The following is a 144,179-nucleotide window of genomic DNA, read 5'->3' as shown; positions in this document are numbered from 1 at the left end:
CAAGACAATGCCAAATCACATTTTGCACATATTACAACAGGATGGCTCTGTAGTAAAAGAGTCCAGGTGCTAAACTGGCTGGACCTTACACCCATTAAAAACAATTTGGCAAAATATGAAATGAGACATACGACAAAGGAGACGGACTGATGAGCAGCTGAAATCCCATATCAATGAAGAATGAGGAAACATTTCACTTTTAAAACTATAGCAACTGGGCTCCTCAGTTCCCAAGCACTTACTGAGTGTTGTTAAAGAAAGGGATGATGGAACAAAGTGGTTGACATGCCCCTGTCTCATTTTTTTTTAAACGTGTTGTTGGCATCAAATTTAAAATGGGCATATATTTTTCAAGAAACAGTTTATCTTTTTCAGGTTTAAATGATTTGCACATCATTGCATTGTTTTATTTACATTTTGCACAGCATCCCAACTTTTTGGGAAAGAGGGTTGTAGTAAAATTAGCTTTTATATATGACTGGAATTTGAGTCAGACTTAAAACTTTATTCAGTTTCATTCTACAAAACACGGATCAGTCAACCTGGAAGAGATCACTCCCATCAGGATAGAAATGCTTTAACATAGGATAAAGATAAGAATAACTTTGTATTGATTTGCAGTGACCCCTCCTTCTAAGGCAGTTATGCACAACTCCAGTCCCGGAGGGCCAGTGTCCAGCACAGCTTGGAGATTTACTTACTCAAACACACCTGATTACACTCATTTTTAATTGCCAGGTTTAATGGGTGTGTCTGAGTAGGGAAATCTCCAAACTGTGCTGTAAACCAGCCCTTCAGGACTGGAGTTGTGAATTCCTGCTCTAAGTGGATAAGAGAACCCAAATCATGCCAGAAAAATGCCCTCCACAGCATAACAGAGCCACCAGACGTTCCGATTGTACAGGTCAGGCCTGTACTGTCCACCGCACATGCACTTTCCCACTTGTGGAGAACTTATTGAAGGATGACTCATCTGGTCAGATCACCATTTTCCACCTCTCTGTGCTCATTTATCACCACTGAACTCTCAGATTGTCATTCGTGTTTGTAATGAGGGGTTTATGCACAGCAGCTCTACTTTAATATCCATGTAGTTGTGGACAGACTGTTCTTGTTGACAGTTTGATCACATCTTGCATTGACATTCTCAGTCACCACAAGAACAGCTGCTCTTACATATTGCACTAATGCACAAGCATCACAATCACTGAACATGCCCAGTCACAGCTTCAAGCCCTGTTTACTCATGTCTTTCCCACAGATCTAAATGCAAAGGTCACTTCTGTTCACTGTTTCTGCTGAAACACTGGCCAGTCCAATAACGAACACTCTTTCAAAGTCACTTTGATCTTTTCTTATTGCCATCTTGATCCAAAATCCAGGTCAGCTGGGTCTGCTCAGCATTTGTATACATGTTACAAAGCTTAGTCTGATGTTAATTGCTTAACTGTATCATACAGTACACCTGTCTGAAAGCACCTGCATTCATCATGTTTCTCCACTCAATTATTCAGGTTGTTCCTTTACGTTGACACCTGTCTGTACCTATCTTGACTGGGACGCTCCTGTAAAAGTCATTCTTAAGCTCAGTGAGGTTTTCCTGCCTAAATAATACCTAGATATTAAAAATATGAGTGAAAAGGACAGAGATGTGGTGAAAGCAGAGTAAGCAAACCCTGACAAACATGAGAACAGACAGATTTAATGCTGAACCTTTAAGACTGGCTCGCTGAGCTTGTTCACGGATGAAATCAAATCTGGCCGTAAACAGAAAATAAAGAAATGGGAGGCACTGACATGGCTATCACATGCCATCACACACCTTCAAGTACATTGAAGGGCCCTTCTTGTGTTTTATTTTTCTCCCTGAACTCCATTTATAGCATTTATATGGGTTTATGTACCAAAATCAGTCATGATACATTTTTACATTTCAATTTTCCAACCTCTCTTTATCCCTAACAATTTAACAGGCTGTTCTTGTTACTGTGCCTTTGAGACTGAGGTATGTAAATGATCGCTGCAGTGATTGGCTGTCCTGTATTGTGCCTCATTCAAAAAGCAGTCTTAGCTGAAACACTCCTTATAACTTCAGTGTGAGTGGGTGGGGCTAAACTGCTGTAGGCTAAATAGGTGGATAAACACTATATGGCCAAAAGTATGTGGACACCTCCTAATGATTGAGTTCAGGTGTTTCAGCTATACCCATTTCTCACAGGTGTGTCTCTGGGTCAAACCTTAAACGTGGCACTGTCATAGGATGTCACCTTCACAACCAAGTCAGTTTGTGAAATTTCAGCCCTGCTAGATCTGCCCCAGTCAACTGTAACTGCTATTATTGTAAAATGGAAGCATGTAGAAGCAACAACAGCACAGCCACAAATGCTAGTCCACATAAACTGACAGAGGGGGCGCTGCTGAGTGCTAAAGCACCTAGTCTCTGTTGCATTACTCACTACAGAGTTCTAAACATCAGCATGAGAGCTTCATGCAATGGGTTTCCATGGCCGAGCAGTTGCACTTAAGCCTGAGATCTCTATGTGCAATGCCAAGCGTCGGCTGGAGTGGTGTAAAGCACACCACCATTCTATAGGTTGCAATGTTTACGATGTTAATTAGTTTTTTATATAATGATGGTAAAATAATGACAAATCTAAAATAAAACTGGGGACTATTGTGCCTAACGGTGCCATGCATGTCCTCCATGAAGGCATTCATCTAGACCTCAGTCATCGTATTCATAAAATTGTTTGCAATAACTTTCTCGGAGGTAGCTTTTAAAGGCTTTGCATCAAACCACTCTGGGTGACTTTGTTTACATCTTAACCATGTAATTATGCAGAAATTTTTGACAGTGGAATTCCCCTTTGAAACCATGCTTTACTCTATGCTCATTGTGGGGACAAACTAGCATGTATGTCACCGTTCTGTTAGAAGGCCTACAGCTCATCACAGTGGCTGCTGAGGAGCGTCAGGGGCGTCGGCGGTGGAAAAATGTTCCGACTCTCAGCCGGGTGCGCAGGGGGAATGAGCCAGCGTTGTTTCCGTAGATGAGCTGCTTTTTCCCATCAGGCCATCCAGGTTTTCTTTTTTGTGTTTTTTTTTTTTCACCATGCCCATAAAAACAGAGCATAAACACACCATCGTCCTCAGCCAAAACCCAGAACTCCAGGATAAACTTTACTTTCTATCTGTTTATACATGAAATAGGAGCCATTTGTCCCGAAGACGTTGAGGTTTATGAATGACGGCTACGCAAAGTGCTCATAATTATTTTCTTGCACAACTCCGTCTGAGACCAGCCTGACATTTCATTCATGCCCTCCGCCTTGACTGCATCTACGCCTGCACAGAGTTTGCTCCCACAAAAGTGTTTAATTAGCTAACCACAGCAAGAAAACGGTTCGTTTTCCTCCTGCTGAAATCAGCCTGAGGGCCAGGAGCTGATTTTCCCCCCTGCTTTAAGCTGCCCTAAGCTTTGATTCGTAGCCACATATTGAGCCCTTTTTCCGACCCAGGCCTGTAATTACGCTGAATTATCAGGAAGCTGAGTTTCCAGTGGTTTGCCGTTAATTCGACTCTAAAAACATTGGAACACACACCTTCTCTGGATCTTATCTCCATTATTGCTGGCTTTTGTGGCTGTATTAATTACCCGGAGCCTCCTAAACATGTGTTCATAACAGTGTATATAGAGGCAAAAAAGGCTTTAAACAAAGTTAAGCTGTGTATTTGTGTTACTTGTGGTTGTAATCTGATCTGGTTTCAGTCTCAATATATTATATTCTTATGGAATTATGCCTGATGAAGCTACTTGTCTACAGTACTGTGCAAAAGTCAAAGAACACCCTTCGTTTATTTCATTTCCAGTCAAAACAGCCATTAAGTAGGTTAGATTTAAGCTAATCTGTTTACATGAGGAAGGAGAAAGTCAGAGTTTCCAAAACTGGAGTTCAAAAAATGATTAAATGCTACAGAGAAAACAGGGCTCCTAACAACCACCTGGAAGACTTGGAAGACCACCAAAACTGTCTCCATCAGATAAACAGCACTTAAAGCTTTCATCTTTGAGAGAGAGGAGAAAATCAAGCTGCTTCAGATCTGAAAACATCCACAGGTGTTTCTGTCCATCCTTCCACTGTGAGAAGACGACTCAGCGCTGTGGGTCTGAAAGGATGTGTAGCTGTCAAGAGGAACCTCACTGAGAAAAGGAGACGGACACATCAAACAAAGAAGCTGAACAATGGACTGACCACCCCAGAGTCCAGACCTCAACATCACTGAATGTGTTTGGGATTACTTGGATGGTGAGAAGCAGAAAGCAAAAACTAACTTCTAAGACTGAACTTTGGAGGTGTGGAAAAATGAAAAATATCCCTGCATATCAACTCGAGTCTTCTGAAACGAATGGAGACAGTAATAAAGTCACACACTAAATACTGAAAAATGTGATATTCTTTTTTGTTGAGTCTCTGTAATGTTCTCTTAAATATATAATATATAATATATAATCTTCTTTCTGTTTGGTTCAGCTCCTGTGTTACTTTGTTGCTCACAGTTCTCACTTTAGAGCTTTAGACCCCGTTTACACCTGGTCACTTCATGTGTGCTGGGAGGGTTTCAGTTGTGCTGGGAGGAGTTTCGGTTATGCTGGGAGGGGTTTCGCCTGTCCTAGAAGAGGTTTTGGTTGTCCTGGGAGGAATTTCGGTTGTGCTGGCAGGAGTTTCAGTTGTGCTAGAAGGGGTTTCGGTTGTGCTGGGAGGGGCTTCGGTTATCCTAGAAGGGTTTTGGTTGTGCTGGGAGGGGCTTCGGTTATCCTAGAAGGGGATTTGGTTGTACTGGGAGAAGTTTCGGTTGTGCTAGGAAGGGTTTCGGTTCTCAGATGTGTCTTGGAGAGATGGATGTGTTTATGCTGCTATAATGTGGCTTAAATGCATCTGATCTCCTCCTGAAGTGGTTTAATTGAATGGATTTGTATGTTTTAAATGCATCCCTGGTTTGTTTACACTTGCATTTTCATGTGGCTTGGCCTGATCCAGATTTAATCCTGATTCTCAAGACACATGAATTGACCAAGTGTAAGCAAAGCATCGATAAATGCTGGATGTGCTGGAAGTTCCACTGCAGTTCTAGAGGGAAAGAGTGCAGTAGACCTGATGCTGTTTTACTAAATTTGTTTTTGCTAGGCTTTTACTACTACTCTAGTCATTATTTCAGTGCGGTAACAATGCTTTCTCTGACCAGAAGACTGCCCACGTGACTCATTAGACATACAGCAGGAAGGCTTTGGTCTGTCATCTCGCTGACCACCATCACAAAACAGACATTCCTGCACACAGATCTAATCAGGCAGGGAAGTGGCACCTCCAGGTCCTTCAGGTCAGATAACACCCTCCCTACTGGGGCCGCCACTCTCTCTGACCATCAGACTGACCTCAGCTATTCAGAGCTTTCATATCTTTCTCCCACTTGTTCTCCATCTCTCTTGCCTTACAGTCTCTTCTTCTGTCTGTCTCTCTTTCTGTCTATTTCCTTCTCAGCCCTCAAACTCACCATAAGCATTTCTCTGTCTCTGTATATCAGTCTTTCCTTCTCTCTCTCTCTTCTTCTGTCTCTTTGTCTCTCACTCTTCCTGTCACTCTTTATATCTCTCTCCATCTTTCTTTCACTTTCCCCTTCTTTCTCCTACTTTTTTTCTCTCCCTCTCTTTGTCTCTTTGTCTCTCTCTCCTCTCTCCCTTAAAGTTATACAGTGTTACTTTTTCAGATGCTGCCAAGAAACTGAGCTCAGAGGGCTCTACTCCTTAAAAATACTACTGCTTCTTCAGATATAAACACCACATAAAATGCTTTTGGAACAGTTATTGAGTAGAGATGTGTTGTGTCTAGCCTCGAAGGGCCATCTCGTCATGAGAACGTCTGGACACACACACACACACACACACACTCACATTACCTAAGCCGCTTATCCTCCTGACAACAAACTGAGTGTGAAATTTCTAAGCCAGCTCATCACCTCGTGAAGGCAGAGCTCACAGTAGGGGGCTATGGTGCGCTTGTTCACTTTGATGGACAACAAGCCTGTCGTTACCCAGGGATGTAGGTTAGCATGGCTGAAAAGTTGACCAAAAATAAACAAACAACTTTTTGCATGTGGCACAGGTCCATTAGCTAGCTTTTGCTTGTGCTATTGATTGTACAACAGGCGTTAAAAGAATGTGTACCAGAGGAATTTGCAGGCCGGGTTTTAGATGGGGCCATGTTTGTGGCCATAATCCAACACCAAAAGTTTGAAAAGTCGTCCCCCAACGTGTATTTTTTACTTATTACATCACATCTGGTCCTTTCTGGATATACTGTGTAGACTAGCTATTAGCAAGACTAGCCTAGCTAACACATAGCAACAACGTTACTGGTGTAATTTCAATTCACCTGTTTTGTCCTGTAGTATCCTGTGGTGTCATTTAGTATAATTTTCTATCAAACATTAAATATTTTACCTCATTTTCAATTAATATTGATTATAGGGTAAAACTAGTAAAACATACAAGGCTAGTTAAGACACCTTTGTCAAGACAGCTTTGGTAAAGATAGCTGGAGTGTCCGGGACGAGTTTGAACACATATATATGCTTTTCTTTTCAAGTCATATGAAAATCTATCATATGACTGACAACGATATGCAACATGCAGGAATGGTGTATCAGGCTCTCAGACCATCAGAGGCTGAGCAGTGGCTCTTTTATATGTTATCTGAGAGGCTGAGGGGGAAAAACAAGGCCATGAAACCATTGATTGGGTTTGGAGCAGGAGCTGGACTGTTTGCCTCTGTCTGGTCAGAGTGTCTCTCTTTAATGATTAATGCTATAATGATTTTAATGATCTTCAGGCCTGCAAGGTGAGTCAGCAGTAGATACTGGCACTGAGAAGTAGCTTTCTAGCTTAGCTGCTCACACAAGCTGTGATTGTTTAAGAGTTTTTATTACTTTTTGGACATAACTTCCTTCTTATCCACTATTTAATTGATCAACCAAGACATGTTTGGTGTCTAAAGTTTTGCACTGGAGCTATGAGGCTAAAGTAGTTGGCAACAGCAGCTAATACCTTGCAGTTAGCCATCTAAATCGTGCATATTCCTCAAACTATGTTGAATAGTTCAGTAATCTCGAATAGACTTGTTTATGTGGTTTTTGACTCCGCATGACACTTATCTATAAAAACTGACAAAATACAGACAAAATTCAGCTATTTAACACTTTCACAGCATGTGTGATGCTTTAGGCATGCAGTTTGCGCAATGCTAATTAGTGGCTCTGCTGAAAAAAACAGTACAGAGCAGCTTGCATTCCATGCTGGTCTGCATTGGTCTAGTGCTGGTTTAGTTGGTCACCCACATGGTCATACTACTTAACAAGCATGCTAGCATCCAAAACACAACATTTGCTGGTTTTGCTGGTGACCAGTATATAAACTTTCTTTGCTGACTCGCATATCACTGCTGTCGGAACAAAACTTTGTATCTCTGTTTTTGTGGTTTTTCAGTTTTTGAAATAATTTGAAAATGCCTGTTGCCCTTTACATTGTGTGTAAGTTTCAACAAGATTTTGTTCCGACAACAGTGATATGCCGGTTTCTCTGATGACCTGCCATGCTGACCTATGCTGGTTTTAATAGCAGGGGGGTGTAAGCTGGCTACCATTACTTGTTAGCTAGCTCCAAAACTAAAGAAGCAAACTTATAGACGTCAAATTTATCAGCTGCGTTTGTGGTAAAAGAAAAAAATGTCATATTGACTTTTCACCAAAAGGCAAATACCATGTATGGCTTAAGTGTCGCTAGCATGACATAGACCTTTGTCCTCTGAGCCTCCACGAGCCCTGGAGGTGATGAGACTGACATGATGCCAGTCATGTCATTTGACTAACAAGTGGTTTAGGTGGGATTGAAGGAAGGAGAACAGATTCTGATATAGGACAACAAAACAGGTCTGCTCTCACATTGAGAAATGGAAGTGTCTGTTAAAGGTGCAGTGTGTAAGATTGAAAGGGATCTAGTATACAAAACCATGTTTTCAGTAGTGTATAAATCACCTGCAACCTATGACTTGTTGTGTTTTTGTTAGCTTAGAAAGAGTCTTTTATATCTACACACGGAACGGGTCCTTTTCCAACAGAAGCTGCCATATTTCTACAGTAACTCACTATGGATGGACCAAACACTGCCTCCAGAGAGCACCTTTCAGCAGCTTGAATTTGGTGGCGCTATAGCACCGGTTGGAAGAAATAAGAAGAATCAGTGGTTGTTGGCGGTGCTGGCTAACCATTTTGTGTTGTGAGAAGTTTGAGAACCCAAATATTTGACAAATGGAGGATCATACTTACTATTTAGCACAAGAAAAAGCAAAGGAGGGTGAATCTTCATCATCAAAGAGGCAAAAACATGAAGAAGCCAAGGAAATACAGGACAGGCAATGGCAGAAAACATGACAGCCACTGTAGATTCTGCTACACGCTTGGAAAGGGAGGGGTGAGGGAGGGGTATTCAGTTGGTTGCAGTCTGCAACGTCACTGCTAGATGCCACTAAATCTTACACACCACACCTTTAATGCATATAAATCTGCCAAAATCATCAAGCTCCAAAGCAAATCATTAGGATGACAATGAGCATTTTCTGCGGGCTAGCTTAGTACCACAATATATCCTCATTACATTCCATAAGAAGAGCAGATGTTGCTTTATGATCACAGAAATGATCTGTGTTTCTAATGAGAACTGAACTCTGGAGCCATGACTTGAGGTTTTGTCCTGCATGCAGAGCGCTTTTGTGAAAGCTTCAAAAGGGAAACAAACGGAGAGCCCAGCAGAGATAAATACTTTCAGCTGAACTTCTGGTCAGGAGGGGGTCGGCGCTTGGAAATATTTATGTGTTTGTGCGGGTTTGTGTTATAACTGCAACCGTAGCCAGTGCGGTAGAGATTAATTCACAAAGAATAGGGTTTGGAGAGGTAAATAAATCAACAAGAGGCTTGTTTGTGTTGGATGCAGAACAGATTTTAGGAATTCACTTTGTGGGTTCTGGTGCCAGAGTGAGAGAGGAGATGTGGTCAAGGGTGGACTATCTATGGACACTTTCCCTGCAAGCTAGTATTTGAGTGCAATGTGCAAGGTCTGTGAGCAATGCAGGGAAAAAAGTGTATATATATACATACATATATATATATATATATATATATATATATATATATAATATATATATATATATATATATATATATATATATATATAATATATATATATATGAAAAGATGGTTCTTCAAGGGTTCTTTAGTAAAGCCAGTGGTTCTATTATTTACCATGAACACTCAAAAGACTCTTTGCATAATCAAAAGGTTCTTTACATCATGCGTTCTTTAGATTAATGGTGAATTTGTTTTAAATGCTTCCATATAGAACCATTTGCTTTTCTAAAGAACTCTTAAAGAACCATCATTTAAACAGTGTATAAGCATATTAAAGGCACTTTCTATCATTTTAAGCTGTTTTATCTTGAAAACCTCCCTCATTCCTTAGAGAAGACAGTTTTTTTTATTTAAAGGGGGATTCCACCAACTTTTCTAAATTTCAGCATAATTAAAATGATAAGGTATAAACAGACTTGTTCAGAATGGTTTGATGTGAAATGCTCTGTTCTAAAGAAACTTACTGAGTCAGAGTTGTTTACAGTGGTGGTGATAGGAACCAGACGTCCAAAGCATTTAATGCCTCTATAAGCTCCCTCACAGAAAGTAATTACACGAAATGCCTAAGAATATGCTGCCTGAGACTTTATTTATTATGTATTTATTTATTTACTTATTTATTTTGGATATTAAATAAGATGTCTATATTTGTGTTGTAGGCATTGTGACCCCTGGTTCCTATCACCACCACTGTAAAGAAATCAGAGTCAGTAAGTTTCTCTACAATGTTTAAAGCTTAAATTTAATGGTTGTATTATACAGAAATTTTGGAAAATCAGTGGGATTCCCCTTTAAGTTTCATTACTTATAAGAAAATCTTCTAATATTCTTACAACAATGAGAAACCTGACATTTACTGGCTGCATTTAAGGCAGTTTGACTTGCTAAGATGTTTTGGATTTTTTTTTGCAGTGAGTTTGTGTGAATGCCTTTTTGTGTGCACACCTCTGCATACGCGCTGTTCCGATCCACTTCACGCCATAACCACATCTGACATGCATGACAGTAAGTGCTTGCTAATTACTGCTCAAATGTTGCAGGACAAGGTTTTGTGTCACCAGCCTTCCGGAACAATCCACCGATTGTTGTGTGAGTTGATTAGGCAGACGGGGCAGGGCCGTTCCTCTCTAATTATCCCCATTTGGGAGACCATTTTCATGCCTCCATGCCCATGACAAAAAGAGTGAGGGAAGTTGGAGAAGGAGGGGAGGCAGGGTGGAGAGAAAGCGAGGGAGGGAAGAGAAGAAAAAGGCTGAAATTGTAGGTTCTGCTGGTGGATGGTGTTTACGAGGGCTGGTTGGAGGTCCTCTCAGGGGTATTTAGTTCACTTACAGCTCCAGTGTGGTTGGAAAATGTCACTGTGTCCAGACAAAAGAGAGCCAGAAACAAGTCACACAGCTAGATCGACCCTAACAGCAAAGATCAGCTTTAGCTTAAGCTTAGCTTTTGGCACCGGTGAGGGAGCGATTACTCATGCTCAAATACTCGAGCAGAATTTGATGTAGACTTTAGACTGATTTAGGGAAGAGTGTGGACTTCTTTACTGCATGTTGATGCTTACATATTTAGCCATTTGGTCGGCACTCATCTAGAATGACTTGCAAAAAGTGTGCATGCTAGCAGAACGAAAGAGTGTTTTAAAAAGAAGATCAACCTGAGATGCTGGGCTCTTGGTTGAGGAACAAACCAGAAACAAATGAGGAACTATTCATAAAGGGCCCATTTCATAAAAATTTTTCTTTGTTTTTTGACATAAAACACGACAAATGTAATACACAAAGTTTCAACATATACCATTCACTCCCCACTTCACACACTCTATATATGCAAAAACAGCCTGAAAGACTCAAAGAATGAAAGAAAGAAAGAAAAAGGAAAAGACAGAAAGATGTTGACTAGGGGAGTGTGTGAGAGAGAAGGGGAGAGAGAGAGATAGAGAGAAAGAGAGAGAAACAGAAGACATAAGACAGAATGAGGTAGAGAACGGGAATGTGAGAGAGATAAGAAAGAAAGAAAGAAAGAAAGAAAGCAAAAAGGAAAGAAAGAAAGAAAGAAAGAAAGAAAGCAAAAAGGAAAGAAAGAAAGAAAGCGAGAGAGAGAGAGGACAGAAAGAGAGAATGGGAGGGAGGGGAAGAGAGAGAGAGAGAGAGAGAGAAATAGAGAGAGAGAGAGAGAGAGAGGACAGAAAGAGAAAGAGAGATGAGAGAGAGAGAGAGAGAGAGAGAGAGATGTAAATGTGAACCACACCAAAATTAGTTCAAATTAAATATAAAACTATTCATTAAAAAAAAATACAAAACAAAGCCATTAACATCAAAATGTAAGTTCAGCTGATGATAAACTGTTGAGTAAATAGTTAAATAACTGCCTCAATAAAATTAAATAGTCTTAAAAGGAAGTGTACTGAAGAAAGGAGGGCTGGAAATGAACCATTGAAGGCGTAAGGTACATAGAAATAGAGATGGAACAAAAAAGCTGGTGAAAAACATAAATCAGAAATTGGCCATTGGTGAAGCACAAATTCACCGGTTAGTTTATTCACTATGTGAAGTTGATCACTTTTCTACAAAACAGACCAGACTATTACATCAGTAAAAGGAATGGAATTAATTAATGGAATGTTTAGTTTGTTGTGATCATTTTAGGAATGTTAGGTTGGGGTTGGAATGCAGGAATGGGAATTTCAAGTCCTATCCTAGCTTGTTTATACAAGTATGAGGCAAAAAAATCAGCAGTAACCTATTTACATTTACCTTTCTCTTCTTAATGTTCTTTGTTCATCAACATCCCATTAACATTAGAAAACGGTATAGTGTGAAAGTGCAGGCCAGTCTTAAACAAGGCCTGTTTACACAGTTTTTGGAACAAGTCGAACCTTGCTAGCAGCTTTTGATCTGCCTCAGCGTTTGACTTTAAATGCTCTTTAACCACATCAGATATGCCTGTCTGATTTTTTTAAAGTCCAGCTCATGTTGATGTGCTGGCACTTGATCTTTCTCAAACTATTACGCAGCTGCTGGAACACCACCAAATTAACTGCTGGTTGCACCAAACCAGATGAACAGATAAGCTTTTATACTCAGGATTTCACCCAAATCTCCATAAGGTAATATGATTCCTTACCAGGAGTGTGGTTTTGGAAGGACGTGGCCAGAAATTCAACACTTTCAAATTCTGGAAGAATATTGTAGAACATCACAGAGAGGAAATAAAAAGAGTGAATCATCTCAGAAACTGAATCATAGTTAGCTCTGGCTGGATGCTGCACAGGCAGTGGGTGAAAAACAGTGATCCATTAGCAGTCATGTGACTGTGTGGTGCAGGAACAGGAAGTAAATACTGCAGCAAGCCTGTAGGCCAAACTTAAAAGGCATATAAAAGTTTTCAAGCCCAATCTTAGAGTAATACAGTGGGTAGATGGTGTTTATTGAGGTTATATGCCTCACCATGGCCTTTCACAGGCTGCCCTTTTACTGTGTGGTGTTCCTGTGAAACGTTAGCTGAATTCATGCTAATAAATCACATGCTAATTTGATTTTTGAGCTAACTTTATGCCACTGGGACATGTTTGAGTGTGTTTAAGAGATCAAAATCACATTTACACAATTTTACACTAAATGTAGTCGACCAGTCAAGACATGTTTGGTGTCTGAAGTTTGCTTAGTTTTAAACTGGGGCTACAAGGATCATGGTGCTAACAAGTAATGGATGTTTATATCTGTTAGCATGCAAGCTACATGCCTCAAACCACAATGAGTTGCTAAATGGCATCAAATAGACTTGCTTGTGGTGTTTCAGACATTGCATGATGTGTTATTATCAGCGGGGAACCCTCAGGCCTTTCTAGGCCTTCAGAGAAGGCCTTGTGATTTCTGTGAAATAGAAAATAAATACCCTGTAATTTTTTGTTCATTTTTACGTAATATAACGCTGTTGTCGGAAGAAAACCTCAAGATGATAAAACCAAAATGGTAACTTTACAGGAGACGGAAAAAAAAATTTACTTCTAATGTAAGTCAATGGAACCAAACTTTTTTCTAAGTCATTTTGGATCATTTTTTTTTGTCCATTCATCATGGAATTTACACATAATGTAAAGGGCTACAGGCATTTCCAAATTATGTCAAAAACTGAAAAATTAGGTTTTCTTCCGACAGCAGCAATAAGCATCATGTTTGATGTATTTAAAATCCACATTGTGGTAATTCTCTTATTTCTTTTTTAAGTTTTGGTTGGAAATACAAGGTCTAAATTCTTCAAATATTTAAAAGAAAATATCTAGGTAGATACAGTCGAGTGAGCTCTCCCACTGATTAGGACTTTAGGAGCTGAATTGAAGGACTTTTTCAATAAACCACAAACATAATTAGGAACTGACAGTGGAATCCACCAATCGTGTTTTAATTTCCAATGGGTGGGGCCAATTTTGTGAGAAAAAATGTCACTTCAGGCCTTTGGGAAGTTCTAGATACAGCTCTGACTGTGAATACGAGTCATAGTCTAACCAGGTGTCAGTCAGTTGTTAGCTCTATAGCTCTACAGCAGCAGCTCTGTATCAGCAGTGTTTACTGAAGGAGTCACTGTAAAACTGACACAAGGTAAAACATATAATAATATGTTTGTTGCAAGCTTCAAATAAAACACGGAGTTTGTCTAAGAAGCTTCAAATGTACATGTTTAATCTAGAACAGCCAAAAAATATTCATATGAATTGCTGTTAGCTTAGCGCTACACGCTACTAGAATCCCATAGAGGCGCTAGCAGAGTTTGATAATTGGTGCTATTGTTTGGGACAGCTGTGTTTTTCTGAGCTTTAGACTGAGTTTTGACATTTATGGCCTGAACTGAAGGCCTAGCCTGAACAGTCAGGGTTCACCACTGATTTCATCTATAAAATGGACTACAGTGTAGAGACATAGTTGGGTTTCCAGACAGCTGCTACTACTGTTTTTAGCTACGAGACAACTTTAGCTATGTCCATTTCTATAGATGCCCTGCGATCGACTGGCGACCTGTCCAGGGTGTATCCTGCCTTCTGCCCAATGACAGCTGGGATAGGCTCCAGCATCCCACCGCAACCCAGAAGGATGAGTGGTTTAGATGATATGTGTGTGTGTGTGTGGTGTGTGTGTGTGTGTGTGGTGTGTGCATTTCTATAGAAAACAGTTTGTCATACAGTGTCAGAAGCCACATACAAAGTCTATTTGATTACTTAACAACTTTTTACAGTTTGAAGAGTTTGAAGTAAATCACTGCTGTTGGAAGAAAACCTCATATCTCCATTTTTGTCGTTTTTCTGTTTTTGACATAATTTGAAAATGCCTGTTTCTCTTTACATTGCGTGTAAATCTCATTATGAACGGACCAAAGGAAATGGCTCAAACTATTTTTGAAAAAAAAGTCTGGTTCCATTGACTTACATTAAAAGTAAAGTGTGTTTTATCATTTTGGAGATACAAGGTTTTCTTCCGACAGCAGCGAAATGTATGATCTAGGTATGCAGTTTGCACAATGCTAAAGCTAGCAGCTAAAATGAATTGCTACATTAGTATAGCTCTGAAGCTAAACTAAAGAAGCAAACTTCAGACACCAAACATGGCCGATTAACTACATTTGGAGTAAAGGGGAAAATTTGAACTGAACTATTTGAACTATTTCTTCAACAAGCCTGTCTTTGTTCTTGCTTGGTCTGGTTAACTCTTGTTGCAACTCTTGCTACAAACCCAACAAACCCAACTCTACTGCTGAGTTGAGTAGCATTCCCAGCTCCTCTCTGTCTCTGTAGGTGAGATATTATCTCTGTTGCTTGGGCCCTCACATGTAGGCCTCAGAAAGGGCAGCTGCTCCCCCCCCGCCCACCCCCCTCCAAGATGGACAGTCATTTGGCCCGGTAGAGCGGAGCTACACTCAGCTGCTGTTCTGCCTGCCTGCCTCAGGGGCTCCTGAGTGGAGTTATTGAAGTGGAAGTCCTGGTGGGAAGCAGGTTTCATTTTAAAAAGTCTGTGTTCCTCGCCAGGGCCTGTAATTATGTGATTTACAACCAGAAAACGTTTTTTTTTTCCTTTTCTTTTTTCCCCTCTCTTTCTCCTTGACAGTTTACCCACCTCAGTTTTGAGGGACATCCTTAAATCTGAGCCTGGCTAAATGAAAGGAAATTAAATGAGGAGACGTGGGGACAAAAGATGAGGGGGAAAAAACATCATAGCGACCAGTCAGGGGCTAAATGTTTCCATCTGTTTATTTTAATTTGACTTTTTTTCCTCCTCCCTCTCACTCTCTTTCATTCTCTCTCCATTTCTTTTCTGTCTTCATTTCCCACTTAAACGGGCTTGAAAGTGATGTATGTCGATGGGAGGGACTTAGGTGGTCTCTGACCAATCAGAGGTGGCTTTATTAGCGTACTCTACTCCCTAGCTTTTTTTCAACTGGCTGCTTGGGGTCCACAGATGTTCCCCCTATAATGATTTTTCTACCCATTAGCTTAATAGTTGTTTATGGCTGTGAAAAGCAGGAATGCAGGCCGCTGAAGAAATAGGGAGAGGGGGATAAAAAAGTAAAAAGGGGGTGAGGGGTCCTGTGGTACTGAAAGAGGAAAGATAGACGATAGCAAAACTTACTATAATAACTATCTATGGTACTGTGGAAAAGTCAGAGACCACATTTTCATTCATTAAATTTCTAATTAAAATGGCCATTGAGTGTGAGTTTTTCATTTTAGGAGATATTTCTGAGGTGAATAGATAATCCACTCTCACTTCAAATCTGAAAACATCCACAGGTGTTTCTGTCCATCCTTCCACTGTGAGAAGACGACTCAGCGCTATGGGATCTGAAAGGATGTGTAGCTGTCAAGAAGCCCTCAATGAGAAAAGGAGACGGACACATCAAACAAAGAAGCTGAACAATGGACTGACCACCCCAGAGTCCAGACCTCAACATCACTGAATGTGTTGGGATTACCTGGATAAGATCCAGAAAAATGCGACCAACTAAGACAGAACTTTCCAGGTGTGCTCTTAATGGCCATTTTGTCTGGAAATTAAATAAATAAAAGGGTAGTCTCTGACTTTTGCACAGTACTGTATAGCTCCAGAGCTGTACGCGGCTCTTTTACTGAACTGTTGCTGCTCCACAGCAGAATTAAAATTTTAGGTAAAAATAAAATAATCCTCCTTTGCAGTAAAATAAAGCTCTGCTGATCATTCAACACAGTTTTAACAGCAAACGCTCTCAAACGCTGGAGTTAATGTATAACTGTTAATTCACCCTTTAACCCTGAAGGTTGGTGTGCAGACTGCTGGTCATTATAGCAACAAAGACAGCAACCTCGCCTAGCTAGTAGCTAATGAAAAAGGCAAAGAGAGAGATTTAAGACAAACCTTGGTAATTTGGAGACGAATTGACTTATTTGCATTTATAAGCACTCCAGCTGGTTCCCTGATACGTTTAATCTGCAACGAGAAACTGTCAAACACTAAAAAGTCACGAAGATGAAGTCAGCTTCTCATTTGCCAGATTCTTGTTCGAATTGTCTTGTTCCACCTTAAATGGTGCAGCAGATACATTCTGGCACCTCAGGCACCAGTTATGGTGGAACCGGAAAATTAGAACACGAAGCTGGTGAATGAGAAGCCACTTCAGCCTTGTAAAAAATCGAACGTTGAGAGACATTTTACAAGAAACTGTTCAACTTTTGTGGAAAAGTTTCCTGCTGGAGATGTGAGAAAAGCAGCTATATCTGAGCAAAATCTTAAAGCAGAGCAGAGTAAGTCTGTGCTTGTGTTTTATCATATCATATTTTTAGCCTACACCAGGACATTAGCACATACTGAGACATATTCATAGTCAAGATGGTAAAACGTTACTTAAATAAATGGACGTCAAATATTGTGGCTCCCAAGGTGGATTGATTTTTGTTGAAAGGACAAAATGGCTCTTCTTAACATTTGGGTTGCCGACCTCTGGTATAGCTGTAATTTGTAGGTGTACAGTTTGGTGTACAGTCCATCTGTTGAAGCACAGTATATCAGTTACCCTCTATCCCATTCATCATTGGTTGGTTTCTGACCACAGGACTGCTGTTGTCTAGATAGTATTTGAGTGGTGGTCCATTCTCAGCCCAGCAGAGACACTGCAGTTTCTGCACATGTCAGTGTCGAGAGTGGAACACCCCTCAAAAATATCCAGACAAGAACAGCTCTGTGGACAGAAATTGGCCACTGATGAAGAGGTAGAGGATGACCAACACAATCACTGTATCAACAGATGAGCTGTAGTCTCTAACTGAATACCAGCACAGTGGAGCTATGAGAAAGAGGGGTCTGATGAAATGTCTGGTGAATGTGCAGAACTGACAAAACAGTGCGAGACCACTGTAAAACTTGGCAAACATTGTCACTTACAACTCCTCCTATTTTTGCATATTTATAATATCTTGCATATTTCATATATTCAAAAAAATATATATAAAAGAAAGAATTAATTTATTGAATAAAAAATATCCAACACCAGCTGGGCTTGTGTGAATGTACAGACATGAGTAGATCAGCATTTTATATTGGGTATTTTTGTCAGATTTTACCAGTTATTTCAATTATGTTTTTGTAATGTTAGCCTGGCTTTCAGGTTCAGGTTCAGAGACCTCTCTTCATTCAAAGAAATAGCAGCCTGGGGTCTCTTTTGTCCAAGCTTCCATACAACGTGTTCTAATTCTGGGCATAAGAACCGTCATTACAGACTGAAAAAGTTGGTGTTAATGAAACGTATATGCACAGCTGTACGCAATAAATGATAAGTCCTACACTGCTGTGGTCGCGCTCCCCAAGGCACATTTACATAATGAAATGCCCCCAAAAATCTATATATGGTAAACAGCTTCCCTATAAAAGTCCTCAGTAGGATATGAAGCATATGAAAAGTTGAACTGAAATGTAAAATCTTGGTTTTACATATGAATTGATTAAAACTGATTTTTGAATGTAAGAACTTTTTGAATGATAAAATTAAATTTTACATTTCAAATTGAATTTGTACTAGTATTGATATTTTATTTGTTTACATGGATTCTGACATGAAGAAATTGTGAATTAAGTCATTATGCCAACTATAATAGTTATCCTAACCAAATTAGTTGATAATTGGGATCAGTTAAACTAGACTCACCCAGACTTGATTGATGCCAGCCCTGTTGAACAAAGTTATAGAAATATGAAATTCTGAAAAAGGTTACAAAGCCAAAGCTCTGGGTCTCCAGCGAACCACAGTGAGAGCCATTATCTTCAAAGGGACAAAACTTGGAACAGTAGTAAATCTCCCCAGAAGTGGCCAGTCTACCCAAATTCCTCCAAAAGCACAGCAATGATTAATCCAGGAAGTCACAAAAGAACTCAGATGAACATCTAAGACAATACAGGCCTCCCTCGTCGCAGATAAGGTCACGTTCAAGATTCCACTATAAGAAAGAGACTTAGCAAAAATGGTATCCATGGGAGAGTTGCAAGGCGAATTCCACTTCTAACCACAACTTGTCTCACAAACACCTTGATGACCCCACAAGTCATTTGGAATAATCTTGGAAGTGGAACTTTATAGAAGGGGATCCTGTGAGAAGCAGAAAATGTAACCAACTTCTGGCAACATCAACCTCTGGCCAGGCAATATCAACTTCTGGCCAGGCAACATCTGGCATAAAACTAACACAGCATTCTGCAATAAGAACATCACACCAACAGTGAAACATGGTGGTGGTAGTGTGACGGTGTGGGGATGCTTTGCTGCTTCAGGGCCTCGATGACTTGCTATAATTGATGAAACCATGAAGTCTGCTCTCGAACTGAAAATCGTGCAGAAGAATATTGGTCATCATTCTGTGATCTGAAGCTCAAGCTCAGTTGGGTTATGTACAAGAGCAAGTCCACCTCTGAATTGCTCAAAAGAAACAAAACAAGGTTTTGCAGTGGCCTGGTCAAAGTCCAGTTTTGAACCTCACTGAGATGTTGTGGCAGGATCTTAAACGGACAGTTCATACTGGATCCAGGGGCAGGTAGTTTAAGACCTAAATGTAGTTGATCAATCAAGACATGGTTGCCGTGTATGTAACATAGCTACCAAGTAATGGATGTTTATGCCCTTCAGCATGCAAAGCCAATGAGCTGAATAGAGTTGTCAATCTCAAATAGTGTTTTCTGAGGCTGTATGATGTAGGAAAAGTTATGGCTAGTTATGGCTCTTTCAAGGCTCCTCACAACTACGCAGTGCAGATTAGCTCCTCAAATGTTCCTTCCTCTTTCCTGTACCTTCACTCTCTCTAGTTTCCTCTGTGAACAGGTGTTGGTGTGTGTTTGATGGCCGTGGCCCTCGATGTGCAGTCCTGCCCCCTGGTCCCTCTCCCTCCGCTCCTGCCAGCGGCTTAATGAACTCCAGGCCCGTCAGTAAAGAGGCCGGCCGCTCTCCTGTGTACAGTTGCTGATGGCGTTAACACAAACCTCCTGTTTGAACCAAATAAAAAGGGGCCCTCTCTGAGCCACTTTATGGAGAGTCGCGCAGTCGCCCAGATTTGCTTGTACGGAGAGCGAACAGAATGTCTTAGTTCAGCCTTCTTCTCTTTCATTTCAGCCTCTTGAAGCCCCCAGAAGCCATCAGACCCCACTGTGTTTCACTTTAACAGTTGGCCATGAAGAAAAACTAAATAACGAGGCTAACTTTCAGATGTGAACTTTGTCTTAGTATGAAAGCTGGTAAAAATGAATTGTTGCAAAGAAGAGTTGGCAATATGACAATATGGTTTTGTTATCATGATACATTTTGACACTATATGCTTTTCTGAGTATGATGGGTGTGGTCAGTATGTCTAGAACAATGAATAACTGCATGGACCATGAAAAAGACATTTCGACCAATTATAAAAAGCCTGTAAATAACAAGATCCTCTTAATTTTAACCCTGACTTTTTAAAAATCACTAAACTATTTTAAAGGTGACACTGCTGTGTTGTCTATAGGCCTCCAAAGTCACGTGGTCATTCTATAGTCAACAGGCCTATATTTTGAAATCCAGGTCTAAGAAAAAAATAAATGCTATTTTCAAAAATCAATGGTATCACAAACTTTGGTAAACAAAAAGGTTGCAAAGCCTATACATTATTTTTTCTTCCAAATGTCACAGGACACTTATGAGGTTGTTAAAGGGTCAAAATACGGATGATGCTACACACTGCTACACAATGAACTGACATCATGAGACTGGCGACCTCACCAAACCAGCAAGTTTGTCAAATGTGGATGTTAAGTGTCTTTAGCAGTTGTAGGCTACAGTTTGAGTAGCTAATGCTGCTACGTAATACTGTAAGGCTGGCTTTATACTGTTGACACTTTCATGCAACTAGTTGCATGCTGTGAGCTGCCTACAACATAATTTCCATGCAACCTGACAGTTACATCAAAGCAACATATTTGATTACTCCACTAGTTAGCCAAATTGATTCATCATTTATTCACAAGGTGTAATCTACACATTTGTAGGATGTTTATAGCTTTTGTGTAACATAAATTCTTTCAGCTGTAGTTGTCTTTCTTTTCTATGTCTGTGTGTCTGTCTTCCTGTATCTATCTATGGCTCTATATAGTAATATAATATATAAATTTGACTTTTAAAGACTTATTAAGCCTTTGAAAATTAACATCCACTACAATTGTACTTGATGTCTTACATGTTCTGGCCTAGAAGTCGTGTCATCACGAAAGCACCTCTTCTGTAATAATTTTTACCATTCAGATATCAATCATCTGAAGTGATCTCATTCAACATGATTCCATGATCCCATGCTATCAGCACTTTGATTGGCTGTTTCATGAAACTTTTTTGCCACCCGAAACTGTTGCGACTGAGTTTCAAGTAAGTTGCAGGGCACTTTACGTTATGCAACTCAAGTGCAATTCAGTTTCATGTGGGTTTCAAGCAATTAAAGTTGCATAGAAGTTTCACCGTGTAAAGCCATCCTTAAAGTACAGTGGGAGGCTCACTTTCATGCTACCTACTCTCATTTTAGCTTGCTTGTAACAGGAATGTAGCGATATTCATTCTCTGACTCTTTAACAACCCCATAATTCAGAGGATCCAGTAACAATTGGGGAAAATGTACACAGGACAAAATGTATCAGGTTTGGAACATTTTTGTTAACCAATAGTTCTCAAACAGTCCATACTGTGAAATACCTGTATGTTTTTCTATATCATTCAAAAAGTCCAGGTATGTGGGTCAGACAGCAGAAATATCATAACATTTTGTTGTTTATTAACAGAGATATTTCTATAAGTAGTGTTTATAAAACCTTTGAGCACTGGATTTAGTTTTGTGAACTTTTCAGTCTCTCATGGAAATAGAAACACACTCAAATGGCTAAACTGAATATTTTAGATTTGGTCCCCTAGCCCCAATATGTAATGATTTAGTGGACCATGTTTCACATAATACTTCACTCAGCATCATTTACTGGGTTGCCAATACAAATATTTTTGCATTTGGAACTTTTAAAAGTTCCAGAATGTTACAAAACTTAACCCAGTGAGCTTGAAGTGCATTTGATTTGACAGGAAGTATGTTGAACATGTCAAAGGCAGCAATAATTGAGCCATTAACTTAATTAACAAGCATCACTCAGATAGCTGGTTGTTGAATGTCATTGTTAAAGCGCTCTGATCGCTGAACACTGGAAGGCCCGCTCGGCCGAGTCTGAGAGGGAAGTCCAAAACCACAAACAGATGTCAGTTTACTGAAGCACACATTTGTTTTTACATCCGGAGGCCTTTAGGGAATTATTTCGGATGGAAAGTAATATTCATTTGTGGGATAACCGCAAGCCTTCCTCAGTGCTGCCGCGCTGTTTGAAGAGACTATTAATACAAACAAACTACTGGCAGAAGCTGAGCTCTGCTGGAACTGTATCTCTGCTCCTCTCTGCACACAGGACTTCCTCTCGCTGCGGGACGGGCCTGTTTCTCCTCCGTCGGTGCATTAATAAGCACCAGAGTGTATCACACACACAAGAGGCACAAAAATAAATGTGTTCCAAAACATGCAGCTAATATCAGTCTTAGGAAAGAGACTCCACTTTCATACTTACTTATTGATCATTATGTACTGAGACAAAGTATGGAATGCAGTAAGAGTGTAAAAGTGTGCTTACATCTATTTAATATAATAGTCATAATAATAATATAATATTACTGCTATTATAATAATTATGCCCTGCTATGGACTGGCAACCTGTCCAGGTTGTATTCTGCCTTATGCCCAATGGCAGCTGGGATAGGCTCTAGCTCCCCACGCGACCCAGAAGGATAAGCGGTTTAGGAAATGTGTGGGTGTGTATAATAATTATTAATATTAGTAGTATAAAATACTAACATTCCAGCTATTATTATTAGTAGATGTAGTGTGGTAGAAGTATCAATAATAATTTTACTGTTAGTATTAAAATTAGCAGTAGCATCATGTTATTATTAATATTAGTAGTAGCTGTGCAGTAGTAAAAAATATTACTAGTATTATTATTATTATTTGTAGTAGTATTGGTAGTAGTAGTACAGTAGTAATCATAATGTTTTTATTTTTTATTAGCAATTATGCTATAATTGTTCATTTTAAAAGTAGTAAATTATGTTATATGTAATAATATATAATGAATAATATCATGTGATTGTTATTATTGATATTATTACTATTATTTTTTATTATTATTATTAATAGTAATAGTAGTAGTAGTCATTTCTAAAGAGTAGTAATAATCATACTATTATTTGTAGCAGTAACAGAAGTAGAAGAGTAGTAATAATAACTAGTAATAATAACTGTATTATATTTAATAATAATATAATAATAATAGTATTAGTCATAGTAGAATAGTAGTAATGATTATGCCATTGTTAGTTGTAAAATAGTGGTAATAATAATGTTATTATCATTAGTATCAAAAGTAGTAATAATATTTATATAATTAAAAATATAACAATGATTAAAAATAATCATGGTATTATTTGTAATAGTAATGGATGTAGAAGAAGAAAGAAAAGTCATAACAATCATGTTATATATAATAATAATATATAATAAGTATTATTATTTTATAATATAATATAATATAATATAATATAATATAATATAATATAATATAATTAATCATAATATAATGGTAGTAATAGCCATGCAAATATTATTAGTTATTATTAGTATTAGTTGTTATTATTAATGCGACTATTATTATTAATAGTGGTAGTGGTAATAGTATTTGTTGTATATTAGTAATTTTTATGCTTTTATCACTATAGTTAATACAAAGTAAAACAGTAGGACAAAGTAAAAGACCTGAAACCACACTAAGCACACACTACATAGGAAAGCAAATGCAGGGTTTATACAATACTGCAACATCACCCTTTCTCTCTCTCTCTCTCTCTCTCTCTATCTCTCTCTCTCTCACTCTCTCTCTCTCTCGCCTGCCCTCCTGTTCTCCAGACAGCCTGGCTCATCATAATTACAGAGCAGAGCACATCTAAACATGGACTGAGTTCAGTAAAGGCGACCATGACAACAGAGCTCTGATTGGTCAGCCTGATTTTTAACGCATCCATACAACATAGAAAATCAACCTGGTTTTTATGCAATGTTGCAGTCTGACTCTATGAATGATGGCATTAATGTGCCTGTCTTAATTTTCTGTAAATAGTGTGAACATGCAGGTAGAATTAAACAAACTATTTAAGGCTGATATATGTAAATGATCTCTGTTCTGATTGGCTTCCCTGTGTTTCATTTAAAAGCAATCTGTTTTTGTGACAACACAAAAACATTTAACTGTTTTTGCAGGATTTTTTTTCATATGTGGTCTATATGGATTGGAGAGTGAACTTAACAATGAGTGTGTTTACATGCACTTAATAATCTGATAACTGCAGAAAATCAGGTTTTGTCAGTAATCCGATCAACTCATTTACACGCACTTGAGTAATCAGATGATGGGGAAACTCCGGGTCTACATGAGTCAGGCAGTAATCAGATTTCTGCTTTGCAACCGGCCAATAAACTCACAGAAGAAGACGTGATATAAATGTAAAACTTCATTCTGCTGCTGTTTTTTTTTTAAAACATCGCGCCACTTTACCTGAAAATATGAACATACATACATGTTTATACACATATTTAAATCCTTTTTGTCGAGAAAAAGTGTTTTGCTGCGTCTCACGGCAGCGCTGTTTACTTATCTCTGGTCTGTTCCGCACATGCACAGACTGAGAAATCCGAAAGAAATCAGAGTAAGAGTTTACATGCACTGAGAAATCTGATTACTGAGGTAAAATCCAGGTCTCTTTATCAGATTTCTTAATCGGATTTCTAGATCGGAGTATGGTGTTTACATGACCATTTGAATAATTGGATAGCTGCAGAAATCCGATTATGATTGGATTATTGAGTGCATGTAAACACACTATTGAGTGCATGTAAACACACAAATCAGACTCTTATTTTGAAAAATGGTAGGGAAAGTGAGGAAAATTTGGCAGTTTGTATGATAAAGGCCCTTTAACTGAAAATAATAGCTAGAAAATTCAAATTTCTCTCATTTTTTTACTGGCCACCAGGGAGATGTAGATGTGCAAGTCGGACACTTTTTCAGTCCACAAAGCCTGATGGATGATGAGGTGTTTTACTTTCTCTGTCACTGAAACATTCTTTCTGTCCATTCATCATCCTCAGACACTACAGAGGAATCTGCTCTTCTGTTTTTCTAAGAGGGTAATTAGTATGAACTTCACCTAAAATGCAGTAAAACAAGAAGTGAACTCATTTATTCTGTAGGTTAAGCGGGACGTTTCTGCTCTGTTATGGCTGAAATGCCTGTTCTGTCGCTTCCCTGTCGCTCTTCTCATGACAAGCGGCGCCACAGCGCATCCACACACACAAACCCCGTCATTAGTCGAGAGTTTCACTGAAACTGAAAGCCCCTAAAACATCAGCCTAGATTTAGCTTTAGCCGAATTATTTACACAAGGACACACTCTGGGACTTTTTTTACTGTGAGTGTTTCTTTATGGTCACTGAAAGGTTCTTTAAATGGCTGTTTTGATTTTATTATTTTCAGCAAACCTCACTGTACAACTATTCACCGTCTTCTCAACACACGAAAGTGGGAAAATATTTGTAATATTTATTTTGACTGAGAAAGCGGGAGCAAGAGAGAGAGGGAGAGGGAGAGAGAGAGAGAGAGAAAGAGAGAGAGAGAGGATCAGGGGATCAAGGGGAGAGAGGGAAGAGAGTAAAGGAGAGAGAAGAAAGGGCAAAGGAAAACAGACAAGAAAGATGGATAGAGAGACAGAATGCAGGAGAGAAAGATAGAAAACGAGAGAGGATTAGAAAGTAGGACAGAGACAACAGTAAGGGAGAGATAGAAAAGGAAAGAGAGAACGTGAGAGGGATAGCGAGAGAAGGGCAGAGACAAGGAGAGAGAAGAACAGAGAGAATAAGAGAGAAGGAAAGAGAGAGAGAGAGAGAGAGAAGGAGAGAGAAAAGGAGGGGGAGGAGAGAGAGAGAGGGTGAGAGAAAGAACTGGAGAGAAGGAGGGAGAGATAGAGGAATATACAGAGAGAAGACAGAGAGAGAGAGTGAGGGAGAGAGAGATAGGGAGAGAGACAATTGGAGAGAAGGAAGGAGAGAGGGAGGAATATAAAAAGAGAAAGAGAGAGAGAAAGAGAGACAGAAAATGAGGAGGAGGAGGAGAGAGAGAGAGAAAGAACTGGAGAGAAGGAGGGAGAGAGAGGAAATATAGAGAGAAAAGAGAAAGAGAGAGAGAAAGAGACATAGGGAGGGAGCCAATTGTAGAGAAGGAGGGAGAGAAGAAATACATAGAGAGAAGAGAGAGAGAGAAAGGGAGAGAGAAATATAGAGAGAGAAGAGAGAAAGAGAGAGAGATAGGGAGAGAGACAATTGGAGAGAAGGAAGAAGAGAGGGAGGAATATCAAAAGAGAAAGAGAGACAGAAAATGAGGCGGAGGAGAGAGAGAGAGAAAGAACCGGAGAGAAGGAGGGAGAGAGAGAAATATAGAGAGAAAAGAACAAGAGAGAGAGAAAGAGACATAAGGAGGGAGCCAATTGTAGAGAAGGAGGGAGAGAGAGAGAAATACATAGAGAGAAGAGAGAGAGAGAGAAAGAGGGAGAGAGAGAGAAATATAGAGAGAGAAGAGAGAAAGAGAGAGAGAAAGAATTGGAGAGAAGGGGGAGCGAGAACTATATAGAAAGAAGAGAAGAGAGAGAGAGAGAGAAGGGAGAAACAGAGAGCGAGAGGTAAGAGACGAATGGGGAGACAGAGGAATAGTGAGAGGGAGACAGAAAAATAGATAGAACAAAGAGACAGACAGAAAGAAGGAGAGAGAAAGAGAGAGAGAGAGAGAGAGAGATAGGGAGAGAGACAATTGGAGAGAAGGAAGAAGACAAGGGGGAATATAGAGAGAGAAGACAGAGAGAGAGAGAGAGAGAGAGCATCTGATATACAGTATGTTTTCCAGTGCAGTCACAGATGTATCTGTAGTCTTGACTGTGCTGGAGAGACTTCGAACCCTGCAATCTTCTGGCCCCATAATTAGAAGAGCTGGCCAGGGGGAGGGCGAGAGAGAAAGAGAGAGAGAGAGAGAGAGAGAGAGGAGAGAGAGTGAGTGCAGCACTGAGGGACAGCATTCAATGGTAGGGCGAGCGAGACCCTATTTTGAAGACTAAATTATAACTCTCTTCCCGGCTTCTGCTGAGTCATGCGTTTATTCTGTGCAACCAGAATGTTTTTTACCTCCTGTGTCTTCTGAAGAGAGACCACTGCGAGAGCCTTAAAGCCACGCCCCCCAACCCCCAGTTATTTCGCAGCACTTGATGGCCTTAGCAGATTAGACTAAACAAATGTTAGTGCTACACGGACAAACCGCCACTAAATAAACCGCATGCTCTCAAACCACTTTCAGTCAGTCGGAATGTCCACCCAAGAGCAGAGCCAGTGAGAAATGCTCATAGACCTACTATCATTTTAGCTTTTAGACATAATGGATTTATCCATGCTCCGCCCACAAGTGTAGTCTTTCGTAGCAATCCCATAAAGCCTAATGAATGAATGAATGAATTAATTAATTTAAGTTGGAGTTTAGATTACCTATATAACACTGAGTGTCCAGTTTAAAATGCTACGCTACTGAGCTGGAATGTTTAGTTGAAGCTAATCAAAGCTAGGAAGGTTGGAAACAACAACAAATTTGTCTCTTGCTAACATTAACTTGCTAACATTAGCTTGATTACACAACGAACCACGTCACTACAATAATGCTAGCGCCTCTATGGGATTTCAAACAGTATGTTAGCGGTATGCTAACTCTGGTTTACAAGATTAAACACAGACTTCTGAAGCTTGTAAAAGACATTCCAGTTTTATTTGAAGCTTGTAACTGCCATTATCATACATTTCACCCTGTATCACTTTTACAGTGACTCAGTAAAGAGTCCTGATATAGAGCTGATGCTGTTTTCTATTTCTAACAATTGACTGAAATCCGGTTAGACTATGACTTGTATTGGACAGTCACTGATGTATCTAGTTCTTCCAGAAGGCCTAGAGTGATGTTTTTTCTCCTGAAACTGGTCCCAGCCATTGGAAATTAAAACATGATCGGTTGATTCCACTGTCAGTTCTTAGTTTTGTTATTCTAAGTTGGGTAATCTAATGTGGCCTTCTGTTCAGCTCCTGAAGGCCTAAACAATGGGAGAGCTTGCTTGACTGTATCTACCTTGATACCACAGAAAAGAAAATGTGACTGGGTATTTTTCCATTGGGCATTTTGAGAATTTAACCCTTTAGTGTCCAATCAAACCTTTAAGAGTATTACTGCAACATTACATTATTACAAATAATCACATTGTTACAACAATGTGGAGTTTAAATACTACAAGCATGATATTTCAATTAAATAAAAATGAAATCAAAATTACAGGCATATATTGTTTTAGTATTATTTCTGAAGGCTTTAGAGGCAACAGTTGACCTAGCAGCAGTTGCTGATTGGCTGCCCTATATTTTGACTTGTTTAAAAAGCAGGACTGATTTTTTTTTTTTTTTTTGTACTTATTTTATGTATACATATTGTGTCATCCACTAGTACATGTGCACTCATGTCCCTGTCTTAATAACCCAAACGTGTATGTTGTACCCCCATATGTGTATGATGACAGTAAAGTTGAACTTAATTGAATTGGAAAAAAAACAAATGTTACGTTCAGACTGAAATTCTCACAGACAGCAGTAAAAACAAACTTCAGCTGCTCCTTTTGGATGTTTAGATGTTTTGGAAGGCTAAAATGATCTGTTTGCTACCTAACAGCTAGAAACTATACAACGTTTAAAGGGCCCACATTATCAATAATTATAAAGCAGCACTACGTAACATTTTGGATTTGGAGACCTCTCTGGCGGAAATGTGTAATTGCACACATTACGCGTCTCTACTATTGTCATCACATCTTCACTGATAATGTTGATTTTGCGTTTGAGACTGAAGCATTGAGCCGGACCTTCTTTTTGAGCTTGTGCGCGTGAATATATAAAGACGTATGACATGATTTAAAACTCCTGCAAAGTCCAACACCTGACTCTGAAAATTATTTTTTCAAGCTTTAAAGGTCGACTCGTAGCAGGGCACACTCACCATATTTCAACATGTTTTTTTCACCTGACTGCTGAATGCTACTTCTTCCAGAAATAACTGCTTTAATGTGACAGTTCTTAGAATTATCCATGCTGTTTCTGTTACTGTGCGATTAAGGCTGATATATGTAAATGACCTTTGCTCTGATTGGCCACCCAATATTGTCTCATTCAGAAAGCAGTCCACTCCTTATAACTTTGACATGAATGGGCAGATATAGGTATGTATGTTGGATTGTATGACATCATAACCATGATGTATTTAAAACATGCTGTTTTGAAAACTTTGAAAATGTGTTTTTCCATGATATGGTCATATTTAAAGACGGCTCGATCAAGTCAAAGTAAATAGGTGGTCATATGTAAACATGCTCATGGTTGTGATATCATAGTCATGTTGGCCTTAAAACAAGACTGTTTTGCAGCTTAGCTTTCATATATGGACTGTATGAAGTGAGGAATCAACATGGAAATGGATGGAAATTTTAGTTTTCCACTTTTCCATGACACAGTCCCTTTAAGGAGGACTCCCTAAACTCTCCTGCAATCTTTAGTAACAGCATGTACTATACATTTTTTGCCTTATCATACAGGCCTGTTGACAGGGCCTCTGGGCATCCACAGCCAACATCTTACTAAATGTTAATCCTAAGTACAGCCACTAAAATCCATCCAGCGCTCCATACCGAACAGTGACCTTACTCACTATCGCGTCATCTCCATACGCTCCGCTCCCCCAAACACACCGCTCTCCCTCCTAGAGCCACTTAATCTCGTCAGCGGCCCGATTACATCTCTTCCTGTTTCTCAAAGGCAGCTTCATGCAATCCAGCTGCCCTCTCTGTGACCATGCTTCAGAGTCACTATAGTTACCTGATCTTCATCAGCAGAACCAAGTACGGCCCATCATTAAGCAGCCAAAGCCTCAGCAAACTTTCTCTCCCTCTCCATCTATCTTATTCAATATTTTCAAAAGCCCTTTTCAACGACCGTAAGAGAAGCCAGCTAAATCCGCCCTGACCCCCCTTTTGATCAAATTACCTGCAGAACAAATAAAGAAACAAGGAAGAAAAACATATCAAGCTAGCTTACATACTATGGCTTAGATCTCAGCGATGTTCGAGCTAACTCAAACCAAATGTAACTGAGATGTTTCACTCAGATGCGTCTGAGGGCCAGGCAACAGTCCGAACATTGGGCCTCATTCACCGACCATTCTTAAGAGGAAATTTCGGTAACACTTTCTATGAATGTCACCTTTGTAAGCATCTATAAACACATTTATAACATGTTATAATGTATTCATAAGGCATTATAAACATGGTTATAAATATTTATAAAAAAGAACTACACTGAATTACATTTTATAGCCATGTTTATTATACATTATGAATTGTTAATATAATGCATTATAAATAGTGTTAATAAACATGTTATACTGTCAGTGCCAAAGAAGTCAGTCCCAGCTTGGAGAGCATGAAGTAAAGACAAAAACCAAGCTAACGGTGGTGTAGATTACCTTTCCCACATTGGGTAAAACACTGATGGCAGCTCTAGTTTAAACTCTGACATCTGAAGCCTGTAATGAGCTTTATTATGTATGTTTTAGTGTTTCAGTAAATCCTTCAGTAAATACTTCAACTTGAAGCCTCACTCTTAACACTGGAGGAGGCTTTAGTACAGTACACTTCACTTTACTTAGAGCGGACAAATACCACTTATGAGCTCTTATAATTTGTTATGAACAGTACTTATAATGTATTATGGTAACAATTCATAATGCATAATAAACATGGCTATAACATAATGCATTTTTATAAATATGTATAGCTATGTTTATAATGTCTTATGAATGCATTATAACATGTTATGAATATGTTTATAGATTCTTACAAAGGTGACATTCATAGAAAGTTACCGAAATTTCTTCTTAAAACCCCGCTTACACAGTTTCACAAATTCTGTTCTTGAGAAAGATACCAAGAAAGTCCACGTCAGACTCATGACGTGCTCTTAAAGCGCAGAACTGTTCTCACCTTTGTGCTCTTGAGTGTGTGTAGATTCTGTTCTTACCTAAGAACAAATCCAAATAAGAAAACACTGCTGAATGTCAGAATCTTAGTGAAAACTGTGTGAGTTTTAAGAAAAAAATGTCTTCTTGAGAATGGTTGGTGAATAAAGCCCTTTTTTTTCCAGTTTTCAGAGTAACAATGATTCTGGTATTTTTTAGTGGAAGGCGTATTGCTAAACTAAGATACAGCACTAAACCACATTAGCTCCCTTAGGCTTCCACAGGACACAGAACTACAACCAGTTTCCAAATGTTACAATTATGCAGGCTGTTTTTGTTACTGGGCTGTTAAGACATATGTACATGACTTCTGTTCTGATTGGCTGCCCCGTATTGTGCCTCACTCAAAATAAGCAGGATTAAATGTACACAATAAACTGTTAACTGTACTGAAATTCATAGAGACAGCAATAAAAATAAACTTCAGCAACTCCTTTCAAATGTGTAGATCTTTGCAAAGCTGCAGGGATCAACACTCCACATCACTTCAATGTGAAAGGGCCGGGGCTATGTGCTGAGGGCTGAACGGGAAGACTTATGTAAATGAGTTCATGGTTGTGACATCACAACCATGGTGAATTTAAAACAGAATATTTTGGCAGCTTAGTTTGCATATATAGACTGTATGGACTGGGGAATTAATGTTATGTTTGCATATGTATGCAAGTACAGGAACTGCTAAGAAAAGCCTATGAGAGAAATATTAATGTTTTAGCATAATGTCATGACTTGTTATCTTGATAGTTAGATTTGACCTATTCTAGGTTCACTTAGCTCTGTTCCTCTGTCTGAAAGAAAAGAGTAAAAATGATGACGTACAGAAACACATCACTTTGCAGTCCTGTCTATGTCGAATGGAAGCATATGGGAACTAAAGCTAGTATGGCTAGAATACTAGCTATCAAAGCTAATAAATTAAAAGCGATTAAAAAATGGTTAAAATGTTAAAATACTATTTTACACATTCATACAGCAAACCGAGAATGTAATGTTGCTGAAGTGTTTTACTACTGGACGTAGCTCTATGCCCTGTGGAAGCCTATGGGACACACTTGTTGATCTGTATTTTAGATTAATTTGTATGATTGATGAGTAAATATTAAGTCTTTATGTTTAGATTCAGATACACTGTACAGAGCTATGAAACCATTGTTCTCCTGCCGCTGAAGTAAAATGTTATTTATTGGCATCATAATGCAAAATACATGGCAGAGCTGCCTTTCAGCACCATCTGTTTTGAGGACTTGGTCACTGAGAATCAGTCTGATCTCCAACAGAGAGCAGAGTGGAGTATAGGGGGCAGGAACACCAAGCCAAGCTGCTGGAATGCACTCCACCTCTGCCTCCACTTCCATCTGCACTTCCTCTTCTACTTCCACCTCCACCTCCACCTTAACTTCCACTTTTACCTCCATGTCCACTTCCACCCACACCTACACTTCCACCTTCACTTCCACTTCCATCTCCACTTCCACCTACACTTCCACCTACACCTCAACCTCCACTTTCACTTCCAGTTCCACCTCAACCTCCACTTCCACCTCCACTTACAACTCCACTTCCACCTCCACCACCACCTCCAACCCCTGTGACTGAAGAGAAGATAGATAGATAGATAGATAGATAGATAGATAGATAGATATATAGATAGACAGATAGAGAAACATGGGGGAGCATGAAGACTTAGGACAGAGAGATCAAGAAGGAATAAGACAGAAGGAGAGAGATAAAGAGTGAGAGACAGAAGGAGAGAGAAAGAGAGGGTGAGCAAGAAGGAGAGAGAGAGAGAGATAGTTATGAGCTTGTTTGAGGGTTTGGTTTTAAGGTAGATGGTTTGGGGTAATTATGAGCGTGACAGGACATGACGGAGTCAGAGACGGTGTAGGCCGCAGTAAGCCGCGGCTGGGCGGTGTTCTGCTTTGATCTCCAGTTCACCACACCTCTCTCAGGAGTCTTTCAGTAGCCTGCACAACCTGACAGACACGGCCGCAATAACATAACATCAGCCTACAGGAGTGCAGACGTCCATACTGCAACAGTCATGTCATTGTTGGGACCCTGGCCGAGTCAAATAAACATCATTCATGCTGACTGTCCACAGCGATATACTTACATACTGAGTTGCCAGTTTATTAGAAACACGTCTTGTATGTACACTCATTTGGCCATTTTATCAGAAACACCTAATATACAGGTGGACTATGCTGGTATTACTGACTGTGACTCATCCGTCAATAAAAGGGGTCGTCTATGTCTAAAAAAAGTGGCCAAAAAGTGACCAAAAAACACTGTCTATACAATGAACCAAGATCTCATCAGTGCTTTATAATGTATGTATGGTGAGTATACACACACACACACACACACATCTTCTAAGCCGCTTATTCTTCTGGGTCGCAGGGAGAGCTGGAGCCTATCCCAGCAGTCAGTGGGTGGAAGGTAGGATACACCCTGGACAGGTCACCAGTCCATAAAGTACATGATCCAGTTTGGAATCCTGACAAAAGTTGAACACAAAATGAATATATATATATATATGACAAACTTAACTGAATATACTGAATTCCCTTCATCGCAGATTTATAATGAAAATCATCTAATATCTGGTCACTGTCATATCAAAAACCTTTTAATTTAATTCTTGACAGTTTTATTTTTACCTTGCTGGAAAACACAAGCTTCACTTTACATTGTGTGAACATTTCATGATTAATGGACCAAAAGAAATGGTCCATTACTTGGAATAAAATCTTGTTACAGAAGCTTGTTTCTGCAGGCCTCCCTGTGGCTCTGATAACTCTCTTATCAGATTAACTAGGACTCTGTTGTCTCTCTGTGTGTGAAATGGTGTGACTGTGTGTAGAGCCGCTAGTGAGCAATGAGGGGTGAAGGGGAAGGGGGGTGAGAACCCCCTGCTGTAAAAACAATTCACACCACTCCACAAAGACAGCCATGCAGAGAAAAAATAAACAGAACAACTGCAGCTTTCTTCATATCTAACAATCATGTAGTGACCCCGCCCTCCCCCCAAAAAAAATAACATTCAAACACAATAAAAACACTTTTGTAAATCACACACATCAAAATATATTCCATCAATGGTATTGAGAAAAAAACGGGACGTCAAAAACAGTCTGAAATTGCATTTTATGGTAACTGTGAAAAAGGGTTAACATACATTCAAGCTAAGAACCCTGCGCCTCACTCACAAATATCTTCTTGAGTTTTTTCTTAAATGTGTTCTTGAGAAAAGTCCTAAGAAAGGTCTACGTCAGATTCATGACGTGTTCTTAAACCGCAGAACTGTTCACACCTTTGTGCTCTTGAGTGTGTGTAGATTCTGTTCTTGCGTAAGAACAAATCCCAAATAAGAAAACACTGGTGAAGCCCATTGTTCTTTCCCCTATAACATAACCATTTTGGAGATGGGTTTTGTTACAACCCCAACAGTATGATTCCTGGGTCAGTATGATTTTACCCATAGCCCACTACTAACTGTCTGTCACAGCATAAAACATGAGCTGAAAAAAGTCAGGTTTCGATTCAAACATATGCGCATTTATGAAATTTCGGCAGAAAAAAATGCAACCATGATTAGGGGCTGCATCAAAACAAGAAAGATGGAGAAATTTTACTCAGTGAGTAGAATTATCTTTACAGCGATTTGCCATATTTTCTTGTTGTTTGCAGCTAAGAGACGTCGGGCAGGATGAGCAATGGCCCACTTAATAATGGCTGAAATCCCCGCGCCACCCCGACAATGTCCACCTTGCATCTGGCAATGCAAACACACCAGACGATTCTGGGAGCACATTGTACTGAGCCATCTGTTTTGCACTATTGCTACTATTTGCACTATTTGTACTTAGCAATGACAATAAAGTTGAATCAATCAATTAATCAATCAATCAATCATTCAATCTATCTATCTATCTATCTATCTATCTATCTATCTATCTATCTATCTATAATCTTATATTCAAAAACCCTTTTCCATCACCCTGCCTCACATTTCAGCTTAAAAATACATGGTAAAAACTATTTTACATTAACTTCCATTCAAACTTAAGAACGTTTTTTATTTCACATGTAAAGTCACCATTTTGGAGATATGAGGTTTTGTCGTGACGTTGACAATATGCTGCATGTACATACAGTTCAACTTAAGCTTGTTCTGGCCCAAGATGTTTTCCGCTCATAGGCCTACAACTGAAGCCACGACGCACACTGACGGTGGGACTGAGGGGAGAACGGCAGTGCTGTTTTTATACACAATGTTCCCCTAAATGAGAGGCTTCTCTGACACGTAGTCCATACTCAAGATTCCATTACAATCAGAGCTCTACTTTTGCGGCCAGCAGCTGCCTGCTGCTGTTTAGCAGTTAGCACTTAGCAGTTAGCCTTTGACAAACAGAAACGTGGTTATTTAGCCCATGGAGCGGCCATGCGACATGGATCCGCAGAGATCTCTGTCATTTTCAAAAACTTTAATCATCGTCCTGAAAATTACAGTTATGAAAATCACTCCCTTCGCTTAAACAGAGGGCAGAAAATAACCGGCCTCGCTGCAGTCGGGGTTTCAGGAGCCTTCAGACTGTTTATTATCCACAGACAACAGAGCAGGAAGAGGGTTAAAACCGTCTGGGGGTTAGGGCCGAGATCTTACCAGATATGGCAAGCAGTTTTCCCTTTAATTTTACAGTCTGACCATGACGCTTTTGTGAGTGCTGCTGATACGTTTGTGATAAACATTTGAGGTGTGTAGGACATTGTATAAACTGCAGGCCTATGTTTCTGGGACTATTCACTTGGCACAGCATAATCAGTGTTTTAGACAAGTGCTATAAAATGAGATTCGTTCCACATTATTCTGCATTAAACGGTTTAGATTACGTAGTATATACATTTACTTAACTTCTTACAGTTTATGGTAGTTGGGAGACCAGCCTAAAGGTGCTTTGGATTAGCTGATGTAAGAAGAATATCAAATGCAAAGTTAAACTGCAATTTTACATTGTTACGTGGACCACACAATGCTTTAAATATATGTGATGTGTGGTGTATGGTTAAATTACAATAATTACAATAATTACACTTAGTTTTCTAAAATTACACTTAGTCTTCTAACTAAAATGCTGGAATGGCGCTAGCCTAGATCAATGCTACCACCATATACAGTAATTTGATGATTTGGTGTCCTGCTCTAAAAATAAAAGGGGTACTTTAACCCGGAAAGTTGCTAAAAATGAGTGAAATCTAGTGGTTAGCCTTGTGCGAATGCATTCAAAAGCCCTACTAGCTTACATAAATTAGTCACTACAAACATCAGCATTGTGGTGAAGTAGTCCTTCCACTACAGTTACATTTAGTGACCAGAATGCTAAAATGGCACTAGCCAAGATCAATGTTACCACCATATATAGTGATTTGGTGATTTTGGTGTCCGGCTCTAAAAATAAAAGGAGTACTTTAACCCAAAAAGTTGCTGGTGAAGTATTCCTTCCACTAAAATTACACATAGCCTTCTGACTAAAATGCAAAAATGAAATCTAGTAGTTAGGCTTGTATGAATGCATTCAAAATGCTAACTGAGCCCTACTAGCTTACATAAACTAGTCACTAGAAACATTAGCATTGTGGTGAAGTAGTCCTTCCACTACAATTACACTTAGCCTTCTGACCAAAATGCTAAAATAAAAAATGCTAAAAAATAAAAGGAATACTTTAATACTGAGTGAAATACTGAGTGAAATGTAGTAGTTAGCTTTGTGTGAATGCATTCAAAACGCTAACTGAGCCCTACTAGCTTACATAAACTAGTCACTAGAAACATTAGCATTGTGGTGAAGTAGTCCTTCCACTTTGGCTATGATTTACTAAAGCATTCAACACAGGAAAACTATCTAAAGGGAGCCAAATGAGCATGAGAGTATGCGAACGCTTAATATTTAACATGTTCCGTCCATTCATCATGTCTGTGAAATTATATAAGGAAAAACATGAACACAACTCTTAGCTAAACCTGGGCCTTTGAATGGGTATCATGTGTCAGCAGTTGAACCGAGCAGCAGGCGACTAAGTGCTTCCTGTCTGTCAGCAAGGTTTGTGTAAGAGAGCAGAACATGGGGCAGGGGTGGGGGACGCCAGAAAATGCTTCACTGCCATATTGGAACTGGTCTATATTATCCCTGCCCCCACGTTTCCGTTGGTCTTCTAAAGCTGCCCTTAGCTTCAGAGAGATACTCCCTACTGCTTATTGTCTGATACATTTTAATGCTTTTAGATGATGACAATACAGTAGGATAATTCATATTTCCCAAAGGTTTCTTTGCTGTTATATTTTCCATGGATATAGCATTTCTCACATACTGCCATTCCAGCTAAGAATACATGGACATTTTAATGCAGTTCAATGCTAATTTATTTAGCACTTCATGTACTTGCATATATTGACCTCTGAAGTCGTTACGCCTACATTAGGAACTCCATGACAGAAATGAAAGGCATTTTGGAAAAACTGACACTGTCACATCCTGTAGTGAATTTGAGGTAAACCTGTGGTGAACGTCACTGGATCCTCTGAATTACGAGGCCGTTAAAGACCCGAAATACAGCTATTGCTGTATGCAAGCCAACATTGCTACGCACTGAATTGACAACATAAGACTGGCAACCTCACCAAAATATCCCACATAAACCAACAAGCTTTGTCCAGTGTGGTAGTTCAGAGGCTTTGGCAGTTTTAGCCTACAGTTTGAGTAGCTGCTGTGTTGAAGTTTAATAGTAGACTTACTTTAATAAAATGTCATTGAAGCGCACAGATGTGCTAGCTTGCTTGTAGTATGTAGGCAGCATTATTTGTATTTTGACTGCTAAACAATCTCAATGACGTACGACTTCAGAGATCTGTTCAAATTAGCTATTAGCAAGCAACTTGTTAAATCTGCTGCATTGAAGGCCACTTAAAAAAACAAGCCAACAGTTCAATCATGCTGATGTTGCTAACAATTATGAAAAGCAAATAATCACCAATTAGCACCGTGCAAATGTAACTGGGCTAACTTGTGGCTACTATAGCTTCCATTCACCCCTGCTGAAAAAACAGGTGCTGGTTTAGCTGGACACCCAGTATAGTCATGCTGGTAGACCAGTATACCAGCATTCAAAACACAACATATGCTGGTTTTGCTCCATTAGCACTCTAATCCACTCATACCAGCTCAGCACACACTAACCTACCACCATGGTCCTCTTGGGGTCCTGACCATTGAAGAACAGGGTAAAGGGGGGCTAACAATCCATGCAGAGAAACAAACTAAACAGACTTGTAGAACTACAAAGTGCACCTATATAGGAAGCAGAGCTGATAAAATTGACAATGAGTGTAGAAACAAACTTTATGTTATGGCTGATCAGTGTATATGGATCATACATACATATAGGATCATATATATATATATATATATATATATATATAGTCAAAGTTTTTATTTTTCATATCTTTGCTGGTCATCAGCAATGGAAATTATTACACACACGCACACACACACACACACACACACACACACACACACATATATATATATATATATATATATATATATATATATATATATATATATATATATATATATATACATATATAGTTGTCTTTGTATTTTGTCTTATTCTCTTGCGTATATACAGTTTTGTACAGTTGTAGAGAAGAATTTACTGATAGGAACCGAGAAGTCTGTGATTTTTTTGCTATATAGACTTCAAGTAGAGGATTGTATTTTGTCTGCATGTCTAACTGTAATCTTATTCGCTCTTATGTGAACCCGCCCTGTCCAGTAGCCTGAACTCTGGGTGTCGGTGGCTCAGCTGCTGTGGGTAGGGAAGGCTGCCCCCGGTGCCCTTGAAGAGGGTGCTCCCCATGCGCTCCTGCATTAATCCACATTCCTCTCACTCCAAGTTCAAAGTGCACACTCGCTCTGTTGATCAGGCCCTGTACAGGCCAGGGGATTGGAGCTTTAGTGAAGGATGGACGGCAGAGGCCCTCCCTAAAAAGCCCCCAAATCCACCCCCCCTTCGCACACCCCGACCACACCACACCACCCACCCCGCAACCACACTACTCAAAGACTCTGTTCTCACATGACCTGGTGAAATAGAGATAATGGATAAGGGGGAGGTGTGCACTTTGGAGTGTGCTAGTGCTAGACAGCTTGTCAGGATCTTCATAATTGAGCTAAAGAGGCCTCAGTGGGTTTGTGAACGTTTTCTTTTTTCCTTTTTTTCTCCTCCTAACACCTTTTCTTTGTTTTCAGTGGGACTGGATTTCTTCCAACTCTGAAGCCTCTCATTTAGAACACTTTGATATTATCTGGCATGTTGGAGCAGGCAGACCAAGTTTCACCACACCAATGGCAGAAGACTTCCCTGCACGCTAAGGGAATAGTTCAGTCAGAAATGCTAATGTTGCTAACAGTGAATGGAAGTGAATTGCAAACAGTGGCGAACTGTGACTGTTAGAGCTGGGACAAAACGGCAAAACTCGGTCAAAACATGAAAAAAACTCACTTCTACGATGATGCTAACTTCTGCTAGCATCCCTATGAGATTCTAGTAGTTTGTTAGTCCTAAGCTAACAGTCATTTGCAATAACATTTCTTGGCAGTTCTAAATTAAACACAGACATTTGAAGCTTTTAAAAGACATTCCATGTTTGACTTGAAGCTTTTGACAGACATATTAGCATATATTGTACCTTGTAGCAGTTTCATAGTGACTCTTTCAGTAGAGACGCTGCTATAAAGCTGCTGCTGCTGTTTACCATTTCTTACAAACCACTGATTAGCCTGTCATGGCCAGTTACGTCTACAGGACTTCCAGAAGGCCTAGAACAGGGGTTGTCAACCCAAATGTTTAGAAGAGCCATTTTGTCCTTTCAACAAAATCAATCCGCCTTGGGAAAAACATTTTATGCCCATTTATTGAAGTAATGTTTCACCATCTTGACTGTAAATATGTCTCAGTATGTGCTAATATACTAGTATAGGCTAAAAAATGTAATCGAAAATCCAGACTTACTTTATGCTGCTTTAATATTTAGCTATATCAACCACAGAGGAAAAAATAGTCGTGACTGGAGAATTTTCCACTTGGCATTTCAAGAATTTAACCCTTTTGTTTCCATCCAAAACTTGGTGTGCAAAGTTTAAATACAAGCATGACTGTATTGAATAAAAATGTACAAAAATTACTGAGATGTATTTTTAGCTCCCAGATCTCATTAAGCCTAAAAGGCCCTGAGGGTTCCCATCTGATTGCAACCATTTAGTGACATAATGTCTTATAACGGCCAAGCCCCAGCACATCTTACTGATCTGTGGAAGTGTTTAAGCCCGTCCAGACCAGGCTGGCTTACTGCAAACTGATCTCTTCCAGCTCAGTTGGTGGCAGAGCATTTTCTTATAGTGCTACTGAACTCAAGAATAGCTTCCAAAAAAAAAGAATGGGTATAACTTTTGCTATACTACTGTAATTACTCATGTCAAACAGTCATGATGACAGCAAAAATGTAAAAGATGTTTTTTCTCCAAAACAAGACTGTCATACTTCTCTCAATGAGCTAAATAAAATGAAACCACGATATGCTTTTGATATTGCTGACAATAACTGCGACATCTAAGGGTTAAAGCCTCGAAAACCAATGCCTAAAATATATGTAAGCCTCCAGAAGGAGGGCCCTGTTATTACTGTCAGAAGAAAATTCCCGCTGCCCCGTTTTCCTCTCTCTCCTTCAGCGGCCGGCTGTAACCATAAACCGCTAATGCATCAAGCTGGAGACCAGGGCCTGGGTCACTACAGTTTCAAAATGAACAGCGCTGGGGCTAATTTATACGAAATAAAGAAAAATAATTAGATGTTTGGCTTGTTAGGGCCCAGTTATAGATGCACTCTGAAAACAGACATAAAAAACCTACATGTAGTCCAGTTAAAGGGGAATTCGGTTGATTTTAATTAAATGGTTAAGATGTAAAGTCATTCAGTGTGTTCGATGTGAAATGAGACTTACTGAGTTAGAATTGTTCACAGTGGTGGTGATACTAATAAGATGGTAAGGAATACACTGACTGATGGCTGAGACATTCTTTTATGTTGTGATTTTGGCCCGAAACATTTTTTAAAACACATTTATGGTGGAGAGGTGCATTGTGGTATTGTGCGGCAAAGTACTCCAGACAGAAAACGTATTTTTACAGATTTCACACTATTTTTCCATCATCAACATTGCCTTTAAAAAGTTTTTCCAATATGTTAACCTCAGCAAATAAATTGAAATTGCGCACTAAAACGTGCAGAAAAATGCCATATTTAAATGTGTTCTCAGTAGAGGATGTGTTAACTTACGTTCACCTAGAAAATGAACAAAACGTGACTTGCCTGGGGGTGTTCAAACTTTTGCATATGACTGTGTAGCTAGGATACAGTAGCAAATTTGACTAATTAATGCTGGTACATTACATGCGGTAAATTCAATGAGATAGAATTTATTATTGTTTGCATAAAAAATGTTATAGTCTGTATTCCACTACTGTGTAAACAGTTTCTCCAGTCACATTTATGCATTCAGTGCATTTTTAAAAATAATTCTGATTTGTCCCAAAAAAGTCAAATCAAACTAAATCAAATCATGATGAAATGTGAGATTTCAGGTTTACATTACCAAAAAGGTACTTTAGCTGAACACACACCATTTTTCTCCCTACACTGTGACAAAATAAATGTACTGCCCAGGTACATTCTTCGTTCATCAAGGTATAAACAATCTAAATGTTCCCTCAAAGGTACAACAGTGGTTTTAAGGTCCAACGGTGTACCTTAAATAAGTTTTTCCAGGTGAAAAGTTTGTATTTGTACTTTTTCATAACCTAATGTTTTAAAACAGAACAATAAAATAAAAAGCCTGGAGACGAGACGGGGTGTGTGGAGTCAGTACAGCTTAGAAAATGTAATTTCATTAGATTATGGGTCAATTATGTTTCCTGACTGAAGGTGCTGAGATGTACCCTTGAGGGTACCACCCCAGTGAAAAAGAGGATCCTGCCCCAGAGAAAGTTTCATACCTTTATTTCTAAAAGTGTAATTTAGCTGTTACCTGCTAGCTAGATCTCCTCCATAACACAGTGCTACCAAGCTGGGACAGTGAAGGCTAACATAAACTTCCTCCGAGACACGTGACACTAACGCAACGACGCTGGACAACTCAACACACTTCGAGAACACTAACTGCTAATTCTATTACGTTAGCTAAAAGAGGCCTGCGGTGGGACGTGATCGAGGGCCATCCTACCTACCCAGAGAGAGTGAACACTGCTAAAAAAAAAGGACCATTATAAACCATTAGGATTAAAACCTGATAGTTTTGCTTTCTCATGGTAATTGGCTAGATGGTTTCCAGTAGAGACCACTAATTTCCTGTAGAACATCTTTAGATCCCTTTAGGAAACAATCAAATGCATTTAGAATCAGCCACTGGCCACCTGTTAAACCATTAGGATCCTTTACATTGCGATATCAGCTCATCAAAAAAAGTCGAAAACACATTACAAAATCATCAAGAACCAACAGAAACACTTAATGGTTTCAATGTTTTTTTTCAGCAGGGAAGACAATACTATGATACGCTATTTAAATGTAATTACAGAAATGCACAATGAAATACACACTTAGTTGCTGTATTGAATGTATGCACTAAATCGGTTCCTAAAGTATCAGAAGTGGGTCCGAGAGAGAGAGAGAGAGAGAGAGAGAGAGACAGAAAAAGAGTGCTAGCTGCTTGAGGCTAACTGTGTGTGGCTAAGAGGAGAGTTTCCAGGCCGAGTCAGTTCAGCAGCCGTGTGCCTCATGAGCCTGACAGCTCGCACACAGCAGCCCCCACACTGCCGCTAATGACTCCAATCCTTCAGCCTGGCTGCGAGAGCCCATGTGTGTTTGTACGTGTTGACATACCAACACTAGCTACCTCACAGTCTGAATAAGCTGGAACAACATGTTTTCTGAGTCTACTTAAAAAGACAGTTTAGCAAAAAGTTCACAGAAGTTCCCCCCGACCCCAAACGGTAATCAGCCAAGACTAAGCTGACCAGATTTCTGAAATGAAAAGCAGAGACATTTCCAGTTCGGCGGTCAATATATCATTAAAATATTCAATGTTTTTGTCTATGAAATTGAAAGGGGGGGCGGTTCCAGTTTCATGTATTCTGACCATGGTGACTGTTGTATTGTAATAAACTATAGTGAAGGCCGACTGATAAAACTGGGTACTAACTAACTTTGTAAACCATGTCAGAAAACCATACAGTAGCCTACCACAGTGAGTGAAGCTAACAGCCCAATAGCCAGACCCTAAACACCGCCCTGGGGCAGCTCCAGTTCCAGAGAGACAGAGATGGCTGCTATCAACATAAGCCATAAATCATACAAGGATGGCTGAAAAAGTGACGCAGTTTAAATGATGCACTGTATGTAGATCGCATGGTAGCTGACTTTCAAGTTGATTGTATGCCTGTACAAATCACCTGGTAGTATGAGTCAAGTCCCATGACCCCACCCCTGCTTTTAATCCCTGGGTTACCTCGTGTTTTGAAAAGATGTTTGTGGTGATGATGTGGACTCAATTGACACTTCCTAGCTTCTGGTCGAGTTTGACACAGCAGTATTTGCTAAAACTAGGCAAGCAAGTGATAGAGGTGGTCAGTAGATAGCAGCAGCCAGGCCCCTCTGTTGGCCAAAACAAGCACAACAGAACATGTCTGACCATCTGCTCTGTTACCAGCTCTTTTTTTAGGACTTTTATCGCAGTTAAAAACGGGAACGTTTCCAGGGACAGATCCAGCCGGGGACTGAGAACCGAAAACGGGGACTGTCCCCAGAAAATGGGGACGTCTGGTCACCGTAGCCAAGACATGTTTAGTGTCTGAAGTTTCCTTCTTTCATTTTGCACTGGGGCTACAATGCTAATGTCATGAATTTTTCTGGCTAATTTCGAGATGTTTTACAAGCAAGTTGGACGATGGCCAGTTACTTATCTGATTTTTGTTAGCTTTATGGCTCACACTGTGCCAAACAAATAAACATTTGAACATTTGTAGCACTTTCTGTTAGCCAAAGTTACAACATACATAACATCATTTGCTCTTTACTGGGCCAAATTGACATTTTTAATTCCTACATTTTAATATTCAGCTGCCTAATTAAATTACATGAATGAAAAAAGTGCTACATCGAAGGTAAGAGGAGACTGGCTCTTTAGCACAATGAATTATGTGCGATTATGCTACGACACTTATGTACGTTAGTACATGAGTAGCAGCAGCATTCAAATATAGCGTGAGCGTATCACATTGTTTAGGTTATATATAAGAGTATATTGGCTGATTGACACGTTTAGAGTCACATGTTTGGAGCATGCTGTGCATCCCTACTAACAAGTACTGATAGTGTATTATCCAACCAATTAGCGTGCTGCTAACAGCATGTATATCACTACTGCCTCAAAACACAGTGAGTTGTTCGGTAATCTCTAATAGACCTGCTTTTGCTTATGTGGTTTCTAACACTGTATGACACACTGTTATCTATAAACATGGACAACAGCACATCACATACCTAAAAACAGAATAGCAGCTTGAAATTTGTCTGCGCTTTTGTCCCTGTTTATAGATAACTGTGCGTCATACAGTGTTAGAAACCACATAAGCAAATCTATCAGATATTATGTAATAACTCGAATTAGAATCATGGCTGCGGATCAAAACTAATGAAGCACTTCAGACACCAAACATACTGGATGGCTGACTACATTTAAAGGGGAATTCTGTTGATTTTTCAAAATTTCTGCATAATTTAATGGTTGAAATGTAAACAAAGTCATTCAGAGTGACTTGATGTGAAATGTTTCATTGTAGATAAACGCCAAAAATGACCAGCGAACCTTCTTCTCAGTTTTGATATATAATGCTAATAATGATGAAATAGTAGCAGAACCAAAACACAAAAATGGGTTTTTCCTTCTAATGCCCTGCGGCATAAATGGATTAAAAAAAAACGTTTTAGACAAAAACCTCCCGCAAGACTGTCATAAAACAATGTCTCAGGGATCAGACAGCGTATTCGTAACTATTTAGTTAAGTGACCCTTATTAATCCCACAATGGGGAAATTTCACCTCTGCATTTAACACATCTGTGCAGTGAAACACCACATACACACTAGTGAACAGACACACTAGGGGGCAGTGAGCACATTTGCCCAGAGCGGTAGGCAGCCCTATCCATAGCACCCGGGGAGCAGTTGGGGGTTAGGTGCTTTGCTCAATGGCACTTCAGTCACATACTGTTGGCTCAGGGCATCGAACTGATGACCTTCCCGTCACAAGGCTTTTTCCCTAACCTCCAGCCCACGACTGCCCCATTAATGTAATAACTTTCTGTAAAGGAACAGTGAGGGGTATTAAGCTCTTCAGACATCTGGTTCCCATCACCACTGTGAACAATTCTAGCCGCAAGTTTGTTTATTTTATTATGCAATAATGTTGAAAAAAAATGTTGAATTCCCATTAGCAGAGAAATTCTGTAAATGTGGTTGTTTTTTTCAGAACTGTCACATCAATCTTCACTATATCACCCACATGTTCAAGGTTCTGCGAGGGCCGACACGCAACACGTCGTCACTTTCAGGCGCCATCTTGAAAAAGCTTAAGTTTTCAAGCTCAAGTTTCATTAAGTCAACAAGCGGCTTGGACTTATAGGATTTATAATAAACAGACAACACTAGACTGATTTCCTTATCAGACATGTAATATTTACATGAGGAAATCTTTACAGGGAGTTGATCTGATCTGAGCAATCGGAAAATGATGAAAAATTACAAACAGTTATGTCCACCTTTCTTCCAAGAGTCATGTCCTTCTTGTTCAGTCTGCAGAAATGTGCTTGTCTAGACAAAAAACTAAAGCAATTCAACCAGTCTCTTTATACAAAAGTGCAAATTGGTACAAAACGTCTCTCTATTTTTTCTTTTTTGGAATCCTTCAGTTATTAGAGAGTACCAGTACGTCCTCCTCTGCTAGCTTCTAATTCAAGTAAAGTGCTTCTACAGCAGCAACCAGATGGGTAAGGCTTTCAAGTGTCTTGTTTCCTCCTTTTTTCTGCAGTCTGTCCTTTAGAAGGCAAAAAATGTAAAAATAGCCGTAGCTAAATGAGTCCCAGACAGGAAAAAAAAACAAAACGTCAGACAAACTCCAGCTTGCCTCTGCCGCTGTACCTCCCCCAGTGGACGAGCGACAGAAGTCTCTGACTGCTCAGGTCAGACTGTCTGATCTTGTCGCAGGTCAGGCAGCAGTTCTCGTGGCCTCCCAGCGGCACCATGCACTCCAGGTCCAGCTTGGCGGTGCCACGGCCTTTGGCCAGCTGCTGCCCGTGCAGGCTGTAGTGCAGGCGGGACAGCATCTCGCTGCGCTGCTGTCTTAGCCGTCTGCTCTCACTCCGCAGCATCCGCACGGCCAGCATGACCAGGAGGACCAGAATGAGACCGCCCGCGATAGGCACGGCGATGACGGCCGCACGGAACCACACCTCCTTAGCTGAGGGAATCTCCTGGACCCGAGCCACCAGGTGACGGCCACTTTCGGCCTGTGGACGACCCCTGCGGTCTGTGGAGAAGTGAGAGCAGAAGGTGAAGGGGTGTTTACAGTTTTCTTAGCATGCACTGAAGCGATTTTAGGCCAGTTTTAATCCATCAGCCAAGGCATGTCTGATGTTCAAAGTTTGCTTGTTTAATTTTGAGGCTAATGTAGCTAACAAGTAACTAAGGTTTATAACCCAGCAGATCCATTTTTATACATAAACAGTTTGTTATGCATGGTCAGAAACCACATAAACAAGTCTACTTGAGATTACATAAGTCTGAGACAATGGTGTGATGATTTAGACATAGCACAACGATAATCCATTACTTGTTAGCTACATTAGCCTCAGAGATCCAGTGCAAAAATAAAGAAGCTTGTTTTGGCTGATTCACTATATTCGGGAGGAAATTGTGTAAATTTGCTTTTTGGCTGAACTCTTTAAACCTCTTCAAAGGGGAACTCCACCAATTTTTCAAAGTTTTTGCAAAATTAAATGGTTAACGTCAATAAAATCATTCAGAGTGGTTTGGTGTGAAATGCTTCTTTCCAGAGCAATTCAGAGTTAGAATTGTTTACAGTGGTGGTGACATCCAAAGAGTTTAATGTCTCTAAAAGCTCCCTAATAAAACATTATAATATGAAACGATTATGAATATGCTGCCTGATGTCTGAGACACTGTTTTATGGTAGTTGTGTAATACGGTTTTGATCTAAAATGTATTTTAATCAGTTTATTTTAATCGATTCATGGTAGAGAGATACATGAAGTGTGTTCTAGGGCAAAACAGCCCCCAAAGAACACCATTATTTTACCATCATCAGCATTACATATATAATGTGTTGATTCACTGGTGGTTTTGAATAACATGGCTATATTCGTGTTGTAGACATTGTGACCCCTGGATCCTCAGTCAATAAGTTTCTCTACAAATTATTTCACATCAAACCACTCTGAATTACTCTGTTTATATCTTAACCATTCAGTTATACAAATATTTTGAAAAATTGGTGGAATTCCCCTTTAAGCCCTTGAACATGAGGGTTATTATTCAGTTATTTATCTTCAAAGTTACTATCCAGTAAGTATCATGAAACTAATATGTAATATGTCAGATATGCAATTCCGAGAGTGAGTAATGGAAATGGTTACAGGCACAGTTATGTCATATTAAAAATTAGTATTCAATTATAACTTACACAGTGTAGATGGAAATGTCAGATACCAAAACATACACTGAAGGTTTATGCACAGTTTAAAGTATTTTGGAACAGGAATTTATGACATGGAAAAAAATGTTATTAAATAATAAACTTGACTATGTGGTCACCATTTTCTGAATATGAGGCATTCTGGATAATAATTTTTAAGTTATACAACTTTCTCAATTATTATGGAATCTTTTACAGCTCCGTTCATCAAAAATCTCATTATTTTTACAGCTTCCCTCAAACGAAAACCTACAGATTGTTAGCATTGTAGAACATCCATTGTATATATGTATCTGTAACAATATTGCTTTTATGTGACTGAAAACGTAGTATTAAAAGTAGTATTAAAAGGAAATTCTGGCTGTGCCTGAAAATAGTTTCAGTACTTTCACAACGCAGGAAAAAGGTTCTCACACTTATATTTCATGTTGTTGTAGATGTTGCTTCTTAAAATCCAAAACTTCTTGAAAAAGAATAATTAGATGTCCTTAACATTCTTAAGAGGACTTAAACATTCAAACACATTAGGAAAAAAGCTTTCAGACAAAAAAGTTCATAGGTGATAACATAGCAAGTTTTGCTATACATTCTCTTAAAGGAGAACTCCATAGATTTCAGCATAATTACATCAGTTATATATATATATATATATATTGCTGCTGTCGGAACAAAACCTTGTATCTCCAAAATTACAACTTTACAGGAGAAGGAAAAAATATTCTTCACTTTTAATGTAAGTCAATGGAACCAGACATCTTTTCAAGTAATTTTTGGCCATTCATTTCGGTCCATTCATCATAAAAATTATGCACAATGTAAAGGGCAACAGGCATTTTCATATTATGCCAAAAACTGAAAAACTGGAGATACAAGGTTTTGTTCCAACAGCAGCGATATATATATATATATATACACATTTTTAAAAGCCATTCATGGTGGAGGGGTACATGCAGGGTGTTATAAGGCAAAATAGTTCCCAAAAAAAACCTACAGTTTCAGATTTATCATTGCTTTACCATCATCATTACATACAAAAACTCAGAAGAAGCTTCACTGGTGATTTTGTATAGTCAATAAAATGGACATCAGGACTCCTGGCTCCTATCACCACCACTGTAATCTGTTTTCTGTAAGTTTCTCTACAATCAAACCACTCAGAATGACTTTGTTTACATCCCAACGATAGAATTATGCAAAATGGGTGGAATTCCCCTTTAAAGTCTATTTTTCTCTCAGAAACACAGTTTTGCCTGACAGAACCCTATAATTCTAAGGCCTTATACTCCAGGCCTACGTAATTCTTTTAAATTACACCGGAGACACACTTAGCGTTTAGGAACCTGCTCGTACCCAGGCTTTCTCCTCTGCTGTAGGTGAGCTCCTGCAGGCCTCGGTAATTGCACATGTCTTCATGACAGCACTCCAGGGTGGCAGGGCCGTCGTAGGTCGACTCGGTACGGCACACACTCCCCGAGTTCAGCAGAGGGTCGTAACAGCCGTGAGAGAGGGGGGATTTGGAGCTTTGGGGGTCTAGGATGCGTGTGAAGCAGGCGTTCAGCTCTGACTTACACATGTAACCAGTAGCCACACAGTGGGGGGCATCACAGTAACACCTAATTTCTCCTGCGAAGGAAAAAAGAGAGTAAAATTGAAATACTGCGGTAAAGCTCCCTTCCTTAGTAATGAATACACAGCAATTAAAAAAATACCAAAACTTTTTATTACACAAATCATGGAAGTATGCAGTTTACATACAGCGGCCACAGTGGTGCCACTAAAGGAATATATGTAGGCTTTTCATTTGCATTAGCATTCTTTATGCACTTATATTGCCTTATGTATATATAATTTAGCCAGATATGACACTAAACCATGTAACTTTATCCTAATGTTAGAGTACCACTCTTAAAAAAATGGTTCTTTAAGGGTTCTTTAGTAAATGGAATGGTTCTATTTAGAACCATTTAACGCTTAAATGGTTCTTTGCATGGTAAAATGGTTCTTCAGATTGTTGGAGAACGGTGTATATGGTTCTAAATAGTAGAAAATCGATAGCAATAGCACAAAAAAGGGTTCTTCTATTGTTACAAGCTTGACACTGCATAAAGGGAACCCTTTTTGGTGCTATATAGAACCATGCAACACATTTTCCATCATTCTGAAAAACCATTTCACCAGGCAAGGAACCATTTAAGCATGAAATGGTTCTTTATAGAACTCATTTCATGCTTAAATGATTCTTTGCATGGTAAAATGGGTCTTCAGATTGTTGGAGAATGTTATGTATGATTCTAAATAGCTCCTTTTTTTAAATGGTTCTATGTAGCACCAGTGCTATTTAGAATACACCAGGTGCTATTTAGAATATAGAACTCATACTTCTATATAGAACCACTGTCTTTACTAAAGAGTCATCTATTGTAAGAGTGTATATAGCACCAAAAAGGGTTCTTCTACTGTAACAAGCTTGACATTGTATATAGAACTCATGGTTCTAAATAATAATAAAACCACTGCCTTTACTAAAGAACCCTCGAAGAACCATTTTGTTTAAGTGTGTACTTCTCGCTATAGAACCTTTAGCAAAAAGGGTTATATTTAGTACCAAAAAAGGGTTCTTTGGATTGTAACAATAGTGGAATTGGTGCTATATAGAAGCTTTTTCAAAAAGGTTCTATATAGAACCATCTACATCACGTTCTCCATCAATCTGAAGAACCTTTTCATGACGGAAAGAACCCTGTAATCAGGCAAAAGGTTCTTTGAGTGTTCATGGTTCTATATAGAACCATTTTCAATACTGGTTCTATATAGTACCAAAAAAGGGCTCTTTGGATTGTAACAATAGTGGAACCCTTTTCGGTGCTATATAGTACCAAAAAAGGGCTCTCTGGATTATAACAACAGTGAAACCCTTTTTGGTGCGATATAGAACTTTTTTCATTACTGGTTCTACATAGCACCAAAAAGTGTTCTTTGGATTGTAACAATATTGGAACCCTTTTTGGTGCTATATAGAACCTTTTTCAAAAAGGTTCTATATGGAACCATCTACAGCACTTTCTCCATCAACCTGAAGAACCCTTTCATGATGCAAAGAACACTTTAATCAGGCAAAAGGTTCTTTGGGTGTTCATGGTTCCATATAGAACCATTTTCATTTCTGAAGAACCATCTTTTTTAAGTGTGTATATTAGATATTAATGTATGTAGATGAATCTTCTGTCTGCTGAATATATATTAATGATCAATTAAGTTCTAATTCGTGATTATTTTACAGAAATAACGTACTTTCCGACCCAAACAGCCGCTTCTGTCCACATGCAGTTCAACAGAACATGAAATCTCAAAGCTGTGGTAGGTAAAGTTGTATATTATGGTTGTTCCTCTAGTAAGAAATTTGATTTTCCTTCCTTTATTGTTAAGCCTGTTATTTAGTCAGTGCTCCATGCAGCTCCACAAACCTCAGAAACAGCTCCCTCACCTCTCGTTAAGAGCACAGCCATCGCACAAAGCTCCAGCTGCAGCCAAATACTAACGAGGCTGGGATGCCGCTCCATTTGTTCCCCTGTTTTTCGGCTTTCTGACTTCCACTCTTCTTTCAGCTCGTCCTGAACAGAGACCGCTTATCCGAACCCGAGAGACTTTTATTCGGCACATCCGTCAACATCTTCAGGTCACATCGTGAGGAGTTCTGAGGCGGCTACGCTGAGAACCTCTGCCCAAACTTAGCACAAAAGACGCATTTGGTTCTAAAACACGGACATAACTGATACATCCAGTCGAATTAACTCCTTTTTTGGTGATATTCTCGAGGACGAGGACAAAATAAAAGAAACAGCGCTCCGCACGCTGCGCCTGCTCGGTCTCTTCTGAAGGCTCCTAGTATTGAACAGCTACGGCACAGAACGCTGAATCACAGCCCAGATACGCCCCTCCCACGAACACGCTGATTGGCTCTTTTCATCTCTATTTGCATACGACCACGGGGAAAGGCGCCGCCCCCAGCCCATTGATAAAACAGCAGACTATCAAAGTAAAGTGCAATATGGTGCAGATGGAGGACGAACCAGCGTTATGAATAGTAAATAAACACATGTATAATGGTGGAGACAAATATACGCGAGGCTTTAAAGAAGAAATAAATGAGGAGGAATAAATAAATACACACACACCGATCAGGCATAACATTCTGACCACCTCCTTGTTTCTACATTCATTGTCCATTTTATCAGCTCCACTTACTATATAGGTGCACTTTGTAGTTCTACAATTACAGACTGTAGTGCATCTGTTTCTCTGCATACTTTGTTAGCCCCCTTTTACCCTGTTCTTCAGTGGTCAGGACCCCCATGGACCCTCACAGAGCAGGTACTATTTGGGTGGTGGATCAGTACCTCAGCACAGCAGTGACACTGACGTGGTGGTGGTGGTGGTGTTAGTGTGTGTGTTGCGCTGGTCTCAGTGGATCAGACACAGCAGTGCTGCTGGAGTTTTTAAACACTGTGTCCACTCACTGTCCACTCTATTGGACACTCCTACCTTGTCAGTCCACCTTGTAGATGTAAAGTCAGAGACGACAGCTCATCTGTTGCTGCACAGTTTGTGTTGGTCATCCTCTAGTCCTTCATCAGTGGTCACAGGACGCTGCCCACAGGACGCTGTTGGCTGGATATTTTTGGTTGGTGGACTATTCTCAGTCCAGCAGTGACAGTGAGGTGTTTAAAAACTCCAGCGGCACTGCTGTCTGATCCACTCAGACCAGCGCCACACACAAAAACACACCACCACCACGTCAACGTTACTGCAGTGCTGAGAATGATCCACCACCCAAATAGTACCTGCTCTGTGAGGGTCTATGGGGGTCCTGATCACTAAATGGACAATGAGCGTAGGAACAAGGAGGTGGTCATAATGATATGCCTGATCGGTGTATGTATGTGTGTGTGTGTGTATATATATATATATATATATATACACACACACACACACACACATATACATACACACACACACACACACACACACACACACACACACACACACACATACATACATACACAGTAAGTAATGCTAGAGGATGAGTAAACGTGTTTTCACTTAGCCGATGGGGGCTGTTCAAACTTTTATACAACTAAATGTAGGTTGTATATTAATGTATATTTGTTTACGAAGAACACAAAAAACATGGTTCTTCAAGAGTTCTTTAGTAAAGAAAATGGTTCTATAAAGAACCATGAACACAAAGAACCCTATGCATGATTAAAGGGTTCTTCAGAATGTGTTGTTTTATACATCACCAAAAAGGTTTTTCTATTGTTACAATGTAAAGCACATAACAATAGAAGAAGCCTTTAGGTACTATATAGAACCCTTTTTAAAGAGGTTCTATACAGAACCATCTACAGCACATTCTCCATCAATCTGAAGAACCCTTTCATAAGGCAAAAAAACCCTTAATCATGCAAAGGGTTCTTTGAGTGTTCATGGTTCATCATTGAACCATTTTCTTTACTAAAGAACCCTTGAAGAACCATCTTTTTTAAGAATGAAGGATATCTTACATCAGCTATCTATATAACTTAAGCCCAAAATCAAGTCTGTGCTATAATAAAAGAGGTAAGGGACATTTTAACTGGTCAGTTCTTTAATTTGCCATAAAGGGGAAGTCCACCAACTCTTCAAAACCTCTGCAGAATCAAATTGTTAAGATGTAAACAAATCTGAGGTGACATGTTCTATTCTTCAGAAACTTTTAAACTATTCACAGTGTTGGTGATAAGAACCAAACATCTAAAGTGTTTGATGCCTCTAAAAGCTTTTTACAGTACAGAAACTTATTAATACAAATAAATTCGGTGGGGGCTCCCTGGTCTAACACATTCCGTGCAAGACCTTTTTCCCCAGCTATATTCATGATTCTGGTTGTTTGTGTGCCATGGATGTTTGCTCATGCGTTAGCTTCTACATTGGAAAATGCCATTTACTTATGCAAAGATGTCAAAGAAGCTAAACACTGCCATCGCAAGTGTTGGATTATTCTCAAGATATCTGCCCTCATTAGTTCATTTCATCTTTAAAAGGTAATTCCGCCAATTTTTCAAAATGTATGAATATTTCAGTCCTTGAGATATAATTCAGTAATTCAGAGTGGTTACAGACTCAGATGTCATTACAGTGGTGGTGATAGGAACCAGGGGTCACAATGTCTACAACACAAATACAGCCATTTTATTTACTATCCAAAACCACCAGTGAACCTACATGTGTCTTCTTAGTTTTTATATGTAACGTTGATGGTAAAATAGTGATTAATGTGAAAAAAAAAGTCACCTTATTTTGCCTTTCAACATCTTGCACGTATCCCTCTGCTGTGAACAGACTAAAATAAACGGATTAAAATATATTTTAAGCCAAAACCGTATCACAAAACTGTGTCAGACATCAGGCAGCTTACATCTAACCACGTCCTGTAATAACTTTCGGTGAGAAAGTTTTCAGAGGCATTAAATTCCCCAGATGTCTGGTTCCCATCACCACCACTGTGAGCGATTCTGACTTGGCTAGTTTCTCTAGAACGAAGCATTTCACACCAAACCACTCTGAATGACTATTTACATCTCAACCATTTCACTGTGTAGAATTTTTCAGTGGAGTTCCCCTTTAATAGGAATAAAAATGCTTTAACTTGTGTAAAACTACATAAATCATTACATGTTAATTTAACCAGTGTCAATTATCCTAATGAAAACATTTATCTGCTGATCTCATTTATACACACACTTATGAAGTCAAAATATCAAAACTAACAATGTCTGGTGAATTACCAATTCAAAAAATCAGTGCTGGGAATTATGCAGTGAAACATCACTTAGTAGATATTTTTTAATTCATATATCCTTTAAGAAATATACAAAGCTAGACACTGTTCCAAGTCCTTTCTGCTCAGACGGCACTCCAGCTAGAGTACTGTTTGGCAGGCTTTCTGATGCCAAACCCCTCAGTGGAGGCACAGCGAGGTTTAACATAACCTCACCAAGCACTTACAACCTCTAAGTTGTATGCAGAACAATAAGACAGATGAACAAAAACAGTTAATAATCAAGGCAGTTAGTGCAAATGGTGAAAGAATCTTGAAACGTTTAGCAACCAGCTGAGTGGTGGTGGTGGCGGCTCTCAGGGTATTTTCGCCCTGTACTCAAAGGGTGGTGTTTGTATACAGATGTTTGGTACTCTAGAACCAGTCATTACGTAAGCAACCACATGAAAGGAATGAAAATGTCTGCGTTCAGATGGCCAACTGAACAAGTAACTAAGAAAAAAAAAATGGTGAGAAAATGAGGCAATTCAATTAGACTGCTCACATCATGACGAGTAACAGAGAGTGGTCATAGGAAAGTCTTTTAGCAGGGTCAGAAAGCAGACAGCCAGGATCCTTTCTGATCCAATAAACAGCTTTGTTTATTTAGGAGAGAGACAGCCAGTCTACTTCTCCACTATGAACGCACACTCAGGATTCCTTTGCGAAACAGTCAGATTGTTGGAAAATCCTAAATGATTCTAGCTTGTGAGTGAAGCCAAAGTGACAGAACCTTCTAGTGAATCAACACGTTGCTCAGGCCTCTCGGGCCAAACCCTGACTGACAGTTCATTTGCCCTTTTCCTTCAGTCATTTCATTTAGCTTAAATGGATACTGGGTCCAAACATACAAACCTTTCTGTTAGACTCTTCTCTTTAGCCAGAAACTCTACCGTGTGCCCTATTAATCTGTCAGTGTTGATGGTGTTTATGAGAAATGAATGGTAACTGCTTTCATGATAGAGAAGTGTATGTACATCAAGGATATTCGAATGAAACTACGATCTCAGGGCTTTAGGTAGCAGAGACAGCATGACCCTTGTTAAGCTTTTTTTTTTTTTGGTTCCCCTGCCTGGGAGAAATCCCAGTCCTGTTAAAGGGCGGGGGGACAGTCCAGCCTATAGGGCCACAGCATCTCACGAGTATTCAGACCAAGAGCAGAGAAAAGGCAGCCAGCTGCTGGGTTCCTTCTGACGGGAAAGCACTGACGTCCCAGCTTCTCAGACCATGAAGGAATTCTGATTCTTTAGTTTCTCTAGTTCCTTGATCTGTTGTCTCAGGAAGAGTACCCTGCAGGGAGAAAGTTTTCATTTAGAATATTGCCTTTGCAGTGAATCAAGTAAGTAAGCAAATAAGGAAATTTTTGAATATCAAATTAAATGCCTGATACCTTTCTAAGATCTCAACAAAGACAAGAAAATACAATTTCCGCCCCTCAAAAATCACAACTGTCTAAAGCTAACAAATTAAATTACAGATCTTAAATATTTTCCATCTACTTCAGGACTTCTTCAGAAACTGCAGCAACATTGCATTATGGTTGTTACCATCGATGAAATTGGTTACTGACTTAAGATTATTTTTACAATTAATTGAGTAATCAGAGAAAAAAAAACACTAAAAAAATTGATTTAACAAAAATCATATATAGCCATTCAAAGATTGTAAAGTATTTCACTGTAAAAAGAAACAAGAAAGCCATTGAAAACTAATACTATGTGGGGAAAAAAAATGCTTAGAAATGTCTGTCGTGCCCTGATAATGTAAGAGACCACTAGGATAATTGAAAACATATTGTTGTCATGCAAATTAAATCACTGCCAATTTACTGCAAAGACAACCTTTAATCAATTAATTTTTTTAATAATCAAGTTTAATCAAGTAATCATGACAGCATATGCAGGGTTCATACACCATTTTTAACCAACCAAATTCCAAGACTTTTTATGACTTATCAAGTACCAAAAACAAAAATATCCAGGATTAAAGGTTAGGTTCTCCAGTACTGAATATCCAAAGCAAAACAATATGAATCTAAAAAACATTGATGATTTTAAATTAATAACAGCTTGGAAAGGCCGACAGAGACGTCTATGCTATCAACATAAGGCTACAAAGGGCTGGCAGAGGATGGTAACATTTAACATTGCGTATTAACGTCACCAATTAAGAGACTGATGGTGGTGCTGAACCGATAGCAGTACCCCTGAGCAAACAGGAGCTCCCACCACCCACAGCTGTAGTAGTGGCTCACAAAATGGTCAGAAATAATTCTCAGCAGAACTCATGACTTTGCTTTTTTCCCCCCCTCTTAATATGGCTTTTAAATGCAGACTCACCAATACTTCCAATATCAAATTTCTTCAGTTCATGTAATAATGGCATCCCACCATATGTTTATTTTTCCTTGTTGAAGCCAGTCCTTATAACTTTTTGCCAGCCATCGCATGTTAAACTGATATAACTGTGCTTGATATTTGCTCTACGATACTAGCTAAAAAGACCATCTAGCCTAAAGCAAAGGACATGATGCACATGCTACTTGATTCCACACGTAAGAAAACAGTCATGTGAAAGTTTGACACTAAAGCACCCATCACAAAAAAAGCTTGTCCCCTGAAACAGAATCTGTGAGGATCCGCAGCAGGAAAAAAAAACAAGTTCCTCGGCGGATTGAGCGGAGCCTGTGAAAACCACATCCTGCCGTGAGATATAATGCCGTTTTGAGCAGTGCACGCTATGCCACCTGAACGCAGCCTTATGCCACTATCAAAGTTTGTGAGTTTATATCATGAAATAAAAATTATTAAAGAAATCCATGGTCATATTTTACATGACTTTAAAGAATGTTTTTCTATCTTATTTTCCGAGGACAATTCAGTACTGGATTTTAGCATGTTAATTTTCCTATGACATTCCAGGTTTTCCAGGACCTTATAAACCCCAGTATTAATGTTTAGAAAAGTTACCTTTGCTCTCTCAGCGTAGCCTGTATCTCACACACTCGCACTAAGGAGCGAAGTTTCTTCAGCTCTGTGCAGATCTCCGACATGTTGATGCTACCCATGTTATGGAACTCCTCGCGTAATCTTGAAGCCTGAGTGACAGAGGAAGGACACAAGCATTTCAGGGCCATTGTATATCCTTTGTCTGACCAGAAAATTGACTGAAAAACTAACAGGGCCTCACCTGCTTCTCTATGTGATCCGTAGGCCAGCTTTGGACATGTCTGATGAGATTCTCATTGAAGTGCAGTGCCAGAGAAGGAGTGAAGGTGGTTGGAGGGCATGCAGAGGCGCTGCTAACATTGGTCACCAGGCAGCCGTTTGGCCCTGAAGTTGGAGGTCCTTGGCTACTGTAAGGAAAGTGACCAAGAAGTGATATGAGTGCAAAATTCTGTATAAACAGTTTGTTGCAGCAAAGCATCTGAATCACATTGAACAGAAAAGAAACAGATTGCAATACCACAATGACCCATTAGATGGAGCCACAATACAACAAACTATCAGGCAAGTATTTTTCGGTCCACTCAACATACAGTGAAAAAATGTACAGAATAACACTTATAAAGGTCAGCCTGAGGTCAGGAAAAAAGCAAACTTTTGCAAGGCTTTTCAGGTGTTTAAAAGCTGAATAATATTGTTAAAAACACATTGCTCTGTCAGGTTTGAATTATGGAAACCAAAAGTACAGATGTTTTCATAATCTATTAACACATTTAAAAAGCTTTGAAGTGTAAGAGCATTACTTTTGCCTTTGAAGCCGTGGGTCCTCGAGTTCAGCCACTTTGTCCGTGTTGCCAGACGAGTGCTGGAGAGCTGACCCTGATTTCATCACCGACTCGCTAACCTGAAAGAAGAAAGACCCTTTGTTTCTGTCTTAAACAGACACTCCACCCAGCAAGTTGATGTTTTGAAACTGCTGACAGCAACAAGATATCCAGAGTTGAGAAACTAGAATAGGATCATTTAAAAATAACAGCTCATGTCACAGATTGAGTAAATGACACTTGACATGTTATGAAAAAAGGTTTTACATGTTAAAACAACAAAATAAAAGTAATGGTGAGTAGTGTCAGGTTTGTGCCTGGTGTTTACTTTAGGTTGAGCAGGCATTGATCCAGCACTGTGCAGGGGCTTCTGGGTGACTGTGTTGGTCTGAGGCGTGCTGACTCTGGGCGACACGTAGGACCTTGGCGATGAAGCATCTGGTGTTACTGACATAGGCGACTGTCCAGACTGTTGAGCTGAGGATTAGAAACAGAAATCAATTACAAATAATAGAATTAGAAACAATGAATCACGGGAATAATAGTGCCATGGAACAAATAAGCGTTTTGAAAATAGTGTAGGAAAAAATACTGAAAGGCTAGCTGCAGATCCACTCTGGTTTTGATAGAGCTTTCATGTAGAACAAACACATCTACAGAGGTGCAAGCAATTAGAGCTGCAAAATATGGACAAACATACCGTATATCAATTGTACTATTTAAAAGGACCCATAATCGTACAATTTTCCTGTACTCTATTTTCGTCCCCCAAGGTCTACTTATGACATTAAATGCATAGTATGTACCAAATACAGTCATAATTTGTACTTGAGCTTTTCCAACTTGCCTTTAGCTTTTAGAATTAAATGGGCTGTATGTCACTGTGCCTTTAAGACTGATGTAAATGAACTCTACTGATTGGTTGTCCTGTATTGTGCCTCATTTCCAAAGCAGTCTAGGCTGAAACACTCCTAATAGCAGCTTAAACTGCTGATTAAACTGCTTAAACGGCTGTAGACTGAATAAATGAATATATCGCTGCTGTTGAAACAAAACCTTGTATCTCCATTTCTTACATTTTTCAGTTTTTGACATAATTTGAAAATATCTGTTGCCCTTTACAATGTGTGTAATATTTATTATTAATGGACCAAAGGAAATGGCCCAAAAGAAATGGCCCAAAATGAGTTGGGATAAAGTCTGGTTACACTGACTTCCATTAAAAGTTAAGAATGTTTTTTCCTTCATCTGTAAAGTTACCTCTCTAGAGATACAAGGTTTTGTTCCAACAGCAGTGATATGTACGTGTGTTGATTATCATTTAAAACAGAAGCTTTTTCTGCAGCTTAACTTCCATATATGAATTGTGAACAGCACAATTTAAAACTTAACAGCATTTACATACATCAAACATTTCCATTTAAAAAAAAAAAAAGCAAAGAAATTTAGTGTTTAGTGTTGGCATGTTACGATGAGACATCAGTGGACATTTGTGATCTGGTTAATTGGTTAGGAATAGGTGGCTGTGTGTTTATACAGGTCAAACAAAACTTAATATCTGCATGCACTACACATTAAGATGCTGCAGTTTTGCCATGTGCTTTTGGATGGGCAATTCTGTTACATGATGTATGAACTGTCCAGAGTGACCAGAACTGTGGGCATACCTTGAGTGGACAACTGAGCAGCTTGGGAAAGCAGAGTAGTGATGTTGAAAGCAGACGGTCCAGCAGTGAGAATTTTATGAAGCATAGACTGTAAGGAAGCTTGGGTGACAGCAGCTGTAAGGACTTGGAGAGGGAAACACACAAAAGAGAAAGAGAGACACACAAACACAGAGTCAAAGCTGGATTATATACTGAAAGCCATTGCAAAGACAACATAGAGCTCTACTCGAAATATAGTAAGCTGCACACTGTAACTTGTAAGAAATTGAGAATAAAGTGGAGAACTGAAGTGAGAGTGCACAAGATTAAAGTATTATATCAGTATCATGACAAATTACATCACAGTCATTTTCATTAAAAAGGGGTGTTGATAAGTCTTAAAGAGGTGTAGTCTTTGGCTTTGCCCTACTGTCCGGAGATCACAGGTTCTAATTCTGGCAATACTGAGCGTCCAAAAGAGCTTCAGATCTAACCCTTCATGAGTTAAGTGCGTTAAGAGGGAGACTATTACAACTACACAGTACTTCACTGCAGACACTGAGAAAACTCATACAGACATACAGTTCAGAGTAAAAGCTGCACAGGAATGCAAGAATTCATAAAGGTTCACAAGCAGGATGAATCCAGCATACAGTGCATAACGCCATCTACTGGTAGAATGTCAGATATGAATTTAATTTAAGGCCAGCTTTGTACCGCAAAAGACACACATGCTCTTCAGGGTCTAGGAGACAATCTAGTGTGCCTGACCAGGGCTAGAGCATGCATCCTTTGCAAGTCTGTCTCAAGATAAAGTCTGCCTATTGTTGTTCATCCAGAATCAAGTCAAAATCACGCACGCTCTAAATAAGCTTCGCACACCTGCAGTGCACTGTAAAGGGTTAAAACAGCAGAAGTCTCAAGAGCAGCGTGGCACAAAAACGCCAGAAGAAGGAAACAGCTTTGGACGACAGTAGGGCTGTCACTATCAATTATACAATATTTTAATGCCTGAAACTGAAGATAACAAACTATACACTTCAAAAGCCTCCAAAATATATCTTAATAAAATGGTAAACTACAAAACCTAAAGGGAAACTAAAATATAGCCAAAAAAATTGCATTTAAATTCAAGTGTTAATCGGGCTCTTTTTCCTACGATAAAATAGAGCAGCAGGAGATTTTACTTTTTGTTTTATCCTCAAGCAATCTGCCAACCAACTGTTGATAAATAAAGATAAATTTAGTAAAGTAACTTTGGATCAATAATTTTTTTTTTATTGAATAATCACATTTAATACCAATCATGACAGCCCTACACAAAAGTAGGCTTTCACTGGGGAAGTGACAGAAGCGACACGTAATAAAATGGCCACAAGAGATGTGCAGACAACCCCGAGTAAAATGCTGAGATCACTCTTCTGAGCGCTCACCCTCATTGATTTTGGCCATATCCACGTTGGAATTGTTAATCTGCAGGGTAGCCTGTAATGCAGGCAGCAGCTGTCTAAGAAGAGCCGGGTCCTGCAGTAGAGCGGAGGCGTGAGACTGGAGAGCTGGGGACACTGTGGTAGAAGTGGATGAAGTGGAAGCGCCTGAGGCATGCAAACCACCAGAAGCACTGGAGGACGCCTGGGAGAAGCCGGAATGCACCGAAGGCTTGTCAGACGGAGTGGGCTCTAAAGATGGAGCAGAGATTCCTCTTAATTTCTTCACATAAGAAAAACATGGTTTGTGCTTAAGAAGCACTGTTTTACACACTAGGGCTAGACAAAATACTAGTATTGTGATTAGATTGTGAGATGCCTTGCGATATATTTAAAAACTCATCTGGAACTGTGGACAGGATGCTCAAAGTAGACTACGGCTACACGATATGGATATAAAACGCTGTGTTTGATAAAGCTGGATATCGTGATGAGTAAGCGATAAACTGTAAGTAAAACAGTATGTCTTTGAATAAGGCTAAGCTCAGACTGCAGGCAAATCAGACTTGTATCTTAAACCACATCTTTTGAGATGACTCATTTCCAAGTGATAAGATCGGATTTGTGCGTCCAGACATTACCAATCTATCTACATGGGTTTCTTTGGTAACAACGCAGGCAACTACACAGCAACGCTGTTGACATGGCAGTTCATGAATCCCGGCACTTCAGTCACTCTAGACTTGACATCGTCGCTGTTTGTCATGTGTGTGACACAAATACAAAATACAAAAATCTGAGTGTCCAGAGCGTCCAGACTGAAAATCAATCTGGCTACAATCTGGGTATGTCAAAACTGAGATGCAGGGCTGGCAGTCTGAATAAGGCCCAAGTGTACAGATTAAAGAGGAAAATATAGAGAAATTAAAGATAAATCTCTCCTTTAAATAAATTTCTCTCCTTTAAAAACACAAGATCAGTCCAATTCACTCTTGCACAAATAGCAAAATTAAAACTATACAGCTACTTAGATTAATTATGCAAGCACATTAATTATGCAAACAGATTTTTCACAAAAAATGTATATTTAATTTCTCAAAAGCTCCTTATGATGATGCAGGTTTGTTGTGACAGTAGTCATTACGGCTTCATACGCTTTGCACACAACACTAGGATCAGGAAGCACAGAGCTATAATGATACAAATATATATATATATATATATATATATATATATATATATATATATATATATATATATATATATATATATATACACATATAAAGTGAGAGGTTAGATGGCTCATTCACAACTTTCAGCAATACCAGCATTTCAAAAGCCAATACTGTGATAATTAATATACATTTCACTTTTTCAATTACTCTTTCATTTAGTACTGCTAAAATATCACAAGGGCTTACACTTCCTGTACTTACTCATACCGGTGACGGCACTGGCAGTTGCGGCCTGCATGGCCTCTTGTCTGTAGTCTCTATCTTTGGGAAAATTGTTGACCACAACAGCCTTAGACGCTTCCTTCTGTCGCTGTTCCCTACACAGAGAGAAAAAGTTCTGATCAGTCCAGTGTTACAGTTTGCTGGTGTGAATTTCTGTAACATATGACACATGGGACTCACCTCTCCAGCCACTCCTTGGGCTTCTCCCACTGAGACACCTCCGTTCTGCAGTTGTAATAGTACTTCTTCCCCGAAGAGCTGATGTGCTCAGACCAGTCATCAGCTGGCTCACGGGGCTGAAAAGGAAACAAGGAAATAAGCATAACGCATGTAAACCAAGACCACAAAGAGAGAGTATTTGACATAATGCCATAAAAACAGGAATAAAGCCATTTGGTCAGCAGCTGCATGCCCAGAAATCAAATCTCACGCATATCAAGTTTACATTACATGCATTACAACTGACTTTTATCAAGAGCAGGGGAAAAACACAACGGGAGTAACTGAACACTAAAGAAAACAACCTGCACAACATGCAAATATGATGCAGGACGACAAAATGTGTGGTAAGCACAGAACACAACACATTGAACTGTCAGGATGTTGCTGTGGGTGAAAGTGTCAGAAGAAGACAACTTTTGGTGAAAGATGCAACCAGCTATGACATTTTTAAGACTGACTGTTTCACCAAAAACAGCCCAGCAGTAAGAATTTTATGAAGCCCACAAACCTTGTTTGTATTGTACTGGGGACCTTCCAGGCCAAAGTGCTGTGGAGATTAGCGTTTACCCTCATCTAATGCTCTGAATTCAGTTCATGAAGGCCTTGCTAATTAGCTGATGAGCTGAATCAGGTGTGTTTAATGAGGCAGCACGCTGAAGTCTGCAGAGTTTTGGCCCGCGAGGACTGGAGCCTGACACATGTGGTTTAAACAGTGGAGTACACCATAATACTGCACTCTTTAGTCAGTGAGCTAACTAGTTCAATTTAGGCCACTGCAGAATAGCACCCAAAATACTGTGAAATTAGCTCACTCTATCATTATGATTTCAATTAATCAGTTTTAATTAATCAGTTAAAAGCTGTAGTGTTTTATATAAATTACTTTATTTAAAACGTTCATCTTCCAAATCAGTGGTTTTCAACCTGTGGTCCGCGGCCCCCCCAACAGCCGTGGTGGTACTTTCCAGGGGGCCGTTGGCCATTAGGTTTTTTTTTGTTTAACTGCAAAATTTGTTTAATTTAACATTTAATTAAACGTTATGTTAAAACCGACAAATATTGTTGACTGTTTGTAAAAATAATTTATATCAAGCTCACTGATTGTTCTGGCAAACTGCTAGCAAGTATGCTTACAGTATACAGTGCAAGTCAATGTAGGATGTTCCACTTTTCAATCGTACTGGGACTCATCAATTATGGATAAACGTTTAAAAGGGTCTTTCAAAGAGAAAAAGATCCCGAGGCTGGGCCATCTACAAGTGAAGCACCACCGTATCTCAGAAGAGAAAGAAGAAAACCAGAAAACACTAAGCAGCGCTCAAAACAACGAAAACACAGCAGTGAGTGCCTAGTGCCGGGCTTCACATTCATGAGAACTGAAACCAAGTAACTGCCACCCTGTGCTCTTTGCTCACAGGGCTTTTCAAATGAAGCTTTGAAATGCAACACTTTACACGTCACTTGCCTATTAAACATAGTGAATGTGTATAAACCTGTTAAACTGAGCCAGAACTCTGTTTGCAACTTTCCTCTTTAGCCTCTTTTACCAGCATTCAGTAGCTGCCAAACAACATCAGCTGTTATTAAGGGAGTCAGAAATATGGATCTGATCGGTGGAATCTTCTTGCGGACCGCGTAAGCTCACATTTTCTGAAAAATCAAGTATTCAGTGACCTCAAATGCTCATCCCTTCAACCAAAAGTCCAGTTTCAGTTTGGTAAATTAAAACAGAGCTGGCTGAAAAGCAGACAACGACTTGATTAGGGATGTGCATTCCAGCTAATTTTGATATTTGTGTATCTGGAAGAGTTAATGAACGGATATCTGGGTAACCACAGGGAAGGATGGCCGAAGGCTTACTCTTTTAGTGTTACGAGGCTAAAAATCAGTAGCACAAATATTTTGCAGCAAGCAGAGGAAGATGTTTAAAAACATGTTCTACTATTAAAAAAAAAAGCTGAGGCAAATCGGTAGTTTTCATATTGAATGAGCAGCTAAAAGTACAGCTAACTAGTACGACACTGGATGCTGATGAGGACTTATAGCTCTACATAATGTATATGCTCCTCAGTGGACAATGGGCCAACATGTTAAGTTTGTTAGGGAAATACACACCGACTGTCCACTTCATTTGGTACACCTCCTTGTTTCTACACTCACTGTATATTTTATCAGCTCCACTTACCATATAGGAGCACTTTCTAGTTCTACAATTACAGACTGTAGTCTGTTTGTTAGCTCCCTTTCACCCTGCTCTTCAAATGGTCAGGACCCCTACAGGACCACCACAGAGCAGGTACTATTTGGGTGGTGGATCATTCTCAGCACTGCAGTAACACTGACGTGGTGGTGGTGTGTTAGTGTGTGTTGCACTGGTCTGAGTGGATCAGACACAGCAGTGCTGCTGGAGTTTTTAAACACCTCAGTGTCACTGCTGGACTGAGAATAGCCCACCAACCAAAAATATCTAGCCAACAGCGTCCTGTGGGCAGCATCCTGTGACCACTGATGAAGGACTAGAGGATGACCAACACAAACTGTGCAGCAACAGATGAGATCGTCTCTGACTTTATACCTACAAGGTGGACCAACAAGTCAGATGTGTAATTGAGTGGACAGTGAGTGGACACAGTTTAAAACTCCAGCAATACTGCTCTGTGGTGGTCTTGACCATTGTAGAACCAGTGTGTGTGAATGGGGGCTAACAAAGTATGCTCAGAAACAGATGGACTACATTCTGTAATTGTAGAACTACAAAGTGCACCTATGAGGCAACTGATAAAATGGACAACAGCTCTTTTCCACTGTAGAGCCAAGCGGTTCTCAGGGCCATACTGTGCCGTTCAACACTGGTGCAGACTTATGAGACCGATTACGGTTTCATTTTCCATCTGCTGTGCCACTAAATGAAAACCAGAATATACTGAGGAAGACAACATGAGTGGCTTACTGTTAACATCCTAATACCTACACACACACCCAATACAAAAGACGTTAGATTCTATCTGTTACTCCAACACCAGTCACTCGATACTGTGCTCTCAGATTCTTTATCCTCTGAACGGGTGTTCTTTGAAAATCAGTTAATGAAACCAAGCCTGTGATGCAGTGGGTTGCACCTGTAGCCAGTTAACTACATTACTAATGCTACCTAGAAGCACCCAAACAATTCTTTTTCTTAATCTTTTTGCCACTTCAACACCAGACATTCAAATTTGTGCTACCAGACATGAGTCTTTATCCTTTAAACAGGTGTTTTTAGCATCGGTTCACTGGATTCGAGCCTGTACTGCAGTGGTAGGCACCGTATTAGCTTAGCCCAGCAGGCTACGGCTCAGAACGCTGCAGACCAAAAAGTCGACTTTACTCTCGCTGTTATAAGCTTTTATGGTCTATACTTGTGATAGCAGAGCACAAGTTAGTCGAATCAAATCTGTACTGGGGTGTTTGCATCTCAATAACTAAGCTAGCTAGGAGAGAGGAGCCAGCTAGCATTAGCTAAGAGGCTACAGCTCCAAACACCACAGAACAGGTTTAATTTAGGCTTTTTTGCCCCTCTAACACCAGCCGCTCGACTAGTTGGTCTCAATCTGTGGTGAGCAGCAATGGCAGCATGCTAGCTAAGCTAATGCTAGCCAGCTACTCCATCCTGGTTAGCAGCACTGTTTAACATTCAGAAATTGTTAGATAAAGCTTTGACATTTATTCAGTGGTGAATTAAAAATTATGCACTGCTTTCATTTATGTGGCATCCATGTGACCAAACTGAACTAAAAACGTAGACACACATACATTTAAAACCAAAACAAAAAATCCTGTTAAAATACAGAAGTAGCATTTTATTCAATTGTAACTGTTACCTGAATAGTAATTTCAGTAATCAACTACTGGCACCTCAAACAGTTAACCGAGTATTCGACTACCCATGCACATGTCTAGACATTATGATTTTCACTCTGGGCTACAGTTTTAGCATCTCAGTTTCCATTCTGAGCTACTGCATATTTTCAGTGTATTAAACAAACAGAACAGTTTTACAAAATTTACTGAAATCCATCTTTTTATATGATGTTAAAGTGGCAAGTTTCCACATTCCTGACTCATATACGACCCTGTACTGCAGTCCCTATTACCTCTATTTCTTCACGTGATGGAATGTTACATGGGAAGCGTAAGTGTTATCAAGCCAACTAACCTACATGATTCATCGGCAACTACTTCTTATTATCAACGTTATTGCTTTGATCAGTTTGTTGTTGCAGCTCTACCAAAATTCAGACACTTAGAACATACAGGGTACCCTGCATTACAAAAAAAAATGAAAGATGATAGCAGCACGCTTACCATTTCAGAACATTTGCTAGGAAGGGAGTGAGAGTTGGCACTGTGATGGGCATGATTGAGCGAGTTCTCTTGTGGCGAAGAGCTGGTGCCTAAAAAACAAAGATGTAACATTCAAACACAACCTCACAGGTCTAATATCACTATAACAAGTGCATATTTCATATGAATGTTTTACATGCTGCACTGCTGGTTTACAGGCCAGTATGGAGACATGTTTCACAGCGCAAACTGTGGAAACAGTGGTCTCATGATAGGGTGAGCCTTATTTTCCAATGACCTACCAGTTCGGGCTAATGATATACAACACCAAAAAGCTGAAGTTCCTGACTTTTTCCAGTGTTGTACCCAATTTTTCCACTGACCAAAGAACATATTAAGCTTCATCACAAGCTGTCACAGCAGTAAGGCTTTCTGCCTTCCTTTCTAAGCCTCTGTTTGTTCCGGAGTGAAACCACCTAATCATATGAATCCCGAGGGAACAGTCAGTCAGTTGAGAACAACAAGATACTATCAATAAATATAACACTGACAGTAATCAGTGAAGTGTTACAGGTACAGAGCACAACACTATACCCTTGCTTGAGGCCGCACAACTGTATCTCCTACAGGAAGTAGACAGACACAGGGGATCCCAGAGATGAGGTTGTCAGAATATGTATGTTTATGGAGAACCTGATCAGCTGCTTATAGGTTAATTCTGAACTGTGCTAATTTGTTCAGAGCACATGAAACAAAACTGTTATCATGACTGACTGATCAAATTTATTATTTCCAACAGATTTGCTCAATACGGAATAGTGCAATGGAGTAAAAACCTTTTAGTAAACGATTTGTTAAAGACACTACTGGCAAACCCTAAACAGGAGTTCCCTTCCACCGAATGCTCGGAAAGACAACAGTGCAAACGGATAGCAATGCCAAAGAAACTACTGCATGTCCCTGCAAACAGACTGAGCCTTCTGGGCACTACTGCAAAACGAGACACACAAGGGATTTAAAACGACAAAAAAAACAGCTGAAAATTGCTTGATATTCTTCTTGTTTGAACTTACTGCTCTCCTTAGGTCGATGTATGTGGAGTGCTCTTGCATGGCCGTGCCCAGAGCCATCACTCTGCTTGCTGTCAGGACTATCCGACCGGCGCAGCATTTTAGCTGGTGGAGTTTGGTCTGATGAGTTGTGGACCTTTTCATGACGGTGGTCATTTGCAGAATGACTCTTAGACTGGTATTTGAAGGTCTGCAAAAGAAATGATAAGAGAACGTGGACTTGGTGGTGGTGACAGGAGATTGAGAGAGAAGCCTAAACCAATACTTTTATGAAAAAAAAATAAAATAAAATAAATCAATAAAAAAAAACAATTACCAGTGGCTACAAAACAAAGTAAAAATAAATAAATAAATAAATTAATAAATAAAAATACAAAAAAAAAAAAAACTCTTCTGCCAACTGTAAGGGAACTTTTTAGAACAAGTATTCATAGGCACTGAAACTGAAATCTGCTAGGCTCTATTCTTTCTTTTGGAATTTTTGGGTCTAAAAAAGTGAGAACAGTTCAGGAGCCGTCACCAAAAAAACAGAACAAACTTCAGCTCAAAAAGGGAATTAGGAACTAAATGTAAATGGTATAGAGAAGCTAAGTAACAAACAGATCTCCTTCCTCACAAAAACACTTTAATGAGTTACAATTTGAAAACATTAACAAGAAGAAAAACTCCTTGTATCTACACTCATTGTCCATTTGATCAGCTCCACTTACCATATAGGTGCGCTTTGTAGTTCTACAATTACAGACTGTAGTCCATCTGTTTCTCTGCATACTTTGTTAGCCCCCTTTTACCCTGTTCTTCAGTGGTCAGGATCTCCACAGAACCACCACAGAGCAGGTGTTATTTGGGTAGTGGATCATTCTCAGCACTGCAGTGACACTGACGTTGTCGTGGCGTGTTTGTGTGTGTTGCACCGGTACGAGGGGGCCAAACACAGCAGTGCTGCTGGAGTTCTTACAACACCTCAGTGTCACTGCTGGACTGAGAACAGTCCACCAAAATCTCCAGAAATATCCAGCTGACAGGTCCCGTGACCACTGATGAAGGACTAGAGGATGACCCACACAAACTGTGCAGCAACAGATGAGCTACAGTCTCTGACTTTACATCTACAAGGTGGACCAACAAGCTATGAGTGTCTAACAGAGTGGACAGTGAGTGGACACAGTGTCTAAAACTCCAGCAGCACTGCCGTTTTTGATCCACTCAGACCAGCACAACACACACTAACACACCACCACCACATCAGTGTCACTGCAGCTCTGAGAATGATCCACCACCCAAATAGTACCTGCTCTGTGAGGGTCCATGGGGGTCCCGACTATTGAAGAGGGTGAAAGGGGGCTAACAAAGTATGCAGAGCAACAGATGCACTACAGTCTGTAATTGTAGAACTAGAAAGTGCACCTATATAGTAAGTGGAGCTGATAAAATGGACAATGAGCGTAGAAACAAGGAGTAGCTTTTAATGTTATGGCTGATTGGTGTAATTATATACATGCATCTGAGAAAAAATAAGTCGTTTCTCACCATTTACAAACCCTTGAATCATCTTTAACGACATAGCCAAGGGCAATGAACAGTCAGAATTTACGACTGACCTCATTACACTACATGTTAATATGGGAAAAGCCTTTGAACACGTAAAATAAATGAACTGCTTAACGAATGAATGTTGACCTGTAGTCGGTCTGAGGTCTGCTTAATTTGGCCAGTTGTCTTTACCTGACAACCAGCTAGGTAGTTGCTTTTGCCTAAATATTCTCTCAATAGAGTGCAAATATATCAGTATTGCATTTAAATGTGTTAAACTGAGTAAAAAGCAGATACATCTCCTCACGAATGCTGCTCCTCCAGGCCCGCAGTCTCTGTCTGCAAACCTGGCCAGCTAAGCTGCGTACGGACGTTGTGCGAGCCGGTCTGCTGGCTAACATGGTCTTAAATATGAAACTGAAACCTACGTATACGTACACCACTAAAAGTACATCACCTAAAGATTATATTTAACCTGTCTAGACCAGGTCCTACCCATCTAATCTAGGAAACCAGGCAGGCCTGAATCTCGCTAGTTAGCTTAGCCGGCTAAACACTTCAGTTGCCGGTTAATACAACTAAAACCCATTCGCTGGCAGCTAGCTAAAGGTTGGGCTGTTTAATTTCTGAGTGGGACTATCTGTACCTGGTAAGACTGATAATCCCTTCGGTCACTGCACCTGTAAGAGAAAGGAAGAAAAGTTAGTGATGCAGCGGGTCGCTAACTTAGCCAGTTAGCTCGTTAACTTTTATTTGTGAGCTTGGACGCGAAGCTAATGCTAAGCTAAGCTAGCGCTAGCTTTCAGACGAAAGTGACAGAACCGCCGCTCGCTGTCTGCATGTGAAACGAGACCGAATCCTGAGTTTAGTTACTGTAAAAGCTGAAATGAGGTGTTAAAATGTTCAAAATGGGGTAGAAAGTGTCTGTTTTTTTTACCCATCAGCGAGTCTCGGTTGTTTCCGCGCGTACATTACCATTAACGCTTCTGCTGCGGATGTGGACGCTCGCCCGACACTGAGAAAGAAAATAATAATGAAAAAATAAAGTGCACTACGCTTCTCGCCCGTTTTATCCGCAGCCTCAATAAACTGAACAAAGTTATTAAGATTTGCAATGCTGTTTTTTGCTGTTTGCGCTTTGCTATTCTGGGGCTGAAAGCTGCCGGTCCATCCCTCCGGGGGTTCAGAGTGGCGCCCCCTAAAACAGGTTGGACAAATTTCACTTTCATTCATACAACTGTGGCAAACTGTTTTAGATGTTGGCTTGATTTAGATAAACGACAATAATCAGCTAATAAAATGTACGGAACCCACATGATGACATGGTGATTTTTTTTTTTTAATAAGGCATGGCCACGCATTACTATTTTGAGACCACGTGTTAAGTTTCTCATAAATCGTGGCCTCAATATATTAATTTGTGGCCTCAATATAGTAAATTGTACGGAGCCCCGCTGGTGACATCCTGTATAAATAAAAATAATGCGTGGCCACGACTTAGTAAGGCGTGGAAATGAGATGATTAAGTCATGGCCACGACTTAGTAAAGCGTGGAACGAGATCCTAATGCGTGGCCACGACTTGGTAAGCCATGATCTTGTTCCCACGCTTCACTAAGTCATAAGGCGTGGCCACTCATTATTTTTGTTTATACAGGATGTCACCAGCGGGGCTCCGTAAAAATTGTGGCCTCAGTATGATAATTTCAGGCCTCAATATATTAATTTGTGGCCTCAATATAGTAAACTGTGGCCTCAATATAGCGATTTGTGGCCTTAATATAATAATTTGTGGCCACGCCTTATTAAAAACATAATCATCATGTTACCTTAAGGGCTCTGTAAAAATGTTATTATTATTACTGAAAAAACTGAAAAGTAAAAATGATGTGGAATTCTCAGGTTTTTTAGTACATAAGGATTCAGCACTCGTTAGAAATGATTCAAGGCTTTTCACAATTCATTTATTAGAAGGAACAACATTATTAGAAGTATGAGATAAATCTTAACATATAGGTACATCATTTTTCACAGTTTAATTTTGAATGACATTTCAAAATTATAAAATAATATAGTATAATTTGTTTAAATTTTATATTTTATGAGTGAAAATGTGTCATGAATTAAATAAATCAATAAAAATGTACAAGTAGAAAGTTTTATTTTTACACATAAGAAGTAAATTGGATTTTCACAAACAATTTCAACAGCTTTGCATAATAAGGACAGATCTCTACACCTTCGGATGTACACGTTTATTCAGTTTCCATGTGCTTAAGTGAAATTTTAATGAATTTGTACTTGAGTATTTTGAAATTACAATCCTTGTATTTTTTACTTAAGTACATATTTATGGGAAACCAAAACTCATTAAACTCACCTGACTCAACTCTTCAGCTAATAAGCAAGGCTTTTTTGAGTTGAACTGAGTTTAGTGCTAGAAGAGGGGAAACACTGATCTCTGCAGAGCTGTGGCCTGAAAGGAACCCAGTATGACCCAGCTAATTATCAAAGTCCTTCTGAAACTGATTCAGGCCTGTTAGAACATGAAAAACATGAACCTGTGCAGAGCAGAAGGACCACAGCTGGGGAAAAAACAGGCTATCCAAACATCTCACTAAAATACTCTGTCTTTTAAAAGAATGATTTGGCAAAAAAAATCACATTTGTAAATGTAGCCAGCAACTAGTGCTAATGTAGTAATGAACGTAATGGAAATGTACACTCTACCCATTTGCATTGTGCACACTTGATGCCTGAATCATCACAAAGTTAATAAAAGTTATCTCACATAGACTTGCTTATGTGGTTTTGTGACACTGACATACTATTATGTAATAGTGTTAAAAACAAAATTAGCCATTTTTAAAAGTCACTGAACTTTAGAAATCATTGAACGGATGGGAAGGGTTGGAAAATCTGGCATGGCATGCTGCATGTACATCACTGATGTTTATTGATGTTGCTCATGGTGTATTTGCTGGGGATGGAAACAGGGACCACGTGCTCTGCTCTGTCATTGAACATTTCTGCTAGCCCGGTGCATTTGGGTCAGTATTGATAATCGTCTTGGTGATAACACAGCTGCAAACAGTTTCATACTTTACTGGACTGTGCTTTGGTGAGTCTTTTACCATATTTTCTGATTTTCATCTCTGATTTTAGAAGTAGACCTTAGGCAAGTAGAGGAAGAACTTGTCTTTGTAATTAGATCTTAGAATTAGTGTCGGCCTATTGATTAGGCAGCCTAAATGTGCCATTATATGTCATTGCACTATTCTTGGTATAATATGTAAAAGTATGTATACTTTGCTATTAAAAGATTGATTTGGTGCAGATGAAGTTCATTTACAGCATGAAGTTATATAGCTAATATAATATGCTATAAAACGCCGGAATACTTCAGTCATTGTGCACTAAAGAAATCAAACCATTGTATTCTTAATTAGTGATTTTATTATTGTGCAATTATGAAAATCAAAGCATAATTAGAGAAAATAGAATACAAATTTGAGCAGCTCTTTTACAAGTAAAAAGTTGGTGAACCTTTCCTCTAATCTCTGCATAGGATTACATGTTTTCTCCACTAGGTGGCAGTACATGCCTTGTCATAAAAAAGCAAGAGCAAAAATACTACATCACTACTAAAAGTGCATTCAATAGTATAGCTTGTATAATATAGAAATCCTCTTTTTACTTATTCAGCTATTCAAATATGGCATGCGTTGTTTGCAATAAAAAAGAGAGTTGAGTATTTCTTCTACAGAGCCCCTCTGTAATCTTGTAATATTTTCATATACGTTTTTTTTTAATGAGTGTTCAACACTAAACCACAGAAATGCTGAAATACAGGCAGCTGATTTTGGATCTTATTATACAATATTATTATATATTATATAAACAATATAAAATACTTTCGAAGTTTTCAAAAATGAGACAATATTTAAACAGCTATTAACCACTTAAAATCCCAGTTGATTTACATACTAAGGCTTATAATTCAGTGACTACAGGGATTTCAGTGCAAACTGGTTGAGCTATTCTTAGATTATAGAAGTGTGTCATAAAACTTTGAGCCCACCATAAGGGGTTATTATACTCGTAGTGGCTGTGCAAGTATAGCCTAAATGTAGAAAACATGTCCAAAACCGCATACTAACACACTAAATATTCAAAATAAAACACTACTATTAGCAGTATTCATTAGTCTGATCTGTATAGTGTATATATAAAACAGTATAGTATGTGATGTGAATGTGTTTCCTTCTTGTATTTCAGGTTTCCTTTACAGTGACTGTTTATTTCAGCATCATACTAAGGACTAATCTAAGGATTTTGCTCTGCAAATATTTATGTATATTATCATGTTGTGAGCTGATCCTGGATTAGCTATCTTGATCTGAGTCATCTGATTGGTTTAAATGACCTCTGCTATTAACTGTTATGAGAGGAGAGCATTACAAAATTAAAGGGGTAGCTTTAACCACCACTCATTTTAACTGTATTGTAAACTACATACATACATACATACATACATCTTCTAAACCGCTTATCCTTCTGGGTCGTGGTGGGGTGCTGGAGCCTATCCCAGCTGTCATTGGGCGGAAGGCAGGATACCTGTATTGTATCCTGTATTGTAAACTGTACATCTAAATGTTTGTAGATACCTGCTCATCCAACGTTTGTTCCAAAATCATGAGTATTAATAGAGAATTTGTTCTACTGTTCTGGGAAAGCTTTACACTGGATGTTGGGACATTGCTGTGAGGATTTGATTGCATTCAGCCACAAGAGCATTAGAGAGGTTCAGGTATTGATGTTGGGTGATTACTTCTGCATCACAAGTGCCACTCCAACCCTCCATCACTTCCCAGCTCAATGCTGTGGGGGTTTACACCCCTCTAGTCGATGCTTGGCCTTAGGCATGGTGACTCATCGTGGCTCATGTGTGGCTGCTCCAGATCATCTCACTTTATCACCAATGTTTTCCATTAATGTGTGCACACTTTTGGACATAGGATCAGTTCCCCGGAGAGGGATTAAGCCTAGTCCTGGATTCCACAGCATTCTGAATGGAGATTCTCCATTGAAATGTCCAATCCTCATCTGGGAAAGTGACCCATGGTGTATGTAGGACATAAGATACACAAATAAGTGTGGTTTTCCAGGCATGAATTAGTCCTAATCTTGGACTAAATTTCGGTGTCTAAGGAAAACTTGCATCAAAAATACCTTTAGGCTGCAAAATAGGCACCTGGTTGAAACCAGGCCTAAATGTGCGTCTAATTTTTCACTCAGGAAGCCCTACCCGTGTGATCTGGGCCTGAGCTCTGAGACTGAAACCTCCTGTGGCCTCATCAGCTGTGTTTTTACTCAGTGAAGATATGCTGTGCCCATCTGCTAATCCTGGGAGTAAGTATTAGCTCAGGCCTGAGCGGATTCTGAATGAAGAGTTGTAGTGTGAATGTTTTGTCTGGAGATTTTGTTAGAGATCTGTCTTTCTGCAGTGTCTAGTTCCAACCACAATCTGCTACACCTTTTCCATCTAATTCACTTCTTCAAAAGTTCTTGATAGCCTGGATCACATGCATTAGTGTCGGGTAAGATGGAACAGCATTTCCACCTTACAAAACTCTGGTTTATTGGCTCTGAGTGTTAAGTTTTAAAGGCACACTGTAAATTAGAACATGACATGATTACAAATATGCTGATGATTTCTGAAATCATATTTTTTCAGATTTACAAGTTCTTTACCACTATCAACATTGCATATAACAACTTGGAAGACGTGTGTAGGTTCACTGGTGGTTTTTGAATAGTAAATAAAATGGCTATATTTGTATTATTGACATTGCAACCTCTGTTTCCTATCACACCACCACTTAAAGAAATATTAATAAGTTTCTCAACAGTGCATCATCAAACCACTCTGGATGGCTTTGTGTATTTCGATGAATTAGTTATCCTGAAAATTTGAAAAAACAAAAAAAAGGTGGAATTCTCCATGAAACATCAAGCCTATCATGTGTGGTTGGTGCTGCTCCTGAAAGCTCCTGATACTTGTGTTGATTTGTGCACCAAAAATGATCAAAATGAATTTTTCCGTAAACATTTTCCAGCCTCTTTTTATTCCCTAGAAGTGAATAGGTTGCCTTTGTTACTGCATATTTAAGACAGATGAAATGTAAATGACTTCTGTTGTGATTGGCTGCCCTGTACTGTGTCTCATTCAAAGAGCAATCTGGTGAACTGCATAGACAGATATGCTACATGCCATCACAAAAACAACAAATTCAGCATGGGCTGTATTTGGAGCACACTTTCCATGTATGGATTAGAAAGTGAATGGTACGTTTTGAAACTTTAACAATGTTGCATAACTGTTTTATTAAAAAAAAAAAGAGAGAGAGAAAACTGTTTTCCATGATATTAGCCCTTTAAGACAGTCATGGAGAAGTTGAACAGGTGGACCGCAGCTGGGTTGAGCTAAGCATGACCACGCATGATATAGTTCTGCACAAGGGAGTAAGAAATAGCTTCGTTGTAGGGAGTTAACCAGGTTCATCAAACACTTCAGTAACTGAAACTATAAATCTAGCTCACTAGATTCTATGTAAGCAGCCATGATCGCACACCTGGGCTGTCAGAACCATACCCATTGTACAAATCTCTCCATGGGTGCGACCTGTTTATCTGACACAGCTTTACCAGGGAAGTTAATGGGGAGGTTTGTTAAGTTTGGAAGCTCTGTGGCCGTCTGGCTGGTTTGTTGTCCCGTGGAGAGTTCCCCTGCAGAGTTCCTCCTGGTTCTACTAATGCGGCAGCTCTGGTACCCTTCTCCTCAAATTAAGTTTAATAATCCAGTCTGTAAAAAAATTGGCAGCCGCACGCCAGCGTACATAATCATTTTTTATTTTGCGCTTTGAACAATCCCCTCATGGGTTGAGATAATGAAGACCAGTCCAATTTTCCCTTGCCTCAGCGAATGCGCCATATGCTCCTGGAATTGTAAAGCTTTCTAAAAGGTGGTGACAGGCGTTCAGGACGCTTCCTCTGCTTCTGTCACTTCAGTGAGGATGAATAGTGAGAGGGATAAAAACATAATTTTTGGCTCTGAGGCACTGTTTGGGTAGTATAGTTTCATATAAAACCATTAGAGGGTGCTGTTTGAAAGATCTTGTTGGGACAGTGCTTGAATGTTACCAGAAAGTCTGTGTGTGTGTGTGTGTGTGTGTGTGTTTGTGTGTGTGTTAATTCAAGGACCAAATGTCCCTACAGTAGGAAGGAAAACATGAACATTATGTGGGGACATTTTTCTGGTACCTCTGAGACGTGTTTTTTTTTAAAGGGAAAGCAAGGAACAACCTAATACATTTTAGTTTTTGCCTAATAATTTTAGGCCTATTTGAGCAAGATTAATACTTTTTTTTTATACAAGCAACCTACACATCTGTGCTACAAATGAAAGTGTAAATTTTGTTTCCAGAACCTACTGCTTGTGAACAATTCAGCCAAAAGTGGACTGCGTGCAAACGTTAAAACTAATAGGAGGAGTATTTTGTAACAGGCTGGGAGGATAGTTGTAACAGTCGCTAAAAAGTCTGTTTTCCAACCCAAATACATAAAAATATCCGCATCGAAAGAAATAGGATTTGTGTAAAAGAGGCTGTGTCAAATGTGGGAAATTTATTTTTAACCACAAAGTAGAAGAGCAAATATCAGTGCATGATAAAATTTAAATATATTTTATTTTCATCAGTAGCTTTTTTGAATAATCTGTGTATATGAGCATACAAAAATCGACTGAGATGGATTTTTCTCAGTATTTAGGCTTAGATTTAACACGATTTAGAACTATCCCTGCCATGTAGAGGCTGTACTTTAGCCTGACTAGCTCTGTGAGTTATTTACATACTTCAAAACTGCTACTACAGCTTCCAAAAGGGCCATAGGTGTGAATTTTATACACACAAATATATAATCAAAAAAGTTACTTTTATGGTACAAAAACTTCAGAGTGGATCTGGAGAAATGCTTGTAAGATTTCTGTGAAAATTAACAGATAATATTGCTAGGGGGATATGAGTAGATGACCAAAAGTACACTCCAACTACAAAAAAAATCCATGTTACATTTTATCCCATGTACTGGTGTTCAGATGCTGGCATGGCATAGTATTTAGGTACAATGAAAAAGCTCCATAGACAAAAACCCATAAGGATATTAACACAAGTGTTAGTGTGTTTGTGTATTGAATGCCTGTCTCATTTCCTTTGCCTTTCTCTAGGTGCATGTAGGCTGCTAGTCACTCTACTGTATGGACTGGAGTCTTATATGGATGCTACAGAGGACAGCAGCTTTCTACAAGACATGCTTATGGGCAATAGTCTACATGTGCTCATCAAGGTTATAATCTTATATTGTCAACCATAGCACTCTCTATGGTATTGTCTGCATATTAGTTCATATTAGCGGCTGTAAATATGGAAATATTTATTGTTGTTATGTCACATTATGTCACAATGTGCTTTTCTGAGCATACTGTGGACAACATCAGTACTTAAATAACACTGACCAAATTCATTACATAGACAGCATAATATCTCTTTAATTGGATTTAATAGAGAACAGTATGTGAAATGGTGAATCAAAAGCATTTTATGAGTATATATTATGAGTTTATTTTGAGGTTATTTTTTAAATTGTGGCTGTTTTGCTGGTGCATTTTGTCTGTTCCAACTTTTCAAACCTCAGTAAAACTAAATATTCTGGTGCATATTATGATATTGTGTGTCATGAAAATGATCACAGATGTAGCTTATTTGGAAATAGTATTCTCAGTCACACTTTATTTTGATGGTTCCCATTATCTTATATAAGTGTTTCCATTATCTTATTTAAAAAAAAACTCAGCAGATAATCAGAAGTATTAAGGTTAGGTGTTGGGTAATGGTTAAGTTTAGGGTTATCACATATTGCTATTGAATAGGGTTGTGATCCATTAATATGAGTATTAATAGATCTATTAGCAGATAATATATATTTAGCTGAATTAGTAAAATGCAAATTCTCATTCAAATTCAAAGAATCTTATTACCAGCAGGAAGGCACTTGTTGTGTATCTGGTATAATCCAGCATTTACTCTCTCTGTCATTCATGCACACAGTTTCTTAATGCAGGGGACTGCAAAAACAGAGAGACAGCTTTCTGCCAGTAACAGTGGAGGGTAAAAAGTTCCTAAAATACTGCAGCTAGCGCACACCCAGTAGCATCATCTGCTGGCAGACGCCTCTAATGAGTCCAACACATGCTGTCTGCGACTCTGAGAAAGAAGGCTGGATGTGATAAAAACTCAAATTAAAGCTCAGCTGGGCTGTTGAGAGCAATGTTCAGTCAGATACCTGTAGCCTGTGAGTTTCATGCTTTGGATAGAAGTTGTTTTTTCCACATCTTAGTCAAGTTAATGAAGTTAAGGGTGGGTGATATGGCATCAATATAATATGAAAATAAGACATTTTCATGATACATGATATGTATAACATTATTACTTTTTTTTGAACGAATTGGAATATCAAAATACACCAAAAAAAACAGTATCGTCGCATTACAAAAAAGATGTTTAAGAAGAATAATACAACCCCATTTCCAAAAAAGTTGGGACGCTGTGCAGAATGTAAATAAAAATAGAATGCAATGATATGCAAATCATGTAAACCATATTTTTAAAGGAAAATACTACAAAGACAACATATCAAATGTTGAAACTGAGAAATTTAATTGTTTTTTTGAAAAAATATATGCCCATTTTGAATTTTATGCCAACAACACATTCCCAAAATGTTGAGACGGGGGCATGTTTACCACTAATGCTCCCCTATACCATCATGAATACTGGCTTTTGAACTGTGTGCTGATAACAAGTTGAGTGGTCTTTAGCCCAGAGGACACAGTGTCCATGATTTCCAAAAAGAATTTCAAATTTTGATTTGTCGGACCACAGGACACTTTTCCACATTCCCTTTTAAAGTCCATTTCAAATGAGCGCAGGCCCAGAGAAGGTGGCAGCATTTCTGGATCCTGTTTATGTACAGTTTCTTCTTTGTGTTTTAGAGTTTTAACTTGCATTTGTGGTTGCAGCGATGAACTGTTTTCACAGACAGTGGTTTTCAGAAATGTTCCTGAGCCCACCCAGTGATTTCCACAACAGAATCATGTCTGTTTTTTATTGCAGTGCAGCCTGAGTGCCCAAAGACCATTGCCAGCAAATGCTGGTTTTTGGCCTTGTCCCTTGCATACAGAGATTTCTCCAGATTCTCTGAATCTTTTAATATTATTATGTACCGTAGGTGATGAAAAGCAAAATTTCTTCACTGTTTCACATTGAGAAATGGTATTCTTGAGTTGTTGCACTATTTGATCGTGCAGTCATTCACAGAGTGGTAAACCAGACTCTGCCTCTCTGAAATGCTTTTTTATAACCAATCATGTTACTAACTTGTTGTCAATCAACCACCAGGTGTTTTCTTTAGCGTTACACAACATTACCAGCCGTTCCAATTTTTTTGGAATGTGTTGTTGGCATCAAATTCAAAATGGGCATACATTTTTCGAAAACAATACAATTTCTCAGTTTCCACATTTGTTGTCTTTGTACTATTTTCAATTAAATATAGGGTTTAAATGATTTGCCCACTATTGCATTTTGTTTCTATTTACATTTTCCACAGCTTCCCAAATTTTTTGGAAATGGGGATTGTAAATTAATAAATTAAAAGACAATGTGAAAATTATTAGACAGTGGCATATTAGGCTGACAAATGCAGTTTATGCAGTTTGTTGTTTACAGGCTCTGTATAATTGGTCTAAAAGAGCTCTGACCCGCAAAGGCATGGACTCTACAATACCTCGGAAGGTGCCCTGTTCTCTGGACCATAACAAGCCACCGTGGAATTAATTTTTGTTCCAGCACATCCAACAGATGCTCAGTCTGATTGAGATTTGGAGAATTTGGAGGCCAAGGCAACACCTTGAGGTTCCTCAGATCATTTCTGAACAATGTATTCAGTGTGACAGAGTGCATTGTATTAATAAAAGAGGCCACTGCCATTGGGAATACCATTGCCATGAAAGGGTTTACCTTGTCTACAATGATGTTTAGGTAGGTCATGTGTCAAATTGATGTCCACATGAACCCAGGATTTCAAAGCAGAACACCAGAGCATCACATTCCCTCCACCGACTTGTCTTCTTCCCACAGTGCATCCTGGATTGTACACATCCCCAGGTAAACAGCACACACGTACCCGGCCATTCATGTGATGTAAAAGAAAATTGGACTCATCTGGCCACCTCAAGGTCCAGTTCCGATGCTTGTTGCATATCGTAGGTGCTTTGGACAGTGGACAGGGTTTAGCATCAAAGTTCTGTAACTTGGCTATGCTGTCAGTTTGGACCAGGCGAGATAGCCTTCATTGCCCTTGTGCATCAATGAGGCTTGGGTCACCAAAACCCTTACACCCTTACACTCCTCGGACCAGTGTCTGTAGGTACCACTACTGACCAGGAGCACCCCACATACCTTGCTGTTTTGGAGATGCTTTGACCCAGTTGTCTGGCCATAACGATTTCCCCTTTGTCGCTCAGGTTTCAGGCCTGCCCTTTTCTCCTGCTCCAGCGTGTTGACTACAAGAACGGACTGTTTAATTACAATCTAATATATCCCAGACCTTTGTTGTTACAAGACATTCAAAATTATTTGCTTCCTCTGTGAGTGGTCATAATGCTATGCCTTATTGGTGTATTTTATTGAAAATAGGCCTACAGAGACAATAAAATATATATTTAGTTCCTGGAAAAGCTCTGTATGGTGATGCAGGTTTGTTGTGACGGTAGTCATTACTGCTTCACACATTGTACACACCGCATTGTGAGAAAAGTTATCACGTTAATGTGCTTTTACAGGCCACCAGTAAGGTTAGAGAGTTTTCAGTTATGTATGTGTGTTTACTTTGTAATCAGCTGAATAGCAGAGTAGTTAAGTTGCCTGCTCTGCATGCAAGGTTCTGCAAGGTCCGACTCCCCACTTGTGAGCACACCAGTGCGCTAATATGAGGCATGCTACATCCCCAGTCTCATTATGTCACTCTAGCACTGCACGTGTAATGTAATTTGATATGTTCTGTTGCCGCAACTGCTAACACTGAGTGCGTTTACATGCACCTAATAATCTGATAACTGCAAAAAATCATATTTTGTCAGTAATCTGATCAACGCATTTATATTCTCCTGGGTAGTCAGATATTGGGGAAACTCTGGTTCTGCATGAGTCAGACAGTAATCAGATTTCTGCTACGCAATCAGCCAATAAACTAAACAAAAGATAAACTCATGCCACAGCTTAGAAAGAAATTGCGCCACTTTACCTGAAAATATGTACCTACATCATCTAGAGAATGAAGAATATTTAAATTGTTCATTTCATCAAGCACGTAGTTGGTTTCAGTGTTGCTCTAAAAGTGTTTCGTTGCTTGCTTATTTCCAGTGCTGCGGTCTGTTTTGCACATGTGCAGACTGAGAAATCCGAAAGAAATCAGAGTAAGAGTTTACATGCACCGAGAAATCTGATTACTGAGGTAATATCCAGCTCTCTTTATTGGATTTCTTAATCGGATTTCTAGACCATACTTCAGTCTAAGAAATCGGAGTATGCTGTTTACATGACAATTTAAATAATTAGATAACTGCAGAAATCTGATTATGATAGGACTATTGTAACAATCTGATTAATCTGATTAATCATGCAGACTCAGACGTTGTTTATCACAAAAATGGGAACATGTCATCATACTGAGTGAAACCTCGTAAGTAGCCTTACATTTACCCATTGTTTTTAACACTTGACTCCGCTGTGAGCCGAGTGTAGCCTTTTGCCTTAATGAGGTCAGCCATGCACATGACTACTTATCTACTCAATGTCATCGCCATCTGAAATTCTCCCAAGCTGTTGCAAGACACACACACACACACACACACACACACACACACACACACCTGCTGAAGCACCCTGTTGGAGAACAAGTGTTGCATTGGCGAGAGGCTCTCAGGAGACAAGCTAGGACATTATTTACGGGCTAAACACTTCAGCATGAGGCCGAAATATATAAAGTTGATATACTGAGTCTCAGCATGCAGGCCGTGTTCCAGACATACCCCGAACTCATCTCAGCTGAGAACACAAACACACAGCTAAAAGATTAAGCTCTGTGCACATGAAATGACAGCTTCTTGTTTTTTTTATTTTTTCCAAACCCACTGCCATGTGATTGTAACAGGAGTAAGTTGTGTTTCTACAGGCAATTTTGCAATAATACTGCCTTTCAGCACAAGAAGTAGTTCAGCTTAGCATGCTAATCAGCTGGAGTCAAGTAACATGATTTACTTCATAGCTGTAAAAAGTGAGAGGTTTCATTTTTCAGTGTTGTGGATGATTTTGCAATAATACAGACCTCTATAAACAAAAAGAAATCTAACTCATAATGATAATCAGCAGGAATCAATTTGATTTACTTTATTACTTAAGTAATGTTTTTTTTTGTAGATAATTTTGCAGTAATATAACCTCTATAAACAAAAGGAAGCCTAGCTTGTCATGATAATTAGGCAACATGATTATAACATACTGCCAAGAAAAGCGTTATTTATTTATTGTGTGGATCATTTAGCCTTTTTTTTAAGTTTTTTATGAGTCCAGTCGTCTCATCTTTAATTCCTTCCCTACACACTCCTGAATTTCAGCTATTTCTTATGTCAGTAAACCAGCTTGCAGCGACTGAAGGAACCACAGCGGATTTTTGTGGCCGAACATTACGAAATATTTTCAGAACTCTCTTGAAATAGGACTAAATTTTTTGGCTTGTCTGTATATGAGGTGTGAGATTTGGCTGGAGCGCCGAGTGCTGAGCGAGGGACATGATCAGTATGTGGAGGGAGTTTTATGTGCAAGTTATGTAGGCTCTGCTCAGAGATCCAGTCTCTAGGGCCAGAAACTGCCCAGACCCATGGCCTACATGTGGCTGTGCTTGGCGTCCAATATCGTCTATGGGAGAAAAAAAGAAACCCTGACATTGTTTTACTTAATCCAGCTGTTATAAAACATGTCCTTTTAATATGAGAGCTCTTAGCTATGTGTGGGTTGTAAATATGATTACATCTTTCTTGGGCAATATTGCAGTTTTTCCTTTGCTTCACATATTATAGAGTCAGCTAGACATTTGTCTGACTGACGGGGTGCTGATAGACAGGGAGGCTGAAGGCCAAAAAGACAGACAGATAAACATCCGAACAGACGGACGTCCCAAACTCTTTTCCTGAACACTGTCATTTGTTATTCTATCACCAATTTTGCTCTTCTTAACAAATTAACAGCCATGGCCTCATGATACAGTGAACTTCTCAGACAATATACTCACAGGATTTGTTAGAACCAAAGGGCCCTTGGGGTTGTCTTAGGTTCAGTTTGAGCAACAGTGCCCCAGACCGGTTTAAAGAAATAGTTTGGCATAAAAAATTCAGAGGATTTTTTTCTTACCCCAAATATGATTGGTCAACGAAGACATGTTTGGTGTCCCGAGTTTGGTTGTTTAGTTGTGCACTGGAGCTACAAGGCTAATGTAGCTAATAAGGATGTAACGATTTCCATACAGTAGTGGCAAATCAGATTTGAATCAGTGTATCGAAATGCAAAGCTGTATCACCCCTCACTCTCTTCTGAACAGCTATCATTTGCCAGCCTTAAGGGAAACCACTGTCAAAGCCAAGCATCTGGGTGCAACCTACTAGAGGAAAATGAGTGTGAATTGGGTGGGGCATATGCTATGGACACACCATTCAAATCACTGGGCTTTCTTTTGAAGAGCTTAGAAATTCTAGGAATTTCTTCCATTTTCTTAGAAGGTGTATCAGCAGAATAAAGACATTTTAATGCACAAAATGAAAACTGGAATCAAATCTTGACCTCAGAAAATGAACATACACTGATAAGCCGAAACATCAAGACCAGTCACAATTGAAGCAAATCCTGTTTCATTATCTCGTAACAATGGCAAGGGAACAAAGTTTGGAATATATTAGATGGTAAACGATAAGTCAGTTCTCCTATTCAATGTGTTGGACGTGGGAGAAATGAGCATCCTTATGGCCAAATGGCTGGGTCAGAGTGTCTCAGAAAGGCTTGTGCTTCTGGTCAGCAGTGGTGACTAACTACATTAGACCGAGGAGGGACAAACCCCCAAACAGCGACAGGGTGTTGGGCGCTCAAGGCTCATCAATGCGAGAGGGCAAATAAAAAGCAATGCTGTCTGGTCCAAACCGACAGAAGGGCTCACGTGGCACAAGTCACAGAAATTTTTAATGGTAATCATTCCGGTATGAATGTATCACAACACACAGTGCACCCTGCTGCGTATGGGGCTGCTTTGCCACAGACCAGTCAGAGTGCCCATGCTAACCCCGGTCCACTGTTGAAAGTGTCTAAAATGGGCACACCAGAGTCAGAACTGGACCTTGGAGCAAAGGAAGAAGGTCACCTTGTTCATTGAGTCCCAGTTTCTTTCACATCGCATGGATGGCCAGGTATGTGGGCAGCATTTACCTGTGGAAGTTTTGGCACCCAGTGCAGTGTTCTCTTCTGAAACCCTGGGTACAGGCATTCATGTGGACATCAGTTTGACCCGTGATACCTACCTAAACATTGTTACGGACCATGCACACCCTTTCATGGCAATGTTAATCCCCAACGGCAGGATAATGCACCCTGCCACACTGCACACATTGTTCAGAAATGGAAAAGAACATGAAGAGTTCAAGGTGTTGCTCTGGCCTCCAAATTTCCCAGACCTCAATCTGATCGAGCATCTGGAACAAGAAGTCTGCTCTGCGGTAGCTCCATCTCACAACTTACAGGACTTAAAGGATCTGCTGCTAACGTCTTGGTGCCAGATACTACAGAGCACCACAGAGTCCACGCCTCGGCAGGTCAGAGCTGTTTTGGCGGCATGGACGAAGAGCATGTTTGGTTGGTGGTCGTAATGGTTTGACTTATCGGTATATGTGTAACATTTCTAGTAGCTTACAAGTAACAAAAGTCCATACCCGATAAATTAGCATCATCCACCAGCAATCATATGTAAATGGCATGACTGCTAGCAATATCTATTTTGTTTGTGTCCGTGGCTGCTGCCGACTTAAAGTCAAATGTATTTGAAGTTTCTTGGTGGTTTGAGATGCTCTCAAGCTTAAAACTACCCCATTTTAAACCGGAGTGATGCAGCTCGAATAGGAAACATGAACTGCTCCCAAACAACATTGTGTAAGAGATACTGAGAGCATTGTCAGTCCACAATGTGTAAATGTCTTTATTAACATTCAGATCAGTATAAACGTTTTCCACTTATAAACCATTATTTGCAGTCTATTCCCCACTATCACGTGATTTTGTTTACTTAAAGGTCCCACATCTACATTTTCCTTGTATTTTATTTTTTCCCTGGTGTCCATTTATAATGTTTGTGGGGGTTTATATGCAAAGTTTTTACCAGTCAAACACTGGTATTTACCGGCTGTCGTAAACTCTGTTCACCCACCCCCAGGAACAAGGGGGTAATTTGAGATGCATCCAGTCTTCACACAATTTCAGTCATTTCTTGTCTATAGTGCTACAGACAAGTCTGGTCTAGTGCACTAACACCAGTTCTCTTCTCACAGCTCCATGACAAGCTGCAGAGGTTTGGGGCTCAGCGGCCGGCTCCGTTCCAGGACAACGCTGAGGATCTGGCCCGGGAGGTGAGTACTCTCCAGAGGAAAGTCATGGTGTTTGTCCCCTGGTCAATATGAGCTGCAGGAAGAGAGACAGAGCACCAGGAGCTGGTTGCAGTTTCACTGCTGAGGCCTCCTGCCTTTGGCTGTGCTGTCAGTGTGAGGTATATTGAGAAGGAGCACCAGTCAGGACGAAAGAATAACAGTAAGACACAGTGTTACACATGTACACACACTCACTCACTCAATCACTCACACATTAAACACACATATTGTACACAATGGTCTCAGTCTCCTGATTGCTATAGTGGTTTGGCAAGTCTATTTCAGAACTGGAGTAGGACCAAGCCTGCTCAGAAGTCCATCAGCACACCACTGTATTAGGTCCTTCTTTTGACTGGACTACACTGAAGCAGTACAGGATGTTACATACATTATAGAGCTCCTAATCTTTTCACCAATAAATGTACAAGGTACAAAATCCTCTGATGAACTTTGCATATCTGTTCTTGTCTCAGTTTTTGTCCCTCAGGGGATATCAAAAGAACCTGAGATATTACTAGATATGAAACTTGACTATGAATGCACTAATAATTTGTCTCATCGGTGAATCTTGCAAAAACCATTATCCCCTCAGCGGGCTCCAGCTGGTATCGGTTCAAATCTTCAGTGATTGTTGAAACAGAAGATTATCTCTCGACCGCGATCGCTCACCGTATTTCATTAAAGCGAGCGGCAGTTTTCAAGCGATATCGCTTTCCATCTTCCCCGCTGAGCGAAAGCAAGGGGGACATTTTGGAGCACTGAGCTGCTAAAAGCATTTTCCTTACATCGCGGCTCCGTGTAACGTTTCAGTTGTGGCCATTTAATGTATGTTTAATGTCAGGTCCGGTGGCATTCGGAACCGCTCTGAGGTTGGCTAAGCTGCGGCAGAGACTGCTTTTTCTCTGGGACTGTCAGGCTTATGGCTTTTTGACCTACAATGCAAACACTGGCATTAAACTCACACTAGTAACCAGGCTCGGACTGGATTAAAACAGCCAATGCAAACATAAATGAGTCTAATTCATGGTACCTAGAGGACAAAGAAAGAAAAAGTGGAACTGGGCTGGCAGTAAAAAAAACAATTAGACTGCAATGATTTCTTTATAGGCTGTGCAGACTGCTTATATGGTGCAGTAAAGAAAGCTCATAAGTGAGTGGCACACAGTTAATGTCCCTAACCTCACAGTATTGCTGTCTTTTCTTGCAGTTAACCAAGGAGCTGCGTACTTTAGTGGCTCGACCAGAGATTGTCGAGTTGCTGCATGTGCTTACCAAACCCCATGTTCAGGTAAGGAGTGTGTCAAGGTGTGTGATGGTTGTTGTGTTAGTGAATTGAACATAAATCCACATTTACACTCAATACATAGTGCTGAATATTAACTGAATGATACTGGGGAAAGGAGTATGAAGAGGGGTATGAAGCCCTTCAACACTGGGCTTCGATTTAGTGGAACTACCTTCTTTGGAGTCCTGGAGCACCATCCAGTACCTTTGGGATGAGCTGGAGTGGCGTTTGTGATCCAGATCAAATCATCCATCATCACTGTCTGATCTCACTAATGCTCTTGTGGCTGAATTCTCACGGCAGTGTTCCAGCATGTAGATTAGAAACTTACCAGAAGAGCAAAGGCTGTTACTGCAGAAAGTATAGACAAACTCCCTATTAATACCCTTGATTCCAGAGGTAATTTGGGATGAACACGTGTCTACAAACTTTTGGACATATAGTGTACGTTCCAGTACATTAGTAAACCTTTAGTATGATGTGATTGAGGATGGGTCTGCAATATTTTTGACAAATATTGTTTGTGTTCCTTGGATTATGTGAATGCCTTCATTTGTCCCAGTGTCCAGAAAACATCGTAATTGCAGGGTTCCCAAATGTCCTGGAAAACCTTTAAAACCTAGAAATGTATAGACTAGTTTTCCAGTCACAGAAAACACCTGGGAAATAAGGAAATTAGTAAAATTTCTTTGAAATAAGTCAAGTCCTGGAAAAGTGTGAAGTTAAACCACTGAGATTTCATATGTTAGCATATCGCTGTTGTCAGAAGAAAACCTTGTCTCCAAAATGGTAACTTTACAGGAGAAGGAAAAAACCTACTTTACTTTTAATGTAAGTCAATGGAACCAGACTTTTTTTCCAAGTCATTTTGGGCTGTTTCTGTTGGTCCATTCATCCTGAAATTTACACACAATGTATAGGGCAACAGGCATTTTCAGATTACATCAAAAACTGAAAAACGACAAAAATGGAGATATGAGGTTTTCTTCCGACAGCAGCGATATGTTTAACTGCTAATGGCAAGTATGAGTGTGTTTATACATATTGTGGTTTGAAATGCTACAGTGTCACATGTGGACGGATACATAGACACTGTGTTGAGACGCCTGGTAGAGCAGGGTTACATTAACACGTCAGCTTCTTGCAGCTTGTAACATTCACTTCTAATAATTTAGTAGGATTTGTGATAAAATGATGATTCGTTGATGAACGGCTTGTGTGATTGTGTGTCAGTATATCACCCAATAGATTGTGTATGTATGTATGTCTGTCTGTCTGTCTGCCCTGCGATGAACTGGCGACCTGTCCAGGGTGTATCCTGCCTTCCGCCCAATGACAACTGGGATAGGCTCCAGCACCCCACCATGACCCAGAAGGATAAGCGGTTTAGATGATGTGTGTGTGTGTGTGTGTGTCTGTGTGTATCACCCAATAAGGGTTGTTAGGGGTTGTATTATTGATTTGGGCAGTTGCGTGTCTTTTTAAGATGACCTTTAGTGAGCAGCAGCTGTCTTGTATATTAGTAGATATAATGGAAATTCTCCTGGAAAAGTAGTGGAAAATTATTTGCTAAAAAGACTGGGAAACCTCGATTGGACAGAAAGGTCAGAGCACACAATGATGCATCTTGTAATTAGTTAGGGGCTCATACTCATAGCGCACACTTCTGTGATATCAGTATTGCAAAGGTTGTAATATAGTCCTACTGAATATGCTTAATGCACAATGTACTCAGTACACAGTGGCTGTGTGTGTCCCGCTCGGAAACCCAGACATACCACAAAAAAGCATAATAGTCGATTCCTTATTTGGTAGTACTTCTGTAGTAAGCAGACAGATTCTTGGGGTGAAAATCAACCTTAAGTCTAATGTGCTTTTCCATCTGCCACTTCCTGGAGACAACACAAATAGTCTCTCAGTAAGCATCATTAGCATGGCTAAGCTAACCATGCTCTCATGCATGCCAATCGATACATCATAGAAACTGGGACTCCTTGTTCTGGACAAGCAAAAACTCTACCTGTATTTCTGTTAAAAGACATTTGCAGACATTTTGTGGATGAGAGCTTTAGCAGTGACAACTTTATTCTTTGACAGGTTTAACTAAACGTTGGTTCTTGGATCTTTTGTTTTGTTCTCACATTTTATGAGCCAGTGCTTCACCAAAGTAAAGTATGTGCAGGAAAGAAGTTTTATCAAGCCAAGTTCAGCAGCCACTTAGAAAAGAAAAGGAATATCAATGGCATGGAGATACTGGATATGTACTGGGTTGCAGTGTATTAACAGCATATAGTAGCTCCTTTTGACATTTTATAATAATAATAATAATAATAAGAAGAAGAAGAAGAAGAAGAATGTGTAATTTATATAGTGGAATGAAAAAATTGATAGATAAGTAAATAAATAAATCAATAAATAAATAAATACCTCAGTACCGAGTTCCCTGTAGAACTGCTGTGGAATGTCTCAGCACATCCAAACATCTATTAGCATAGGAACTGAAGTTTTTTAGGTGCTGTTCTTCTATTTATGGGTCCTTATGGTCTAAAATAAAATGCTAAAGCCCCAAACTGAGAGGTCTGAACAACAGCAGAGCAGCCCTTGTGCTAAACCAGCAGAACATGATGAAATGAATCCTTAAAAAAGGAGAAACTAGATGTTAATGATTGATATACTTAAGTAGATATATCATTTGAAAATACTCATAAGATGTTCATCAAAATTGTACTTAAATACATGTAACTCCATAAAATCCACTAGTTACTACCCACCTTTGACAACAACTACTTATAAGTAATAATAATAATAATAATAATAATAATAATAATCTTCTGCTTGAAAACTAGATTTAAGCTTGTTTCACTTCTCTTTCAGAACCTTCTCTCAGTGCATGATACTGTGGCCAAGAAAGATTATGACCCCAAACTTCCTCCACTGCCACCTCTGCCTGCTGATGATGGGGAGGATGAGGAAGACTCTGTCAGGATTATCCATCTGGTCAAAAGCAAAGAGCCACTGGTCAGTCTCTTTGGGGCAGTGAGAATACCTGGACATTCCTCTTTCTTCCCCGTTTCCCTTTATTGTTCTGGTCACTAAATAACCACTAGGTTGTATGAAATTTGTATCCATTGATCAGCCATAACACAACTCTTTGTTTCTGCACTCATTGTCCATTTTATCAGCTCCACTTGCCATATAGGTGCACTTTGATGGACTACAGGTACAGACTGTAGTTGTTCTGCATACTTTGTTAGCCCCCTTTTTACCTCATTTTTTAATGGTCAGGATCCTCACAGGACCTCCACATAGCAGGTATTATTTGGGTGGTGGATCATTCTCAGCACTGCAGTGACACTGATGTGGTGGTGGTGTGTTAGTATGTGTTGCGCTGGTCTGAGTGGATCAGACACAGCAGTGCTGCTGGAGTTTTTAAACACCTCACTGTCACTGCTGGACCGAGAATAGTCCACCAACCAAAAATATCCAGCCAACAGCGTCCTGTGGGCAGCGTCCTGTGACCACTGATGAAGGACTAGAGGATGACTAACACAAAATGTGCAGGCACAGATGAGCTGTCATCTCAGACTTTATCTCTACAAGGTGGACAAACAAGGTCGGAGTGACTAATAGAGTGGACAGTGAGTGGACATAGTGTTTTAAAACTCCAACACAACAATAACACACCACCACCATGTTAGTGCCACCGCAGTGCTGAGAATGGTCCACCACCCAAATAGTACCTGCTCTGTGGTGATCCTGTGGGGGTCCTGAACATAAAGAACAGGGTGAAAGGGAGCTAACAAAGTATGCAGAGAAACAGATGGACTACAGTCTGTAACTGTAGAACTACAAAGTGCACCTATATTATGAGTGGAACTGATAAAATGGACAATGAGTGTAGAAACAAGGATAAGGTTTTAATGTTATGGCCAATTGGTGGATATGCCATTTATTTAACTCCATTACAGTATTAAATACTTAAAAAATCTGCGTTGATGTGTATTGGGGTGATCCAGAACTGATCATCCAACATCAGTACCTGACCTCACTAAGCCTCTTATGGTAGAATGCAATCAAATCCTCACAGCAATGTTCCAACATCTAGTTTAAAGCCTTTCTAGAGAGGGATAAAGGCTGTTACTACAACAAAGGAGAACAGACTCCCTATGAATACCTTTGATTTTGGAAGAAATGTTGGATGAGCAGAGAACATCAAATGTTTTCGGTAACACTTTCTATAAATGTCACCTTTGTAAGCATCTATAAACACATTCATAACATGTTATAATGCATTCATAAGACATTATAAACATAGCTATAAATATTTATAAAAATGCATTATATGTTATAGCCATGTTTATTATGCATTATGAATTGTTAACATAATGCATTATAAGTACTGATCATAACAAGTTATAAGAGCTCATAAGTCATATTTGTGCACTCTAAGTAAAGTGAAGCGTACTGTACTAAAGCCTCCTCCAGTGTTAAGAGTGAGGCTTCAAGCTGAAGTATTTACTGAAGGATTTACTGAAACACTAAAACATACATAATAAAGCACATTACAGGCTTCAAATGTCAGAGTTTAAACTAGAGCTGCCATCAGTGTTTTACCCAATGTGGGAAAGTCAATGTACACCACCGTTAGCTTGGTATTTGTCTTTACTTTACGCTCTCCAAGCTGGGACTGACTTCTTTGGCACTGAAATCATAACATGTTATTAACACTATTTATAATGCACTATATTAACAATTCATAATGTATAATAAACATGGCTATAAAGTGTAATTCAGTATAAATATTTATAACCACGTTTATAGTGCCTTATGAATACATTATAACATGTCATAAATGTGTTTATAGATGCTTACAAATGTGACATTCAGAGAAAGTGTTACCATGTTTTCTAATAACATTTGGACGTATAGTGTATTTCTGAGAAACCCTCATTAATTATCCCTGTATATATACTTTTAAATACCCCAACAAAACTGTTTCCATCCTCATTTACACAAGATTAGCTTAATAGCAATAAAGTCAAATAGGTTAGACTTTGAAGCCATCAGCTGACCATATCTAATATGCCCCTGTAGGAATTGCTTTGAAGGACGCTGAAACGATATGTGTGGTTAAAATGAGTGGTTCAAGCGATACAGGACATTTTATAAGGGAGATTTTGATTGTAATCATCAGAATATTATGAAGCCACACAGATGGATGCAGGCTATAATAATGGGGAAGATCAGAAAGGAGCCTGGACCGCCCCTTCCCTCTGCAGAACCTCAACAATCACTTTTTCCATCTCCCCAAAGCACCATCTGCATTTAGGCTACATTAGTGTATCCTAGATATAGCACTTAGTGTACACATAGAGAACATTATACAGCACTCTGGAACGACCAAGAGCACAAGTTTAACACACACACTTCACAACAACCTTTATCCTTTTATTGCCGGTGATCTTTTTTCTTACTGACGCATGACGTGGCACCCATCCCAATCATGATGCGTAACTAATAAAATGTTGTTTTTTAAAAAATATTGTTACCTCTTCCACATCATCTAACATCTGGCGAGTAACATCGGAGGGAGCTTGTCATATATGAATGGAGCTTTTTATGAATTCCAGAGTCAGAATGGAAAGTTTATCATCACTTCACAAAGACTCCCAGTGTGCCATCTACATGCTCGACTGGGTGTTTTTCTTTCCTCCTTGTTTCTGCCACGACTGGGATTGGAATGGAGGACAATCAGATAAATCATTAGAGAGGCATCACTTAATTCATCAGAGAATAACGTGTACATGCAATAAGTCATGAAGCAGTCATATAAAAATGCGCCAGACGTCTAAGTTAGTAACAGTCAAGTGAAATAGTGGATGGCCTATTTTGGGCTGTTCGAGCGAGTCAGAAATAAAAAAACAATTTGATAGAGAAAACACAGAACTCAGAATGAGATATGTACCATGTGTCATTGTGAATGAAAGAATTTAACATGTTTTTCTTTCCAACACATTTTACTATATGCAGTTCACACTGAAAAAAAGAGACTTGAGTTTCATTGTCTGGATAAAAACTATAGCATAATAGAAACCTCTTAACTATCTGTCCATCTTTGTAGAGCTGTTAAGTAGATAAAATATAACATACAGCCAGTACTCTGTCATCCACTCAGTAGCATTTTGACAATATGATACCAACAAATATGGTTCCACTTCTCACCACCAGCTTTCGACTGTGCCTCTTGGGTCTCTAATAACCGCCAGGAACGATTATGTGTTAAAAAAAAAAAGAAGGCTGCAGAAGACTGTTGCCTGTCAGACCCCGTGTGTACATATGGACTCCATCAGATCTGCTCATGCAGACGCTGGGTCATCTTACTGATGATGAGTAATTGGACGGCCGTGGGGATATAAAGCCCCTCCTTCCACTCTGATTGTTCACCCTCCAAGCATGTCATTTTCAGAGAGGCTTCATCCAGTCAGCGCCTATTTTCTGCACACCATGGCAAGCCGGCAGTAAACAGTGGGCCTCTGCTTTGCCCTCTGCGTTTAACCATACCTTATGTATCACTGACGGTACATTCAAAAACTTTGTCGATGCACCCTTTAACTCAGTAAAAGCTGTCCCCGGGGAAGTCCGGCTGCATGCTTGTCTACGTTGTCAGTAGTAAAATGGATCAGCATGTGGAACTGGAACTTTCTGTGTGCTGTGTTTCTGAGTAAGCACGCACACACATTCAGAATGCAATTCAGGAACATTCAGAATGCAGTTCAGGGTTCAAGGATTGAAGGACTGTTATTGATTTGTCTAGACCAAGAATAAAAGGTGACTCAAGTGTGAAGTACAGTGCCATGCAAAATTCAGAGACCACCCTTTCATTTATTTGATTTCAGTCAAAACCGTGCCACCAACACTAAGTATTTGCATTTGAATGCCAAAACTAAGCATCTGAGACGTTGTGGTTTGCATTGATGAGTCTGAGGCCCAATCCCAGTTCTTATTTTTACCCTTACGCCTTGTTTTCGAGTGGTCGCTTGGAACTGAGTTACAAGGGGTAGTGGTTGAAATCCTCCCCTACAAAATGGGACAACCCTCAAGTAAAAAAAAGAATATGCTCTGTAGGGGTAATAAATAATTGTTACCCCCCATGCTCTTTGAAAGCATATAATGCCTTAAATTTAACTAAAGACCAGAAGCAAGGTTGCTGAACCCCTAATTCTTTGGTGATGTGAAGCTGAAGTCACCTATTCGCCAGCTTCTCATTCAAATTTCCCCGTTCCAGGAGCAGCAGTTATACTCTGGCACTTCAGGCGTCAGTATTGCCAGACTATTTAAGGTGGAACGGCAAATTTAGTTAGCTAGCTACCAAGACATCAGCATACTGAGTGTGCCTCTAAAAAACCTCAGAGGGCCATGTAGCCTTAAGACTTCATGCTACCTCTCTGTCTCAACAAAAATCAGGACACCCTACCAATAGAAGTCAACATGCATAATGGAAGGCTAAGGGCTACGTGGTACGGGCAAGAGGTGAAATTGGATTGGGCCTAAATCTGCAGTTAGGATAACCTGGATGTTGACAAGCAGAAAATGCAACCAACTTCTAAGACTGAACTTTGAAGGTGTGGAAAAAAATCCCTGCAGATTTCTTTGTAAAACTGAAAGCAGGTCTCGAAAAAGAATGGAAGCTGTAATAAAGACAGAGTAGACATACTAAATACTGTAAAAAGTGTACAGTGCTGCTTTAAAGTTTGTGAAACCCCATATTCTATATTTCTGTAGAAATTTAATGTAATACTGGATCATTTTCCTCAATAAATAAATGAAACTTTGGTCTCATTTGTTTAAATTTGCTCTCTTTATCTACTTTTAGGACTTGCAGAAAGTCCTATGCAGAATATAGAACATTCTAAAGGTTTCACAAACTTTCAAGCACCACTGTATTATACTTAGTTATTGAGTCTTATGTATACGTTTCTGTTAAATATATATCTTCTACTTTTTTACCCTGAAAAATTAATAACTTGTTCTTAATGGTCATTTGACTGGATTAAATGAATAAAAGGGAGGTCTCTGACTTTTGCACAGTACTGTATATTTCTATGCATATGTTATTTTGCTTTATAAGTGAAATTGTGACACACAAAAAAATCTAGTTTTTAGAGTTTTGAGAACTAGAAATTTGACCTCTACTTTACATATCAGAATAAAAGTGACAGCATTGAGATTTCATGTTATTAAAAGAGGAGAGTAAAGATCTGTGCTTTTTTGCCTCTAGATTAAAGAGTTAAAAGACAGCACCTCTCATGATGAGGCACCAGAAGCCTCTCCAAAAGAAGAGATTATTTTGCACTCCTCATTGGGGCTCTGGGACCTATGATTAGAAACTGGTGGCCATTCTGGTCACTCCTGTGGTCAGAGAACCTCTCTAGGTCCTCTTTCCCTCTAGAATCAGCACTCCAATGCTGCCTGGTTGGGTTGACCACCAGTTTCCCTTATTGTTTGCCATTCAGCTGCCTTGCTGGAGGCCGTGTGGGCCATGAGGCCATGGAAGGAGATTTTCTGAGAGGCCCTTTACTGCCTGAATGGCTGACTTTCCACACAGTTTGGACAGGAGTTTATTTTAGGAGCTTGCCTAGTTGTTGACATGTGTTTGAGGGCTTAACCTAAACAATTGTGGTTTAGGAGGCCATGTTCATCACGGTGGGCCCATTGGCAGTGCTGGGAGTAGAAGTGCGCAGGATACAAGGTTTCTTACATAGACGTGTTGTGAGGGGCTTTTTCTTAAGTAGGTGTGAGGTGAAATGATATGAGATCATGCTAATTGATGTGGAATTGAGGCAAAACACTGTAATGCATTTTATTAATCAAGGCCAAATAAAAGCTCAAGGTATGGACTGAATGAACATGAAAGATTCATCATCTTGGGTGCTGATTTTCTTCTAATGTGGCTTAAAAGACATGAATCAAATGTTGGACATGTAATGTCAACAAACTGAGGGATTTTAACAACAGTTTCCTTGTCTGCATTTGAACTCATTCCCTCATTAAGTACACGTTTTCCTCTGGTTCAGCTCTGTATTTAGCCTTCTATTCCTGCCGTATAAACTTTAGATAAACAGAAACTTGTGACAATGTTCACACTTATGTTGTTAGTATACCCTTTTATGGACTTTTAATACAGAATATGATTTAACTGTTTAATACTGAGGCAAAAATGGGGGAATTTCTACTCTGTTTTATTTATTTCAGCTTAATTTCTCAGTACTGTTGTCATATTTTTTTTCATACAGAGGGAACACAATCTAACAAAGTGGAAAATTTGTATATTATTATTTTATGTGGGTCACAAAGCACCATTTTGAGTAAGCACACACATGAATAGGAATATGCTTCAAACGTCAGTGGGCTTTTATTACTTTGAAGAAACAAATCAATAATAAGCATTTATGTATCAATGTGTGTGCACACTTGGTTAGAAACTATCACCGTATGTACAACAGTAAAGGCATGGAGCTTCTTTTATATAGTGATAGAAAACATGGCAGCACAAAGACAAAGGCAAAGTCTCTGAATGTATTCCCAGCAAGGCTAGATGCTCTTGACTTAATATGTGAGTAAATATGTCGTAAGTGATGCTGTGTGGACAGTGTTGAGTTAGTTTGACGTATTACGAACTTGGAGCTTTTCATCTTAAGTTTTATTTTTATTTTTATTTTATCATCTTAACCCTTTTGTTTATTTTCCTTTGTTGTTGAAGCTGCTGCAGAACAGTGACAGTGCTCCATTTCTCTTTGAGCATTAATAGAACACCACTAGTCATTTGTCTTTTGTATGAGTGATGTAGTTCAGGGGTCGGCAACCCAAATGTGAAGAAGAGCCATTTTGTCCTTTCATCAAAAATCAATCCAGCTTGGGAGCCACAACATTTTCCGTCCGTTTCACCATCTTGGCTGTAAATATGTCTCAGTATGTGCCGATGTACTAGACTAGTATCGGCTAAAAAATATGATCAAAAATGCAGACTCACTTTAAGCTTTAAGCTTTACCTCAGCTGTAGCTGCTTTTCTCGCATCTCTGGCAGGAAACTTTTCCACAAAAGTAAAATAGTTTCTTGTAAAATGTCTCTCAATTCGATTTTTACTAGTCACTTCTCATTCACCAGCTTCTTGTTCTAATTTTCAAGTTCCACCTTAAATGGTGCCTGAGGTGCCAGAATGTAACTGCTGCACCATTTAAGGTGGAACAGGAGCAAAAAGCTGGCAAACAAGAAACTGACTTCAACTTTGCTACTTTTTAGTGTTTGACAGTTTCTTGTTGCGGGTTAGACGTATCAGGACACCAGCTGGAGAGCTTATAAATATAAATAAATCTATTTGTCTCCAAATTTTTGATGTTCATCTTATATCCTTTCTTTGTCTTTTCGTTAGCTACTAGCAAGGCGAGACCTGTTGTCTACGTTGCTATGGTGATGAGCAGTCTGCATGCCAACCTTCAGGATTAAAGTTTAAATTAGCAGTTCTACATTAACTCCAGCATTTAACAGCATTTATTTTTAAAACTATGTTAGACAAATCAGCAGACTTTATTTTTACTGCAAAGGAGGATTATTTTATTTTTACCTAAAAATCTAATTCTGCTTTGGAGCTGCAACAGGGCAGTGAAAGAGCTACATGTGGCTCCAGAGCTGCATGTTGCCAACCACCAATGTAGTTAAACAACACATTCTGTGGAATAGTAGCATCAGTGATAGTTATAAGTACCTCATAACTCCGTGTAAAATCATTTCTTGCACTCCGCTCATTCTGTGTTGTAGGGAGCCACCATCAAAAAGGATGGGTCATCTGGTGCCATTGTGGTAGCCCGGATTATGAGAGGAGGAGCTGCGGACAGAAGTGGTGAGCAGTAGCATATCCTATGCACTTCACATGTCTCGGTGTAAAGGTAGTCTTCAAGTGTGCTGTGTTTATTATACTGAATGCTTTGGTTTAATTACCTTTTTAAAAAAAAGAATTTAAGTTATCGTGAAATCTTAATTTTGGTATGACTTTTTAACAGCAAATAAACAAATGTGAGTGGAGAAACTTACTTGCACAACAGTACAGATGATAATTCTGTGAGATTTTTTTCCATTTGAGATTTCATTTTGGCCTAAACATGATTTTACACTTCATATTTTATGTTCAAATCTGACATTCATCAATCAAAATCAATGCACTGCATTTGCACCCCTGCTGAATACAAATACATTTCCATTTGATCTTAGAGAATATCAGCTACATTCTCCTTGGGTCATTGTGTCTCTATGAAGCTCGGCTAGCTTGTGTTCTCATTGAATTAGGTCTTATCCACGAGGGGGACAAGCTCAGGGAGGTCAATGGAGTTCTAGTGGAAGACAAGAGACCAGAGGAGATTGTCCCCATACTGGTACGTGGCTCTTTATTTCACTGTAGGCTATGTGTGTTTGTTTCTGAGCATTTTCCCGTGGCCCACGGCTCTGTTTTCTATTTATTCTCATTTGCGATTCAATCTGATGTTCCAAATCTGTACTTTGTGAGCTTCCATTGGAACAGCTTCTTGCTTTCACATCTTCCAGGCCAAGTCAGATGGGGCAGTAACCTTCAAAGTAATCCCAGGCACCAAAGAGGAGTTGGAAGCTGAAGACACCAAGGTAACACGTGTCCCTTTATCGAAATTCCACTGTTTGTAAAGCACAGCTTTCTATAATTCAGTTTGCACCACCAGATAATCAGGACCAAATGCAGAGGGAAATTTGGTTCAGCATCAAAGGGTGTTTTTGGATTCTTCTAGATTTTTGTCAGGACGCTTTTTGACTACAATCCGAAAGAGGATCCCGCTATTCCGTGTAAGGATGCAGGCTTGGAGTTCAGGAGGGGAGATGTGCTTCAGATTGTAAGCCAGGAAGACGACACTTGGTGGCAGGCCAGAAGGCATGGAGATCCCAACCTTAGGGCTGGACTGATCCCCTCCAAGCAGCTTCAAGAAAGGTGAGGGACCTTACACGCAAATCTGACTGAAGTCCAAGCCTACACTGAAAAAAAATTATGCATTGACTTTACTTGGTTCAAATATGTACATCATTTTCATATATATGAAATATGTGAACATGAACACGAGCTAAAATGCGTCACAAGTAACATCCTGGCTGTTATTGGGATCGTAGACACGAGCTGAGGGCAGATGATCATCACAGCTGTGGTGCTGTTTGCAATTACCTCCAGTTTGTGATTGCTTTTACAACAGTTTTGCAAAGTAAAGCAATGAAGCCTCAAACATTGTTTCAAATATAAAGTACCAACATTAAGTATAGTATTAAATCCATCAGTATTTCATTTGTTCTCTCTTTCCTTTTGAGCACCTTACTGTCACTCTACCTCGTCCATACTTTTAGTCTGCCAACAGGGTACAGTTATCTTCCCAACAAAAGGTGTTCCCAAAGATGTCATTGACATTATGTTCCCTTTCAAACAGACAGCAACATTCACACAAGCAACTACGCAAACGCACCTCAGCTTCCTCACTATTTTTGTGCATCTTAAATAAGTTTCCAAAACAGAAGTTACAGTGAAAATGGGACTCCTAACAACCGTGCAAGACCTGGTAGACCACCAAAACTGCCCCCATCAGGTAAACAGCACTTTCATCTTTGAGAGAGAGGAGAAAATCAAGCTGCTTCAGATCTGAAAACATCCACAGGTGTTTCTGTCCATCCTTCCACTGTGAGAAGACGACTCAGCGCTATGGGTCTGAAAGAAGCCCTCACTGTGAAAAGGAGACGGACACATCAAACAAAGAAGCTGAACAACTGACTGACCACCCCAGAGTCATCACTAAATGTGTTTCGACTGTGAGAAGCAGAAAATGTAACCAGCTTTTAAGACTGAACTTTGGAGGTGTGGAAAAATATCCCTACAGATTTGTCTGAAACACTGAAATGAAGTCTCCTGAAAAGAATAGAAGCTGCACTAAAGGTAAAGAGTGGACACACTAAATGCTGAAAAAATGTATATTATATTTAGCTGTTGAGGCTTATGTGTAATTTTCTGTTAAAATGTTTTCTGCTTTTTTTTGACATTGAAAATGAATAACTTGTTGCGCAGTACTGCATGTTTTAATATTGCCAATTTCCCCAGTAGTATCGAACACAGTGAACAAAAAAGCACAGAGAAAAACGCCTTTCAACCAATCAAATTTTGTGGTCGGGAGCAAACTGATATATTTTATTTATGTAGAAATTCGTGAGTCAAGTAAATTCAGTACATAATTTTCATTTTCTGTGTGATAAAAGCAAACAAAGTAGTGATGCCAACACCACAACAACAGCATTCTCTATTGTCAGGTTCCTGTTCAAACTCAATCAATCAGAGCCAAGCTCAATCGCTGCTCCTCTCATCATACCGTCCAAGGAGATGAGACACGGTCAGTGGCAGACAGGCACAAATGCTCAGTCTATCAGTCAAAAACACATGTCTCATGAGAGCCACAAAGCATCCTCATCCACATTTTAGGAGCCCCATCCATTAGATTCAGACAGGTATGTACTGGCTTCCAAACAATGATGGGAATTTCTCAGGCAGCTGCTCCATTCGCTATTAGTGCATCTGCCCAGATCAAGTAATCACGCAAAATAATGGCACAGGTGCTGATGCACTTTGGACACAGAGTGGATGGAAAATCGTGCGGCGCTCAAAGCCGATGATGTGTATTACAGATTTTAGGTCTAGTAGCAGTTTCTTGGCAGCCTTCTAAGAACCTGGATGCGGAGGTTTTCAGCAGGCTGTGAATTGAGGCCTTTGTGTTTTAGGTTTGGTCGAGAGAAGCGCAGAGTGCACTGCATGGAGAGGGAAGGTCATGGATCTGGCTATGAATGTGACGGTTTCAGATTAGCTCCTGTGTTCTCTCTGCAGGAGAGTCGCTTTGCAGAGGCCCGAAGCTCTCTTCCACCCAGCGAGAGTGCCAAAGCCAAGCGCCGGTAAGCTCATTCATGTGTGATGATGACCAGATTTGTATCACAGGCTACCTAAGGACAATGCATACTGAACAGATAAGAGCAGTGCTGCTTGACAGTGAACAGTACAATGCCCACCAGCAACGATCACTTTCACTGTTCTACTTCATTGCAGCTGAATGATGTGTTATGTTATGAACTGTTATGCAACAGATGTACTTTCTAATTTGGGGCATGAAACATTCTGCACCACCCGTGATGAAGTCAAGTCTGAAGTAGTGGGGTATACTGTGACTGACACGGTTAGCAAGACTAGCCTAGCCAGCGCGTAGCAATCTAACTACAACACTTTAGCTGTATAAATACCTGTAACCTATTAATGTTGGTCCTGAATTGTTTTAAATTTAGTAACAACCTACAAGACTAGTTAAGAAACTACAGTAACATTAGTATCAAAGTGGAATTCCACTGATTTTTAAAAAATTGTACATAATTCACTTATTAAGAAGTAAGCAAAGTCATTCAGAGTGGTTCGATGTGAGATGGTTAATTGTAGTTAAACTTGGTGACTCTGATTTCTTTACAGTGGTGGTGATAGGAACCAGGGGTCACAATGTCTACAACACAAATATAGCCATTTTATTTACTGTCTAAAATGACCAGTGTACCTACGTGGGTCTTCTGGGTTTTTTAAATAAATGGTCTTTTAGTACATTTTTGCGCTGCATGTACCTCTCCACCGTGAAAGGATTTTAAAATGATGTTTAAGGCCAAAACCTCCTATTAATAAATTGCTTAATGAAATAACTTTCTGAGAGGGCCCTTATAGAGGCATTAAACTCTTCAGACGCCTGGTTCCTGTCACTACCACTGTGATCAATTCTGGCTCTGTAAGTTTCTCTAGAACAGACCACTCTGAATGTTACGATTATGGCAAAATTTGGAAAAATTGGTGGAAGTCTCCTTTACCATAACAGGATTGGTTGATCAGTTGGGACCAGGCAAGCATGCTGACCCAAGTATCTCACTCAAGGATTTTCTTGTTGCTGCAGCAGAGCAGAAAAGAGTATTTTTCTTTGAAACTTCGATGTTATGGAGATGTTGAAGTGGTGCTGACCACTTTTTCACTTTCAGTTCTACAGCCAGCCTAATGAGGAGTGAGGCAGAGTTTTATTTCCGTGGCTATTAAGAATTCAGTTTCAGTGGTAATTTGCCACTTTGGACTTAAAACAGTAGTAGTGGCCAAATGTGTGAACACCTCATGCGTTGGGCTTTTTTAAGTGGAGTATAAGAGAATAAGAAAATTTTAGTGATTACCTAGTGGATGTTTGGCTTGTACCTGCATATCACATAGGCTGCCCCTCTGACCCAATGTCTATTTTTCAAAATTAAGAATTCATCCAAAAAAAAAAACATTAAAAAAACATGCATTCTCTTCAGGCTCAAGTGTTCTTCATCATGTTTGAAGACACACAGGCAAAGGACCCAACACTTTGAGAGACTGGAGCGGCTAAGATAGCAAGGGACCGTGGCTGAGAGATGGAGATAGATGGAGATTAATGGAGCGAGTTTGAGCCAGGGCTGTAGAGCGTCTCTCTCTTGAGACGTGAGTGGGACGAACAAACTTGATAGTGCTCAAGGAAGTGCTGTAAATCCCAGTGGCTCTGCTGGACACTTTAAAAAAGTGTTTTACTGTGTGTGAACAACACATCCACCCCGAAAGCCCGGAAAGATCTTTGCTCAAGGTCATAAGGATTGCAGTTCCTTTGCACACACCTCTGTTGATTAGTCTGATGCAAATAGTTGGCAGAAAGTGTTATATATGTACCCTTTTTTCAAAATTGGAATCAGTTGTCTTTAATAATTGGTAATTTATTGAAAAAAAATAATACGGTGTAAATTGAAATATTATTAACCAGGCATGAATTTTTTGGGAATGACGAAAAGCAAATATAGTAATTATGGATGTTATTTATAACTTAATTCTTGGTGCTATTCAGCTTTTCGGTTATTTTAAAACTTCTACAGCAATTTTCATCATTCTGGACACATCTGATATTTCTTAATTTTGGCTGCCTTCAGTGTATTTGAACCCTGTAAGGTGTTACAGTATAAGCATCATTTAAAATAATTCTATTCATGTCAATCAAATTGGTTTCATATATAATGCTGAAAACTGATCCCAGACTTCTTTCTGAACAGTACAGTTCAGGCACTAGAATCAGCTTGTGCTTTCAAAACGGACAACTCTATTTCAGTGGATTAAGTGAATGTTATTGTAGTTTGCCATAAAACGACCAATACAGTTAAAGAGAAGAAAGCAGATGGGTGGATGTGGTCTTATCTGGAATATTCTCATCTCATCTTGAAAAGTCATCTCACATCTGTTCAAAGTGACAGTCAGTCTTATAAAAGCCCATCTGTGCTGGCTGAAGAGAGAGAGTGACAGCTGCCCTGTAAGTCAGGACCTTCTCACCCTGGTGACCGCAGAGGACACAAACACACACCGATTTGTTTTCAAACCCTGTCGAAATTTTAATATTTCAGTTAAAATATCTGTTGAATTTAGTGAAAAAATGCACATTCAAATATAGAAATTGTTAAAATGTTAAAAGCTATCTGCTGTGGCACGCACCACGTTTCTATCATGTAGATGATGGCTACGAAGCACGTGGTAGAACATGGCATAAATAAACAAAGCAACAATAGCAACAATCTGTTTTGGCATTAGTTTAGTTTTAAAATGTTTGGGGTTATATGCAAACATCCGACAGCTCTTCTAAATCTGTCAGTCTGAACAAAGTGATATGTTTACTTTATAAGCTGAATAAAGCTAAAAGGCAGAAACGCGTCTACTGCAGATGGAACATTTTTCTGACCAGCAGATGCTCCAAATGTGGATATGTTGTAGCACAGTAAGCCAGTACTAATGCAGTATTTATAAGGTGAAGTAAGCTGCTAGTTTAACTGCTTCACGAAATGCTGACTAAGTTATATAGCCAGCCACTTGGTTTACAGAGTTTTGTACTACGCTTGGTGCACCTGCACGCTTTCACTGACCACTCTCTTTTAGCTATTAATGCAAACATAAAAAGACTAGAATGGGGGATTTTATGATGTCATTCTTTTTCTAACTACCCCTTACCGACCCTCCCCCACCCCTGTTTGAGAACTTTATGAAACCCATGAGCTTCATTTGCAGCACTTACCTCACTAATGTATCCTACTTATTTTCTTTGCACCTAGAAAAATAATGTATTTAAAATTCTTATATATTTGAATATTTAAAGAAACAACAGTGAAATTTGTATTTAATTTCTGATCCCAAATGACCAAGAGTAGCCAAAAACAATTGATTTTGTTCGTTAAACAAGCACACGTGATGTTATTGGTGGGAAGCACCAAAAACTGGTTGAGTGCTAATAGTGCCCCTTGTGGAGACTCCACTGCCTGCTAAACGTGAGTGAGTGAGTGAGTGAGTTACCTACTTAATTACTTAGTTAGTTAGTTAGTTACAAGTGAGGTCCATGAGGTGCTTCACATCTAAAAATGGAACACTTTTGTAAAATTTTGCTGATCCTAACGAGGGAAGTTTTTCTCTTCTTATCCCACAAAGACAGGACATTTGTACGAAACGAAAACAATCACACACACAGAGACTGAAATCTGGGACAAAACACAAGGTCACAGAAATGCCACCTGTTAAAGCTGAACCTCTGCTTTACCACTTTAACCGCCCCCTAAACAGCACGAACCGCGGTATGCTTTAGAAAACTCCAGGTGAAAACATGTCAAAGATGAATAGAGCTGGCTCCTAGAAAGCTGGTAATTTCCAAAAGCCACTGTTTTTGCTTTGCGCCAGTATGGTGGGTTTGAATGTCGATGGCCTGCTCTCTCTCTGTGACTGTGTCCTTAACTGAGGCCACGCAAACATGGTGTGAGCTTTTGCCTTCTACTATACCCAAGGTTCCCCTTTTTGCGACATAAAAGCATGTTCTTTCTCTTCCAAAATAATTTGGCTTTCTCTACTCTTTCCGTTTTTACGGCACATCCCTCACCAACCCTGCTATCATTACAATGTTTACATCCAAGAGGGCAGCAAAATTAAAGAGCAGCGATGCCCAGAGGTGTCTGGCTATGTTAAGCCAGTCCAGCCACTCTTACGTTCTGTGTCTGTGATGTTCCAAATATAGCCATTAAAAATGCCATCACAGATTATACAGCCAGCCTGATTGATGAGGTGCGTGGCATGTCATGTTTTCCATTTTTTTATGACAGATAGTACTGATGACCGAGTTCAAAGCCATATGAACTCAGTAAATGTTTTATGTATATTGTGTAAGTGTATATTGTGTTTATATCTCTGAAATGGTAACTTCATAAGAGAAGGAAAGTTTTGTTCTTAACTTTAATGTAAATTAATGTAATACGATTTTATTAACCTCTTATTCACCAAGGTATATTTTGGTTTTTCCTTCTGAATTTACGTGACCAAATTATTCAGTAACTGCATGAAATAAATGTTAATTTTTATTTGATTTATTTATTTATTTTTTTGTAAAAGTTCCCCTCAAATTAACAGAACATGTGTTTTATGATCACACATATTGCTATATGCTTACAATTTACTGCTGAAAGCCAAAAATCTTAGACGCTCTTTGTATTATTTTATGAAAATAATTTTTACAGAGCAGATCACTGAAGAGACGCCATCTGTTTATAGTTTACAGCCCAGATTTGTGGAAAAATGGGTCGACTTTCAGTACAATGTGAGTTCAGCTTCTTTTATTATAGGGGTTTAAAATTACATCACCCATCTATTTTACTGGAAAGAAGACAGTTACAGCTCTCATAAGACACCCACCTTTTGAATGTAGCTTATGAAATATGACAGTTATGAAGAATATGACGAAGTGCGTTTTGGAACCACCGGTGGTCTCAAGGAGTTGTAAAGGTTAACCTCATCTTGGACCCTTTTCTTGATCCATTTTTGAAATGTTCACACAATTTGGGGGGCAAGTGGCACTTTCAAGTGGTGTAAAAACAGATGGGAGAAAATTTAGAAGACATTGCTGTGTTTATCATGTACAGTACTGTGTACCCTATTTATTTATTTAATTTCCAGTCAAAACATCCATTAAACATTCATAAGTAAGCTTTTTCAGCGTTAGAAAACCAGTAGAAAACATTTTTTTGTTTAAACAAAAATTACACAAAGGCCTCAACAACTAAATATAAAATTATTTAGTATTTTGTGTGCCCACCTGTTGCATTTATAACAGCTTCCATTCTTTTCAGGAGGCTCGCTTTCAGTTTTTCAAAGAAGTTTTCCGAACTTCCAAAGTTCAGTCTTAGAAGCTGGTTTAGCACTTTTTGTTTCAGTAATTCCCAAACACATTCAGTGATGTTGAGGTCTGGACTCTGGGGTCAACCAGTTCATTGTTCTGAGGACTCCAGTAGCTTCTTTGTTTGATGTGTCTGTCTCCTTTTCTCAGTGAGGTTCTTCTTGACAGCTACACATCCTTTCAGACCCATAGCGCTGAGTCGTCTTCTCACAGTGGAAGGATGGACAGAAACACCTGTGGATGTTTTCAGATCTGAAGCAGCTTGATTTTCTCCTCTCTCTCAAAGATGCAAGCTTTAAGTGCTGTTTATCTGATGGGGGCAGTTTTGGTGGTATATGGGGTCTTGCACAGTTGTTAGGAGTCCTATTTTCTCAGTAGCTTTTAATCATTTTTTGAACTCCAGTTTTGGAAACTCCTATTTTTTTCACTTATTTTTCTCTGACTTTCTCCTTCCTTATGCAAGTGGATTAGCTTCTATCTAATCTCCTCAGAAATATCTCCTGAAAATTAATTCCTTTTTGACTGGAAATTAAAAACTCACACTTTTCACCGTTTTCACTTGCCTTACATGTGTAAAGCTTTTGATAAAGGATTCTCTCTCTCTCTCTCTCTCTCTCTCTCTCTCTCTTGCTTTCTGCCTCACTCTACACCCCCCCTTGCCCTCTCACTCACACTGAACAGACAATGAGGAAGGTAATCTTTTGTCCTTTCTTTGTACCATGGATCATTTGCTCACCTGTAATTTTTCACTATTTCAGGCTTAAAAGTTTATATCGTGAAAAAACAGTAACATAGAAATTTTCCCCCTTTCTCTTTCAACTGTGTAATTAAGGGTTACCTCACTCATATTTATCATTATTTAATTAAAAAGCACTCTTTCTTTTCTTTCTCTGTCCTTCTGTCACATCAGAAGCAGATGCAGACTATGGGGCCATAAGCGGAATACACATAGGTGAGGATTTGTGAAAATATCCACTTATATATTTGTACATTAATCTGCATATACATCTTTAGTTATTTGAGACTTGTTGAACTATTTTGTACTAAATTGCAGTAACAGATCTATTCTATTCAAATCTCATCTGTTAATATAGGCTTTTCTTTGTGACCAGTTATTTTTATTGTGTTTTCAGTAGAGCTGTCAAGTGATTAAATTAATGCTGTTAGTTGCATTATTTTATGTAATTAATTGTGACTAATCAGATCTGTATTATTTGCTCAACCTAAAGGAAAGCAGTGTATGTTGTTATAGCTATATGAGTGAACAAAATAAGCCTCATGAGAATTCAGTAACATAATTTTCATGTAAAGTCCACGATTGTAGACTCTCTACAATCTCTCTGTAGGCTACAATTATGGATTATATCATAGCAACATTCCTCATGCTGCAGCTGATTCCTGCACTGTTACAGATGGTTTGCTGAATTGAGGTAGAAAAATGTGTTAACCGTGTTAAAAGTGGTGTTAATAACTTTGACAGCCCTAATATTCTCACATATAGACTTAGGCCCAATCTCATTTCTTATTTTTACCCCCAGCCCTTGTTTTCAAGTGTCACCTTGCTTCTTGAACCTGAGTTATAAGGGATAGTGGTTGAAATCTTTTCTATGAAATGGGACACTCAAATAAAAAAGAGCATTACTTCATTAACAGCTACTAGCGCTGCTCTGTAGGTGACCCTGCCAGTCTACAGTGACAGCAGAGGAGGGTAAAGTTCAGCAACCTCACTGCTGGGCTTTAGTTATATTTAGGGAATCATATGCCTTCAAAGAGGGGGATGCAACAAATATTTTTTTATCGCCCACCCCTAATTTTTCAGTGATATGAAGCTGAAGTCGGCTATTCGCCAGCTTCTTGTTCGAATTCTCCCGTTCCACCTTAAATGGTGCAGCAGTTCTGGGCCTGGTAGCCCTAACACTCCACCCTACCCCTCTATCTCAACAAAAATATGGGACACCCTACCGCTAGGCGTGAACGAGAAAAGTGGTAGGGGCAAGAGGTGAAATGAGATTGGGCTTTGGCACACACTAAGACTAATACTAATACATGTGCAATAATAATAGTTTTATTATATTTGCAGATAGAATCCTTTGCCTGCAAACTTGAAATTAATAAATGTTTGATAATCTCTCTCATCAAACATATCCATCTCATGATACATTTGTACTTTTGGATCTGCTCCTACATTACTGTTCAAATAATGTTTATTCAAGGCTGGGGCCATTAGTTTTAGATTTACGCCGATCTGGTTTGTGCATTCATGTTAATTCATACTGCATTAATAGCCCCAGACTGGGTGTCTAGTACCGGCCCATGGGTGATAAAACCCATCAGTGAGCAGGAACAGGCTGAGTGAACATGCAAGCACCCAGGCTACTATATGAGTATACCAGAAACACGTCTCATTTTCTTTTCCATGGCAAGCGGGAGAGCGTCCCCTGCTTCAAACGTCAGCTTGTCCACAGCTAATCTCAGGGACAGACACAATGGCCAAAGCTTGCATCAATCCTGCTGCGACCCTTCAAGAAAACATGCTTAAGGCATTATGACCAGGTCGAGCTATGAAGGGCTCATTCTGCTGTAGGCCAAAAAGCTTGAGATTTATCGCAGCAATGGTTTAGCAACTATGTGATGGAAAATTGGATGCTTCAACATGGACCTGAGCTTTTGGTAGTGCTGGACGCGTTTTTGCGCAATTGTCGACATTCTTCAGTAAATCTATCCAGCAAAGCCTCCTCTGAAGCGCAGAGATGCTGTTCGTACGCCCTCACACAACGAGCCACGACCCAGAGCATTGTGGGATAGGAGAGGGGTCACGGAGTAGGGGATGGGTGAGATGTTTAAAAGTGAGGGAAACCTGGAAAAGGTATCAGCAAAAATCCCAATAAGATCCAGACATGGAAAACAGGGGCACATTAAAAAATAAGCTGTATTTACAAACCAGATTATTTAATCAGTATGCAGTCCCACAGGCGAGCGGGAGCCAAGACGCTAATGCATGGTTGAAACTCCAGATTGCTTTCCTATTTCTCCAGATCCTTTGGATGCTTTCAGTGTCAGGTAGCCACAGCATGTGTGCATTAGCAGACTCTGGTTATAAGGCAACCAAAGGGCTTCATTGACTAGATAATGGTTTTACCATACCAGCTCATGCAGTCGATCACGTATGATATCTCATACGTTCTATCTGTAGCTGGTGACGGATGATGTAGATGACCTACGTAATGAAGTTAAGTGCAGTACGCAGACCGTGAATTAAGGCATTTGATATCATTGCATTCTTCTTAGCAAGCCAGACTAGATTCCACGGGCTGGGATGTGGTGTCTGTCTCCACTGGTCCCGGACCTCTCAGCTAAATCACTGCTGCTGCTGATTTAATGGATCTCACATGAGTGGCTTCCTGCCATGGTGGGGACAAGAGGGTAGCAGGAAAGAGATCTCTCTCCCTCCGTCATGAAGTCTATCAGGTCTGCACTCTTGGTCCACTGAGGCTTACGATGAAGATTTCTTCTATAAAGCTTTCATGCTATGGAAAAGAGAGGCTCAACTATTTTCAGTCATCCCAGGATGAAGCCCTTTCTTTCTTTGTCTGCTTCTTTCTCCCTCTGAGATGCACTTGTTTTGTTCTTGTGCTCTGTTTTCAACCTCTGCGAGACCGAGATCCATCTTTATTTGCAGTACACAGTGAAAAAAAACAGCAGTGTCTGCCATTGTGTTGCATGTTGCTGTCAGTGCTATGATGGAAATGATTAACCGCCCAAGTAGCATCTGGTCAGTGGTCCTGTGGTGTTCCCGTTTAGTGATGGACACGTGAGAGGGTGGCTGAAAAGTTGTGTAGCAATAAAGCAATAAATACAGTCAGTAGTTGTGTTTGCAAACCTACAAAGTGCACCTTAAGTACTGTGCAAAAGTCAGAGACCACCCTCCGTTTATTTAATTTCCAGTAAAGAGGTCCATGAAGCACAAGCTAATCATTTTTCCAGAGATATTTTTCTGAGGAGATTAGATATGAGATAATCCGCTTGGATGTGGAAGGAGAAAGTCAAAGGAAAGAAGAAGGGTTTCCAAAACTGGAGTTCAAAAAATGATTAAACGAGAGAAAATGGGGTTCCTAACAACCATGCAAGACCTGGTAGACCACCAAAACTGACAGTACTTACAGCTTTCATCTTTGAGGGAGAGAGAGAGAGAAAATCAAGGCACACTTTTGCTTCAGACCTGAAAGCCCCAATCCCGTTTCACCCCTTGCCCCTACCAATTAGCCCTTAGCCCTCTGTTTTGCGCGCTCACGTCTACGGGTAGGGTGTTCTGATTCTTGTTGAGATAGAGGGGTAGGGTGAAGTGTTAGGGCTACATGACCCTCCAAACGGAGGTTTTTCAGAGGCACAACTCCAAACAGGGTGTTATGAGAAAAAAGAAAAACCGGCAAGATGGCTGTGTGAGCGACCAAAGAATCCCACAAATGTAAGTATTTTTTTCAGATGTTTTTTAACGATAACCATTATATTATCTTAGTTTAATGTCGTTTCAGTGTATTATGGTCGTTTTCTTCATAAAAAGCATAAAAATTTGCTAAGAGCATGCTAATGTCTCGGCAGCTAGCTAGCTAACTTTCCTGTTCCACCTTAAATAGTCCAGCAGTTCTGACGCCTGAAGTGCCAGAATGTAACTGCTGCACCATTTAAGGTGGAACGGGAAAATTCTAACAATAAGCTGGTGAATAGCTGACTTCAGCTTCGTATCACCAAAGAATTAGTGGTGGGTGATAATAAATAATTGTCTTATAGCCCCTCTTTAAAAGCATATGATGCCCTAAATGTAACTAAAGCCCAGCAGTGAGGTTGCTGAACTTTTCCCTTCTCTGCTGTCACTAAAGATGGGCTGGGTCGCCTACAGAGCACCACCAGTAGCTGTTAATGAAGCAATGTTTTTTTAATTTGAGAGTTGTCCCATTTCATAGGGCAAGATTTCAACCACTACCCCTTGTAACTCAGTTCCAAGGGGTTAGGGTGACACTCAAAAACAAGGGGTAGGGGTAAAAAGAAGAAATAGGATTGGGCCAAAATATCCACAGGTGTTTACTCATGTCAAAGAAGCTGTTGGTGATCTCAGAACAACGGACTGGCCACCCCAATATCTGTGTAATTTTATGTTAAATGTATTTCTTGTGCCTCAAGTCTTCATTTCTTCCACCATCTCCTTGTTCCATGTACACAAACTTTGTCACATCCAAGCCCATGTATCCATTTTGTAAGAAACCGTATCCAAAACACGAAAGTTCTTTTAGCACATAATGACAGAGAACAAGACAGTTTCACCCATGGACTCCTACAAGCGTCTTTACAGTAAGCCATAAGTCTGTACCCACAGCATGGATCATTCTTACCGCATCCTTGTGGTGAGTGCTCAGCTTTGGTGCAGCCCATGCGTGAAGCAGGCCTAAGCCTTGCCGTGTTCTGGTTGCACTGTTCTTGGAAAGTGGACATGTGACCAGAGCTGTCCTGGTCTCTGGAACAGGGTGTACTCAGGACTTCTAATCTCTAGATAGTAGGTCCTGACCAAGCTTTCATCATCATGTCACAATCACCATTCAGCAGCTGTAGTGAGGCTACGAGGCCTTGATCTATCCAAATGCTCAAACTTCATTAAATGGGGTAGAAATGTGTTGTAGAGCTCATTCACAGCACACTAACTAAAGTAATGAACGAAATTGTAACATAAATGGGGTTTTACCATTAGTTTAAGATTAAGCTTAATCCTGGAAATTGACCCCTTATGACATTTATAGAATGACAAAGCTGTAGCGCCACAGTAATGGCTAATTATAACATAGCTGACTGGACGCTGAGGTTGATATTGGAAAATGTCTCTTGTTGTTTCAAAAATGTTGTACAAATACATTTTGAGAGATATTGTCTGTATTATATTTGTTTTACTAATGTGCTGACTAGCATTGACCTGTTGGGTTTTCCTAATTAGTAGTTAGGATGAATCTTTAGAACACTAATCTGGCTAAAGAATAGGGTTGGCACAACTTTTGAAAGCTGACCGTAATGTGATAACAGTTCATGTTGACTAATCACTCATGACGTCATGAATAAAACCACAGGAGAAGGCAATGCTTTGCAACAAGTGACTTAAAAAATTTTGACTTCAAAAATCCAAACTCCACAGATCAGTAGAGTGTGATGGGCCCTTTCCATTGAGCCCTGGATCATATTGCTAGCCTTCGGAGAACTGAAGATACAGACCCCAGAATCTCACAACTTTGTATCTGACTTAGGCGCACCTTAGGCGGCCTTGCCGAGACACTAGCCCATTTAGATCACCGTTAACTCTGCGAAAAATAAGAGTAACTTCACAAGATTATAGGCCATTATATCTCCTCTCCAACGACACAACTTTTTATTGTAGTTTTCTGGAAACCAGAGATAATGACGTTCAGTATCTGATCTTTAAAGCACTGTAGATCGGCGGAGAAAGCTTAGAACGAAACCAAACTCTGCAGGTCCATGTTGTTAGAATCATAATCATGTGATCAGCAACTAGTTTGTGCAGCTACAACTAAAGAATGATTATTTTATGCAGTTTTTCTATTTCAAAACTCTTCATGTCAAAACCATGAACAGGTTTTTCTTGTTTGAGGTTCTAGAAACAAACTGCTTATTGAATGGGCCGATCACAACTAATTTTCTCTCATCTAGTCCTACCCAGGTGTTGACCACCTATAAAAAGGGGTCACATCTGAAGTTTCACTTGTTCACAACAGGCCCAGCACTGTGCTAGAGAGGACATTAGGTGTGATGTAGATGAGAACATGTGGCTAAATGATGCAGACCAGATAGATCAAGCATTTACTGCACTTTTTTGTATTGCTTTGCTAGATTTTGTAAAGTATTCTTTTACAGTCTGTTTTGTGAAGCTTTTCTGAGCTTTTGGGGAGAAATTTTACATGGTCCACCAAAGAATAGTAAACAATTTACACTATGAAACAAACTATAGAGCAAATAATTCTTTGGTACTTAGTAGATTTACATAAAATAGTAGATTTACCTTAGTGCCAACAGTCTTAGGTGATCGTGTTCTGGTATTGTGTTCAGAGGGTTCTTGTTGTTAGAATGTTGATGTTTTGATGTAGTGAGTTTACTTTGAGATGTTTTACGTTAGTTTGGTAAATGTAGAGCATTTGAGCCTAAAATGAACTGTTGTGTCGAGCTGCATGTTTCTGCTGAGAGGAGTATGAAGAGTTTTGAAAAAGTGATCTTGAAATTGAAAAATGCTTGATAGTGATTGTAAAAATAGAAAGTAAAGCAAACTGTTTTGGCCAGACACTTTGGGTGCTCACTTTTCTCTGTAAAATGAATGAACTGTAGATGGACATTGTGCTGGCTAGTTGACTTTGGAGCTAACATTCACTGTGCCACTTAACCAGCATGCTAAATTTGCCCAAAATAAGGCCTGAACGCATGTTTATAATAGGGTTCAAAGAGAACTGCAGAAAACTGTTTTTTAGGCTTGCATGTCTGGCTATACCAGGGGTCAGCAACATGCAGCTCTTTTACTTTTTAGGTAAGAATAAAATGATCCTCCTTTGCAGTAAAATAAAGCTCTGCTGATCGTTTCAACACAGTTTTAACAATGGATGGTCTTAAACTCTGGAGTTAATGTAGAACTGCTAATTCATCCTTTAACCCTGAAGGTTGGTGCGTAGACTGCTGGTCTCCATAGCAACGCAGACAAGAATCTGGCCTAGGTAGCAGCTAATGAAAAGACGAACATGGATAATTTGGAGACGAATGGACTTATTTGTATTTATAAGCACTCCAGCTGGTTTTCTTGATATGTTTAATCTGCAACGATAAACTGTTTAAAAAACCTAAAAAAAAAAAACAGCTAAAAAGTCGTGAAGCTTCTCGTTCGCCAGCTTCTTGTTCGAATTTTCCCGCTCCACCTTAAATGGTGCAGCAGTTACATTCTTTCGCCTCAGGCATCATTTAAGGTGGAACGGGAAGATTAGAACAAGAAGCTGGCGAGCGAGAAGCAACTTCAGCCTCATAAAAAGTCAAATGTTGAGAGAACTTCTATATTTGGGAAGATTTCCTGCTGGAGATGCGAGAAAGTTTAAAGCAGAGCAAAGTAAGCATTTTCGTATACATTACATTTGTTAGCCTATACTAACACATTGGCATATACGGAGACATATTTACAGCCAAAATGGTAAAATGGACATAAAATGTGTTTCATTTTTGCTGAAAGGACAAAATGGATCTTCTTAAGACCCCCCTGGGTTATACATTTATCGGATTTTTCTAATTGGCTTTGTGAAGATGTCCTTATACGGACGTCGTTGTTTTAAGTTCTTATACTACGAATCGAGGGACGTAGTGGAACACAGTAGTGGAACAACTTTTTTCTCCAGCCTTCTTGTCACAATGACTTTTTCACTGATTGTTATGAGTAGATCTCAAAGTGCTTTATGGCCTGTCTGACTGATTCCATGCAGCATATAACTAGTTTGAGCGTAGACCTGCTTTGAAAGGGCAACATGCCCCGCATTCCTACCACAGCAGATGTCAGAGCAGATTTAGACTTTTCTAATGCTTTTTACAAAGCTCCTGTATGCTTAGCCTTAAAAAAAGTTAGCGTCAAGCTATCAATTCACCCATATAAAATCCACTCAGATAAATCCAGGATTGTCTCGCAACCACAAGTTGCCCCCTAAAATAAAAAAAAAGAGAATTATTACCTGGAGACTCATGCTCAGAGGGAGGCTATCGGCCTGCACAAATAAAATTCATTTTTTGGGAACTGGTTTAATTATTTTCCTGTCAGGCCCTCCTAACGTCTGATTTATTTACACAGAAGCAGTCTGGCCTTGAGGCTGGTTATTACTCTCCTTGTGACAGAAATATCTGGAAAAGTTTAAGAGATTTGGTCAGATTCATATCAGTGTGGCCAATCAGACATGTATTTGTACTGGGGCTACTACAGCAAACGGCAGCTGCGAGAGTATGAGACACGCTCGACGTGTGTTTTCATCAGCGTTATGTTCAGGCCAGAATTCAGTGTTCCAAAAGCTGATATTTAGTAATAGCTTTGTGCTCTCTGTGAAGCATTTATGATTGTTAGTATAACCACGTAACTGCACATTTATTGCACAATGTATGCATGCTGCAGTGAGCATTTAATATTTATGCTCCTGGTGGGAAGTGTACTATAAGTCATGTCAATTATTTTTGAGACCACGGTTAAAAAAAAATAAGTATATAGCCTGATTCATTATCCTCTCCACAAAAAAACCACCCGTCAAACAGAAGACGCTGTTAGGAATGCAATACGCTCCTTGGTTCATATGTTGGTTTTAGAGCGTCTGATGTCTATATGTTCTGTTTATACCGCTGAGCTGGACATTTGCATCAACTTTATGAGTTTGGAGCGATCAGAAAGTCTCAGATGCAGCGCTTTAGCCCGCCTTAAGCAGCGCGCTTGTGGTTTTGTTATGTTGTGGAAAGTATTGGAACGATGTGACTTCTTTTTCCATTCCAAAACTCTTGACTCCTTTGAGCATACACAAGCATTTTGTACTCATTAATCATGGTGTGAAAAGCCAGAAGCAACATATCAAGTGTCCTTGCATGCGTCTGGTGGTTAAGAACTAGGATCTGTCACCATTAAACGGCAATCACTGTCTATACGTTAGATGTTTTATGGGTTGGTAGCTTCCTTATTCGGCTTCTGTGCGGTGCAGAGCCGTGAAATTTCTGCTAGGAACAAGATAAATATAGCTTGTGCCAGTCGATTTTGGCCTGACATCTTTAGTACACGACACAAGCGCACTGTCATCATATTAAAACCTCGTAACTCCATTTTTCCACCAAGGGGCCTTTATACTGCGTGAGGGTCGCTCTATAGAAACGTCCACTTTTCTGTCTCTCCATAGGTGTCACTGGTGTTACCGATCCTCATTGGCGTTACACATAAGGAAGGTAACACCAGAGACAGTAACACCAGTGACAAAATGGCTGCTACAGAGCATCAAACCACGTCGTCAATCATGGAATATCCACTAAAATATGTAATTTAATCCATTTATATTCTATTTTTTCACAATAACCTAAGAATAAAGTCGGTCACACCAGTGACTTCAGCTAAAAGCTTCATATGAAATCATGAGCTAAATGAGAAAATCTCTGATAACTGAAAGACACAGTGGAGTTACCATGTGCTTTTCTTCAAAGATCCTCAGAAAATAGGTAACAGGAAGTCAAGTGATGTCATCAGTGTGATTAGTATGTCATTTAATTCATATATTCCATAGTCATGTATAGATTATTGTAGTTAAAATTGCAGAAAAACGTGTTTTTTTCTTCAAAATATGGCCTCACCCTTTACACATGACTGTGGGGACAAGCACTTCTGTGGTGCCTGGAATTCTAGATAATTGATTTAAAAACCAATATAGCTAAATGAATGGCTTAAGAAGGTGTAACTGTTAAAATAACTTATTGTTTTATTTTGAAATATAAATAAATTGTAACCCTCACATGTTTTCCAAGTGTAATACATCTGTAATCGCTAGGGACACAAAAATGGACGTTTCTGTAGAATGACACGTTAACATTTCACCATGTTATAGTGGACCAATAGATATGGTCCAAAATTAGGAATAAAATTTCATTAGATTAACGTAATCATTACTTAAAGTTAAGAACATTGGGCCTCATTCACCAACCGTTCCTAAGAAGAAATTTCTTCTTAAAACACACAGTTTTCACGAAGATTCTGACGTTCAGCAGTGTTTTCTTATTTGGGATTTGATCTTAGGTAAGAACAGAACCTACACACACTCAAGAGCATAAAGGTGAGAACAAGAACACGTCATGAATCTGACGTAAACTTTCTCTTAGGACCTTTCTCGAGAGAAAACATTGCTGAATGAGGCCCATTTTTTCAATTTCAGTTTCTTTTAGTGTATCAATGTCCATAAATGTTCTACATCTCTGTGAAACTCATTCTTTATTCTCATAACTTTTATTTTCTATTTTATTTTTAGGACTTTTTTTGCATTTTTTTTAAAGCTGCTTCCTTGTGCCAACACCAGTTGCAAAAGTGCTATAAAAATACACTTGAATTGGATTGAATACAAATTCTACTCTTTCTTCCAGCTGGCTTGAGGAGAAGTTTTCGGCTAAGCCGGAAGGACCACAAGATCCATGATTCCCAAGCAAGATGGAGAAAGAGTGAGGTTCTAAGGGCCAGGAACATCCCCAGCTATCAGGAAGTGGTTCCTTACAACAGAAAGCCAGGAGAACCATACCGTCTAGTGCTTCTGGTTGGTGAGTTCACTACAGGCCAAGGGTTTAGGGGCATTTTGCTTTCTTTATTAGAAATTTTTCTTGTTGTTACTTTTCAGTTATTTTTTTCTTAATGCAAACATATACTAATCATTTGGTTATATTTGTCTTTAGCACTTAGCTTCATCCTTATCAGAGTGTCTTCCATGGTATGAAGAGCAGTAGGGCTGTAACAATTAATCGATACTATCGATTAATTCGTTACGATTATAATCGTAACACTGATTATAAAAAAATGTTGCCAATGAATCTTGTCATCACTAAGTTTGTCTTGATGATGTTTGTTCTCCCTGTTTACAAACCTTGAATGAAAGAGGCCAAACACAGATAGTGGAGACGGCAGTACACGGTCCTGCATGGTTAAATATGTAAAAAAATATGGGAACACTTCAGTATCATCTAACGACTCGCATGTGTGAAGATCTAGAGAAGCACACTGTTAGAAATAAAGGTTCTGTGCTGGTACATTTTTTGTTCATCAAGGTACAAACAGTGTAAATGTTCCCTCAAAGGTACAACAGTGGATTTAAGGTCCAGTTGTGAACCTTAAATAAGTTTTTTCCAGGTAAAAAGTACATATTTGTACCTTTTCATAACCGAATGTTTTAAAACAGAACAATAAAATAAAAGCCTGGAGACGAGACGGGGTGTGTGGAGTCAGTACGACTTAGAAAATATCATTTGAATGGATTATGGTACAGTTATGTTCCCTGACTAAAGATACTGAGATGTACCCTTGAGGGTCCCACCCAGGTGACAAGAGGGGTCCTGCCCCAGTGACAGTTTTTGAGTGCATGGTGAGCTATTGCTAAAACTATGGAAAAACTGTAGTCGAGTTCTCAGCTGTTTAGTGAGCTCTGTTTTAGTTTAGCAGATTAACCACTGTTGGCTGATAGGATATTTAGTTATTAACAGACTGCTGGCTTCAATTAAGCTATAATGAACTGATCAAGTCATAATGGAAATCATCGTTAGATGCAGTTCTAAAGAGCATGTATATGATATAATGATTTGACAGGTTTCTTTTGGTCCCAGAGGTGTTTTAAACACCTGAAAGTTTGCGTGCTGATGAGTGCTGACATCACAACGAGGGGATAAAATGTGGCCTTTGCCATTTTTCCCAAGGGAGCACTGTCTCTAATGCTGTCACAAATATTTGTGTGATATTGATTTCCTCTAAACCTGCTTTGGCTTTAACATGTTAAGTTACTGCAAATCAACAAAGAACACCTGCTCATTAAAATGCATTTCAAACATTTTGAAAAGTTAGTCCCCATATTTTTGACGGACGCCGTATGTGAATTTGACTGGAAATGCCTGTATACGTCTATGAATGTGTACCATAGAGATTCCGCCAACAAAGTTAGCTGAGAAGTTCTGAACGGTTAATGTCACGTTAGGGCTGGATTGGTTTTCAAACACTCTCCTTAATGCCACTTATATGAGTTTTGCGATTTTTACGACTTTGTAATTTTACAGCTTTAACTTTGTTGAGTTTATATGAGTTCTCCATGAGACCAGGTTGACCAGATTTGATGCCTTTCGGTGCCTTTAGTGTTTTGTGGTTTTAATAACAGTGCGTTCTACCCTCAGGGTCCATTGTGCTCATTTGTGTTTTATTTAACCTCGCTCTCCTCTGTGGTCTCTGCGCAGTAAAACCTAACGGCTCCTGAGCATCGTAGCAAAGCCTGGCTGTCCTCCATGGAATCTCGAACAAACATTTTTCAATTAAACCTCTCCTTCTTATCTGGCCTCTTATGATATTCTTTCCTTCGAGCTGACTACACTTTAGAGAGCAGCTTATGGATACTTTTACAGTCTAGAAAGTTGCAGTGAGACATGGCTCTGCAGTATGGATCTGTTTTCATTGCTCTGCCTGGACTGCACCTCGGGCCTGCAGAATGTTCTTCCTAATGGCATTTCAAATGGCAGGCTCCGAATGAACGGACAGGGAAGGCATGCTTGTCCTCTAAACATGAAGGCACCAGTCATTTCCCCTCAGTCAGCTCCCCTCACTGTTTTCCTTTGATATCATTTAAGTCTCCCATTGCCACAGTTTATCAGGTACAAGGACTTAGAAAATGGCCATAATGAAAAGTCCACCTCCCCTTGGGCAAACAGCACGAAAATGTGTCTTTGCAGACTTGATGTAATGAGAGCCCTGCTTTGCGCGTCGGTTTTGAATGTTCTAGCCTGAATGCCGTTTTGGAGAGGGAAGAACATTAATTAAGAAACAGTAATCATATCCCTCCACACTTTATTCAAGTGAGTGAAATAATTTTCGCATGAAATAAATTATGTTACATCAACACAATAATGGCCAAAAGCACAGTACTGTGCAAAAGACCACACTTTATTTATTTAATATCCAATCAGAAGCAGCACTTAAATACAAGCATTCATTTTTTAGCATCAGGGAAAAAGCAGGAAAAATATATTTAATGAAAAATTACACAGAAGCATTGACTTTTTTTAAAACACCTCCATTCTTTTCCGAAAACCTACTTTCAGTGTTTTTAAAGAAATCTGCAGGGATATTTTTCCACACCTCCAAAGTTCAGTCGTAGAAGTTGGTTGCATTTTCTGCTTTTCATGATCCAAGTAATCCCAAACGGAGGTCTGGACTCTGGGGTGGTCAGTCCATTGTCCAGCTTCTTTGTTTGATGTGTCTGTCTCCTTTTTTCAGTGAGGCTTCTTGAACAGCTACACATCCTTTCAGACCCATAGCACTGAGTTGTCTTCTCACAGTGGAAGGATGGACAGAAACACCTGTGGATGTTTTCAGATCTGAAGCAGCTTGATTTTCTCCTCTCTCCCAAAGACGAAAGCTTTAAGTGCTGTTTATCTGATGGGGGGAGTTTTGGTGGTCTACCAGGTCTTGCATGGTCCCATTTTCTCTGTAGCTTTTAATATTTTTTTGAACTCCACTCTCCAGTTCAAAAGCTTCCTTATGCGGGTGGATTATCTTATATCTGATATACTCAAAAATGTCTCCTGAAAATGAATAACTTGTACTTAAAGGTCTTTTTGACTGGTAACGAAATACAATGAGGTGGTCTCTGACTTTTGCACAGCACTGTGTGTTTTATATATGGCAGTAATGTTCATATTTATATCAAGTGCATTCAAACCATGTTTTTTCAGTGTAACTTCACTTTTGTAATAGAGTTATCATAGCTGTAAGTGCACAAAGTTATATTTAAAAAATGTGAATTAGTGCGTCCAAGCCCTTTCAATTCTCTCGGCTTGTTGAAATAAAAATGTGTCTCCGTGGCAAATTTAGGGAATTCATTCTTAGATTTATCAGAGGTGAGAACAGCAGCTGGCGAGGGGATGAGAGCAGATGTAAGCTTTATTTTGAGAAAAAAAAACAACAGAAAATGTACAGGAGCATACTAATCTCTCTTCCAGTGCTTGAAGGCCTTCAAGTGAGGCTTGACTTGGGCCGACCTGAGAGCCAAACTATTCAAGGACTGCATGGATTTATTTCAAAAAAGCTTCATCATCTCAGCAAGGTCAGACCCTGGAGTGTCTGCCATTGATATTTAGAGGAAACTGACCAAAAATGTTGCACATCTAAGGAACAAAACACCTGAGACAATGGATTCTTGGATTTGTCCATCCTTAAACAGTTTTCCAAAACAGTGAGGAGTCCACTACTGTCCAGTCAGAGCAGTAGATGTCTAAACCTTTTAAGCTGTTTTTCATGATATATTCCTTTAAGAAACAAACAAGACGTCCACAATCGCTTCAGCCCACCAAAGCAGTGTTAAACATCCCTCATCTACTCAAAATGAGCAGGTTGTTGTGCAAATTGCTAGTTTCGCTTTTCACGTATGTCATTGGCGGGGGTTTACGTTGGCCTCGGACACAGGGCATTAACTTCCAATTTGACCAGCTCTATGATCTCCGCTTGGGTAGGTGAGCGATTGAAGGGCATAACTGAGAAGACGGTACGGAATGAAAATATACTGGATCTTCCTAAATGTGTTTGCTCAAGGGACCACAGACAGAGCTTGCAAATACTTCGTAGCCCATCGTCCCCCAGGTTTGTTTGTTGGCTGGCTTCTGGTAGATCCACTGGTGTACGATGACACTGAGGGGGCAGGCAGCGGGCCCACACGAGGTCAAACAGGAAGAACTTAATCCGTTTAGTTCATCCCCTTGCTCATTTGTTTCAGTTGGTTGTTTTTTCTCCTTCTCCCCTTCATTCTGTAAAACCCATTTGCTGCTCAAAGCAAGATACGCTTGTCTCAAACCATTTCAGACATGATTACAATGGCAGGTATTCGTGGAATTCTGCTTAGGATCAACACGGTTGCTGTGACGCATGTGCAAATGGATTCTTACCAGAATATTCCAGTCGTTTTCACCTTAATCTGGATTACCTCACCTAATCTCAAAGTGTATGATTGATTACTGTTAACAATGCAGTTAATAGAAAGCCAGTGGGCAGCTGCTGAATTCGGTCAGTAAACGCTTGTGTGAAAAAACTTACGGTAACACTTTCTATGAATGTCACCTTTGTAAGCGTCTATAAACACATTCATAACATGTTATAATGCATTCATAAGGCATTATAAACATGGCTATAAATATTTATAAAAATGCATTATATGTTATAGCCATGTTTATTATGCATTATGAATTGTTAACATAATACATTATAAGTACTGTTCATAACAAGTTATAAGAGCTCATAAGTTGTATTTGTCTGCTCTAAGTAAAGTGAAGCGTACTGTACTAAAGCCTCCTCCAGTGTTAAGAGTGAGGCTTCAAGTTGAAGTATTTACTGAAGGATTTACTGAAACACTAAAACATACATAATAAAGCACATTACAGGCTTCAAATGTCAGAGTTTAAACTAGAGCTGCCATCAGTGTTTTACCCAATGTGGTCAATGTAGTCAATGTACACCACCGTTAGCTTGGTATTTGTCTTTACTTTGCAGTCTCCAAGCTGGGACTGACTTCTTTGGCACTGACATTATAACATGTTATTAACACTATTTATAATGCATTATATTAGCCATTCATAATGTATTATAAACATGGCTATAAAGTGTAATTCAGTGTAATTCATTTCTATACATGTTTATAATCATGTTTATAATGCCATATGAAGGCATTATAACATGTTAGAAATGTGTTTATAGATGCTTACAAAGGTGACATTCATAGAAAGTGTTACCAAACTTACTTCTATAAAACACTTTCATGAATTGCTGAGTCTAAGGTATTTATACACTGACGGTTCTTCTTTAGTAAAGAAAATGGTCCTATATAGAACCATGAAGACTCAAAGAACCCTTGGCATGCTTAAAGTGTTCTTTGCATCATGAAAGCATTCTTTAGATTGATGAATAATCTGCTGTAGATGTGCTTTTTGAAAAGGGTTCTATATAGCGCCAAACAGGGTTCTTCTGTTGTAACAAGCTTGACACCATAACAGTAGAAGAACCCATTTTGGTGCTATGTAGAACCCTTTTCAAAAAGGTTCTGTATACAACCATCTACAGCACATTCTTCATCAATCTGAAGCACCCTTTTAGAACGTTCTATATAAAACCATGAACACTCAAAGAGCCCTTTGCAATGTGAAAGGGTTCTTCTGACTGATGATTCTATATAGAATGTTTTTGAAAAGGTTCTATATAGCACCAAAAAGAGTTCTTCTATTGTGACAAACTTGACATCATAACAATAGAAGTTCCCTTTTTGGTCCTATGTAGAACCCTTTTCGAAAAGGTTCCATGTAGAACCAACTACAGCACATTCTCCCTCAATCTGAAGCACCCTTTCATGATGCAAGGAACCCTTTAATCATGCAAAGGGTTCTTTGAGTGTTTATGGTTCTAGGTAGAACCATTTTCTTTACTAAAGAACCCTTGAAGAACCATCATTTTTTCCCACTGTGTGTAAAGTGAGCTGTAATATTCACTCTTTGAAAGTTGGGACTATGTATGTTACCAGCATAGTTTTTACAACATCCATGGATACTAAAAAATCCTTAGGGAAAGCAAAAGGAACCAGAACTGCTTTTTGCTGTTTGGAAATGGTTTTGAATTCACATTATACAGTCACATATTTCAAACTCTGTTTTGCGGAATTCAGCAACTGCCCAGTGGCATCTATTATAAGTGAGTTTAGACTCAACTGGTTTTCTGTTCTTTCCGAAATACAGAGAAATTCATCACCATTATTGTCTGTGGTAACTGACAGAATGATACAAATATGTCAGATAGAAATTAGATTAAAAAAAAAACACTGGAGTTTTCCTTTAAATATGATCCCAAAGAACTCATCATGTCTTTTGCATATCACGGACCCTCAGCTCGAGTCTTTGTTGAACGGGTATCAGACAGATCCTTCATCCCCGCCACAGTAATATAGCTTTTCCTTCTGGGAGTGTGCAGGCCAGGGCAGAGACTGGGTCTGTGTTGTGGAGGCGCGCGAGCGGCGGGAGCCATAGACTGAAATCAATACAGCATTACCCCATCGGGCGTACACTCACGCCCCGCTAATGTAAACTGCAGATGCCTTCTGGGATAAAGAACCACTTCATAGGCCGGGTAGTCTATGAACACAGAGTGCAGTGCATGTCTGCACTAATTTTGCACATCAAAAAGCGCTTACAAGTGGGAGCTGCTCTGCAGCAGTTTGTCTTAGCCGTCACCACCGGGGCTGAAGCCTTGTACACGGACTCGTCATGAAGGCGCGAATGTTTACGGCAGAATCATGAGTATGATGACTAAAAGGTGATGGAAATATAAATAGTGAAAGTGGAGATTTAGATAAGCTTGTGTTTATAATGGCACACAGTATGTAATGGTCTTTTCAGTAGTGATTCTGTAGTGATTTGACTAATGAGGGATTTTTGTGTGGGTGCAAGTGCGTTTGGAGGTTTTCCTACAGTCAAAACAGCCATTACAACTACAGCACCGCAAGTCATTTTTCAGGAGATACCCTTGAGAGGATTAGATATAAGATAATTCACTCGGAATAAGGAATTATTACATAAGGAAGAAGACAGTCTAAGGAGTTTTCAAAACTGGAGTTCAAAAATTATTGAAAGTTACGGAGGAAATGGGACATCCAACAACTGTGCAAGACCTGTTAGGCATCAAAACTGCCCCCATGAGATAAACAGCACTTAAAGCTTTGATCTCTGAGAGAGAGGAGAAAATCAAGCTGCTTCAGATCTGAAAACATCCACAGGTGTTTCTGTCCATCCTTCCACTGTGAGAAGACGACTCAGCGCTATGGGTCTGAAAGGATGTGTAGCTGTCAAGAAGCCTCACTGAGAAAAGGAGATTGGACTGACAATGCACTGACCACCACCCCAGAGTCCAGACCTCAACATCACTGAATGTGTTTGGGATTACTTGTAACATGAGAAGCAGTAAGACTGAACTTCAGAGGTGTGGAAAAATATTCCTGCAGGTTCTGTTTGAGAACCTAAAAATGGAAGCAGTAATAAAGAGTGGACAAATTAATATATATATATATTAGTTTTTTTGCAGTTTTTCAGTTTTTGACATAATATGAAAATGCCTTTTGCCCTTTACATTGTGTGTAAATCTCATGATGAATGGACCAAAAGAAACGGCCCAAAATGACTTGGAAAAATGTTTGGTCCCATTGGCTTACATTAAAAGTAAAGTAGTTTATTTCCTTCTCCTGTAAAGTTATCATTTTGGAGATACCAGGTTTTCTTCCGACAATAGCTACATATATATACATGCATGAAACACACTGTAGCATATGGAACATTTGTGTGATCCCACTGACTGTGTGTGTGTGTGTGTCTGTCTGTCTGTCTGATAGGGCCCAGTGGGGTGGGTGTGAGTGAGCTGAAAAGAAAGCTGCTGCTCTCTGATCCAGAACACTTTGGTGTGCCTGTACCACGTGAGTTCTCTTTACTCCTTACTCTACGGCCGATTCACACTTTCATGTAAATGTTTTTTTTTTGTCTTCAATGTCTGTTGTTTATTTATCTGTATTTCTCTAATGGTAGATAACAATGTTACTTCAGCAAACACTCTTTTTAATTTATAGTCCCCCACTATAAATGTGCTTTTTTGAAGTAAAAGAGTTTGATGTACTAAGCAAACGTCAAAGCTTCTGAAGTGGAAACAGTAAAAGCTGCAAAAACAGCCTGTCTTGTATTTATCATGGTTAATTATCATTAACACTTTTACATAAAACTGTCCATTCAGCCTACAGCAGTTTAACCCCACCCATTCATGCTGAAGTGATGCAGAGTGAGGTTCATGCAGACAGTATGTAGTTCCTGTCGGGATCAATGTAGCCTTCCAAAGTGTCTATATATCCAAAGGAGCAGCTAAAATGATTTATTCTGACATCCCTGAGGATTTCAGTCTGAATCAGTTTATTCTGTACATTTTAGCCTGGGTTGCTTTTTGAATGCAGTATGCCTCTGTTCACTTGTGAAAGGGTCAGCCGATCAGAACAGGGTCATTTACATGTATCAATGTTAAAAACACAGAAAACGTCCGTTTAATTCTGAGAGACAAGGAAAGGTTGGAAAATGTTCATGTAGAATCAATTATGAAATATTCTGGTACATAAACCCACTCAAACAAAAGGAGATTTTCTCTTTATATTTTCAGTAATCATTTCCCAAAATCTCTCCGCCTCAGAATCTTTTTATTCACCAAGTACAAAATGTGCAATAAATATTTTTCTGTGTGGGTGTAGCATGGATTAAGCTTAATTAAACGTATTAAATCCCTTCTACAGAGCAGCAGTACTGCCAGTATAGCAAAGCCCCCCACACACGTCCATGGGTGTGTATGAAGCCTGCCACATGTGTGATTCAGTCTAGCAGCCACACTGCACTGCTGGAGTAGAACAGCAAGCACTCAGCCTTAATCACTAAAGTGCCAAAACAGACATCTGGCTGGTACATCATCAAACAATATGTGAGGGAGAGAATGTCTGTCCTTTATTCAGCACCCTTCACCAGTGAAGCTTACTGCATCCTCTGTGGGCCCTAACACAGATACACCTGGCACAGCTGAGAATCAAAAACCGGTATTCCAGATGTAGCGCGCAGCTGTGCAGATCAGAGCAGCTGCTGATAACCACAGAAGTCATAATTATCGGCAGCAGTATCGAAAGCATGGTGTGTCTTATACTAACCAGTATACTAATTAATTACTCATAGCTTGTTAAAACAAGCAGAGACATTTTGTGGAAAATGTAGACACTAAACTTTCAGTCCATATCACATTTGAGTTTGTAAGTGGGAGATTTTTTAGATTATTTAAATTTAGTGAAAATGTCATAGAAGGAGAAACCATCCTTCATATTTTTGCCATGTTTTTGACTTTTTTTTTGTATTTAAAACAAAAGGAAGAATATAAATATAATTCATTGCTTAACTAACAAAGTTATGCAGTTACATCTAAATAATTTCACAAATGAATGTTTAGCGAAACAACAATAATGACTCTAGGCATGTAACTGTTAACCAAGTGTATCCCTGAATGCATTTACATGCACATAACTGCAGAAAATCAGATTTTGGCAATATGTGATCAACATGTTAACAAGCACTTAATAATCTGGGGCCGTATTATAGAAACTTTGTATCATTTTATCTTAACTTTGATCTATCTGACAGGTCAAGACAAGATTTTTTCACAAATGTGTATTACAGAAGCAAATCTTATCTTGATTTAGACATCTTATCTTACAGCATATTTTCTTAAATTAGAAAATCTTAACTTACTCGATCGAAGTTGACAATCAGCTGTCATGTCTGTTAATAAACATAAACACCTAATCAAAATAATCAAGTTAGATAGCCAGACAGCAAACTTCCATTACAGATGGAAAAAAGGTCAAACAAAACTAAAGCGCAATAAACTTGAAGTTCAGAATATTGTGACTGTTTATCAGAGTCGCCGTTCTCCAGTTTCAGTTTCATTTGCCAAACGCTTTAGCCGAGCGCGCTAACGTTATTCTCCTAATAAACAGACACCCGTTCAGCTCTGTCTCCTCATTATTCACCACCATCACTGTAATATTTTATCTGACCAGTTTTCATCAACATAAACACCTGAAGGTAATAAGAGGGGACAGTGGAGATCGAGTCTGCAGTGTCTGGGGCTTTAAAAATGCTGTTAGAAAAACTCTATTATGCCTGTCACTGCATAAAATGATAGAAACACATGTTAAGACAGGATTTAAGACACCTTTGGGGTCGCCTTAAAGTTAGGACAGAATTTAGGATATTTATCAAGTTAGGATGTTTCTGTAATATTGTTTTGTAATCTGGAGTTAATGGATAACTATGAACTTAAGAGCTGTTGTTCTGTAATAGCCTCTGATCCTAAATTCGGTCCTAACTGAGGTTGTCATGGTGACTAAGCAGATTAGATAAGATTTTAGACTTAAGACGTTTCTGTAATATGGCACCCGATGAACAACATCTCTATATGAGTCACTAAAGAATCAGATTTCTTTCTGACTACATTAGTGACCAGCCCATAATCTCACCAAAGCGCAGCATGTGACCTGAAAAAGTCAAACTTCTTGCTGCAGTTATCTTTTTACTGTTATATACTTATTTGGAAGGTTATTTGGTTCCAAATTGCACTGAATGCAGTCATTTATCTGCATTTTGCAGTTGCAGCATAATAAGTGTTTACTGCTTTGCAGGAAGCTCCTCTTTAGCTGGCTCTGTTTGCACAGACATGCAGAACAAAAGAAATTAGATTAAGGGTATACATGTGCTGAACATTTCAGTTCTCTTGTAATCAGATAACGGCTTTAATACAATAAAAAAAAATCTATTCTATGCTATGCTATTTACATGACCACTTCAATAATTGAATAACTGCAAAAACCCAACAGTGGTCATATTATTTGTGTGCATGTAAACACACTCCTAATGGGGGAGCCACATTTTTCTCCTAAAACTAAAAATCAAGCTATTCTTTCCCTAATCTCAGCCTTAGATGCCTCGCCCATGAAGTGTCTGATATCTTTAGGAAGCTAAGCTGACCACAACTATCGGTACTACACATCACATATATATGATGTTCCATGGTTGGTTATTTTGCACATCAGTCAAACGGCCCTTTCCTGTCAAAGTAGGTGGTTCTTACTCACGTTAAGTGATAAAACGCACTGGATTCTCTGACATTAGGAAGAAGTTTGACTTGCGATAGGGTTGCATTTCTGTACACTAGTCCACTAATAAATCTACTAGTCAACACTATGGGCAGCAGGCGACTAGATGAGCACAGTGGCTGAAATACAGTGGTGGTAAAACTGCTCTTGTGTGAAACATGCAGTGAAAAGGCAGGAGGAGAGAACAGAAATCAGCCTTTTCTGCTAAACATCACACTATTTAAAACAAAATGAAACAAATTCCACTGCAAGCATGCGCTGAAATAGGCTCGTAAACCAGTCCAGGTAGGTTTTAAGAACCACAGTGGGAAAGGGCCTTTTGACTGACATGCAAAACAACCAATCAAGAATGTTTAGCACATGTGCAGTGAAAACAAACAAGCTTTGTGAGACGACTCTTTCCCAACTCTCTTATAAATACTTACAAATTAAGTATATTTCTAGGGTTTTGTATCCTCCAGAAGTGTATCTATAAATCCACACTCATGCCTACAGCTGCTGCCATGAAGAACTGTACACCTAAAGAGCGGACTCAGCTTTTCACTGCCAGTCTGCATGTCAAAGAGAGAGAGAGAGAGAGAGAGAGAGAGAGAGACTGGGAGGGGGAATCAAGGCCTCTCACAGCCTGATTGTCAGTGTGGAGTGATGGAGGCCCGAATTTTTCTCCCCATGCTGGACGCCTGCCATCCTCCTGCCCCCGGCTGATGCTTTGGCCGGCCCGTCTCTCTCCCCCCTGCAAGCTCCGACTGACAGCTTGCCATATTTCTGACCACACTACAAAACTCCACACTGTAGCAAAACGGGGTGAGGGGCTTTACTCACTCTGACAAACACATTTATTTGATTTACACGTTTCAAGCCGTGAGCGCTAGAATTGTCCAGTTAGGTGGAGGCCTTGATTTAACGTCAACACAAGCTGGTTTCTGTATGTGACAGTTACGGCTAACAACGGAAAACGTATAACCCACAAAAGATAAACAGCCGTGTTGCCATTGTTGTTTTTTTTTCGGAGAGCCATACAGCGGAGGCTAATGTTTCAGACTGCTCTCCCTGAAGACACATAAGGCCTTGTCAAACTCCACCATTGACTCCACCGTGGTAATATATACTCTGCCTATCTGAAGTCTGAACATTGCTTGCCTGCTTTTGAACTTCTGCTTTGTTGCCTTTCAATTAGGCAAGAAAGAATCCTTACAAAGTTTTTGCTAGTATAAAGCTGCTATATGCTAATCCTTTGGATATGTTTAGCTACAATACTCGGCTTACATTTTTTTTGGATAGAAAAGGAGGGTTTGCTGAAATAACTTTTGTTAAAGCCACATGATGAAACTCGTTTCGCCCAAAGGTGCTTTAAATATATGAAAGGTTTGAGTGATGATGAGTGGTGATGTCACAACAAGGGGATAAATGCAAAGCCTTTGGCTTTACTCCCAATGTAGCACTGTCACAGTACCACGATAACACTTTTTCCCTTCTGATATGGAAAGCTTATACTGAAATATCTGCCAATACCGAGTATGGATACAAACTCTATCTATCCACATAGGTGCCTATAAATCTTGATATTTTATGCAATTTCACTTTTTCTGTTCCGATACAGAAACCCTATACTGAGTAGATACTAACACTCTTTATCCAAATAGGTGCCTATTAATCTTAATATTTATACCATTACACCTGTTAAAAGTTATGAATATCAAAAATAAAACACAGTAAGCTAAATGGCTTTGACTAAATGGCTTTGACTAAATGGCTTTTATTGGTTGGACGTCTTCACATTTGAATGATTTTAGAGCTACGAAACGTTGCTGTGCTCTTTAACATGGTTTATCTTAAATGCTCAATTAAATTTGTGTTGAAATCCTTGCTGGTTGTCCCTCGAAATATTGGCGTTACAGATTTTGCAATGTTTTTTTCTTCTGCTTGCCTTGAATGTGAAGTAATTTCAACAATATCTCACCACCGACATGTTGCTTACTCCAGTTAAGCAGTTCCTTATGTAAGATTTTTTAGTAGCATTACTGAGTCAGGCCGAAAAAAAACAGCTAAAATATGATGTGTGTGTGTGAGCTGCTGCAAGCCACCCTGTAAAGCCTGAGATAAACATTTAAAAGTCAGAGGCGTCGGGTCGGGAGTTTTTCAGAACCTGTCATACGTCTTTACAAATTAACATCACACATAGTCTCAAAAAGAAGGTCTGTCTCAATGTTTAGGCCTCAAATGTAAAACGAACATTATACTGAAGAGGATATGATTAAAGGTTTTAATACAGTTTTCTATGCATTCTTTTTCAACACACTTACAATTATCCGATTCATCCATTCGGGGAAGCAATTCATCCACTCGGGGAAGGGGTCCAAAGCACAGCACACAAGTGGTTCCCCTGCATGTTATGTGCAGTTACACATTTCTACCAGAGAGGTCGCCAAATCCTCAAAACTTACTGTCTACTGGCACGCATGTAAGTGCCACTTAGTAGTTCACGTGCACGTCAGGAATTGCTTCATGGTATCAGTATTCTCTACTGCCGATACCAGTACTGTGTTTAATTGCCAGTATCGGGGCATCAGTTTCAGTGCAGCACTAATTTGTGATGTTATTTTCCTTCTTAGTCTTAAATATGACATTAAGTTATTACATGCTGACAAAGCAAGCATGCTCATTCATACTAAAACATTTTGAAAAGCTATCAAGTGTCACCAAACTTTCGACAGGCAGTTTATGTTGAATATCATCAGTTATTTTGATGGATTAAATGATTGCTTTTGCAATATCTCTTTATGGCAGATTTATTAGGTTCAGACTTCCGCGGATGGCTCAGTTATTCGCCTTATCACTCAGCTGGCAGGCTCCAAAGAAATGGCTGATGTGTTTTTGTGTCCAGCAGAGACTAGCATGCTGACACACATACACACGCTCACACAAAGCATTTGGCCTGTCTTTGTACCCTAGCAGGGGTGGTAAAAAGTTTATAGTTTGTTTTGGCTCAAGTGTGAAACGTGTGGACAATTAGAGTTAGGGTGTGTGGTGAGCTCCTGTAGCCTTGTTAAACTCACCTCTGAGCATGCTTTCACTGTGACTCAGGCCAGTTAAACTGAGGCCTTCTCGCTGCCGGACCTCCAGCTGATCTAACGCTGACCCTCAAATAATCTTAGATGGCAACATCTCTTAAAAGCTGATTTGTCCAGCAGCATTTGATAGTTACAACTGACCTATCCATGCCATGTATAAGTGACATGTACTCTGCATTCATACATAGACCCTTAAAGGCAAATTCCATAGATTTGATTTATTTACGCATAATTAAATTGTTAGGTCATTTAGAGTGGTTTGATGAGGTTCTAGAGAAATCTAAATATCCTGTCTTCTGGAGAAACCTACTGAGTCAGAATTGTTCACAGTGGTGGTCATAGGAACCAGACATCTGAAGAGTTTAATGCATCTAAAAGTTCCCTCACAAAAAGTTATTACACGAGATGATTATGAATATATTTCCTGATGTCTGAGACATTATTTCTTGATTAAATGTATTTTAGAGGCACACATTGTTGTAAGGCAAAAAAGCGCCCCCCCTCCCCCTAATTTTTCTTTCAGATTTATTACTACTTTTCCTACAGACATTACATATAAAAACTCAGAAGACATGTGTAAGTTTACTGGTGGTTTTAGATAGTAAATAAAATGGCTATTTTTCTGTAGTGGACATTGTGACCCCTGGTTCCTGTCACCGCTGCTGTAAAGAAATCAAAGTTGGTAAATTTCTTTACAGTTTTTCTACAGCATACATTATGGTGTGTGTGAGTTTCCCTGTAAAGCCTGAAATAGTCATTTAAAAGTCACAGGTGTCGGTTCAGGAGTTTTTCGGACCACTTTATAAGTCTGTACATATTAACGTCACATGCACAGCCTCTAAAAGAAGATCCAACTCGATGTTGACATGTTAAACACAAAATCAACATTATACTGATGAAGATATGATGATAATAGTGGACAATTCACTCACATCCTCAGAAGACACGTCCCTCACCAAGTTTTGACTGAGTTCTCTTTGAACTCTCTTTCAACACACTGGAAATCATCAGATTTAACTGCTTGGGCAAGGGGTCTGAAGCACAACCCACATTACAAAGTGTTTGCGTGCAATTACACATGTCCACCAGAGAGGTCTCCAAATCCTTAAATCTTACATAGAATAGCTTTAATTACTTCTTTAAAATAAATGGAATTCACTTTAACAAGCTCTTTATACAGTATGGTCAAACTGATTCATAGTTCATGTATGAGTGAGTTGTCTTAACTTATATTGTGACTGAAAATGAGGATTCTCAAAAGACTTCTTGTGGCAATAATGCTAAAGCAGGGGCCAGTTAGCATTATGCCAATGCGAGTATAGTAAATGGTTGCCATTAGCTTTGATTCACTCTAAGACATGTTAATATTTTTAGGTGTAACATTACTTTAAGAACTAAAGTTCTTCTTTGATTTCCACAGACACGACCCGTGAGCGCAGAAGGTATGAGAGAGAAGGAGTGGAGTACCATTTTGTGTCCAAGCACGCTTTTGAAAAAGATATTCTCAACCACAAGTAGGTCTGACGCCACTGGCTGGCACCTTGTTTTAGTGTTGTAGTTCAGGATACAAACCTTGATGTTGTTCACCCTTTTACTGTACATTAACAGATCATGTCAGCTACTCCCTGTAAACTTTAATCGTCATGGTAACACTTGTGGATGAAGTATACATTAATAAAACTAGCAAAAGTATTACATTAAAGGGTAATTCCATCAACTTAAAAAAATATGTATGATTAAATCAGTAAAATGTCAACAAAGCCATTCAGAGTGGTTTGCGGTTGAATGCTTTGTTCTAGAGAAACTTACAGAGTCAGAATTGTTCACAGTGGTGGTGATAGGAACCAGACGTCTGAACAGTTCAATGCCTCTAAAAGATCCATCACAGAAAGGTATTACATGAAATAGTTAGGAATACGCTGCCTCATGTCTGAAACATTGTATTATGATAGTTTTGAGAAGAATCAATGTTTTATAATTGATAATAAATGTATTGTAGCATGTTCGAGAAGTGCTTTGTTAGTTGAGGTTATTACTTCTTCAGCATTCATTCATGGGGTTATTCTGCTAAGGACTCTTAATGTGAAGGCCGGGCTAGTTCCGCCAGGGGGGCCGGTATATGAGAGAGCAGTAAAATCTTCAAGTCAGATGGAAGCTGAGCGCTGAGAGAGTAAAACATGAGCTGAGTAGTGAGCGAGCTGTTAGAAAAACTCTGCACATGTGTATCGGTGTAGCTGTGGGCAACAGCTGGAAAATAAAGCACCACTACTTAAGTGAAAGCTATGTCTCTTTTAATATTGGTGAATGCTACAGTGTTTTGTAAAAATAAATTAATGTCAGAGAGGTACATGTAGGCAAAATAGTCACCAAAATATTTTTTCTGATTTCCCACTATTTTATCATAATCAACATTAGATATAAGGTATGCTTGGGTTGACTGGTGGTTTTGTATAGAAAATAAATTGGCTATATTTGTGTTGTCGACATTGTGAGACCTGGCTCCTATCACCACCCAGATCATGAAAATCCTAGAAAAGTCATGGAATATAGAAATTTGGTTTTCCAGACCTTGAAAAGTTATGGAAAATAAGTGCTGGAAAAGTCAAACAATTTCCTGGACTGTTTCCACATGCGGCTCATCACTTAATCTCATTTGAAACATTGATGAGTCTACAAATTTTGTACATCGGTGGAATTCCCCTTTAAACTAGCGTTGAAGCACTTCATCCAGGAATTCTATGCTCAGCACCTATAATGAAATCAGCTAAAGTGGCACAGATTTAAATTCAAAACGGCAAAAGATGTGTAAACTCTCCGTCCCTGCTCTCTCATTAGATACTTTTCTCATCCCTTTTTCCATCGATCACAACATTTGACCTTCCACGTCGTGACTGCTCTGTTCCAGCCTTCAAAGATGCTCCTGGAATTTACATCACATATTTAATCCTTTTTAGGTTTTAAAAGCAGCCGCTCGCGACCAAAAACTGACAGGAAATACCCACTTTCTCCCCTTTCTCACTCGAAAGCAGATGGAAATCTCTAAAGCATGCGTCCGCGAACAGTGTCACATTATATTGAACGGACGGGATATTTTAAGAGTTCTCTGCGGTTTCAAACGACTTGTTAGTCGGACATGCGGAGGGAAAGCAGCGAGAGCAGAATGGTGGCATGGGCTCTGGTAAAGCAGACAGCCAAACTTTTCCAGAATATGGAGCTAAAAGGAGGGAGAGGAGGCTGCCTTATGCATGACTGCACTGAATTACATTCATCTTTGATTAGGAGACGAGTAGCCAGACGTCTAATTTTTAAACCTTAAGCTGGAGCCAAGACAAAGCATTAATAACTATCTACAGCGAGTATGTGTCCTGTTTGCTTATTTGCTTTGTCTGTTTGAAATATATAAACCGCTTAAAGTATACACTTTACAGCACCGGCAATAAGCAGTTATGAGCGAGATATTCTAAAGTCCTGCTGGAATGTTATGGAAAAATCGCAAGCATTGTTATAGTGATTTATACAGCAACCATGAAAATGTGCTTTTACGGTCGCCATAAAGTCGTGATCTATGTGCATGGCTGAATTTAAGACAAGGTTATCTGTTAGCGTTGGGCCTATTCAGATAATCTGCGGATTAAAGCGGCAAAATAACAGAAAGCGTAAAAGGATGAATTGGCTTATTTTCTGCACAAAAGTGACAATCTTACGGAAAAGGTTGCATTTGTGTGCGCTTTATCTTCCCTGGATGGAAGTTTTGGCGCCTGTCCTCCGATGTTTGACCAAACAGGTGGCTCCAATTTAAAGTGTAACATAGGAGATTAGATAAAGCCGTGCAGTGCCAAAATGTCTGGAAGGGTGATCTCCTGAAATACGCTACAACTTACTCCAAATGGCCCTGCTATTCCCTACGGTGGAAGCCGGTGCATTATTATCTCTAATGCTAAACCAGAACAGGAGATGAGAGGAGTAAGATGTGGCGGGTCGATGACGGTTTGGGCGCCTTCCCATTTTCCCCTCCCGCTGTACGAGGGCGTCTGAACCGGGCCAAAGCGCTTACCGCTCTCATGTGCCACATATACAAGCAGCAAAGGGATGAATGTGGCAAATTGACCACAGGCAAATTGGCTGCAGCTCCTACGACATGCGTGCGTTTTGGCCGCAGCTTCCACAGCCGCTTAAAGAGACTGTCAGTCAAGGGTGATGATGAGTGACTGATTGATGTATGGTTTATGTGTACATTTCCAAAGTTGGATTGGATCGTTTGTCATTCATCAATATCGTGTAGCATATCGTTGTTGTTGTTGTAAGAAGTCCTCAGATATCCGAAACTCTATGTAACTCTATGAGAGAAGGTGAAAAGATAGTTATGAAGTTTTTATTGCGATCTGGATGATATCCTACATGTAGTGTTCTATTAAATTAGTTTAAACTGCAGTCTCATAGTAAAAAAAAAACTGTTTAAAAAATTCATGAAGTAATCAGACCTTAGATATTTACAAGGATTAATATGATCTGTTTAAACCTAAGGCATTCATTGAGATAGTAATAAGATAAATATTTACAAAATCATCATTTATAGGGTATTTTCTATTGAGGCATGGCTGTTCCAAACCATAACTCCTAAATTTACACTTATGAAAACAATTTTTTCATATTTTTAATATATTTTTAAAATATACATTTAAAGTGAAATTGCAAGATTTGCATTTTCATTTCACTACCGAAACGCGAGTTTTAGTCCATAGGTGGAGCCTTATTTTAGCCACACCCCTGCATTTCAGAGCAGGAAGTAAGACTGCATCCCTGTCCCTCATGGCCATATGGTGAGCAGTTAGATCCCACTGTTTTGAAGTAAATGTGTCCCAAAGTCAGTGTGTAACATAGAGAATTGTCACAACCGAAAGGCCCATTTTCTGCAGTGAAGTAAACTTTTTGTGTTTTAATGAAAAATATTATGATTTTATGTGTGTACAGCTGTTCAAAGCTGTGCTTGCTAGTCATGTACTGGCTAGTGTTTTTGAATTCTGCTCAAAATGAGCTAAAATTGTCCAGTTTCGGTAGAGTTATGATTGTTCTGGTAGTGACAAAATAGACTGTTCTATCATTTTTTGTAATAAAATAAACATAATTAAAAAATAGAGTCACTCAAAGCAAAGGGACTGTAGAACCCAATAAAGTAATAATTTCCCAATGATGTAATAAAAATCCCAAAAAGTAATAAAATTTAGCACTTGCTCAAAAAATGTAATAAAACCCAATAATGTCATAATTTGCCCAATTCCAAGTACAGTCAAAAGTCCTGAGTGTGTGTTCAACTCTGACTCTGAACCAGTTCAGCAGAATGATTCACGCTGTCTTCAACTGTCCTTCAACAGGTTTATAGAGTATGGAGAACACGGGGGAAACTATTACGGCGCCAGCGTAGATTCGGTCCGCAGGGTTCTAGCGGAGAGCAAGGTGTGCCTGCAGGATGCGGAACCGCACGTGAGTTGTATTCGCTCTGTGTGTGGCAACGTTCAGTAGAGTCACGTGGTCATGTGTCAGCAACTCATATGGAAGGATGTCCAAGAAATGCCCTATTAGAAGACCTATTATTTCATAGCTTGTATTACGGGTTATTATTGCCAGTACGATACAAACACAGTGATCAGTTACAAGACCTCCAACTCTACAAGGCGGAGAGACAGACAGAGAGAGAGAGTCCTATATTACATGTCATATTTGTTGATTTTGGAGCTGAAACCCAAGGGCAGGAATTATGTCATTCTGGACAAGGAGCTTCTGTCAGCTTCACTCCAATTGGTACATTTCCTGTGGTCCGATTATTTTTCATCAGCTTGTAACATTTATAGAAACATTCTCACTATATTAACGAACAAGCTATACAAGCACATATTTGAGATTATGCACGGCCGAGCCAGCGGGCCTTGCGCAGAAACCCGGAATGCTTTGGTCAAGTGTTCCGTCCTGCTGATGCATGGAGAAGTTTTTTTTTTTCCTTGTTATTTTGGATGTGGAGGGAATCGGATGAAATGAAATTGTGGTATTACAAAATGAAACGATGCAGCAGCAGCGGGGCTCATGGCAGACAGGCCGAATGGAAACAAGCACAGCTCTTGTCTGCAGAACGGATGTCACTCTAATCATTTGATGACTGACTTAGCAAATTTCCCTTAACATGCTAACCAAATTGTTATCTCCTCTTCTTTTTTTTTTTTGAAGGCAATAAAGACTTTATATACAGCAGAATTCAAACCGTATGTGGTGTTTGTGAAGCCTCCAGCAATGCAACAGCTGAGGCTCAGTCGGAGAAGAGCAAAAATCCTGTCCAGTTGCAATGAGCCAACACCCATGAGGACGTTTTCGGTAAGGAGAGTCTCCTATTCAGCTTGAATTAAGGCTTTGGACACCTATTACAGACATGCTGATCACTCATAACGTAACTACATTTCCCTCTTCGCTCAGAAAAGCTGAAATGCCACTGTCACTGACCGCAGTCCACCACTTTACCATATTTTTACTTATTGTTAAGCTGACGTTTTATTATTCAGGAACTCTGTAGTCAGACTTGCTGTGAAATTCTGATATTATTGCTGTTATTAACTTAAACCAGAGGCGGGTTTAGTTATTCTGGGGCCCGAGGCAAAAGACAGGAATAGCGACCCTGGACGCACATTTTGAAATGAGCCACAGGTCATATTAATCCTGTGTGATTTTCCATGTTGGTAAATATCCATGCAGTCTTCATTGTTGGATGCATTGTACTGATTTATTTAATCAGAGTAATGATAAAACATGACTGACTGATGACATATTCCTGTTCATGTTTTCTTGTTTCCAAAAACACAGTTTGTCTACACAGTTTTGGCTTTGTGAGATCACGTTCATGTCAAATGAATGCACTAACAGCATTGAGAAGTCATGTTATTCATAGAAATGAATTGATTAAACAGCAGAAAGAGCCACTTTTGGGTCAGCCTTAAAAGACTCATTTAAAAGTAACAGTGAAAATTAAACATTACTCATTCAAAAATTTCAAAAGAAGGCAAGGTGTCCCCAAACAAATAAAAAAAACACAAAGAAGTGATTTCAGACTGCGCTCAAGAGTGACAGCTTTTAGCCATTAGCTAATAACGGGACCAGAGGTGGATATCGTTGCTGTCCAATGAAAAACATGTATCTCAATTTTTTTGCGATTTTCACTTTTCTGCATCATTTGAGCTCAGCAGCTGTCCTTTAAATTGTGTGAAGATTTCAAGATGATTGGACCAATAGAAATGCTCCAAAATGGCTTAGAATAAAATCTCTTTTCATTAACTTACATTGAAAGTAAAGGACATTTTTGTCCTCTCCTGTGAAGTTACTGTTTCAGAGATACTTGTTTTTCTTTGGACAGCAACGATATGTTGGTCATATAGATACAAACCACAGTAATACATCCCTAATAAACTACAATGAAATCACCACAAAATAGCTTTAAAATCAGAATTTATCCACTTAATTTTAATTTGGTTAAATTGTACACAATATATTTGTATTTACAATCCTTTTCCTCCTTTTCTCCTGTTTTCTACAAACTATTAGACATACACAAACACCATATTTTCACTTGTCTGACAAGCTACCATGCTGCTTGAGTCCTGTCCACACCCGAGCATGGACAGGGTCACATGTCCTGACCCAGTGTGTCTCGACCTCCTCCAGGCCTCCTTGACTTCTCATGGCAAAGGTCCCCTTTAAAACTTTTGCAGGGTGGGCTGCAGGTGTGCTCCCGGAGCACTGAAACAGGTTCTTCTGCCCTTAGCCCAGGCTTGGTGAGGTTTTGGGGAGCAGCAGGGGTCTCTGGGCGTTTGGGTGGAGAGTTGATCATTAACCCCACTGAGCCCCATATGGGTCATCCTGTGAACTGGCCCACCTAAAACCACCCCGGGGTCTTATAAAAAACCTTAGGTCATCCCCTACACACCTGGATGCAGTTTACATACTACCAGGCTCCGGAGTGCCCTACGGTGCACAAAGTGTTGCTCATCTTTCCATATTAACCTTGGACACTACATGCCAGACTCCATCAAGTCAGTGGTTTAACAAGGGCCATTTGGACATTGCTTCGGTCATGATCCAACTGCAGGGTCCATCTTTATGGCCTCCTGCGCTCCACGTCGTAGCAATACGACTCAACATGTTGAGTTTAAAAAAGAGAAGATTTATAACTTTTAAAATGAAATACTTTATGAGAGAGATCTAGACATGTTTATGGACAAGATGTGGGGAATCCATAAAATGTCTTTTTTATGACGAATATGGCAGACGCTGTCATCTTCGGATACTTCTTTGCTTTTCTAGTGGTCTGTTCAAATTGGTTATTACAACACATTAATGTCAATGAAAACAAGCTAAATGATCCACAGTGAGCTATTTTAAAAGAGCTTATTTTATTACTAATTAATTTTGTCTGTTGCTAATTGTAATTAAGCTACAATATGATTCAAAAGTTAGAGACCACCATTCATGTAATTAATTTCCAGTCAAAAAGGTCATTATATACAAGTTAGTCATTTATCCACTCTTCACCTTTATTACAGCTTCCACAGAAATCCACAGATATCGTTCCACACCTCCAAAGTTCAGTTTTAGAAGTTGGTGCATTTTCTGCTTCTCACAATCAAAGTAATCAAACACATTCAGTGATGTTGAGGTCTGGACTCTGGGGTGGTCAGTCCATTGTTCAGCTTCTTTGTCTGATGTGTCCGTCTCCTTTTCTCAGTGAGGTTCTTCTTGACAGCTACACATCCTTTCAGACCCATAGCACTGAGTCGTCTCCTCACAGTGGAAGGATGGACAGAAACACCTGTGGATGTTTTCAGATCTGAAGCAGCTTGATTTTCTCCTCTCTCTAAGATGAAAGCTTTAAGTGCTGTTTATCTGATGGGGGCAGTTTTGGTGTCTACCAGGCGTTGCACAGTCTATAGGAGCCCCAATTTCTCTGCAGCTTTTAATCATTTTTTTGAACTTTCGTTATGAAAACTCTTGTTTTTTCACTTATTTAATTTTGACTTTCTCCTTCCTGGAGTATTTCATATCTAATCTTATCTGAAAAATCTCCTGAAACATTAATAACTTTAATAAAATAATGTTTTATTGCTTGGAAATTTAATAACTGATGGGTGGTCTCTGACTTTTGCACAGCACCATATATATAAGCTACATCATGGCTGCCCAATGTCAGCCCACAAGGACGTTTGATTTGGCCCTGCCAGAAAGTTGCCATAACTCTCTGCTTGTACATCTTATGAAAGCATAACATATTTTTATACCTCTTATTTTATTACTGTTTTAAGATTGTATTGTGTAGTGCTTTAAGTAACAAAACATAGTGTATTGTTAACATTAAAAAAACAGATTTGCAACCGCCTACTTTCTTTATCTGCATACTGTTTTGTCTTTATGTCCCTCGGCACGCCATAAACGTTGCAAAACAAAACGTTTGGGCAAATCTGTGCTGTGTTATTATGCTAAGCTAGGTCTGTGCTTTTCGTGCTGTCGGTGCATTTAGTACAGATGTAAAACTCATTTATTACATATTTTACAGGACGCAGACTTTGAGGATATGATTAAGACAGCCCAGGCAATGGAGAACAAATACGGCTACTTGTTCGAGAAGATCATCATCAATGACGATTTAGCCTTGGCATTCGCAGAAATCAGAGCGGAACTGGCAGGACTTGAAAAAGAAACCAACTGGATCCCAAAAACATGGGCTCAGGCTTGAAAAATGTGGAATTTGTGTCATATGAACTGTTTGGATAAACTGTTATAACTTTGGTTTTCGTCATATTTAAACAAAAGATACAGAGGAAGAACACAGTGATTGCAAGACTATAAACTACAAGTTTTTATCCAACTAAATGTCCCGAGTTCAAGTATTGATTAATTCATTGTCCTGAATCAAAGCTTGTTGTGTTTCACAGTTGCATCGGGAATATGTTCATGTGTTGGAAAGCAAACATTCATAATTGCTTTATGTCTCCATCCAGCTCTTAAATGTAAATTGTTCTGTAAGCTGGACTACTCCTACACTCCCCCTCTCCTGCCTTTTGTGTACTGCTGTGGCTCATGTTTTGACATTAATCGCTAGCAGACATGGACTCACCATAACAAGATATGTTCTCAATTTGGATTAAGTAGGGTGGAGCAAGGCCACGTTCATCCCTCTTTAACTTGGGACTTCAAGAATGAACTCTGGACGATGCCTCTGAAACACGTCCAGGTAGCTGCAGCGTACAAGCACCAGACGTTTCCATTGCACTTCAAGAACAAACAAGGTTCCGATTTGCTTCTGATGCTGATCATAGCCCCAAGTCTCACAATGATTTAAATGTGTCTTAGTTTCCTGAAGAATGTCAGCTTGTTTAAAGCTGGAGTCTGCAAACATCAATCCATCAGTCAAACGCTCTCAAAGCTTTCCACACGAAGCGACTCGTGTTGTATCACCTTTTTTTAATCAATATGCAAAGCCAAAAGGGCCAACGGTTCCCATGCTATCTTTCCACACATTCTTTATTTTGATCTGGAAGGAGCGAATCGACACAGAAAGGAAGTGAAGAGGTTTTTTGGAAGCTATCAGGTCCTCCAGAAGCCAGAGGAGGAAGAGGAGCTTATTTTCTCCAGCATGCAGTATATTAAAGTGGAATTAAAGAGTGACAGGAGACTTTCCAGGGTCACTTTGGCCAGCAGCCTGGGCGGTACGATGGAGAGGAAAATCCACACATACCTGCCTTTCACCTTGTAGTCAGGCCAAAGCGAAAAGACAGTAAAATACGTAGGAAACTATCTATTAAGCTGAGAATCACCTACAGTTGATATGGGCATTACCACAGCAGAAGACGACAAAGTTGTTTGTGCGTTTACTAAATT

The 144,179-nt window shown here is 39.4% G+C and overlaps 3 protein-coding genes across 5 annotated transcripts; 1 reads left to right on the top strand and 2 right to left on the bottom strand.

Moving 5' to 3' along the window:
- Positions 1–45,861: 45,861 nt before the first annotated feature.
- On the bottom strand, positions 45,862–51,802 carry bambib (BMP and activin membrane-bound inhibitor homolog (Xenopus laevis) b). Its single transcript, XM_036556277.1, has 3 exons — positions 51,403–51,802; positions 49,269–49,541; positions 45,862–46,733 (listed from the first exon to the last, which is right to left on the bottom strand). Exons 1-3 carry the CDS (start codon positions 51,476–51,478, stop codon positions 46,312–46,314), a joined length of 771 nt encoding a protein of 256 aa, XP_036412170.1. The 5' UTR covers positions 51,479–51,802; the 3' UTR covers positions 45,862–46,311.
- Positions 51,803–54,789: 2,987 nt separating this feature from the next.
- wacb (WW domain containing adaptor with coiled-coil b) lies at positions 54,790–71,418 on the bottom strand. 3 transcript variants are annotated; one of them, XM_036556322.1, is made up of 13 exons: positions 71,162–71,418; positions 70,871–70,904; positions 68,695–68,881; positions 67,643–67,731; positions 63,257–63,372; positions 63,056–63,171; positions 61,626–61,871; positions 60,214–60,336; positions 58,875–59,023; positions 58,526–58,626; positions 57,967–58,132; positions 57,747–57,874; positions 54,790–56,067 (listed from the first exon to the last, which is right to left on the bottom strand). In XM_036556322.1, exons 1-13 carry the CDS (start codon positions 71,200–71,202, stop codon positions 55,998–56,000), a joined length of 1,566 nt encoding a protein of 521 aa, XP_036412215.1. In that variant the 5' UTR covers positions 71,203–71,418; the 3' UTR covers positions 54,790–55,997. The 3 variants fall into 3 exon arrangements, with proteins under 3 accessions (XP_036412215.1, XP_036412216.1, XP_036412217.1); XM_036556323.1 differs by having other exon boundaries at positions 63,062–63,171; XM_036556324.1 differs by lacking the exon at positions 60,214–60,336.
- Positions 70,779–143,034, top strand: LOC118797095 (MAGUK p55 subfamily member 7). The gene is made up of 19 exons (XM_036556321.1): positions 70,779–70,873; positions 75,522–75,635; positions 78,511–78,629; positions 86,986–87,063; positions 88,289–88,369; positions 91,241–91,384; positions 99,183–99,264; positions 99,708–99,793; positions 99,963–100,037; positions 100,178–100,374; positions 102,295–102,359; positions 108,362–108,373; positions 108,594–108,632; positions 118,847–119,017; positions 126,862–126,942; positions 134,689–134,782; positions 138,641–138,749; positions 139,488–139,631; positions 142,855–143,034. Exons 2-19 carry the CDS (start codon positions 75,608–75,610, stop codon positions 143,032–143,034), a joined length of 1,785 nt encoding a protein of 594 aa, XP_036412214.1. The 5' UTR covers positions 70,779–70,873; positions 75,522–75,607.
- Positions 143,035–144,179: the final 1,145 nt, after the last annotated feature.

The sequence above is a fragment of the Colossoma macropomum genome, unplaced genomic scaffold, assembly GCF_904425465.1.
Source record: "Colossoma macropomum unplaced genomic scaffold, Colossoma_macropomum, whole genome shotgun sequence".
Classification (NCBI taxonomy): Eukaryota; Metazoa; Chordata; class Actinopteri; order Characiformes; family Serrasalmidae; genus Colossoma; species Colossoma macropomum.
This window is presented reverse-complemented; position numbering and strand designations above follow the sequence as displayed.

Coding starts and splice junctions, on each gene's coding strand:
- bambib (XM_036556277.1), bottom strand. CDS start 51,478: ATGGAGCGGCATCCCAGCCTCGTTAGTATTTGGCTGCAGCTGGAGCTT. Junction 49,542..51,402: donor GGCTGTGCTCTTAACGAGAG/GTGAGGGAGCTG, acceptor TTTCCTTCGCAG/GAGAAATTAGGTGTTACTGT. Junction 46,734..49,268: donor CAGCAGAGGAGAAAGCCTGG/GTACGAGCAGGT, acceptor ACTTCTCCACAG/ACCGCAGGGGTCGTCCACAG.
- wacb (XM_036556322.1), bottom strand. CDS start 71,202: ATGGTAATGTACGCGCGGAAACAACCGAGACTCGCTGATGG. Junction 70,905..71,161: donor CAACCGAGACTCGCTGATGG/GTAAAAAAAACA, acceptor TTTCTCTTACAG/GTGCAGTGACCGAAGGGATT. Junction 58,627..58,874: donor CAATGCCTGCTCAACCTAAA/GTAAACACCAGG, acceptor TTCTTCTTTCAG/GTTAGCGAGTCGGTGATGAA.
- LOC118797095 (XM_036556321.1), top strand. CDS start 75,608: ATGCTGTGCCCATCTGCTAATCCTGGGA. Junction 87,064..88,288: donor CTGAGGATCTGGCCCGGGAG/GTGAGTACTCTC, acceptor CTTTTCTTGCAG/TTAACCAAGGAGCTGCGTAC. Junction 108,633..118,846: donor CATAAGCGGAATACACATAG/GTGAGGATTTGT, acceptor TCTTTCTTCCAG/CTGGCTTGAGGAGAAGTTTT.